The 136,681-nt window shown below is 45.6% G+C and overlaps 2 protein-coding genes across 3 annotated transcripts; both read right to left on the reverse strand.

Annotated features, from left to right (window-relative positions):
* Window positions 1-23,075: 23,075 nt before the first annotated feature.
* Window positions 23,076-64,696, reverse strand: LOC142910755 (uncharacterized). Of its 2 annotated transcripts, XM_076060151.1 has the most exons (12): window positions 64,296-64,696; window positions 51,663-51,879; window positions 46,356-46,587; window positions 42,473-42,561; window positions 41,651-41,716; window positions 35,601-35,943; window positions 32,911-32,961; window positions 29,449-29,599; window positions 29,154-29,275; window positions 26,056-28,589; window positions 25,441-25,554; window positions 23,076-24,575 (listed from the first exon to the last, which is right to left on the reverse strand). In XM_076060151.1, the coding sequence occupies exons 2-10, from the start codon at window positions 51,681-51,683 to the stop codon at window positions 28,492-28,494; spliced, it is 1,173 nt and encodes a 390-aa protein (XP_075916266.1). In that variant the 5' UTR covers window positions 51,684-51,879; window positions 64,296-64,696; the 3' UTR covers window positions 23,076-24,575; window positions 25,441-25,554; window positions 26,056-28,491. The 2 variants fall into 2 exon arrangements, with proteins under 2 accessions (XP_075916266.1, XP_075916265.1); XM_076060150.1 differs by lacking the exons at window positions 29,154-29,275; window positions 29,449-29,599; window positions 32,911-32,961; ... (4 more) ...; window positions 51,663-51,879; window positions 64,296-64,696 and having other exon boundaries at window positions 26,056-28,487.
* A 61,094-nt stretch (window positions 64,697-125,790) lies between these two features.
* LOC142910756 (beta-1,4-galactosyltransferase galt-1-like) lies at window positions 125,791-129,382 on the reverse strand. The gene is made up of 2 exons (XM_076060152.1): window positions 128,802-129,382; window positions 125,791-127,639 (listed from the first exon to the last, which is right to left on the reverse strand). Exon 2 carries the CDS (start codon window positions 127,553-127,555, stop codon window positions 126,176-126,178), a length of 1,380 nt encoding a protein of 459 aa, XP_075916267.1. The 5' UTR covers window positions 127,556-127,639; window positions 128,802-129,382; the 3' UTR covers window positions 125,791-126,175.
* Window positions 129,383-136,681: the final 7,299 nt, after the last annotated feature.

A 136,681-nucleotide genomic window follows, 5' to 3' on the forward strand; every position in this document is an offset into this window, starting at 1 on the left:
CACTAGCATCCTTCACGAGCCTCCTCCACAGAGGCCGATCTTGACACCGCTGGTACCAGTCATCGGCAAGTCCACTCAGCTCCACGTCCTCCTGTACCACATCACTCCATCTCTTCTCTAGCCCGTGCCGCGCCCGCTTAGCCCCATCAATCCGGCCAAACAAAAGCTGTTTCGGCATGCGGTGGCTGGGCATGCGGGCTACATGACCCAGCCATCGCAGCCTTGCCTGCCGGAGGAGCTCACCGATGGGACCCTGCCCAGATCTTTCAAGGATTTGTGAGCTCCTCACACAATCCAGTCTGGTTAAACCCAGGATGGATCGTAGGCAGGCCAGCCTAAATGTTTCTAACCGGCGAAGATGTTCCATTAGGGGGGTCCACATTTCGCAAGCGTAGAGAAGGGAGGGAATGACCGTGGCCGAGAAGACCTTAAGCTTAGTGCGGAGCGACAGACCAGGTAGCTTCCACACAGCGTTACGCAACCGATGAAAAGATATTGCCGCTCGACTGATTCGGAGTGAGACCTCTGCTGTTAAACTGGAGCCAGTCATAAGCACACTGCCCAGGTATGGGAAACTCTCCACTCTCTCCACAACTGCCCCATCACCGATTGGGAGTTGTGGGGGTGGAGTGTCCGATGGTACAAAATACCCAGGCAGGTGCTTAGTTTTGGTGGGGCTGATGGTAAGGCCCCACCTCTTAGTGGCACGCTCCAGTCTCAGCAGCAGCGTCTCCAACTCCTCCTCTGACTGAGCAGCTATTAGCAAATCATCAGCATACATAACGTGGTTGAGCAATAGGGAGCCATCCCTTGACCGCACCCGGGCATCGATTAGCCTCCCATTATATCTGTACCATATGGAGATTCCTCCGGTACAGCTATTGAAGGCTTCACGAACTACGTGGTCAAAATAGATGTTAAATAATGTGGGAGCCAGAGGACATCCCTGTCACACCCCAAGGTGTACAGGGAATGGCTCTGACTCCCGGCCACGTAGTTTTACCCGGGCCCGCTCACCATCATGAAGGTCCTTAATGATCGTGAGCAGAGGGTCAGGTACTCCAAAAGCACGAAGAACGACCCAGAGCCCAGGCCTACTGATGGTATCATAGGCCTTGACCAGGTCAATAAAGCAGAGATGTAGGTCTTGTTGGAATTCCCTACACCTCTGCTGTAGCAGACGGACAGAAAATATAGCATCCGTGCAGGACCGCCCTTTCCTGAAACCGCATTGTGGCTCCGCAAGTCTCTCCTCAGCGTGCCTGGCAAGACGATGCTGAATAATCCTTGCCAGGACCTTTCCCGGCACACTGAGGAGTGAGATGCCCCTGTAGTTGTTACAGTCTGTGCGGTCCCCCTTCTTAAAAAGGGGAACCACCAGGGCATCCTTCCAATCCTGCGAAACCCGTCCAGTGGTCCAGACTGTTGTTATGATGTCATATAGGGCAGTCTGTGCACAAACGCCACCCTCCCTCAGCATTTCGCTTGGGAGATCATCTCTGCCCGCTGCCTTTCCTGGTCTCAGACTCCGGATCGCCTTCAATACTTCCTCAGCAGATGGCACCTCAGCCAGCCACTCACAGGGGGTGATTTCATCCAATATTTGAGGCACCGCAGCCTCAGCAGGGTCATCCTCACTTTGTGCCACGATGTTTTCCTGGCTGAGGGATTTTCCCTCCCCCAGGACCTCACAGAAATGCTCAGCAAATCTGCGAACCTGTTCCTGGGGGTCGGAAATTGGATCACCGTTTTTTCCCCTAATGATGGTAATAGGTGTGGCGCTGCAGGTTATTTTTTTGATGGAGTTAAATAGAGATTTGTGATCACGGGCCACTGAGGCAGACTCCATCTCCTCAGCAACCCGCGACCACCACCCATCCTTGCAGCGCCTCACGGCTCTCCGAACCTCCGAGCGAAGGCTGCGGTAAGCCTCCTCATTCTCTGACGTGGGATTCTGTAGCCGATGACAGTGGGCCTGTCGCTTTTTCTCAACCATCCTGAACAACTCCTCTGTCATCCAGGGTGTCTGGGGAGGTCTGGACCGCGTACCCAAAGCAGCCATTGCAGCTGCATGAGTCACAGTCCTAAACCTCGCCCATTTACCCTCGACATCAGGAGGAGTCGGGGACGATGCCAATCCCAGCCGCAAGCGATGATGAAATTCTCGCTTGCAACTTTCATCAGATAACTGAGACCAGGCCACTTTAGGTTGGAATGGGGTCCTGGGTGTACACCCACCACCGGAGTGGAAGAATGGCAGGCGCATCTTACAGATGACTAGTCGATGGTCAGAGGGCAGATCAGCTCCACGGTAGGTCCTGGTGTCAAGGACATGGGCTCGCATTCGCTGGTCCGTCACTATGTAGTCCAGCAGATGTTCTTGCTTGGACCCGGCATGCATCCATGATGTTGTGTGGATGCGCCGATGCCGGAACAGCGTGTTGGTAATTACAAGCCCATGGGCGGCACAAAAATCTAGCAGCCTCCTACCGTTGTTATTGAGCTGATCTGGCCCATGCCCTCCAATCACTCTAGACCAGGTGCCAGTATCATGACCAACTCGGGCATTGAAGTCACCCAACATGATGACTCTATCCCGAGGGGCCACTTTAGCCAGCACCTGTGACAGGAGGTCATAGAAGGCATCTGACTCATCGGCTTTGCCTGCATCCCTCCACGGATGTTCGTCTTCGGTGGGGGCATAAGTAACCACGACCACCATTCCTCGCCTCCGGTTGATGGGAAGGCGAGCCCAAAGTAGCCTGGGGCTTACAGCTTCCCACACCTCACCGCCACGCTCCCACGCCCCCTTCATTCTTTTGTTCAAAAGAGCCACACCCTGTTGTTTGGCAGTCTGCTGCCCCGAGTAGAGGACTGTCCACCCCTCATGGTGGCAGGAGCCAGAGCCGGTCCACCGGACCTCCTGAATGCCGCATAGATCCAGGCGGTACCGGTCCAGCTCCCGACAGAGGAGTGGCAGCCTCTCCTCTGCAGTGAGCGTTCGAACATTCCACGTGGCCACCCGTATTAGCTTTTCGTTGTTTCTGGAGTAGCCCCGAGGGTAGGTATTCAATCTCCTGGCTCCGCCAATTGGGGTTTGGCCAGGAGACGTCATAGACGCCTGGCCCCCCGGGGCCTCCGGCACAAGCTTAGTTGTTACATATTTCAGTTTAATTCGTGGTTTCGTGGTAATTAATTGAAGGTGGAGGGGTTACCAGCCCCTCGCACCCGTCCAGAGCCCCCGTTTAGCCCCTGTGGTGGACACATATGCCATGAGGGGAGGAGCCAATCAAAATTGGATCTCCCCCCACAGCGCTGTCCACGACAGAGTTGCCCGTCCGGCACCGCGAGGAGGTAGGGGGTTGTTTTGCCGGACACTGACAACCTCACACTCACACACACACACTGACAACCTCACACTCACACACACTGACAACCTCACACTCACACACACTGACAACCTCACACTCACACACTGACAACCTCACACACACACTGACAACCTCACACACACACACACTGACAACCTCACACTCACACACACTGACAACCTCACACACACACACTGACAACCTCACACTCACACACACACACTGACAACCTCACACACACACACACACTGACAACCTCACACTCACACACTGACAACCTCACACACACTGACAACCTCACACTCACACACACTGACAACCTCACACACACTGTGACAACCTCACACACACACACTGACAACCTCACACACACACACACTGACAATCTCACACTCACACACACTGACAACCTCACACTCACACAGGCTGACAATCTCACACTCACACAGACTGACAATCTCACACTCACACAGGCTGACAATCTCACACTCACACAGGCTGACAATCTTACACACACACACTGACAATCTCACACTCACACAGGCTGACAATCTCACACACACACACTGACAATCTCACACTCACACAGGCTGACAATCTCACACACACACACTGACAATCTCACACACACAGGCTGACAATCTCACACTCACACAGGCTGACAATCTCACACTCACACAGGCTGACAATCTCACACTCACACACACAGGCTGACAACCTCACACTCACACACACACACTGAAAATCTCTCACACACACACACTGACAATCTCACACTCACACAGACTGACAATCTCACACACACACAGGCTGACAACCTCACACACACACTGACAACCTCACACTCACACACACTGACAACCTCACACTCACACACTGACAACCTCACACTCACACACACTGACAACCTCACACTCACACACTGACAACCTCACACTCACACACACTGACAACCTCACACTCACACACACTGACAACCTCACACTCACACACACTGTGACAACCTCACACACACACACTGACAACCTCACACACACACACACACTGACAATCTCACACTCACACACACTGACAACCTCACACTCACACAGGCTGACAATCTCACACTCACACACACAGGCTGACAACCTCACACTCACACACACTGAAAATCTCTCACACACACACTGACAATCTCACACTCACACAGACTGACAATCTCACACTCACACAGGCTGACAATCTCACACTCACACAGGCTGACAATCTTACACACACACACTGACAATCTCACACTCACACAGGCTGACAATCTCACACACACACACTGACAATCTCACACTCACACAGGCTGACAATCTCACACACACACACTGACAATCTCACACACACAGGCTGACAATCTCACACTCACACAGACTGACAATTTCACACTCACACAGGCTGACAATCTCACACTCACACACACAGGCTGACAACCTCACACTCACACACACACACTGAAAATCTCTCACACACTGACAATCTCACACTCACACAGACTGACAATCTCACACACACACAGGCTGACAACCTCACACACACACTGACAATCTCACACTCACACACACTGACATCTCTCAGGGACATGATCTAACCCACGCCCTCCTGTAGACCAGGCGAGGTAGTTAACATCTCTCAGGGACATGATCTAACCCACGACCTCCTGTATACCAGGCGAGGTAGTCGACATCTCTCAGGGACATGATCTAACCCACGACCTCCTGTAGACCAGGCGAGGTAGTCGACATCTCTCAGGGACATGATCTAACCCACGACCTCCTGTAGACCAGGTGAGGTAGTTAACATCTCTCAGGGACATGATCTAACCCACGACCCCCTGTAGACCACGCGAGGTAGTTAACATCTCTCAGGGACATGATCTAACCCACGACTTCCTGTAGACCAGGCGAGGTAGTTAACATCTCTCAGGGACATGATCTAACCCACGACCTCCTGTACACCAGGCGAGGTAGTTAACATCTCTCAGGGACATGATCTAACCCACGACCTCCTGTACACCAGGCGAGGTAGTTAACATCTCTCAGGGACATGATCTAACCCATGGCCTCCTGTAGACCAGGCGAGGTAGTTAACATCTCTCAGGGACATGATCTAACCCATGACCTCCTGTAGACCAGGCGAGGTAGTTAACATCTCTCAGGGACATGATCTAACCCACGACCTCCTGTACACCAGGCGAGGTAGTTAACATCTCTCAGGGACATGATCTAACCCACGACCTCTTGTATACCAGGTGAGGTAGTTAACATCTCTCAGGGACATGATCTAACCCACGACCTCCTGTACACCAGGCGAAGTAGTTAACATCTCTCAGGGACATGATCTAACCCACGACCTCCTGTAGACCAGGCGAGGTAGTTAACATCTCTCAGGGACATGATCTAACCCACGACCTCCTGTACACCAGGCGAGGTAGTTAACATCTCTCAGGGACATGATCTAACCCACGACCTCCTGAAGGCCACCGCGAGGTTGTTTTGTTAACAAAGTAAAACATTTCCTCATCGTGTAAATGTACACACGCGCGTGTGTGTAGAGAGTGAGTCACGAGTGATAGATAATTAATAATTAAGCTGAAGTTAGTCGTCCAAGTGGGAACGTGAAGAGTTTGCGGTGTTGGTTTTGGTGACGGTTTGTTTTTGGCGGGAAAAGTGGAAACGGCTGCGCTGAGGGCTCGCGTGAGGTAAACTTTTAATTAAACACAACTCTTAAATTACTCGCCTAATGTTTATTTTATCATCGTAATATACACGGCCTTTAATGTTTGCGCAGGTTGAGCACGTTTAGGGCGACGGGGGGAGCGGTGGCACAATGGTTAGCACGCATTGACCAGCGTGGTGAAGTATGGTCAGGTCACATTGACCAGAGTGGTGAAGTATGGTCAGTACACATTGACCAGGGTGGTGAAGTATGGTCAGGTCACATTGACCAGGGTGGTGAAGTATGGTCAGTACACATTGACCAGGGTGGTGAAGTATGGTCAGGTCACATTGACCAGGGTGATGAAGTATGGTCAGGTCACATTGACCAGAGTGGTGAAGTATGGTCAGGTCACATTGACCAGAGTGGTGCAGTATGGTCAGTCCACATTGACCAGCGTGGTGAAGTATGGTCAGTACACATTGACCAGGGTGGTGAAGTATGGTCAGGTCACATTGACCAGAGTGGTGAAGTATGGTCAGGTCACATTGACCAGAGTGGTGCAGTATGGTCAGTCCACATTGACCAGCGTGGTGAAGTATGGTCAGTACACATTGACCAGGGTGGTGAAGTATGGTCAGGTCACATTGACCAGCGTGGTGAAGTATGGTCAGTACACATTGACCAGGGTGGTGAAGTATGGTCAGGTCACATTGACCAGCGTGGTGAAGTATGGTCAGTACACATTGACCAGGGTGGTGAAGTATGGTCAGTACACATTGATCAGGGTGGTGAAGTATGGTCAGGTCACATTGACCAGCATGGTGAAGTATGGTCAGTCCACATTGACCAGAGTGGTGAAGTATGGTCAGTACACATTGACCAGGGTGGTGAAGTATGGTCAGGTCACATTGACCAGCGTGGTGAAGTATGGTCACTACACATTGACCAGCGTGGTGAAGTATGGTCAGTACACATTGACCAGGGTGGTGAAGTATGGTCAGGTCACATTGACCAGCGTGGTGAAGTATGGTCAGTACACATTGACCAGGGTGGTGAAGTATGGTCAGGTCACATTGACCAGCGTGGTGAAGTATGGTCAGTACACATTGACCAGGGTGGTGAAGTATGGTCAGTACACATTGACCAGGGTGGTGAAGTATGGTCAGGTCACATTGACCAGCGTGGTGAAGTATGGTCAGTACACATTGACCAGGGTGGTGAAGTATGGTCAGTACACATTGACCAGCGTGGTGAAGTATGGTCAGTACACATTGACCAGGGTGGTGAAGTATGGTCAGTACACATTGACCAGCGTGGTGAAGTATGGTCAGTACACATTGACCAGGGTGGTGAAGTATGGTCAGGTCACATTGACCAGCGTGGTGAAGTATGGTCAGTACACATTGACCAGGGTGGTGAAGTATGGTCAGTACACATTGACCAGAGTGGTGAAGTATGGTCAGTCCACATTGACCAGGGTGGTGAAGTATGGTCAGTACACATTGACCAGCGTGGTGAAGTATGGTCAGGTCACATTGACCAGGGTGGTGAAGTATGGTCAGTACACATTGACCAGCGTGGTGAAGTATGGTAAGGTCACATTGACCAGCGTGGTGAAGTATGGTCAGTACACATTGACCAGCGTGGTGAAGTATGGTCAGTCCACATTGACCAGCGTGGTGAAGTATGGTCAGTACACATTGACCAGGGTGGTGAAGTATGGTCAGTACACATTGACCAGCGTGGTGAAGTATGGTCAGTACACATTGACCAGCGTGGTGAAGTATGGTCAGTACACATTGACCAGCGTGGTGAAGTATGGTCAGTACACATTGACCAGCGTGGTGAAGTATGGTCAGTACACATTGACCAGGGTGGTGAAGTATGGTCAGGTCACATTGACCAGGGTGGTGAAGTATGGTCAGGTCACATTGACCAGCGTTGTGAAGTATGGTCAGTACACATTGACCAGCGTGGTGAAGTATGGTCAGTACACATTGACCAGGGTGGTGAAGTATGGTCAGGTCACATTGACCAGGGTGGTGAAGTATGGTCAGGTCACATTGACCAGAGTGGTGAAGTATGGTCAGTCCACATTGACCAGCGTGGTGAAGTATGGTCAGTACACATTGACCAGCGTGGTGAAGTATGGTCAGTACACATTGACCAGCGTGGTGAAGTATGGTCAGTACACATTGACCAGCGTGGTGAAGTATGGTCAGTACACATTGACCAGAGTGGTGAAGTATGGTCAGTACACATTGACCAGCGTGGTGAAGTATGGTCAGTTCACATTGACCAGTGTGGTGAAGTATGGTGAGTACACATTGACCAGGGTGGTGAAGTATGGTCAGGTCACATTGACCAGGGTGGTGAAGTATGGTCAGTACACATTGACCAGGGTGGTGAAGTATGGTCAGTACACATTGACCAGAGTGGTGAAGTATGGTCAGTACACATTGACCAGCGTGGTGAAGTATGGTCAGTCCACATTGACCAGCGTGGTGAAGTATGGTCAGTACACATTGACCAGGGTGGTGAAGTATGGTCAGTACACATTGACCAGCGTGGTGAAGTATGGTCAGTACACATTGACCAGCGTGGTGAAGTATGGTCAGTACACATTGACCAGCGTGGTGAAGTATGGTCAGTACACATTGACCAGCGTGGTGAAGTATGGTCAGTACACATTGACCAGGGTGGTGAAGTATGGTCAGGTCACATTGACCAGGGTGGTGAAGTATGGTCAGGTCACATTGACCAGCGTTGTGAAGTATGGTCAGTACACATTGACCAGCGTGGTGAAGTATGGTCAGTACACATTGACCAGGGTGGTGAAGTATGGTCAGGTCACATTGACCAGGGTGGTGAAGTATGGTCAGGTCACATTGACCAGAGTGGTGAAGTATGGTCAGTCCACATTGACCAGCGTGGTGAAGTATGGTCAGTACACATTGACCAGCGTGGTGAAGTATGGTCAGTACACATTGACCAGAGTGGTGAAGTATGGTCAGTACACATTGACCAGCGTGGTGAAGTATGGTCAGTTCACATTGACCAGTGTGGTGAAGTATGGTGAGTACACATTGACCAGGGTGGTGAAGTATGGTCAGGTCACATTGACCAGGGTGGTGAAGTATGGTCAGTACACATTGACCAGGGTGGTGAAGTATGGTCAGTACACATTGACCAGAGTGGTGAAGTATGGTCAGTACACATTGACCAGCGTGGTGAAGTATGGTCAGTACACATTGACCAGCGTGGTGAAGTATGGTCAGTACACATTGACCAGCGTGGTGAAGTATGGTCAGTACACATTGACCAGAGTGGTGAAGTATGGTCAGTACACATTGACCAGAGTGGTGAAGTATGGTCAGTACACATTGACCAGAGTGGTGAAGTATGGTCAAGCAAATCGCTCCTCAACCTCTCACCGGGAGACTAGCATGATGTTTTGTGTTTCTCACTCGTGATGGGACTTTGTAGTATCAACGCTGAGATGTATAAGGGGCACCGAGGGGTGATCAATAAGTTCTGAATTACTCATTGGTTTTGTCGGTAAAGTCACGTATGTAGAAATATAAAATTATATTAAAACAAAAAAACACAATCACGACGTTTCGATCACAACGCAAGCGATCTTCATCAGGTGTCAAGAACAAATCGCGGAGGTAAATACAGCAAAAAGATGAGAGACGAGAATTCAACAAACCTGAAAAACCATTATGTGAAGCACATCGAGTCAGGCCAACGACACAGTTAGACACTTCCTGGCGGACCACGAATTTCAGAAGAGTGTTACATTTCGTGTTCAACCTTTGGATTGCACATACCACCTGATGAAGATCGCTTGCGTTGTGATCGAAACGTCGTGATTGTTTTAATATATTTTTATTGTATTTCTACATACGTGACTTTACCGAAGAAACCAATGAGTAATTTCATGCAGTCACGAAAGCTTTAATACTTTATTAAGTTCTGAATTGGCCCGTAGTAAGGTAGGGGCAACTGATGAGCGGTTGACAGCTGCGCCATCGAGAGGGAATCTTGATGGTGACGGTGTTTGTCTTTGTGGGTGAAGGACGCCAGTGGGAGAGCCTCGCCATGGACACGTCAGGTGGCGAACTTGGCCGTGGTGGCAGCAGCAGCAGCAAGGCCGCTTCTGACAGCCGGTGATGGCTCTGTGGTGATCGTGATGGGGTTGGTGGTGGTGATTGTGAGGGTGGTAGTGATGGGTGGTGATCGTAATGATTGTGGTAATGGTGGTGATCGTGAGGGTGGTTATCGTGATGGGGTTGGTGGTGATCATGATGATGGTAGTGATGGTTGGGGATCGTTATGGTGAATGTGAGGATGGTAGTAATGTTCATAATAAAGGTTTTTGGGTTAGATCGCGTTTATTTATGAATGTGTCGTAACCCTCCACCACCCGACATGGCCAATCAGCAAAAAAAAAGTGTGACGTTGACAAAAGACAAATAGTTCACTACTTTAGCCCACCGGTGTGTTGAAGAGTGAATCCACATTTACAGTTTGAGTACGACGTTTCGCTGGTAAATACATCCAGCATCATCAGGCAATTCGCCAGAATGGTAAAGCCCTCGCTTGCTCACGGTTTTATATAGAGCAGCAGGGTGACGTCATCACTTAACTCATATCAGGTGCAGTGATTAGAGGCGGGGGGGGGGGTATTGTAATTATATAATCGATTAGTAATCAGTCATTGGTTATGATTAGTAATGAGTTGTAGATTAGTAATTCTTTAAATCAAAATGTAATGTGTATTATTTAATAATACGCTTCCAGGCCGCACTAAGCCGGTAGCTGTCAGAGCGATTAAAGTTATTCTTGTTCCTCTCAATTTCAATGGATTCTCTAATTAGTCTTTGCCAGTAATAATTAGTTTTACACACCACTGCAACATTGTCAAAATCAATTGAGTGTCCTTGTTGACAAGCATGTTCTGCCACTGCCGACAGTTGTGTTTGAGATAATTTAATATTTCTCTGATGTTCTTTTAGTCTTACGCTATGTTACGTCCCGTCTGCCCAATGTAGCAGCTGCCACATGAACAATTAATCCGATATACACCTTCTGTTGATAGTTTAGGTAATGCGTCTTTAGTGCAAGATACTAGTTTTTGAATTTTGTGTACTGTACCAAATCTTACTGTAATGTTTTGCTTTTGCAAAACACGGGCTAATTTGTCAGTTACTCCTGAGATGTATGGAATTTTTATTGTTTTAACAATCAGGTCGCTTTCAGCAGTATTGCTTTGCGATCGTGATTTGGCATTCAGTGCTCTGTTAATTTGAGCATTATTGTAGCCATTCTGTCGTAGTGCGTCTTTAACGTGTTTAATCTCTCTCACTAGACTCTCACCATCTGACACTGTTTTAGCCCGATGTCAGATGGTGAGAGTCTAGTGAGAGAGATTAAACACGTTAAAGACGCACTACGACAGAATGGCTACAATAATGCTCAAATTAACAGAGCACTGAATGCCAAATCACGATCGCAAAGCAATACTGCTGAAAGCGACCAGATTGTTAAAACAATAAAAATTCCATACATCTCAGGAGTAACTGACAAATTAGCCCGTGTTTTGCAAAAGCAAAACATTACAGTAAGATTTGGTACAGTACACAAAATTCAAAAAACTAGTATCTTGCACTAAAGACGCATTACCTAAACTATCAACAGAAGGTGTATATCGGATTAATTGTTCATGTGGCAGCTGCTACATTGGGCAGACGGGACGTAACATCAGCGTAAGACTAAAAGAACATCAGAGAAATATTAAATTATCTCAAACACAACTGTCGGCAGTGGCAGAACATGCTTGTCAACAAGGACACTCAATTGATTTTGACAATGTTGCAGTGGTGTGTAAAACTAATTATTACTGGCAAAGACTAATTAGAGAATCCATTGAAATTGAGAGGAACAAGAATAACTTTAATCGCTCTGACAGCTACCGGCTTAGTGCGGCCTGGAAGCGTATTATTAAATAATACACATTACATTTTGATTTAAAGAATTACTAATCTACAACTCATTACTAATCATAACCAATGACTGATTACTAATCGATTATATAATTACAATACCCCCCCCCCCCCGCCTCTAATCACTGCACCTGATATGAGTTAAGTGATGACGTCACCCTGCTGCTATATATAAAACCGTGAGCAAGCGAGGGCTTTACCATTCTGGCGAATTGCCCGATGATGCTGGATGTATTTACCAGCGAAACGTCGTACTCAAACTGTAAATGTGGATTCACTCTTCAACACACCGGTGGGCTAAAGTAGTGAATTATTTGTCTTTTATATTCTTAGTTTTTTCGGTAAAGTCACGTTGAAGAGAAACAAAAAATATATATAAAACAATAAAAAATTCTCACGACGTTTCGACCATAACTCAAACGGTCGTCTTCAGGTGTGTTGGTTCGCATAAATTTATTTTTAAACGGCGCATTTATTTATTTATAAAAAAACGTTAGCGCCACACGCAACGATTTGGCAGTTTACCCAGGACTAGTCCATCTATATTCTGAAAAGAGGAGGGGGGAGACGAAAATTTTTATAATGTATGCTGTCTGAAAGCCACTGTAAGCATGAACAATCAATTATAAATAAATAAATGCGCCGTTTAAAAATACATTTATGCGAACCAACACACCTGAAGACGACCGTTTGAGTTATGGTCGAAACGTCGTGAGAATTTTTTATTGTTTTATATATATATTTTTTGTTTCTCTTCAACGTGACTTTACCGAAAAAACTAAGAATATGAATTACTGCAGTCACGAAAGCTTTAAATCAAAATTTATTTGTCTTTTGTCAACGTGACACTTTTTTTTTGCTGATTGGCCATGTCGGGTGGTGGAGGGTTACGACACATTTATAAATAAACGCGATCTAACCCAAAAACCTTTATTATGAATAATATTGGTCGCGAAAGCCTACGTGTTAAACTGATGGTAGTAATGGTGGTGATCGTGAGGGTGGTTATTGTGAGGGTGGTTATCGTGATGGGGTTGGTGGTGATCATGATGATGGTAGTGATGGTTGGAGGTCTTTATGGTGATTGTGAGGGTGGTAGTGATGGTGGTGATCGTGAGGGTGGTTATTCTGAGGGTGGTTATTGTGAGGGTGGTTATCGTGATGGGGTTGGTGGTGATCATGATGATGGTAGTGATGGTTGGAGATCTTTATGGTGATTGTGAGGGTGGTAGTGATGGTGGTGATCGTGAGGGTCGTGGTGATGGTGGTGATTGTGAGGGTGATGGTGGTGATCGTGATGATGGTGGTGATCGTGATGGCGATGATGTTCATGACGATGGTGCACGTGATGGGGATGGTTATGATCCCGATCGTGGTCATCAGGGCCATAGAAAGTCATAGACGACAGTTAGGCAATACAAAAAAAGATGTATTCCTGACCAGGGAGTATACATTTTGTGAAGTATAATTACCTTCTCAGGGAGTATAATTTCCAACAGTTTTGCACTATTGGACATTGTGCTCCCTAGTTGGATCGTATTCTCCCCGTACAGAAATTCACGATCACATTGTGTCTCGTACATTTTCTCTCCCACCTGTCACAATCCCAACACCAGGTACGATTCCAACACCAACTATGACCCTTCCACCCAATTATCTTCAGCCGCCGAGGAAGCCTCGACCCTGCTCTCAACCCCCTTGGGCAGGCCCACCTCTGACGATCTGACAAACGAGCTGGAAGCACTGGTGCAGGAGATTAACGATAAACGCGCCAGGGACTTGGAGATGTTGAACGAGTTCCAGAATTCACTATTATTCGAGGTGAGAGGATGTTACTACGACCCAGGGTCGCCTTAATCTGGCTCTCTTGAGCCTCTGGGGCTTAACACCTGGGTCCTTAGGCGCCCTCATTCTGGCTTTGAAACTGTGCGAAGGATTTATGAAACAAGCCTCAGAGTTGTAACACTGAACCTGACGGGGAGCCTTCAGACCAAATTGAACGAGGGCCATTTTCAGGAAACGGTTGGCAAAAATCATCAATGATGATTGCATGTGAAAGAAATGCTGTATCTTTTAAAAAAACGGACTCAAATCTGATGACTTGATCTCCCTTTTGTACATTTGGGTAAGCAACTTCCGTTGAGATCTTAGAAGTCACCGTTCTTGAGGTGCGCTCTTCAGATACCCAGTGGTCGCTCATGGAACCCAAGTAGCAACAAACTCGTTTTTTTTTACCAGCTAGACCAGGGGTGGGCAAATTTGTTGACTCGCGGGCCACAGTGGGTTCTAAAATTTGACAGAGAGGCCGGGCCAGGAACAGATGGAGTGTTTGTGTGAACTAAATATAAATGACGTTAAAAATCATTACGTGAAAGGATTTGGCCTTTAACAGGTAGCAAAGCATTCGTTTGCAAGGCAATTTAACAAGTTGCACGAATATAAACAATACAAAAACATAAATTTTGATTTAAAGCTTTCGTGACTGCAGTAATTCATATTCTTAGCTCTTTCGGTAAAGTCACGTTGAAGGGAAACAATAAAATAATAAAATATATATAAAACAATAAAAATTCTCACGACGTTTCGACCATAACACAAACGGTCGTCATCAGGTGTGTCGGTTTGCAGTAATTTACTTATTTTGAAATATATTTCATTATTTTATTGTTTCCCTTCAACGTGACTTTACCGAAAGAGCTAAGATTATGAAATACAAAAACGTGTCGTAACTCGCGGTCAAAGTGCGCCATCTAGTGGGAAAATGGGGGCATTACAGGAGAAGGAAAATTTAATATAATAATATTTGGACAAGTTCGGCGGGCCGGATTAAAACGCCTGTTGGGCTGTACACGGCCCACGTCTGAGCTAGACACAACTCTTTCACCATACGGCAGGATTCCTCACGTTGGCTATTAGGCCACGTGACATCACGCACGTTATCTCTGTCTTGGGGGAGCTTGGCTGCAATCTCGGTTTATCTCTTATCTCCAGCTATTTAACAACAACAAAAACACTCAGTGGGACACTCCAAGAGCATTTGACTTACAGCCCACCGGTTGCGCATTTACTTACCGTAACAATGTGTGTTTCCCTCAAGTTTAGTTCAAATAAATGTTTAACGAGGTGAGAACTCAAGGGACCAGGATAGTCTCATTATTCAAAATCGATCCCCCGAGTCCAAGGTTGACAAAAGAGTAAGCAACAAAGAAAGTACAGAAATTATCAAATAAAAAATCGGAAGAAAAAATACAACAGCCGCCATTCACCGCTCCGCCACTAACTGGTGGTAATGTCACCAAATAGCTTGCGCCTTTGAATCCATGGTGCCCGTTTCGAAGGCAAGAGGTCATTGGACAGGCCCAGATCATTGTGGGTTAACTGACAGAGGTAAATGGCAGATGCACGGCCTGTGAGCCCCACTGTGCCAACTTGTGTGTTTTAGCCACCCACTGCTCCACTCTTGAGCGTCGCTCCTCCACCCTATGTTGATGCTTGCAGAGCGACTGCCTCCAACTGCCCAGTAGCATCCTTCATGAGCCTCCTCCACAGAGGCCGATCTTGACAACGCTGGTACCAATCCTTGGCAAGTCCAATCAGCTTTATATTCTCCTGTACCACAGCAGCCCCTGTGTTCTGTAGCTTGTACCATGACCATTCAGTCCCTTCTATCTGGCTAGACAGAAACTGATTGGGCATGCGGTGGCTGGGCATGTGGGCTATGTGACCCAGCTAACACACAGTCTAGCCTCATTGAGGAAGTCACTGGTGTGACTTTGTCCAGATCTTTCAAGAACATGTGAGTTCCTCACAACACAGCAGGGTGGATTGGAGGCAGGCCAGCCTGAATGTTTCAAACCGATGCAAAATGTTCCTTTAAATGTGTTCAGTTCCACGAAAACAAAACACGATCATATGAGGAATTGAAAACATTTCCCTCCATTATTGCTTGTAAAATTGCCCTTTCGCCCCCCCCTCCCCCCACTGTAGGTGTCTCAGGTGTGCGATGCTATCCGCTCCTCCATCATGTCACGTCACGAAGGCTACAATATCCGCTTGACCATGCAGTTTGGGGAAATGGTGACGGTGCTGCAACAAGCTCGACAACAAGAGGTAGCCCTCGCCACCTCGTGGCAAGCCCTGGACTCAATCATGCAGTTACAACAGAGGCCCTAGAGGGCATCAGTAATGGTCGTGTCAGACATGAGCCCTGGGGTGTTTATTTACAGAGAGAAAAAGCAACGTTGGAAGTTCACAACGCCCATGGCGGATTAACAACGGATTTGTTGGTTAAGTCACGTAAAATAGAAATAATAATAAAAGGAAATGAATAAAAATAAAACCTACGACGTTTCAATCGTAGCACAAGCGGCGATCGTCATCAGGGTTCATATTGGCCATGCCATGTTCTGACTGAGTTCGTACCAGATTGAGGCTTCACTTGAGCCTAATGAGGTGCAGAGTAATGGGAGAAAACTGGCAGAGGAAAAAAACCCTATAGAGGAATCGAGCCGGAGGACTCCACCATTTGTGGAGGTGCAGATGTGCGTGTTTGGCAGGGGGATTACACGAGGCCAGTACTTAAAAACATTCATATGCCAGGTTCCAAAACTTAAATACAAATTGTTGGCTAATCCTTCACGCACAACGCTCCTCCACACATGGAATTATATCACATTTGTATAACATCTAAACATGATCCTGGCCCACTTATTTTTTTAAATTATCAAGTCAAAGTTGATTTCCTGCTCAAATGTGCAATGGTGTTGTGTTTACAGCCCTTAGCCAGTGTTAGAAATGTCACATTTCAATGATGGGTGTGAGTCGACCCATAGGACAACCACTGTTTACTTCCGTACTTAGTGGTACTAATTGTATTGGCCCTTGAGGGCTCATAGGCTGAGTCAACCCCCAACCTTAGGATTTTATTGGTTTTTAATAAGCTATTAATTCCATAATTGGATGTTATAAATTTGAGCGCTTTTCAGATTTGTTGCATAGATAGTATGAGTTTTCAGATTTTAGTTAGACCTTTTCGGCAATGTTAATTGTAAAATGTTGTGAAATGTATTCTAATATATTCTTAGCTGTTACTGCAACCGCTTTTAAAATTGCTTTGTACTTGCTGTGCTTTCGTGATGTTTCATGAGTGTTGACCCAGGGCTCACTGAAATAAAATACATCGAGACTCTGGGCTTACACTTGGTTATAAAGTTAATACTGGTAGGAACCTCCTGGTTATTACACCACCAGCCCACAGGGGATTATTGTTGTGTCAGTCCGTCGTGCATCCAAAAATGGGAGGGGTGTGGCTGGGTGGAGATGGGAGGGTGGGGAGGGGCTGGGTGGGGAGGGGAGGGTGGGGAGGGGAGGGTGGGGCTGGGTGGGGTGGGTAGTGGAGGGGCTGAGTGGGGTGGGTGTGGCGGGGTGGGGAGGGGAGGGAGGGGAGGGTGGGGCTGAGTGGGGATGGGTGGGGCTGGGTGGGGAGGGGCTGGTCACCCCGTGGTGCCCTTATAAAACTCAACGTGTAACCTACTCACGCCGGCTCATGCCCGCCCTCACAGAATCAGGCCAGCAGCAGATGGGAAGAAACTGTTTTTATGGCGTGAGGTTTTGGTCCTGATGGACCGAAGCCTTCTGCCGGAGGGGAGTAGCTGAAACAGAGAGTGTCCAGGGTGGGAGGAATCGGCCATAATCTTCCTCGCTCGCCTCATGGTCCTTGTCGTGTGCAGGTCCTCGAGGGTTGGTAGATTGCAGGCAATTACCTTCTCAGCAGTGTGGATGATACGCTGCAGTCTGCTCTTGTCCTTGGCAGTGGCAGCAGCGTACCAGACGGTTATGGAGGAGGTGAGGATGGATTCAATGATCGCTGTATAGAATTGCACCATCATTGTCTTTGGCAGGTTGAATTTCTTCAGCTGCCGTAGAAAGTACATCCTCTGTTGAGCTCTCTTGGTGAGGGAGCTGATGTTCAGTTCCCACTTGAGGTCCCGGGAGAGAATAGTGCCCAGGAAGCGGAAGGACTCTACAATTTTGACTGGGGAGTCTAACTGGGTGATGGGGGGGGGGGCTGTATTCTTCCTGAAGTCCACAACCATCTCAACTGTCTTTAGAGCATTTAGCTCTAAGTTGTTCTGGCTACACCAGGTCACCAGGTTTTCAGCTTCCCACCTATAGTCAGACTCATCCCCACCAGAGATCAGCCCAATGAGGGTGGTGTCGTCCGCAAACTTCAAGAGTTTGACGGACAGATGATTGGAGGTGCAGCTGTTGGTATACAGGGAGAAAAGCAGTGGGGAAAGGACGCAGCCCTGAGGAGTTCCGGTGCTGATGGACCTGGAGTCAGAGATTTGTGTTCCCAGCTTAACGCACTGCTTCCTGTCAGACAGGAAGTCTGTGATCCATTTACAGGTGGTGTAGGGCAAGTTCAGCTGGAAGAGCTTGTCCTGAAGCAGGGCAGGGATGATGGTGTTGAAGGCAGAGCTGAAGTCCACAAACAGGATCCTGGCGTAGGATGCTGGGGCGTCCAGATGCTGTAGGGTGAAGTGGAGGGCCATGTTAACTGCGTCGTCCACAGACCTGTTGGCTCTGTAGGCGAACTGAAGGGGGTCCAAGAGAGGCTCTGTGATGGCTTTGAGGTGTGCCAGGACCAGGCGCTCAAAAGACTTCATTACCACAGATGTAAGGGCGACCGGTCTGTAATCATTTAGTCCTGTTGGCCTTAGCTTTTTGGGCACAGGGATGATGGTGGAGGACTTGAGACAGGCTGGTACATGGCATGTCTCCAGGGAGGTGTTAAAGATGTTGGTGAACACCGGAGACAGCTGGTCAGCGCAGTGTCTAAGGGTCGCTGGAGAGACAGAGTCCGACCCGGCTGCTTTGCGTGGATTCTGCCTCTTGAAAAGTCTATTAACTTCTCCCTCCTGAAAGGAGAGAATCGTCTCTGTAGTATGGGTGGGGGGTGGGGCCTCTCGGGTGGGAAGGGGTGGTTCAGGATAGTCCAATTGTCTTTCAAATCTACAGTAGAACTCGTTCAGGTCGTTGGCTAGACGGGAGTCGTTAGTGGTGTGGGGGGCTCTGGGTTTGTAGTTGGTGATCTGCCTGAGCCCTCTCCAGACAGAAGCAGCGTCGTTAGTAGAGAACTGGTGTTTTAGTCTGAGTACAGTCGTTTAGCCTCTCTCACCGCTTTGCTAAACCTGTTCTTCGACTCCTTGAATCTGTCTCTATCCCCACTCCTAAACGCTTCCTCCTTCTCCAACCTCAACCTTCTGAGCTTTGCTGAGAACCAGGGCTTATTGTTGTTAAAGTTCACCCTGGTACGTGTTGGGATACAGCAGTCCTCACAGAAGCTGATGTCGAGCATATTTACGGAATACACCACGTGGTGGTGCCGCCGTTGACCCTGGCCATTGACCGAGCAGCCCAACGTTCCTACTACCAGCTCCCTCCGCAGGAGAATGTGTTATGTTATCTTATCTCACACCACGGTTAATGGTATGGTTTACAAAATGGAGTATAATAGCGCCTCGCAGCTGTCTCTCACCCCTCCTCTGTTCCGACCATGGATGAACTCGTCCGTCTGAACGGGGCCCGTAGCTATCCGTGGTGCTAAAGTTGAGGGTAAGAATCCACCCATTTTTTCGCCATATAGCATTGTGATATATAACGACTTATTGTTGGTAGCTTAGCTGATTGGAGAATATAGAGTTTATTGATAACATTAAGGTAATTTATATTTTAGTTTTTTATTGGTTCACTATATAGTACTGTGAATAGCTCGGATGTGTAGGCCTTGACTTCAACATAGTCATTTCTGTGACCAGTCACTAGCTAATCACTCAGTTATTTCAATGCTAAATTCGCCTAGTTATTTCAATGCTAAATTCTCCTGTTTGATTTGTACTAAGTGCCTCGGTGAATGTGTATGCTCTGACTTTAACGTAGCTATTTCTGTGACCAGTTACAAGCTAATCACTCAGCTATTTCAATGCTAAATTCTATGCTAATTCCTTTGTCAAGAGGTGCCTCTGCGGATGTGTATGCTTTAACTTAGATATTTCAATGCTAAATTCTATGCTAATTCCTTTATCAAGGGGTGCCTCTGCGGATGTGTATGCTTTAACTTTTAACATAGCTATTTCTGTGACCAGTCACAAGCTAATCATTCAGCCATTTCAATGCTAAATTCTATGCTAATTCCTTTGTCAAGGCGCTTTGTTTCCTCTCACACAGCTTAAAGGTCGTGATCTGAACGTGGCTCTTTCACTCCAGCGCTGTCCTACCAGACAGTCTCGTCCCTTCACCTGATGAAGGCCGCTTGTGTTGTGGCCGAAACGTCGTGAGAATATTATTGTTATTTTATTTTATCAATTTATTATTTTATTCTCATTCTACGTGACTTTACCGAAAGAACCAAAGAAGAAGTATGTGTTAGCTAGAGTAGGTCGGTGGTCACCACCTTATGTGCAGTGTTATATTACTTACCGTTCTAATAAATCAGCGTTGCCTCCCAAGGAGTCGTGTGTGCACCTAATTCGCACCCACTACAAATGCAATACTACTGTAGAATTCAGTGGTAAATGCAATACTACTGTAGAATTCAGTGGTAAATGCAATACTACTGTAGAATTCAGTGGTAAATGCAATACTACTGTAGAATTCAGTGGTAAATGCAATGCAACTGTAGAATTCAGTGGTAAATGCAATAATACTGTAGAATTCAGTGGTAAATGTAATACTATTGTAGAATTAAGTGGTAAATGCAATAATACTGTAGAATTCAGTGGTAAATGCAATAAAACTGTAGAATTCAGTGGTAAATGCAATACTACTGTAGAATTCAGTGGTAAATGCAATACTACTGTAGAATTCAGTGGTAAATGCAATACTACTGTAGAATTCAGTGGTAAATGCAATACTACTGTAGAATTCAGTGGTAAATGCAATACTAATGTAGATTTCAGTGGTAAATGCAATACAACTGTAGAATTCAGTGGTAAATACAATAAAACTGTAGAATTCAGTGGTAAATACAATACTACTGTAGAATTCAGTGGTAAATACAATAAAACTGTAGAATTCAGCGGTAAATGTAATAAAACTGTAGAATTCAGTGGTAAATGTAATACTACTGTAGAATTCAGTGGTAAATACAATAAAACTGTAGAATTCAGTTGTAAATACAATACTACTGTAGAATTCAGTGGTAAATACAATAAAACTGTAGAATTCAGTGGTAAATGCAATAAAACTGTAGAATTCAGTGGTAAATGTAATACTACTGTAGAATTCAGTGGTAAATGCAATACCACTGTAGAATTCAGTGGTAAATGTAATACTACTGTAGAATTCAGTGGTAAATGCAATAAAACTGTAGAATTCAGTGGTAAATGCAATACTATTGTAGATTTCAGTGGTAAATGCAATACTACTGTAGAATTCAGTGGTAAATGCAATACTATTGTAGAATTCAGTGGTAAATGCAATAAAACTGTAGAATTCAGTGGTAAATGCAATACTACTGTAGAATTCAGTGGTAAATACAATACTAATGTAGAATTCAGTGGTAAATACAATACTATTGTAGAATTCAGTGGTAAATGCAATACTACTGTAGAATTCAGTGGTAAATGCAATACTGTAGAATTCAGTGGTAAATGCAATACTATAGAATTCAGTGGTAAATGCAATACTACTGTAGAATTCAGTGGTAAATGCAATAATACTGTAGACTTCAGTGGTAAATGCAATACTATTGTAGAATTCAGTGGTAAATGCAATACTATTGTAGAATTCAGTGGTAAATGCAATACTGTAGAATTCAGTGGTAAATGCAATACTACTGTAGAATTCAGTGGTAAATGCAACACTACTGTAGAATTCAGTGGTAAATGCAATACTGTAGAATTCAGTGGTAAATGCAATACTACTGTAGAATTCAGTGGTAAATGCAATACTATTGTAGAATTCAGTGGTAAATGCAATAATACTGTAGAATTCAGTGGTAAATGCAATACTACTGTAGAATTCAGTGGTAAATGCAATACTACTGTAGAATTCAGTGGTAAATGCAACACTACTGTAGAATTCAGTGGTAAATGCAATACTGTAGAATTCAGTGGTAAATGCAATACTACTGTAGAATTCAGTGGTAAATGTAATACTACTGTAGAATTCAGTGGTAAATGCAATACAACTGTAGAATTCAATGGTAAATACAATAAAACTGTAGAATTCAGTGGTAAATGCAATACTACTGTAGAATTCAGTGGTAAATGCAATGCTACTGTAGAATTCAGTGGTAAATGCAATAATACTGTATAATTCAGTGGTAAATGCAATAATACTGTATAATTCAGTGGTAAATGCAATAATACTGTAGAATTCAGTGGTAAATGCAATACTACTATAGAATTCAGTGGTAAATGCAATAATACTGTATCATTCAGTGGTAAATGCAATAATACTGTATAATTCAGTGGTAAATGCAATAATACTGTATAATTCAGTGGTAAATGCAATAATACTGTAGAATTCAGTGGTAAATGCAATACTACTGTAGAATTCAGTGGTAAATGCAATAATACTGTATAATTCAGTGGTAAATGCAATAATACTGTATAATTCAGTGGTAAATGCAATAATACTGTATAATTCAGTGGTAAATGCAATAATACTGTAGAATTCAGTGGTAAATGCAATACTACTGTAGAATTCAGTGGTAAATGCAATAAAACTGTATAATTCAGTGGTAAATACAATACTACTGTAGAATTCAGTGGTAAATACAATAAACCTGTAGAACTGCACACGCTCTTGTGTGCCGGTTACCTAACATTTACAAACGGAAGCACAGTTAAATAAACATCCCCAATATCTGCATTACCGTATATGTTCAACAGTATGAACATGCAACTCTTTGTCGCTTAATGCAGATACTCTGCAATGGGTATACGGCACAGCGCTCGTACGTGCTGGTTTCTGTATGCACCGACACACAGGGCATAAAACGAAACAGGCTGCATCAAGTGTTTATTCGTATATCAACACGAAACGCATCATTAAACCTCCAAAATGTAAAAAGGGACAAACGCTCCCAACATTTTCTATTGAACACATGAGTACAGTATAACGTAATGGACACATCTTCCATTTTCTTTGGTTCTTTCGGTAAAGTCACCACCACGTACAATGAGAATAATAAAATAATAAAATAACACGATAAAATTCTCACGACGTTTCAGCCACAACGCAAGCGGCCGTCTTCAGGTGAAAGGAACAGACCCGTCGGGACGACAGAGCTTCAATGAACGTTGTTAAGATTCGAAGCGACTTTTTAGCTGGTTGGGGGAAGTGAGGCACCTTGACAAAGGGGTTTACATATCAAACAGGAGAATTTAGCATTGATATGTAAACCCCTTTGTCAAGGTGCCTCTCTTCTCTAAACCAGCTTAAAAGACGCCTCGAATCTTAACAACGTTCGTTGAAGCTCTGTCGTCCCGACAGGTCTGTTCCTTTCACCTGAAGAAGGCCACTTGTGTTGTGGCCGAAACGTCGTGAGAATTTGTTATTTTATTTTGTTAATTTATTATTTTATTCTCATTCTACGTGGTGGTGACTTTACCGAAAGAACCAAAGAAGATGAATCCTTGCAGTCACGAAAGCTTTAAATAGAAACATCTTCCATTCTTTCTTAGCTTTCTTCTTTTATATACGCGAGGGATTTGCCTCTCGAACGGTGGGGTTCACGTCGAAAAATATTTGACGCCTGGCACGCCCTAAGCCCCGCGGTGGGAATAGGCTATTCCTTTTTCACGTCCGTCACATTAAACTTTGGTTTTTGCACCACAGGTTTTGACTTCAGCATCGGTCCAAACGGACAGCTGTCTTCACCTGATGGTTTCCTCTGCTCGTGAATGAGACTGGGACTTCCCGGTGCAGTTCCAGTGGTATTTGAAACTGTGGGAGGCTGATGGAAAGGACTTGCGACCGCGGATTTTGGAGAACTGAGAACGGACTGAATTTGAGACGAGTTAGACGCTGATTTTACATTAAAAGGGTTTCCACTACTTGGTTTAGGACTCCCCGGAGGTGGTGACTTGACAGGAAAAACGGCGTTCTTAGTCTCTGAATGACTCGACGCCACACTCACGCTAGATGGCTCGTCATCTTTGAACAAGACGCTTGGGAAACTGACTGGTCTGAATGGTTTCGGCTTCCACTGGTGAACTCGTGGTGGCTCAGTTACAATCACCTTCTTAGGCATGCCAGCACAACTGCCAGATCGGATGGCATCAAGCATGGCCAGACGTGCATCCTTGGGCCTACGCTCTGTACCTGTGGCCCCGTTACCCACGAGGATGACAGGAGGTGGTGGGGCTATGGGGACTGGAGGAGAATGCACAGGTGCAAGCCGTGGCCGCACTGTGGCTGAGTCGCCCGAGTCGGCTTCTCTCAACTGCTGAGACACCAGTTCTTCGTCTTCTGCTGCTGCCGCTGCTGCTGCAGATGGGGTCTATGGAAACCAGAAGACAGTAGAACACAGCAGTCAACGAGACACCAAGACTTGTGCTACCTGGGGTAACAACACTTCAAGTTCAGACAAATCACGCCATTGTTCGATGCCGTGCAAACGTACATCCTCAAGCTCAAAGAAAATTATGTTGAAGGACGTTTTTGTTAATGTATTAATGGGAGCAAGACAAATAGGCCCTAATATGCGTGATTCGTGTAATTTGCAACAGCTGTCAGGTTCACAAAAGTTCCATTATCCACGGCCCTATTCTTCCTATTATCCTCGATTATCCCCGACTTTCTCATTAGTCATTGCGGAATGGCTTCCTATGATCTGAGATTTTTGAAGGTAAGTGTCCCACGCGGGCACATACATCCCTATCGTACAGAAACTTTTAATTAAAAAAATCACTTTGGCCAAAGCAAATGAACGGATGGCACTTGCTTTGTTTATACACTGCATGGGAAATCAAAGACACAAAGACGAGACACACACACACGAGACACAAATATCCCCACCCTCCCCCACCCTGTACAGCTGTCACTGACTCTTGGAGCAAGTGATGTTAGCACGTGCTAATGTTTACACACCGCACCGGGTACTCATTTGAGGCCGAGTCACGTAGAAGGGAAACAATAAAATAATAAAAAACAAAACAATAAAATTCTCACGACGTGAAAACCACACCTGATGATGATTGCTTGTGTTGCAGTCGAAACGTCGTGAGAATTTTATTGTTATTATTCATTGTTTCCCTTCTACGTGGTGGTGACTTTACCGAAAGAACCACGAATGTGAATCCCTGCAGTCACGAAAGCTTTAAATCAAAATTAAATACACAGCTGTCACTTGCATTCCCACTTACTTTTCTCAGTCGTTTCCCTCCTGCGCCTGATGGAACAGCGACAGAAATGCGAGCATCTCTCTCTGCCTCACTGTCTACAGCTGCCAGCATTGCCTGCAGATGTTCACCCGAAACCTAGAATATAACGGAACAGCGACCAGAACATTTACGGAAATGTTGTACAACGTTTCACGTTAGCAAGGTAAATGTTTAATATAATATTGTTAGCTCTTTCGGTAAAGTCACGTTGAAGGGAAACAATAAAATAATAAAAAATATATATATAAAACAATAAAAATTCTCACGACGTTTCGACCATAACACGACCGTTTGTGTTATGGTCGAAACGTCGTGAGAATTTTTATTGTTTTATATATATTTTATTATTTTATTGTTTCCCTTCAACGTGACTTTACCGAAAGAGCTAAGAATATGAATTACTGCAGTCACGAAAGCTTTAAATCAAAATGTTTAAGATAACTTTAATTATACATGTGCAATCATGGTTAACAATGCAGGTTCTACAAATACTTTTTTTTTTAAATAAACGAATCACATTTAATTTAGGCTATACACAACATTTTCCATATTTATTACAATATTTTAAATGTGACGATGTAGACAAAGCAGGCTGACCTTTCTCAATGTGCCCACGTTGTCTGTAGACTGAAGCGCTTCCATTAGGGAACCATGTGCATTGTTATCCTTCACAATTGGTGTTTGCACCACAGGTTTTAACTTCAGCATCGGTCCAAACGGACCGCTGTCTTCACCTGATGGTTTCCTCTGCCCGTGAATAAGACTGAAACTTTCCAGTGCAGTTCCAGTGGTATTTAAAACTGTGGGAGGCTGATGGAAAGGACTTGCGTCGGTGGATTTTGGAGAACTGAGAACGGACTGAATTTGAGATGAGTTAGTGGCTGATTTTACATTAAAAGGGTTTCCACTACTTGGTTTAGGACTCACCGGAGGTGGTGACTTGACAGGAAAAACGGCGTTCTTAGACTCTGAATGACTCGACGCTACACTCACGCTAGATGGTTTGTCATTTTTGAACATGACGCTTGGGAAACTGACTGGTCTGAATAGTTTTGGCTTCCATTGATGGACTCGTGGTGCCTCGGTTATAATAATCACCTTCCCCGGGTCACCTGGAGCATTTGGAATGTTGGCATTTTCTTCCGTAGAAAACTGTGGTGGTGGTGGAATCGTGAGCTCATCCTGTTCCCAATTTACCTGAATTGGTGGCAAAGCATGTACAGGTGTTGTATTTGTTGTGGTTGTGCCACTGTAAGTTTCATTCGGAGCATCAATGGCCTTGTAGGCTGTTCTCTTGGCAATGGCAGATGCCACGTAGATGCTGGAGGCCCTCCTGCCGGGACGGAAAAATGCATCTTGCTTTGAGCTCGATGGTGGTGGTGGTAGTGGTGGTGGAGATGTGGCAGTGCTGGCAAGTGGCTCGGTGGCAGAGTGTTGCTGAGATATTGCCTCCGTAGTACACTGGAGGGAATGGGACCTCTGGAATGGGCGAGCCACAATTGAGAGCCCTGATAAATGAGGAATCATTGGTGGAGGAATCACTGGTGGGGGAATTAATGGTGGAGGAATCACTGGTGGAGGACTTAATTGTGGAGGAATCACTGGTGGGGGAATCAATGGTGGAGGAATCACTGGTGGGGGAATTAATGGTGGAGGAATCACTGGTGGGGCAATTAATGGTGGAGGAATCACTGGTGGGGGAATCAATGGTGGAGGAATCACTGGTGGGGGAATTAATGGTAGAGGAATCACCGGTGACTGATGTGCTGTATGCTGTTGTGGATTGGTTGTAATGTCACCGATCTTCGCTGTTGAGTAGTATTTCAACGTTTCTTTGATTTCTTTTGTAGCATTGGTTGCAGTAGCATTTTCAGTCTTGCCGGGTTCTGTTTTATAAGCTGGTAGAAGGAATGGGACATCAGCTGTTCCAGGTTTTGGTCTTATGACTGGCTTGGAAGGAACAATTCTGTAAGTGGTCAATCCCACTTTAGGAAGGTAATCTCTGGTGATTTCATTTGTGGACCTCCACCGATCTGAAGGCTGCTTACAGACAGGAAAAACTGGAGAAGATGTTTCAGCAGAATGATTTTGACATTCAACTTCAGGTGCACGTCGCTCTTTTGAAATTGATCGAGTCTTGTGAAAAATTCTGTTTTGCATCGAAGCCCCAGGCTCATTTGACTGGTCCATTACTGGCTGTGAAGTTTCATTTATTTCGGATACTTTTTCACTTTTAGTTAGCCTTGCTTCTGCAATAACCTTGCAAACTTTGTCTGGCTCAACTATTTCTTCTCTAGCGCCGGCAATTTCTTGACGGATTTCCACTGGCTGGATCAATACAGACTCTTCCACGTGCGTCTTGTGTTGGCGTGTTACCAGTTGTTCCGTATGCTGTTCGGATGATGCATCCTGTCGCTCCACAGGTATACTCTTTACTTGCTTGTCCACAGATTTGGCATGCACTACGGGGATTTTCTCCACGTGCGCATTTAGACAGGTTTCGTTTTTAACGGGCATTTTATCCAGGCACTTTAGACTTCCTCCACCACGCCTTCCTGCCCTGCTTAACTCACTATTGGGTTTGGTGGACGTGTCAGGGAAAGCCACGGGTAACCTTTTACGTCCGGGGTCTTGTTCACCCACGACACAACCAGACACTTCTGCGGTGGCCCCAGTAAAAGACCCACAAAGGGCAGGTTGGGATTTACGGTCAAGTTGCTGGGCCAAGGCAGATTCCCGAACCTTGGCAAGGAAGTCGACTTTCGCTTCATTACCATTCTTTGTCTGAGTAACGGGTGGCTCGGCAGAAACCTGCGGCGCGTTTCCAGCCTCGTTTCCATCGGCTGCTTCCATTCTTTGCACATCATCGCGAGCTTTGAGAAACTGCAAAGGTTTTTCTGAAGGTCCTCTGTTGACATCTGTTGCCACATTGGCATTTGTCTCATCGTTCACGTCGACTTTATCAGTTTTATCGGAGCTGCTGTCCGCAGTGGCTTTCATCACTGTTGAATCTGGAAGGGCTGGTTCTGGCTTTTAAACCGGCTCTACAGTAGAATCAACGTCAGCCTCTGTTTTATTTATTTTTACAGTTTCCACGTTGCGGGGACCACTCTTAGACCTCGAGTCATCATCTGCAAACAAGACAAAAGCATATTTTTTACATAATGTTTAAATCACAAATGCCACACCCCAATTATTCCACGTATTTTTTTTTTAATGGTGATATTATCACTCATTTGCTTTTCGCTCATTGCACGCTTTATGAAACAACACTGAATTTTATCACACGTTAAGTAGTCTTCTTTGGCTCTTTCGGTAAAGTCACCATGTAGAATGAGAATAAAATAATAAAATAAAATAACACAAAAAATTCTCACGACGTTTCGGCCACAACACAAGTGGCCTTCTTCAGGTGAAAGGAACAGGTTTGTTTTGTTCCTTTCACCTGAACAGGTCTGTTCCTTTCACCTGAAGAAGGCCACTTGTGTTGTGGCCGAAACGTCGTGAGATATTTTATTGTGTTATTTTATTTTATCATTTTATTATTTTATTCTCATTCTACGTGGTGACTTTACCGAAAGACCCAAAGAAGATGAATCCTTGCAGTCACGAAAGCTTTAAATCGAAATTGTTAAGTATTGTGCTACGTTATTCTTATTTCCGCGACTAACCGTTTTGTGTGTGAAAGCGCTCACCCGTCGTCAGCCCCATTTCAAGTTCATCAATTAACTCGTCCAATTCAGCCGTTGCTGCGGCACCGGCGTCAGCCTGCGCCAGGTCTGACGGGCCTCCTTGCACCGCGTTATCAGCTACGGCCCTGCGCCGACATTAACAGACGGCACAGACCGACGTGGGGAACGTGTTCTTTTAGCGTGACAGGACGCGTGACGTGGCAGCGTTTTCAACGCATCTAAATTAAAATGAAAGGAGTGTGTCGCGTGTAAAAAAAGAGCAAATCTGCCCGAAGAGGAATGGGTTGCGACGCCTTACCCAGCTTGTTGAGATGTGACGCAGAAAGTCTTCTGCGTCTCAGACTTGGCGGTGGGTCCTTGTTCGAGCGTACGGGGCGACGACGCTTCGGGCTGTTGCCTTGTGACATCGGGATCGCCGCCCATTCCAGCACCCTCGTTCAAAGATGTTTCTGCGGCGGTAATCAACGTCCAACGACGTAGATGAACGAGGTCCGTTAAACATTGCGGATATGAACACCGTGACGTACTTCAGAACGTTGAGCAATGTTTTTTATATTCTTGGTTCTTTCGGTAAAGTCACGTTGAAGGGAAACAATAAAATAATAATATATATATAAAAAATAAAAAAATGTTTTTATAAATACACCGTTTAAAAATAAATAAATTTATGCAAACCGACACACCTGATGACGACCGTTTGTGTTATGGTCAAAACGTCGTGAGAATTGTTTTTATTGTTTTATATATATTTTATTATTTTATTGTTTCACTTCAACGTGACTTTACCAAAAGAACTAAGAATATGAATTACTGCAGTCACGAAAGCTTTAAATCAAAATTTAATGTTTTTTTATTTTTTTCAACGAGTGACGTGAATCCATTTTCTCTGACAAAATCGTTAAAGTTCGCGCAAACTATCACGCTGTGTAAGAGCACTTGGGGGGTGAAAAAAAAATCGGGTTCTTTTCATTTACATCTTCAACACCACAAAGATGTCTTATTAAAATCCACAAAACGCAAAGCGTAGAGTAATTTTTGAACGCGGACGAATGGCACTCTTTCGCCGTGCTGTTCGGCATCTCCACGAGCAAGCAATTTGCAAACCAACGGATTTTCTCCGACGTGAACGTGTCATCAGTGCGCGGGTTGCTTCGAATAAAGGCAAACAGCGGGGCAGCGTTTACACTATGAGACCTCCTTTGCCAGGAACAAGATATAGCAATAGGTTTTACCCTTTTAACTGGCACAAAAAACTGACACCTGTATTCAAGGCATCGTGTCTGCAATAACCACAACACAAGCAGTCAAAATGCAAACAAAAAAGACAACTCTGAAAATAATATTGGCACTGTCCTTGAAGTTGATTGGTCCACACCCGAGACGGCTTTCTTTAGAGCCTAGTCTCCACTGGTATTGTACGCCTTTTGGCGTCTTCTGGTCCAACACCAGTGGAGACTAGGCTCTAAGAAAAGCCGTCTCAGGTGTGGACCAATCAAATTCAAGGACAGTGCCAATATTATTATCAGAGTTGTCTTTTTGTTTGCATTTTGACTGCTTGTGTTGTGGTTATTGTAAACATGATGCCTTGAATAAAGGTGTCAGTTTTTTGTGCCCGTTAAAAGGGTAAAACCTATTTCTATAGCGAGGCAGTATTTATACTGCGAGGCCGTGGGGCTCCATGAATGAGGAGGCATAAAAGGCGTTCCCATCGTGATCTCAGGGCATCTGCTCTGGGGGTTTCGTGTGAAGTTTTTGTTCAACAAAAAGAGCTTTTGGCCAAGTGTGCTGTACAACAACCAGAATAAACACCGTGGCCAATGATGACATCTGGTCACCGTTACATTGCATTTATGGCTTTTATTTTGGTGATTTCGAAAAGTTTTTTTTTGTTTTGGCCATGTTTTTGTTTATTGTAGTACGGAGTTAGACTGATGGCCTTAATCTAAGTTGTCTTGTGGTTGTTGTTGTTGTTTGACTTGCATCCCACTGGGATTTTTGCACACAGCGTTGGTGGTGTACGGTGCTATTTCAGGAATATTTTGATGTTTTTTTCCTGGATTTTCTGTTTGCAAAGTCACACACAAAGTCACTTTAAGATGTTTTCTTGTTCATGTTTTTGTTTGTTGCGGTTGCACCCGATTCAAGAGCCGGATGGCTCACAGGGCTATACCACATAAATGAAACTATGGAACTAAATGAACTATGGAGAACAGACTTGCTGAAATGTACAAATTGTGCATGAAAAGAGTCAACTTATACGAACGGTAAGCAAAAGTACGAGTCCAACATTGGCAGAAGAAATTGCTTGTGAGTTTTTTTGACGTAATAAACATCAACTTGTATGCGCATTTGAAATTTAAATTTGTGCAAGCTTTCAGAATTTACGTGTATTTTAAATCAATAATGCTTCCATCAAAAGCGCAATTGATTAGCACCTCACATTATCACGTCTGGCTACGTACGGTGCGAAATAATTGCAACATACATACATTAAATATTGTTTGGATTCAAACAGAACGTCACGTTAATGTCAATCACGTATGGCTACGTACGGGGTGAAATAATTTCAACATACATAGATTAAATATTGTTTGGATTCAAACAGAACGTCACGTTAATGTCAATCACGTCTGGCTACGTACGGTGTGAAATAATTGCAACATACATACATTAAATATTGTTTGGATTCAAACAGAACGTCACGTTAATGTCAATCACGTCTGGCTACGTACGGTGTGAAATAATTTCTACATACATACGTTAAATATTGTTTGGATTCAAACAGAACGTCACGTTAATGTCAAACATACAATGCTTGACCTGTTTGTCCATTGGAAATCCAAATTCCAGTTTTACAAAACATCATCAACAACCAAACAATAAGGTAATGGTGTCGTTTAGAACATAGGTAGCCAATGAAATAAAAAATAGAGCACTTGGTGGAGTATCCAAGAGCTTTCATTCCGAAATCTATAACGTACACTCACACTACCACTTTAAACGAGTTGAATATGTTACGTTACAAGCACCACAACTGCCCTTTAAACAAAGATTCACAGCTCAAACACAGGTTGAAAACATAACATACGTACGTGTTCAACATATGTATGAGCAGTTGTGTAAGATGATATATCTTATGAGATTCCACAAGAGATGTTTGACAGCCAGTTATATGTGCCAGCCAAATAAAAGATTTTAAAAAAATCCAATTGGTTGTCCTTGTTAAAGAGCCGCTGAGCTCAATTGGCTTTGCCAGCTGGAATAAAGTTAGTCTGAAATTGCATGGAACATATGTAAATTAACAATATGTAAATCACTAATTCGAATGTTTTTTTTGTTGGTATTTTGGCAGGCTGTTTGCTCCACAGCCTGTCAACATTTTCGTGGAAAAATGAGGACCGGGAAGGTTAAAGGACTTTCAAAAGATCCTTCAATTAATCCACACACTTTCAAAGGAAATGGTGCCCCTGCTGCAAGGTTATGCAGTTGTTTTACCTTGTAAGCATTATTCTACAGTATGAAAGTCAATTTTATATCTGAATTAACATGCCCTAAAAAAACTCTTAATAAATTACATATTTTATCAAAGTAGCGTAATAATTAGCCAATTGTCGGAACACGATTACAATTTTGATCACAAGATATCTAAATGAACAACCATTTAAAGAAACAGTTTATTGGATTAAAATTACTTCTGGCCTCCATACTGCTTATACAGAGCCATCTATTCCAATGAAGCCGTGCATTTTACAATATTTACCTTCTTCATTTTCATCCTTTAACGGTAAGCGCCCAGAACTTTGAGCGGAGGCTGAGAAACACAAAACAACATTTCCATACATGTGAATGCCATTCATTAGCATCAGCACATTTGACTTACCCATAACCGGTCAAGTGAATTCTTTAAGGTTCAAACAGCAGCTGGCTGTTAATATAAAACATGTTCGTCACATGCATGCACGCACACACACATACACATAAGTACTCACATACACTCACTCACAATCAAATATATACATATACACACTATGTACATGCTCACTGGACCAACTTGCTCACTGATTGGATGACTGTTGGATTGTGATGCCACCTGACTAACAAGAACACAACTGACAGCATGCAACTCCCATCACAACACATTGCACGGTACGATGCCATAGTGCGGCACATTTCTGTGTAATCTATCACAAGACAAGATTTAATCCATATAGTAATAGGTTTTACCCTTTTAACTGGCACAAAAAACTGACACCTTTATTCAAGGCATCATGTTTGCAATAACCACAACACAAGCAGTCAAAATGCAAACAAAAAGACAACTCTGATAATAATATCAGAGTTGTCTTTTTGTTTGTTGTGGTTATTGCAAACAAGATGCCTTGAATAAAGGTTTCAGTTTTTTGTGCCAGTTAAAAGGGTAAAACCTATTACTATATCTTGTTACTGGCAAAGGAGGTCTCATAATGTAAAATATTTCATCCCTTTTACTGGTCATCTGTGAAAATGAGCTTCACAGTTCATCAGATTTCTCCAGTCTAAATAAAGATTCTGATGGCACCCCAAAATTGCAAAATGTCTCTCTTCACAATAATAAAAAAAATAATTTCGTTTGGTCGATGAACAATTCATCCCGGCCAAATCTCTTAAACATAATTCACTATTGCTTCGCGAGGACATTAAACCCCGGAAACATTACTGGGTTAGGCACTTTAACATTCCACGACTTCAACCCTTCATTAAGCGTAACAATGATGATACATTCTGTGTTGATGTCCTCAAAAATAAGTCGCCAATTAAATATTTCACCTTGTCATCATATTACAAACGGTGCTTTGACTGACGACAGACATCGTGGGGCTCATAGACTCTTTGTGTTTCTTCGGTAAAGTCACGACGTAGGTAAAATAAAATAAATAAAACAACTACATTAAATCACGACGTTTCGGGGGCAACACCAAGCTTCCGTCTTCATGGGGAAACCGTCACGGCAAAATTGCTGCATCAACTCGATACATAAATTCAGGTGGAAACCGTCACGGCAACATTGCCGCATCAACTTGATACAGAAATTCAGGTGGAAACTATCACGGTAATATTGCTGCATCAACTTGATACAGAAATTCAGGTGGAAATCGTCACGGCAACATTGCTGCATCAACTTGATACAGAAATTCAGGTGGACACAGGTCACGGCAAAATTGCTGCATCAACTCGATACAGAAATTCAGGTGGAAATCGTCACGGCAACATTGCTGCATCAACTCGATACAGAAATTTAGGTGGAAACCGTCACGGTAAAATTGCTGCATCAACTTGATACAGAAATTCAGGTGGAAACCATCACGGTAAAATTTCTGCCTCAACTTCATACAGAAATTCAGGTGGAAATCGTCACGGTAAAATTGCTTGATACAGCTGTGACGGTTTCCACCTGAAGAAGGGAGCTTGGTGTTGCCTCCGAAACGTCGTGATTTAATTTAGTTGTTTTATCATTTATTTGTTTTTTAACTACGTCGTTACTTTGCTGAAAAAAAACACAGAGTGTGGTGAATCCTTGCAGTCACGAAAGCTTCAAATCTGGAAATAGTGGGGCTCACAAGGTAAATGTGTAGCAGCAGAGGTCTTGTTGAAAGAAGACAGTTGAAGCCAAACAAAACCGCATGCACGATTGGAACGTGTTCGCTTACCGTCTCCCCTGTGTAAACATGATGTTGACAAATCGGCTAGGTGATGATACTGTGTAGGAACCTCCTGGTTACTACACCACCAGCCCACAGGAGATTATTATTGTGTCAGTCTGTCGTGCATCCAAACATGGGAGGGGTGGGGCTGGGTGGGGAGGGGAGGGTGGGGAGGGGCTGGTGGGGAGGGGCTGGGTGGGGAGGGGAGGGTGGGGAGGGGCTGGGTGGGGAGGGGCTGCGTGGGGGGGTGGGGCTGGCTGGGGAGGGGCTGGTCACCCCGTGGTGCCCTTATAAAACTCAACGTTTAACCTACTCACGCTGGCTTGTGCCTGCCCTCACAGTCGGGCATATTTACGGAACACACCACGTGGTGGTGCCGCCGTTGACCCTGGCCATTGACCGAGCAACCCAACAACGTTCCTACCAGCTCCTCCCTCCGCAGGAGAATGTGTTTAAGTTTAGGTATTGTGCCTAAGCAGTTCACTGCACTAAAAGCAATGGAATTTCACTTTTTGCTCCCCGAGATGCTTGCAGGTTGTTACCAAGACGAAACGAACAGAAGCTTTTTTTAGACATACTTTTTCGCTTAAATCAAAACGTTTGCCCGATGGCACAGCTTAAATTCCCGCATTTTGAACAGGGCCAAAAAGCGCCGCTCCGTCGTAAAAAAAAAAAAATCGGCCTTGAATCGATAGAACTATAAAGGGCACTTGATAAAAATAAAAAAAATGGAAAATGTGAGCACGTGAGAGCCCTCTCTCTCTCTCACGTGCGGAGCTGCTCCGCCTTCGACGCTCGTTCTCCACGCCGGGCTGCACAGGAGGAGTGGATCCAGGCTGCGACAACAACAACAACGCCGCCGGCCGCGCCTGTTCTGGGGCAGATCTCGGAAGCGGAGGCGGCGGCTCGGGGCCGGCAGCCTGCGTATCCCAGGCGGTGGTGCATGGGGGGGGAGGAGGAGGAGGAGGCGCACGGGGCTTGGTGCGACGCCGCAGCGTGCCGAGCGGCGACGTGGCTCCAGCGGCCCGGGTCGAAGGCGAGGCCAACGGTGCGGGAGGGGGTGACCGGCTTCTTCCGGTCTCCTGTGCGAGGCGCGGCTGGCCTGGAGGGCTCTGAGCAGGAGACACAAGGTTTACATCGTTAGACCTCCTTTGCCAGTAGCCAAAATGTAATAATAATAGGGGGTTTTTCAACCTTTTTTCTGGCAACAAAACTGAAACCTTTTACATTATGAGACCTCCTTTGCCAGAAACAAGATATAGGAATAGGTTTTACCCTTTTAGTACGCCTTTTGGCGTCTTCTGGTCCAACACCAGTGGAGACTAGGCTCTAAGAAAAGCCGTCTCGCGTGTGGACCAATCAAATTCAAGGACAGTGCATATTATTATCAGAGTTGTCTCTTTTGTTTGCATTTTGACTGCTTGTGTTGTGGTTATTGCAAACATGATGCCTTGAATAAAGGTGTCAGTTTTTGTGCCAGTCAAAAGGGTAAAACCTATTCCTAAAACTGAAACCTTTTTACGAGGATTCATGTCGCTGCATTAACCACAATGCACGCCTTTTGGCGTCATCTGGTCGAGCACCAATTTGGGTCGAGGCTCAAAAGAAAGCCGTCCCTTGGCGTGGACCAATCAGTTTCAAGGACAATGCTACATATTATCATAGTATTTTTTTCGTTTGCATTTTGACTGCAAGTATTGTGGTTAATGCAGTAGACATGAATCCTTGTTAAAAGGTTTCAGTTTTGTTGCCAGAAAAAAGGGGAAAAACCCCTATTAAAACACAAAGTTGTTAAGAGATATCCACCAAAGCCAAACCTATCTCCGGCACAATACTGTACAACTATTTAATACATTTTGATTTAAAGCTTTCGTGACTGCAGTAATTCATATTCTTAGCTTTCGGTAAAGTCACGTTGAAGGGAAACAATAAAATAATAATATATACAAAACAACGTGACTTTACCGAAAGAGCTAAGAATATAACTATTTACTAATGGTGGTGTGTTATGTAACAAAGAACTTTATTGAAATCCAAAAACTAATTCGTTGAATTTTTTTTTTTACAGCTATTGGCCAAACATCCCTGTGCAGGACCCTCTTGAATAGGAGTCTTCAGACTCAGTGCAACTTTCCTGAACATGTAATTATTCTTACGGGTGTAACACATTGCCATGCTGGTCAGTGGGAGATTGTTGAAGTATGATTAACTTAAGTGCAATTTTAATTTTTGAATGACGTGAAATATTAGGTAAAGAGGTATATAAGAAATAATCGATTTCAAGGAGCATCTTCATGATACTCAGCTCGAGTATCATGCCAATAATGGAAACTATTTATATTCCAGATGCTACGTCATTGGTTGGCTATGCACGATGTGAAAGACGTTCAACATACTGCCAATGCATTAAACATATGCAGTATCACAATAAAACAGCATGTAAATGCCACAAAAACTTTGAAGGAGCCTGAAAAGGCTTCATAATTTTGTTTTTGAAGTGTGGTTGCTATAACAATTTTGTTAACAAAGAGATTAAGTAACCAAAGCCTTAGGTTTATTTTATCTCCATATATATGTAAAAGACAAAAAGGTGTGAGTATGTGTCTGTTCAAAATGTTTAGCGAACTTCCCGACATGCAACAAACTTTAAATTTGCCATGTGGGTACTTTACAGACTGTACACCGTGCAAACCTTATACAAATACACTTTTGTTTTAGTTTTTTGGTGGGGGGGGGGGGGAGCTCAATAATGTATTTGTTTTTGCACGGCAAAACATAAATGCTGTGACGTCAAATCTGTCACGTGACCCGCGCATGTGGAAGCCTAACGCATTGTAGTGTAGCATAGCCTGGCACAAGCGTCGTGGTGACGTCACCGCCACTTAGTGGCGAATGGCGGTTGTTGTTGTTGTGTATGTGTGTGTATGTGTCTGTGTCTATGTGGAAGCGTAAAGCATTGTTGTGTAGTGGTTAGCGCGCTGTGTATGTGTCTGTGTGTATCTGTGTATGTGTGTGTGTCTGTGTGTATGTATGTTTGTGTGTGTGACTGTGTGTCTGTGTGTGTATGTGTGTGTGTCTGTGTGTCTGTGTATGTGTGTGTGTATCTGTGTGTATGTGTGTGTATCTGTGTGTGTCTATGTGTGTGTGTGTAAGCCTAACGCATTGTAGTGTAGTGGTTAGCGCTACGCCGCGCTACGAACCCGGCGACCCCCAGTTCGATTCCCGCTCACTGCCACCGCCGGCGACGATTATTTCAACCGCTCCTGGGCCTCCCCTAGGTCGACTCAGCCTCAAACGAGTAACTGCCGTGTTGTGTGAACATCGCCACCGGGGAGACAAAGGCGGCCGGGCGTGGTGGACCCAAGTCCCGGGCGAAGCCGGCTAGTGACAGCTCAGCCCGTGACGTGTATATCCATGCCGTGACCGTACAGCTCATGCAGGCCAACGATGCCATTACCCTCTCATATCCCGACCTGCATCGCGTTGGCACAACGGTGCACAGTAAAGTTCACGCCAAAGGCCCCTCGTGACGCGGTGCTGCCCAACGGGCGTTTGCCGATGTGCTGCTCCACCCATTCAGTCGCCTGCACGTGTTCACCTACACGTGTTCACCTACACGTGTTCGCCTACACGTGTTCGCCTACACGTGTCCGCCTACACGTGTTCACCTACACGTGTTCACCTACACGTGTTCACCTACACGTGTCCGCCTACACGTGTTCACCTACACGTGTCCGCCTACACGTGTCCGCGCAGCGTCAGTAGGCTCCGAACGTTACTGAGCACGATATAGGTTGCAGTATTGAGAGGGGGGATATTGTTGAAACAGCACAATAAGTTGTGTCACGCTTTCTACAGGGTTGGGTGTGGGTGGGGTTGCACGTTCCTCCAGGGATTCAAGCGCTGTTCGTTCGGCCAATGCACACGGTGAAAGCAGACAAAGATACTGCTGCGCACTGCACTTCCATTTACTTCCTTTAGGTCACCGTCGAAAAAGTCTTGCTGGAGGGCAAATAAATAAAGAGGTTTCGATTTTAACCGAACATTAAACTAATTTTCAATGGTACAGTATCTTTTTTCCAAGTAGTGGTATCCCAAACTTTTCGCGGCTGCTTAAATTCCCTTTTCACACCATCGATATGTAAACTCCCCCTCGCCCCCTCGCCGGTCTGCACATGTTCACCCTCTCTACACCGTTCATCGTGCTAAGTCTGCCAATTAAATGCTAAATTCTATGCTAATTCCTTTGTCAAGGCGCTCTGTTTCTTCTCACACAGCTTAAAGGTCGCGGTCTGAGCTTGGCTTTTTCACTCCAGCGCTGTCCTCCAGACAGTCTCGTCCCTTCACCTGATGAAGGCCGCTTGCGTCGTGGCCGAAACGTCGTGAGAATTTTATCGTGTTATTTTAATTTATCAATTTATTATTTTATTCTCATTCTACGTGGTGGTGACTTTACCGAAAGAACCAAAGAAAATAAATGAGAGGCGTTTTTATTAACGGCTCGCAGCATTTAACAAAAGTCAGCTCACAACTCATCTATGGGATGTAGGGAAATAAAGATTCCTTTTCTGCTGGTGGACCCGTGCACGTTTTTTGTTTACAACCTTACTTTTAAGAGCAGCGCAACTGTAGCGTAAGGTTATTAATAATTTCTGGAAAAAAAAAACAGCAAAGGGCTATCACTTAAAACGGTTCACCACAATGGATGGTACAAAAAAAACCTTGATTGAAAGCTTTCGTGACTGCAGTAATTCATATTCTTAGCTCTTTCGGTAAAGTCACGTTGAAGGGAAACAATAAAAAAATAAAATATATATAAAACAATAAAAATTCTCACGACGTTTCGACCATAACACAAACGGTCGTCATCAGGTGTGAAAAAACCGTTTGTGTTATGGTCGAAACGTCGTGAGAATTTTTATTGTTTTATATATATTTTATTATTTTATTGTTTCCCTTCAACGTGACTTTACCGAAAGAGCTAAGAATATGAATAAAGAAAACCCTCATTAAACAAACACTTAACGTCATATAAATCGACAACAAAAAGCTTTAAGAACAGGATTTGCCAGTGGTCAGCGATAACATCGACAAAAATATTACTCACCAGCTCACTTTATTTTCCGATGGGTGTGGAGGGCAAGCGGCACCTGGCCACGTGGTCCCTACCCTACAACTCAAGTGCCAAGGCCTACGTGCTATGGTGTAGCGCGCAGGGAGACGTGCCGCTAACAAGTCTCCTGCTTTTGAACTAAATACGAGAGAGTAAGTTCTAAGAGGGGCAGAGTAACGGCAAATTCAAACGTGTGCTGAAATTTGGACCTAAAACCGCACCGGTCTCAGTCTGTGTCACGTCCTGTAAATCACAAACTGGAGAAGCCACGTTGATCTTGGCATTAAGCCTGCACACGCTTCGAATTGAAATGTACATTGCACTGTATGCACACAACATTACACCTGATGATGACCGTTTGTGTTATGGTCGAAACGTCGTGAGAATTTTTATTGTTTTATATATACATTATTATTTTATTGTTTCCCTTCAACGTGACTTTACCGAAAGAGCCAAGAATATGAATTACTGCAGTCACAAAAGCTTTAAATCAAAATTATTGGTGTTTTGTTGCTGCAAATATGGCGATGGGGTTCCTCCCCTTGCACATGATAAATGTATCATGCACGGTATTCATGCCACAGCCTGCACCCCGCTTGAAAGTTTTTTGTGCTTCCCATAGAGGGGCATACTTCCCACCCCCCGGGTTGAGAACCACTGTATTAACCTTTTAAATAGTACATTGTAATAACTGTTAACATATATACGCAAAAAACATGTCGCACCAACAATTTAAATGTGTATTGAGTGACACCTACAGCAACCAAGATACATCTGCATTAAAATAAACTGATACATTTGAATTTAAATATTTCAAAAGTAAATCAAGGTATGTGATAAATATAAACTTAAAATCGGCTGTAATTTAATCATTCAACAATCCAGTTGTACAGTGATCACTGAATTAACAGTACTTACCCTGAATTTGATGATTCTCAACATCAATGGAATCAGCATGAATCATACTATACAGCTAAATAAATCGCTAATGCTTCCAAAAGGGTGCACTGTCAGCTAAATTGGTCTAAAACATGTTTTACCAGTGAATAATTTCTGGAAAGTTGTTGTTTTGCAGTTTACACCTACACCTGTACAACTTATTCCACCAAGATAACTTACACAAATTCTCAAAATGGCATTAACTGATTTAGTTGATAGCTAAAATTATTTTCCAATACGATTCTAACAATAAAGTGAACCAGAAAACAAAGATAACGAACTATAGGACTACACTGCATAACACATTGATATTTTTGTGGGGACCTTATAAGCTCCCCACAAAATATCAATGCCACATTTTAAAATGTAAAAAGGGTAATTACGAGTGTTGTATTATATTTAAAAAAATGTCTTTCACGTTGAATTATAAGGTCGGCATGACGGAAAATTATCTTTTTCAACAGTTTGATGTGCAAAAAAATGCGTAACATTTTAATGACACAGTCTGCTTTAGCTTTGAAGCTATGAATCATGTTGACAGGTTTCAAGGTTTTTTTGCCAAAGGCAAGCTTTAATTTGAATCATAGCACCATAATTCAAGACAGTTCTTCAAGGGCAACTGAGTATTAAAAGGGAACGGGGTTAGCGCTAAAAAGTGATGGGCCTGTGCGACATTTACCGCTGTGAGCACAAGCATGAGGAATTATTTTCTGTTTAGCACTGCCGTTAGTATCGTTAGCGGGGCTGTAAACAGAGTTAGTACTTACGTCTCTGCTACTGTCACCATGCATTGAGCTGTTGGAACCACGCTCGGAAACATCATCATCATCACTCTGGGAAAGCCACAGCAGCAGAATGAGGACATGACACGCGGGTAAGCAAAGACAGCAAATACTCAACAATGCGCACGGGGGGAAGTTGTTAGAATAACCAAAACAGCTAGAAGTAGCTGGTTGCGTGTGTTAGTATCAACAGCAAGAACATGTCCCAACAGCGTTCAAAGCAAGCTTCTGCACGCAACGTGTTAGTATATTCAAATATAAGCGGAAATATAAAAATAAAAAGCAAATGCCTCCAGAATACATTTGAACTATAAACACACCGACTTGTTACAAATATATATTTTGTTACTGGCAAAGGAGATCTCATAATGTAAATGCTCACCCCGAGCCCTCAATACTCTGATGGTGCGCTGTTTTTGAGTTGTACGCCTTTTGGCGTCTTCTGGTCCAACACCAGTGGAGACTAGGCTCTAAGAAAAGCCGTCTCGGGTGTGGACCAATCAAATTCAAGGACAGTGCCAATATTATTATTATCAGAGTTGTCTTTTTTGTTTGCATTTTGACTGCTTGTGTTGTGGTTATTGCAAACATGATGCCTTGAATAAAGGTGGCAGTTTTTGTGCCAGTCAAAAGGGTAAAACCTATTACTATATCTTGTTACAAACATGTCTCCGTGTATCTACACATGACACTCCTCTCGACAAGAGAATAACACACCGTTTAATGAAGTCACAAGAGAACACCACGGCAAGAAAAAACACCGCTCAATTTCAAATACGCAGGGGTGCAAGTGTGTCACGTACTGACCTTCTTTATCTTTGGCCGCAAAAAGCTCCAAAGCCCTTTGTGTTTTTTCTCCGGGAGGTCTGCGTTGTCGTTCAGGCCATGGCCCAGCTCTGTAACGCAAAGAGAGCCACTCAATACATCCACAGGGTACTCTTTGGTTCTATTCGCTAAAGTCACGTAACAAGCAAAAAAATTAAAAATTCTCACAACGTTTCGGCCACAACGCAAGCGGCCTTCATCATGTGAAGGGACCGTGCTGTCACGAGGACAGCGTTGGAGTGAAAACAGCCAAGCCCAGGTCGCGTACTTTAAGCTGTGTGGGAGGCTGTTTTCACTCCAATGCTGTCCTCATGACAGCACGGTCCCTTCACCTGATGAAGGCCACTTGTGTTGTGGCCGAAACGTCGTGAGAATTTTTCAATTTTTATTTTGTTGTTGTTTGTGACGTGACTTTACCGAATAGAACCAAAGAGTATGGATCATTGCAGTCGCGAAAGCTTCAAATCTAGAACATCCACAGGTGAAGGTTTCCATTACCTGAGCGTTAATGTGCATATAGCAACAGGGATGACACGCAGCGAATTCGCTTCACAGTGAACGGTCCGTAGTTTTTGCAGATGCAACACAAAGTTAAATTATCATTAGACCTCCTTTGCCAGTTCCAAAATGTAATAATAATAGGGTTTTTCCCCTTTTTGATGGCAACAAAACTGAAACCTTTTTACAAGGATTCATGTCTACTGCATTAACCACAATACCTGTGCACCAATCAGTTTCAAGCACAATGCACCATATATTATCATAGTATGTTTTTTGTTTGCATTTTGACTGCAGGTATTGTGGTTAATGCAGTAGGCATGAATCCTTGTTAAAAAGGTTTCAGTTTTGTTGCCAGAAAAAAGGGGAAAACCCAACTATTATTAAAGTTAAATTAATTAAGCCTTTCAATACGTGGTCTATTTTTTTATTAATTGTACGACGCTTGAAACCCAAGAAACTTCAAATTGCAAAAGGTGTACTATTTTCACGCACGTACCAAAATTATCAAGGTGTTTATTAAATGTTGATAAAAAACATGCATATTACACCATACTTGTGTATATATTTTTTTTTAGGTACACCTCTACGGAGCGTTCACATTGTTCATTGTAACAATACTTCTCCACTAGATGGCAGGATTGTAAAAAAATTAAAATATTTTACACTTAAATTTCGATTTAAAGCTTTCGTGACTGCAGTGATTCATATTCTTGGCTCTTTCGGTAAAGTCACGTTGAAGGGAAACAATAAATAATAAAAAATATATATCAAACAATAAAAATTCTCACGTTTTCACAACTGATGATGACCGTTTGTGTTATGGTCGAAACGTTGTGAGAATTTTTATTGTTTTATATATTTTATTATTTTATTGTTTCCCTTCAACGTGACTTTACCGAAAGAGCTAAGCTTATATATTTTACACTTCTTCAATTTCCCACCGGGTGGCGCTGGTGGCACACAAAATGCAGCAAAGCACGCAGCAGAGAACGGCGCTGGTTGTGCCAAGGGGTTGAAACTTGCAGCCCGTCACGGTAACCATGGAGCTGTCCAAGCACGGACATTCTAAGCCTCCCAAGCCATTATTAATGCGGCCAAGAAGTCAGTTCACCCACATGGTGGCCGCACACGGGACGTGTGAACATTCCGTGCTCGATTCCAGCAGCCAGCAAGCCCAAACATGCAGCTCATAAACTCGCACGCACGCACAAACAAATAACACGAACAATCCTCTGCATTAGTAATAGGTTTTACCCTTTTGACTGGCACAAAAACTGACACCTTTATTCAAGGCATCGTGTTTGCAATAACCACAACACAAGCAGTCAAAATGCAAACAAAAAAGACAACTCTGATAATAATATTGGCACTGTCCTTGAATTTGATTGGTCCACACCCGAGACGGCTTTTCTTAGAGCCTAATCTCCACTGGCGTTGGACCAGAAGACGCCAAAAGGCGTACAACTCAAAAACAGCGCACCATCAGAGTATTGAGGGCTCGGGGTGAGCATTTACATTATGAGACCTCCTTTGCCAGTAACAAGATATAGTAATAGGTTTTACCTTTTTAACTGGCACAAAAACTGACACCTTTATTCAAGGCATCGTGTTTGCAATAACCACAACACAAGCAGTCAAAATGCAAACAAAAAGACAACTCTGATAATAATATTGGCACTGTCCTTGAATTTGATTGGTCCACACGCGAGACGGCTTTTCTTAGAGCCTAGTCTCCATTGGTGTTGGACCAGAAGACGCCAAAAGGCGTGCAACTCAAAAACAGCGCACCATCAGAGTATCGAGGGCTCGGGGTGAGCATTTACATTATGAGACCTCCTTTGCTATGCATGGGTAGCCAAAGGAACGACAGAGAAATCCAATCACGGCGGCTTTAGGTTCGAAGCCAATTCATGCGCTTTGCCTACTGACACAAATTAGCACGAGGCAGAGGCGACTAAATTTCGATTTGAAGCCTTCGTGACTGCAAGGATTCTTCTTCTTTGGTTCTTTCGGTAAAGTCACCATCAATAAAATTCTCACGACGTTTCGGCCATTCTACGTGGTGGTGGTGACTTTACCGAAAGAACCAAAGAAGATGAATCCTTGCAGTCACGAAAGCTTTAAATCGAAATTTAACCTCTACGGGGAGGGATTTCACACAACCTTAAGCACCTGAAGACGGCCTCTTGCGTTGTGGCCGAAACGTCGTGAGAATTTTATCGTGTTATTTTATTATCTTATTATTCTCATTCTACATGGTGGTGACTTTACCGAAAGAACCAGAGGCGACTAGACCGAGAGTGAGCAGACTGAGTTTGCCGGGCGGACTGATTTCAAGCAATGCTCACATCAGCATCTAACTAGAGATATTTGAGCAGGTGCCACGTGCACTATTTACTTTTAAAATGCTAGCAGTTATGAACACTGTCACAAAAGTAGGCACAGCAACTAGAATATACTTGTAAGAGACCTCTACGTGGATAGCAAGGTTATTTATTATAGTGGAGGGGGGGGGGGTATCAAAACTGAAAGTCAGATGACCATGAACACATACACACATATATACATACGTCTAAAACAAATTGTTATCTTAAAAGTCATACCGATAAAATAAACAATTCTAGGTCAAATTTCGATTTAAAGCTTTCGTGACTGCAAGGATGCATCTTCTTTGGTTCTTTCGGTAAAGTCACCACGTAGAATGAGAATAAAATAATAAATTAACACAATAAAATTCTTACGACGTTTCGGCCACAACACAAGTGGCCCTCTTCAGGTGAAAGGAACAGACCTGTCGTCTGACCTTTATTGTGTTATTTTATTTTATTAATTTATTATTTTATTCTCATTCTACGTGGTGACTTTACCGAAAGAACCAAAGAAGATGAATTCTAGGTCAATAACCAGGAGGTTCTATTGACAAGTCTAAAAGAAACTGCAGGGAAGGTAGGCTTTAAGCCAGCCTTATAAAGGACCGCCATGATAAAACGAATTTTTTATTCTTTGGTTCTTTCGGTAAAGTCACCACCACGTAGAATGAGAATAAAATAATAAATTGATGAAATAAAATAACAAAATAAAATTCTCACGAAGTTTCGGCCACAACACAAGCGGCTCCAGCGCTGTCCTCCTGACAGTCTCGTCCCTTCACCTGATGAAGGCCGCTTGTGTTGTGGCCGAAACGTCGTGAGAAATTTATTGTGTTATTTAATTTTATTAATTTATTATTTTATTCTCATTCTCCGTGGCGGTGACTTTACCAAAAGAACCAAAGAAGGATGAATCCTTGCAGTCACGAAAGCTTCAAATCGAAACGAATTTTTTGTTCTTTTCCATCAGCTCAAAAGTAACGTTAAAACAAAACCTCTGCTCCTGTCGACGGCGTACACCTCCTTGACGCCGAGCTCGGACAGCGAGCACGACGTATCGAGCAGCTCCGTCTCGCTGGCGTCCCCGAACAGCGCCGTGTGGTGGACGTCAAGCTCGCACTCGTTGCAGATGTCGGGCAGCAGCGCTTGCAGGGCCACGCGCGGGCTCGCCAGAACTACGGTCTTCTTACGCGCTCGCGAGTAGTTCACCGTCAGCCGCACCGTTTGCTGAAAAACAAATTAAGTGATGTAATACTCTTTGCTTCTATTCGGTAAAGTCACGTAGGTAAAAAAAATCACGACGTTTCGGCCACAACAACACAAGTGGCCTTCATCAGGTGAAGGGACCGTGCTGTCACGAGGACAGCGTTGGAGTGAAAACAGCCAAGCCCAGGTCGCGTCCTTTAAGCTGTGTGGGAGGAAGCAAAACGCTTTGACAAAGGAATTAGTATAAACATGAGCACGATGTACGTAGGAGGTGCATGGGCCATGACCTGAGCTTGGCTGTTTTCACTCCAACGCTGTCCTCATGACAGCACGGTCCCTTCACCTGATGAAGGCCGCTTGTGTTGTGGCCGAAACGTCGTGATTTTTGTTATTTTATTTTTTACCTACGTGACTTTACCCAATAGAACCAAAGAGTATGGATCCTTGCAGTCACGAAAGCTTCAAATCTAGAATTAAGAGATTTAAGTAGAGGATCGACGAATTGAACGCTGTCGTTAACAAATCCTGTCTTCGTTTACCCTCTTAGGATCCAGCTGTCAACGTTCATCAAATTTCTCCATTTAAAAATGAAATACTGGGCTAGGCTGTGGATTAAGGGGGACTAAAACTGGGTTACACTTGGTCTGAATTACAGTATAAAACCTCATGATGTGCTGTAGTGGAGGTTCAATGGGACAGGAAGCCCACCTCTTCACACAAATAACAATGTTATTGTATTTGTCTCTCAGCCAATGGGGCCTCTGCCTTTGCAGGAAAACTCTGCACCAGTTTCGACCTTGTGGATTGCCCTTTTAAACAAATGCTGTTTCCAGCTGTTGAGAACAGCAGCACCATTAAAGCTATGGTGGATTTAGCAGCAGAAAACAGAAAAACTATACACAAACTCAAGTTTGTGGTGGAGGATCATGGGTAATGAATACATAATACACAGACTGTAAAATTATGTTTTGTCTTTCTGTTCCCCCCCTTGTACTGTGACTCTGTACTGGGCTCATGCTCAGTCCCAACAAAAACCTTTTTGTAATGATGTTTCATCCATTCTGCCTATGGACCTTCCAGACCAATATTTTCCAGCAGTGCAGACAAAGCATGATTTCAGAAAGTAAGCTGGTTTCGAATTTCTGGATCACATCACCATTATATAACCTGCTTAACAAATGATGCTGTGTAATATTCCATATATCCTGGATGACAGGATGCATGCATTTGTACCCCTGGGGAGAGCCTCTAACTAAGCAAATTCATTGTGTAACTTGTATGATTCACGATAAAGGTTTTTGGGTGAGATCGCGTTATTTATAAATGTGTCGTAAAACCCTCCACCACCCGACATGGCCAAAGCAGTAAACATGTGTCACGTTCACAAAAGACAAAATATTCTAGATTTGAAGCTTTCGTGACTGCAAGGATCCATACTCTTTGGTTCTATTCGGTAAAGTCACGTAGTAGGTGAAAAAATAAAACAACAAAAATCACGACGTTTCGGCCACAACACAAGCAGCCTTCATCAGGTGAAGGGACCAGCCTGTCTAGAGGACAGCGCTGGAGTGAAACACAGCCAAACTTAAAGGTCGTAGTCTGAGCGTGGCTGTGTTTCACTCCAGCGCTGTCCTCGAGACAGGCTGGTCCCTTCACCTGATGAAGGCCGCTTGTGTTGTGGCTGAAACGTCGTGAGAATTTTATTGTTTTATTTTTTTACCTACGTGGTGACTTTACCGAATAGAACCAAAGAGTAAAGACAATTAGTTCACTACTTTAGCCCATTTGCGCGTAGAAGAGTGAATCCACAACATAATTTACAACATTGTGAATACGACGTTTCGCTGGTGATTAGATCCAGCATCATCGGGCAATTCGCCAGAATGGTGAAGCCCTCTCCGCTTGCTCCCGGTCTTAAATAGAGCAGCAGTAGGGTGACGTCATCATTTAACTCATATCAGGCGCAGCGATTAGAGGTGGATAGGGGGAGGGTATTGTAATTATATAATAGATTGGTAATTATTCAATTGTTATTAATTACTAGTAGTTTCCCCTATAAGGAATTGTAGTTGCAATATATTTAATTTAACAATAAGGGTTACGACACGTTTATAAATAACGCGATCCAACCCAAAAGCCTTTATTATGAATGATATTGGTCGCGAAAGCCTACGTGTTAAACTTGTAAGATGAAAATAAATGCACCAAAGGTTATCGGTCTGTATCCAGCTATATGCCTCTGTGTCTAGTATACAATAAACAACCATCACAAGATAAAATCTAAGACGTTTTGTCATTTGGTAGAATATCAACTAATGTACCATGGCCTCTGGTACAATTGGGCTTTCACAACATTTACATACTCGCTAAACATTCCAAACTAGCCCCTGATCCTGGTGTACAATGCAAAGCCACCACAGGAGAGAAGATCAAGGCCTTGTTCACTGATCCCCAGGATTAAAGCACCTGCAGTTGCTAAGCATGCTTAAATTACATTTCAGACTAAACAATGCAGAGTAGAATTGGAAATACGTAATAGATTTGGATATCATGGAAAACACATGTCTCTAATTACCAATATCTATCCATATCTCTGTTTAAGAGCATTTCATTATTGTAATTTAATTGTACTTGTGTTGGTGTCAATAAAGTAGGAAATATGGAAACAGTTGCATAAAACTATGACAGTATAGGCTGACCTGGCTATAAATCAAAAGTAAACGCATCTATGCCTCTATGTAAGGAACGAGACAGGAAGACTTCTCCACAGATCTGGATGTCGCCTGATGAAGCTGGTTGTAATTACTGGCAAAACGTCGTACTCAGATTGTAAATGTTGTGGCTTGGCTCCCCAACACACCGGTGTGCTGTACTAGTACACTACACTATAAACTACACTATACACTACACTACTATACACTACACTATACACTACTAGACACTACACTATACACTACTATACACTACACTATACACTACACTACACTATACACTACACTATACACTGCTATACACTACACTATACACTACTATACACTACACTATACACTACTATACACTACACTATACACTACACACGAGTGCTGTACTAGTGACGAATCGTCCACGTTCTGTTTACGCGACAGCCCTTACTAGTTGGCTGTGTCGGGTGGTGGCGGGTTTTCACGACACAACATTTATATATTTATACGCGGTCTAACCCAAAAACCTCTATGATGGATATTGGTCGCGAAAGCCTGCTACGTGTTAAACTGACCAACTCCAACTCTGCCTGACCACGACAGTCCTACTCAAATAGTCACACAAAGTGGCTGCATCTTAGCCCTTCGTATTATTCATAAGACTGCCAGTCTCCTTTTACCAATTGAAATCTTACTCCAACCATTCACATATTTCCAAGAGGAAATTTGACTTCCTCATTACTACCAAGTAACGAGGCAGTCAAATTTAAAAGATTTAACAACAAAAAGCATCGTACGCTTTTCGAAGCAGACTTCAACTTTGCACAGAAGAACGGAACGGTCCAACTCTATCTTCTCAATAAAGCCAAGTATGGCGCGTAAATACTTTGATCTAAAAGCAATCCATCCTTTTCACTGAATGTAAGTGATAAATATAATCACAGCCGGTGAAGTGACGAGAGGGAAATATTTTCCTTTAAAATTAATTAGGTTGCAATGTTTATACAAGATGCTTAAAAGTAAAACATTTTTAAAATAAGAATGTTTACATAGCATATTCCACCCATGGATAAGTATTATCATCATCATCTGCATCATCATTCAGTATAAATTTTCTACTGGATGAATGCTAAGTATAGCCTGGTAAAAACATGATCTGCAGGCGAACTGAGCCAAAGCAAAATGTAGTTACTCTTTGTTTTTTTATCAGTAAAGTCACGTATAAATAATAAATAATAAAATAACATAATAGCGTACGACGTTTCGGTTGCAACACAAGCAGCCATCATCAGGTACAGAAGAGCTAAGTTTACGAGAGAGAGGGGAGACACAACCTCAGATGTATACACAGACACCCAAGTAGGGGGGAACTAACACAGATACAACAGGGGACACAGAGAGAGAAGCATACCAGACAAACAGGGTTTAGCAACATTTGGAAACCATATAAAGCAACACAGTCGGTCGGTCAAAACACAATCAACGCGTAGTCCGGTTGATCACGCTATTTCAAAGATTGATAAATTGCAAGTTGTAAACTGGCGGGTCACACCAACCGGTGCATCCAGTGAGGCATGATGTGATAATGGCATTTCATCATGTTTCATTAGTCAAGATACCAAAATCCAACCAAATCCAGTCTCACAAATATTTCCATTCATAAGTAGATTTGACCCGAAGGGGTCAAGGTTTCCCGATGATAACTCATCGCGTGACGGTGTAGTCGGCAGCATGCGTGCAAGGTTCAGAAATGAATCCGGCACATTATCACAAAGGTCAAATCGGAGAGCCATGTATATAACATGGTAATCCACAGATGGACCCTAATACAAAACTGTACAAAATCCTTTTACCTGTAACAACACGTGAGACTTTCTACAAAGTGTCAACAAGCACGACACGGCCGAGGAAATGTGTGAAAGACGCCTAATGCAGAAGCTAACCAATTGAGGCAATGACGTCTAAAATGTACTTAAGGAGAATTTTACTAAAATTGTGTACTGACAATGTACACACATGCTGTGTTAACACACACCCATAGCCACACCTAGCTCAAAGTGTAGTTTCAAACTCTTATAATTCATCTAATAATAGTTATTTGCATGTACGCATGAACCGGGCCACTTTGCTTACACGTCCATTTTTCTAATCAGCTTTGTCACTCCGAGATCTCTACGCAGGTTTCAGCGTGTTTCGACTGTACAAAGTCTTGTCTACGACGAGGCCGCGTCAGCGAATCAACGCTTTACCTCCGGGACAACGGGCTGCATCGGCTTCCTGAGTCGGTCATCAGTGGCGGGCCGAGGCTTTTTAGGAGGAAGCCCGTCACTCCAAGATCTCTACGCAGGTTCCAGCGTGTTTCGACTGTCAAAGTCTTACCTACGACGAGGCCGCGTCAGCGAATCAACGCTTTACCTCCGGGACAACGGGCTGCATCGGCTTCTCCAGTCGGTCATCGCCGGCGGGCCGAGGTTTGAGGAGGGCCGTCCCAGCACCGAGGGCCCCCAGCGGTGTGCTGGGCCCGTACTGTAGAGGCGATGCATCGTCCCTCGATAGCAGCTCCAGGGTGTGGCCGTCAGGGCTCAACCGGTAGGGACCGCAGAGTTCAACCAGGAGGTCCGTCACCGTCCTGCTGCTCACACAGCAACACGTGGGCAGCAGCAGCAGCTCCAAGTCAACGTCAAAGTGTGAGTCGTGCGTAAGGACATTTGTTGTTCCCGACTGAGGCCCGACTCGTAATTTAGAAACCAGAAAATTGTTCAAAAGATGCAGCGTGATATTCTTACAGCATGGCTATGAACGCTCGCGGATGCGTTTGTGTCATGTTTACATTCGATGTGTGGAGTGTAATTTAAATTACTGTTTACGGGGCCGTAGCAATGAGTATGGAATGTAAGTAAAAAATTGTACACAATGCATCTTCAAAACACTCACCATCCTAACGTATTACAAGGAGGGGGATCAATCATACGTCTTGTTCACACTCATGGATTTCAAACACGGCTTAACAAGTTAAAACGTGTTGCATGGATACAAAATATACTTTTAATGTTGTATTCAAAATGACCGTAAATGTTTTCCAAGAAATAAAATGGCGTGTTTATTATATCCATAGCGATTATTTGCGCATTTAACAAATCCCAAAAAAAATAACACACCGGCAGATGCAATCACCCAAAAGATGACCACATTACAGACAACTGGAAATAGCTCATTATAAAATTGCTTGCAAAGAGGGCAATTTGACCTCGCGGCCATGAAGATTTATGCTTCGTGAAAATAACACATTTATTTTAATGCATTTAAAACCCGCTGTGTGAGCACAGAAACATTCCACGTGGAGCCAGTTTTACCTGGGATCATTCGCCCACCCACGCAGCACGTCCACCACTCTCATTAAACTCCACTCACCACTCTTATTAAACTCCACTCACCACTCTTATTAAACTCCACTCACCACTCTTATTAAGCTCCACTCACCACTCTTATTAAACTCCACTCACCACTCTCATTAAACTCCACTCACCACTCTCATTAAACTCCACTCACCACTCTTATTAAACTCCACTCACCACTCTTATTAAACTACACTCACCACTCTTAATAAACTCCACTCACCACTCTTATTAAACTCCACTCACCACTCTTATTAAACTCCACTCACCACTCTTATTAAACTCCACTCACCACTCTTATTAAACTCCACTCACCACTCTTATTAAACTCCACTCACCACTCTTATTAAACTCCACTCACCACTCTTATTAAACTCCACTCACCACTCTCATTAAACTCCACTCACCACTCTTATTAAACTCCACTCACCACTCTTATTAAACTCCACTCACCACTCTTATTAAACTCCACTCACCACTCTCATTAAACTCCACTCACCACTCTTATTAAACTCCACTCACCACTCTTATTAAACTCCACTCACCACTCTTATTAAACTCCACTCACCACTCTTATTAAACTCCACTCACCACTCTTATTAAACTCCACTCACCACTCTTATTAAACTCCACTTACTACTCTTATTAAACTCCACTCACCACTCTTATTAAACTCCACTCACCACTCTCATTAAACTCCACTCACCACTCTCATTAAACTCCACTCACCACTCTTATTAAACTTCACTCACCACTCTTATTAAACTCCACTCACTACTCTTATTAAACTCCACTCACCACTCTTATTAAACTCCACTCACCACTCTCATTAAACTCCACTCACCACTCTCATTAAACTCCACTCACCACTCTCATTAAACTCCACTCACCACTCTCATTAAACTCCACTCTCACGCCTTTCCAAATTGACATTTCAATGCTTGTGTAGCACCACAGATGGTACTACGGTACCACGTAGTGTAACACCACAGATGGTACTACGTAGTGTAACACCACAGATGGTACTACGTAGTGTAACACCACAGATGGTACTACGTAGTGTAACACCACAGATGGTACTACTCGTGTAACACCACAGATAGTACTACTAGTGTAACACCACAGATGGTACTACGTAGTGTAACACCACAGATGGTACTACGTAGTGTAACACCACAGGTGGTACTACTAGTGTAACACCACAGATGGTACTACGTAGTGTAACACCACAGATAGTACTACTAGTGTAACACCACAGATAGTACTACTAGTGTAACACCACAGATAGTACTACTAGTGTAACACCACAGATAGTACTACTAGTGTAACACCACAGATGGTACTACGTAGTGTAATACCACAGATGGTACTACGTAGTGTAACACCACAGATGGTACTACGTGGTGTAACACCACAGATGGTAATACGGTACCACGTAGTGTAACACCACAGATGGTACCTCGTAGTGTAACACCACAGATGGTACTACGGTACCTCGTAGTGTAACACCACAGATGGTACTACGGTACCACGTAGTGTAACACCACAGATGGTACTAGGGTACCTCGTAGTGTAACATCACAGATGGTACTACGTAGTGTAACACCACAGATGGTACCTCGTAGTGTAACACCACAGATAGTACTACGGTACCACGTAGTGTAACACCACAGATGGTACTACGGTACCAAGTAGTGTAACACCACAGATGGTACTACGGTCCCACGTAGTGTAACACCACAGATGGTACTACGGTACCACGTAGTGTAACACCACAGATGGTACTACGGTACCACGTAGTGTAACACCACAGATGGTACTACGGTACCTCGTACCGTCGGGGTGAAGGGCTACGGGGCTTCTAGGATCCCAGACAGCTGAGCCCCTCACTGGGCAAGGGGCATCAAAGGGGACCTCCCCCAGCCGATCTGGGACCAGTTGAAGACCGAAGCCGAAGACCGGTAGCAGCCAGACAGGACCCTGGGGCCCCTTGCAAGGGCCCCGGGGACGCCGTGCGGGCCGGTGGTGAGACTCTGGGCCGGTGGTGGGACTCTGGGCCGGTGGTGGACTCTGGGCCGGTGGTGGGACTCTGGGCCGGTGGTGGGACTCTGGGCCGCTGGTGGGACTCTGGGGCCAGTGGTGGGACTCTGGGCCGGTGGTGGGACTCTGGGGCCAGTGGTGGGACTCTGGGCCAGTGGTGGGACTCTGGGCCAGTGGTGGGACTCTGGGCCAGTGGTGGGACTCTGGGCCGGTGGTGGGACTCTGGGGCCGGTGGTGGGACTTTGGGCCGGTGGTGGGACTCTGGGCCAGTGGTGGGACTTTGGGCCGGTGGTGGGACTCTGGGGCCAGTGGTGGGACTCTGGGCCAGTGGTGGTGGGACTCTGGGCCAGTGGTGGGACTCTGGGCCGGTGGTGGTGGGACTCTGGGGCACTGGTAGTGGGACTCTGGGCCAGTGGTGGGACTCTGGGGCCAGTGGTGGGACTCTGGGCCAGTGGTGGGACTCTGGGCCGGTGGTGGGACTCTGGGGCTAGTGGTGGGACTCTGGGCCAGTGGTGGACTCTGAGGCCAGTGGTGGGACTCTGGGCCAGTGGTGGGACTCTGGGGCCGCTGGTGGGACTCTGGGGCCAGTGGTTGGACTCTGGGGCCAGTGGTGGGACTCTGGGCCAGTGGTGGGACTCTGAGGTCAGTGGTGGGACTCTGGGGCCGCTGGTGGGACTCTGGGCCTGTGGTAGGACTCTGGGGCCACTGGTGGGACTCTGGGACTCCCCGGCCCTACGCCCTTATAAGGGCGAGGTCAGAGGAAGCCAGAGTGTAGACCCTGGGTCGGGGTCAGGGGTCAGGGGTCAGCCCCCCCCTAGGGTGATCACAGCGGAGGAGCCGAGAGCGTTGCCAGCGTCACGGCACGCCGGGAGTAGGCCGTGTCCCTAGGGCTGTAGCAGCCCATCAGGACTGTCGGGGAGCGCTGTGTTGTAATAAAGGAGTTGTCTATACGAAGGTGTGTCTACGGAACCCATTACGCCTGTGCCAAACTTGGGCGGCCATAAAATGCTTACCCATCCATCGCTTGATCCCCGCAGGAATGGAATGAGTGTGCGTGTGTGTGTAGCGGTTAGCGCTACGCTGCGCTATGAACCTGGCGACCCGGGTTTGATTCCCGCTCACGGCCAACACCGGTGACAATTATCTGAACGGGTCCCGGGCCTCCCCTAGGTCGACTCAGCCTCAAATGAGTACCTGGTGCGGTGGATAAAAACATTGCCACTGGGGAGACAAAGGCGGTCGGGCGTGGTGCTGGCCACCCACCCCCTCGTGTACCGTTCCGGCCTTCATAAGTGCTCGCTAACAGCACTTGCCCAACAGTCTGTTAAGGCTACACGGGGGATCTTTGTCTTTGTGTGCTGCTCGCTAACAGCACTTGCCCCTACAGTCTGTTACAGGCTACACGGGGGATCTTTGTCTTTGTGTGCTGCTCGCTAACAGCACTTGCCCCTAAAGCCTGTCACAGGCTACACGGGGGATCTTTGTCTTTGTGTGTGCTCGCTAACAGCACTTGCCCCTACAGTCTGTTACAGGCTACACGGTGGGGGATCTTTGTCTTTGTGTGTGCTCGCTAACAGCACTTGCCCCTACAACTCTGTTGCAGGCTACACGGGGGATCTTTGTCTGTTTATCTTTGTGTAAATAATCCAAGTGCACGACAGGCACCTCCCGTCGACTCGGGCCACGTGGTGCGCCCCGCCCGGCAGGATGACGTTGAGCTCCACATTGTCCACTGGGGGGCCGTCGCCACCGTCCGGTGGGTCTAAGCTGGGGGTCCCAGTCTGGGACTGGGACCGCATCAGCGGTGGTACCGGCGCACGGGGCTTCATCTTCCGGGCTGCTGCGGAACGACAACAAAATAAAGAGCAGTGGGACGTTGCGCTGCTAGGCCGTTTTAAGGATTTATATTGTTACATCAACAAGGGGGGTTGGGTGTGCAGTCAGGGTTGATGCAGGTACATTCGTTAGGTCAAGGCGAAGCCACTCATTCTCCAACGTCGGTGGACTGGCGTTTTGTTAGGAACAACGAATGATCGGCCACTTAAGAGATCACAAGGCAATGGGGATCAATGCGTCAACATTCAACCCTGACTTAAAACTGCAATTAATCAAGTGATAGGCGTGTGACCGCCCTTACACACATCACTTTCAGATTTCGCATGGCCACGTGCACCTATATTCACAAATTGAAAGGAAATTAATGCATTCATTTAGTGGTTAGCAGCAGTAATGGATGATCATGATGCTTTAAATAAATAAAACATTTCATAAAAACGAAGCAGATGGAACCATTATATTACAAACACAGTAGCTCCATGTGATGCTTATGTAAAACGCAATATCTACGTAAATGCAATTGCCAGTTCAACGTAACACGTTTGCTACTTTGTTGCATGCAATTTCACGTTCACTTAAAATTGGGCAGTGCTCTTTGAATACATCTTGCACTGACTGTGCAAGCCCTGTACCGCCATGAAATTACTACACAGAGAAGTGATATTAAATCACTCTTGACAACAGGATGTTGATGAGTGATTAGCACGTGATGAGTCATTCATTGATCCGTTCATTTTTTTTAAATCATCTATCAGTATGGTGGGGGGAGGGGGGTGTGGTCACTCCGTCAAGTAACCAGTTAACATTATCAAGACACACCTTAGTACATGACTTAAGTGAGTTTAGGGGTGTGATCAGTATGTACGATATAATTTTTGTTTGGGTGAATAATTATCCCGAATGTTTACGATCTGACCACTTACTGCATTCTTGGCGTAATGTAGTAAGAGTGTGAGTGTGTGTGTGTATGTATGTGTGTGTCCGGCAAAACAACCCCCTACCTCCTCGCGGTGCCGGACGGGCAACTCTGTCGTGGACAGCGCTGTGGGGGGAGATCCAATTTTGATTGGCTCCTCCCCTCATGGCATATGTGTCCACCACAGGGGCTAAACGGGGGCTCTGGACGGGTGCGAGGGGCTGGTAACCCCTCCACCTTAAATTCATTACCACGAAACCACGAATTAAACTGAAATATGTAACAACTAAGCTTGTGCCGGAGGCCCCGGGGGGCCAGGCGTCTATGACGTCTCCTGGCCAAACCCCAATTGGCGGAGCCAGGAGATTGAATACCTACCCTCGGGGCTACTCCAGAAACAACGAAAAGCCACTACGGGTGGCCACGTGGAATGTTCGAACGCTCACTGCAGAGGAGAGGCTGCCACTCCTCTGTCGGGAGCTGGACCGGTACCGCCTGGATCTATGCGGCATTCAGGAGGTCCGGTGGACCGGCTCTGGCTCCTGCCACCATGAGGGGTGGACAGTCCTCTACTCGGGGCAGCAGACTGCCAAACAACAGGGTGTGGGTCTTCTTTTGAACAAAAGAATGAAGGGGGCGTGGGAGCGTGGCGGTGAGGTGTGGGAAGCTGTAAGCCCCAGGCTACTTTGGGCTCGCCTTCCCATCAACCGGAGGTGTGGAATGGTGGTCGTGGTTACTTATGCCCCCACCGAAGATGAACATCCGTGGAGGGATGCAGGCAAAGCCGATGAGTCAGATGCCTTCTATGACCTCCTGTCACAGGTGCTGGCTAAAGTGGCCCCTCGGGATAGAGTCATCATGTTGGGTGACTTCAATGCCCGAGTTGGTCATGATACTGGCACCTGGTCTGGAGTGATTGGAGGGCATGGGCCAGATCAGCTCAATAACAACGGTAGGAGGCTGCTAGATTTTTGTGCAGCCCATGGGCTTGTAATTACCAACACGCTGTTCCGGCATCGGCGCATCCACACAACATCATGGATGCATGCCGGGTCCAAGCAAGAACATCTGCTGGACTACATAGTGACGGACCAGCGAATGCGAGCCCATGTCCTTGACACCAGGACCTACCGTGGAGCTGATCTGCCCTCTGACCATCGACTAGTCATCTGTAAGATGCGCCTGCCATTCTTCCACTCCGGTGGTGGGTGTACACCCAGGACCCCATTCCAACCTAAAGTGGCCTGGTCTCAGTTATCTGATGAAAGTTGCAAGCGAGAATTTCATCATCGCTTGCGGCTGGGATTAGCATCGTCCCCGACTCCTCCTGATGTCGAGGGTAAATGGGCGAGGTTTAGGACTGTGACTCATGCAGCTGCAATGGCTGCTCTGGGTACGTGGTCCAGACCTCCCCAGACACCCTGGATGACAGAGGAGTTGTTCAGGATGGTTGAGAAAAAGCGACAGGCCCACTGTCATCGGCTACAGAATCCCACGTCAGAGAATGAGGAGGCTTACCGCAGCCTTCGCTCGGAGGTTCGGAGAGCCGTGAGGCGCTGCAAGGATGGGTGGTGGTCGCGGGTTGCTGAGGAGATGGAGTCTGCCTCAGTGGCCCGTGATCACAAATCTCTATTTAACTCCATCAAAAAAGTAACCTGCAGCGCCACACCTATTACCATCATTAGGGGAAAAAACGGTGATCCAATTTCCGACCCCCAGGAACAGGTTCGCAGATTTGCTGAGCATTTCTGTGAGGTCCTGGGGGAGGGAAAATCCCTCAGCCAGGAAAACATCGTGGCACAAAGTGAGGATGACCCTGCTGAGGCTGCGGTGCCTCAAATATTGGATGAAGTCACCCCCTGTGAGTGGCTGGCTGAGGTGCCATCTGCTGAGGAAGTATTGAAGGCGATCCGGAGTCTGAGACCAGGAAAGGCAGCGGGCAGAGATGATCTCCCAAGCGAAATGCTGAGGGAGGGTGGCGTTTGTGCACAGACTGCCCTATATGACATCATAACAACAGTCTGGACCACTGGACGGGTTCCGCAGGATTGGAAGGATGCCCTGGTGGTCCCCCTTTTTAAGAAGGGGGACCGCACAGACTGTAACAACTACAGGGGCATCTCACTCCTCAGTGTGCCGGGAAAGGTCCTGGCAAGGATTATTCAGCATCGCCTTGCCAGGCACGCTGAGGAGAGGCTTGCGGAGCCCCAATGCGGTTTCAGGAAAGGGCGGTCCTGCACAGATGCCATATTTTCTGTCCGTCTGCTACAGCAGAGGTGTAGGGAATTCCAACAAGACCTACATCTCTGCTTTATTGACCTGGTCAAGGCCTATGATACCATCAGTAGGCCTGGGCTCTGGGTCGTTCTTCGTGCTTTTGGAGTACCTGACCCTCTGCTCACGATCATTAAGGACCTTCATGATGGTGAGCGGGCCCGGGTAAAACTACGTGGCCGGGAGTCAGAGCCATTCCCTGTACATCTTGGGGTGCGACAGGGATGTCCTCTGGCTCCCACATTATTTAACATCTATTTTGACCACGTAGTTCGTGAAGCCTTCAATAGCTGTACCGGGGGAATCTCCATATGGTACAGATATAATGGGAGGCTAATCGATGCCCGGGTGCGGTCAAGGGATGGCTCCCTATTGCTCAACCACGTTATGTATGCTGATGATTTGGTAATAGCTGCTCAGTCAGAGGAGGAGTTGGAGACGCTGCTGCTGAGACTGGAGCGTGCCACTAAGAGGTGGGGCCTTACCATCAGCCCCACCAAAACTAAGCACCTGCCTGGGTATTTTGTACCATCGGACACTCCACCCCCACAACTCCCAATCGGTGATGGGGCAGTTGTGGAGAGAGTGGAGAGTTTCCCATACCTGGGCAGTGTGCTTATGACTGGCTCCAGTTTAACAGCAGAGGTCTCACTCCGAATCAGTCGAGCGGCAATATCTTTTCATCGGTTGCGTAACGCTGTGTGGAAGCTACCTGGTCTGTCGCTCCGCACTAAGCTTCAGGTCTTCTCGGCCACGGTCATTCCCTCCCTTCTCTACGCTTGCGAGACGTGGACCCCCCTGGTGGAACATCTTCGCCGGTTAGAAACATTTAGGCTGGCCTGCCTACGATCCATCCTGGGTTTAACCAGACTGGATTGTGTGAGGAGCTCACAAATCCTTGAAAGATCTGGGCAGGGTCCCATCGGTGAGCTCCTCCGGCAGGCAAGGCTGCGATGGCTGGGTCATGTAGCCCGCATGCCCAGCCACCGCATGCCGAAACAGCTTTTTTTTGGCCGGATTGAGGGGGCTGGGCGGGCGCGGCACGGGCTAGAGAAGAGATGGAGTGATGTGGTACAGGAGGACGTGGAGCTGAGTGGACTTGCCGATGACTGGTACCAGCGGTGTCAAGATCGGCCTCTGTGGAGGAGGCTCGTGAAGGATGCTACTGGGCAGTTGGAGGCAGTCGCCCTCCAACAACAACGGAGGGCGGAGGAGCGACGCTCACAACAGCGAGCGGAGCGCCGGGTGGCTAAAGCACAGCAGGTTGGCACAGTAGGGGGCACAGGTGGTGCATCAGCCAATCATCTCAGTCAGTCGACCCGTGGCACCTGGGTCTGCCCCGTGACCTCCTGCCAGCGGGCGTTCGACACTTCACGTGGCCTCAGGGTGCACATAGCCTGGCACAAGCGTCGTGGTGACGTCACCGCCACTTAGTGGCGAATGGCGGTTGTTGTTGTTGTTGTATGTGTGTATGTGAGTGTGTATGTGTGTATGTGAGTGTGTATATGAGTGTGTATGTGAGTGTGTATGTGAGTGTGTGTATGTGTGTGAGTATGTATATGAGTGTGTATGTGAGTGTGTGTGTGTATGTGAGTGTGTATGTGAGTGTGTATGTGAGTGTGTATGTGTGTATACAGTCTGTTAAGGTAATATGGGGGATCTTTGTCGTTGTTGTGTATATGTGTGTATGTGTATGTATGTGAGTGTGTATGTGTATGTGAGTGTGTGTGTATGTATATGAGTGTGTATATGAGTGTGTATGTGAGTGTGTATGTGTGTATGTATGTGAGTGTGTATGTGAGCGTGTATGTGTATATGAGTGTGTATATGAGTGTGTATGTGAGTGTGTATGTGAGTGTGTATGTGAGTGTGTATGTGAGTGTGTATATGAGTGTGTATATTAGTGTGTATATGAGTGTGTATGTGTGTATGTATGTGAGTGTGTATGTGTGTATGTATATGTGTGTATGTGAGTGTGTATGTGAGTGTGTATATGAGTGTGTATATGAGTGTGAATGTGAGTGTGTATGTGAGTGTGTATGTGAGTGTGTGTGTATATGAGTGTGAATGTGAGTGTGTATGTAAGTGTGTATGTGAGTGTGTATGTGTGTGTATATGAGTGTGAATGTGAGTGTGTATATGAGTGTGTATATGAGTGTGAATGTGAGTGTGTATGTGAGTGTGTATGTGAGTGTGTATGTGTGTGTATATGAGTGTGAATGTGAGTGTGTATGTGAGTGTGTATGTGTGTGTGTATGTGAGTATGTATGTGAGTGTGTATGTGTATGTGAGTGTGTACATGAGTGTGTATGTGTGTGTGTATGTCAGTGTGTATGTGAGTGTGTATATGAGTGTATATGAGTGTGTATATGAGTGTGTATGAGTGTATGTGAGTGTGTATATAAGTGTGTGAGTGTGTGTGTGTTTGTACAAGGATGTTGCAACCTGCTGTGTACGGTGTACACTGAAGTTCTTCTATGTGTAAGCACCTTGGCAGGAGTTTCAAAGGGGGAGGAACAACAACAACAACCTGCTTGCACACACACGGACACACACGGACACACACACGGACACACACACAGACATACACACACAGACACACACACACGGACACACACACACGGACACACACACGGACACACACACACAGACACAATACAACAATGAGTACACACGTGTCAGCCAGAGTGAGCGGACACTGCTCAGATGGATCAACGTTTTCCATCATTAGACCTCCTTTGCCAGTACCAAAATATAATAATAGTGTTTTTTCCACTTTTTTCTGGCAACAAAACTGAAACCTTTTAACAAGGATTCATGTTACTGCATTAACCACAATACCTGCAGTCAAAATGCAAACAAAACACATACTATGATCATATATGATGCATTGTCCTTGAAACTGATTGGTCCACACCAAGAAAGCCATCCCTTGGTGTGGACCAATCAGTTTCAAGGACAATGCATCATATATTATCATAGTATGTTTTTTTTATCATAGTATGTGGTTAATGCAGTAACATGAATCCTTGTTAAAAGGTTTCAGTTTTGTTTTGCCGAATCGATTGTTAAAAAGCCACTCGCCATAACAATTACGTCATCCATTGTGATTCACAGCATCTCAATACTACATTGTTCAAGCGTTATGTAACATGCCCGTATTTGTATTCAGCAAGTTATTTAAACATGCGCTTGAGTGTCATAGATTTTACACGTATGTAGAAAATGCAAAGAAATGTGTCAGGCATATTATCACACGTCCTATTAAACCGCTCCCACCGTCTGTACACACACACGGTGGTGGTGGTACTTTATACTGTAAAACACAGCACTTATAATACACCTTTATAAATGACCGCAGTCGTAAATCGGCCACGTGTATTAACCACGTGGAGCTCATTAACACAGCCACGTTAGCCACGAAAAATCAGACACAGTCGTTCACTCGTAACTTAGAACTTGTAAAATCTATACACGTTACTTTTAAACTACGAATAAGAGTACTGTAATTACGGCAAAAATACATTAGAGGTGCTGTATATCAGAACAATAAATCAAACAATAACACAGCCACGTAAACCACAAACGCCAAAGGCCCCGTTCACCACCACCACAACTTGTACTAAAATATTCTTGGTTCGTTCGGTAAAGTCACCACGTAGAAGGGAAACAATAAAACAATAAAAATATAAAACAATAAAATAATAAAAATATAAAACAATAAAATTATTATTCTTGGTTCTTTCGGTAAAGTCACATAGAAGGGAAACAATAAAATAATACAAATATAAAATAATACAATTCTCACGACGTATCGACTGCAACACAAGCAATCATCATCAGGTGTGAAAACCACAACAAAATATTCTTGCTGTGGTTTTCACACCTGATGATGATTGCTTGTGTTGCAGTCGAAACGTCGTGAGAATTTTGTGTTATATTTTTATTATTTTATAGTTTCCCTTCTACGTGGTGACTTTACCAAAAAGAACCAAGAATAAGAATCCCTGCAGTCACGAAAGCATAAAAATCAAAATGTAACTTGTGCCAAGTTATCAGAGTTACTCATCAATCCGACTTGTTCAACGTATAGCTGCTACGGCTTCAAAGATTATCACAAACAACAATCATTAAACATAAATAAGGGAGCCCAGAACACCCCACCACCAACAACCACGCCATCATCAACGTATAGCTGCTACGGCTTCAAAGATTATCACAAACAACAATCATTAAACATAAATAAGGGAGCCCAGAACACCCCACCACCACCACCAACAACCACAACAACCACACCATCATCACGGACGACATAAACTTGTTTACTTCACACCACGCAACAACTTTACAAACTGTTGTTGTTTACGAATGCGACCTCGCAGAACCGCAAGAGTTTGTGACGCTGTGCAAGCAAGCAGCAGCATCACCATCTATTTATAATTAATATCGTGAACAAAACAAGTACAAACTTCTCCGTCTCTCTCCACTTCCACACTTGCAACCAACCCCACTTCCTCCACGTGCTGCTGCTGCTGCTCACACAGACAGCGACAACAGCAGCAGCGTGCGACAAAAGGTAGCCATTACCACGTGCTGGTGATCACGTGCTGGTGGTGGTGGTGCTGGTCACGTGGTTGTTTGTAGTCGTGGATTTTGTCTTAACGGGGTCTCCAGACAAAACCTTGTAACTCCACAGGCTGCTGGCTGCTGCTGCTGGCTGCTTGCCGTCTCTCACTCCTCCCTGGAAGCCGGGAGGCGGGCGGGCGGGGCGGGCGGGAGCGTGAACAGAACTCGACGGCAGTGTGGCCGGGACCTCGGTTACGGTCGGTCTCAGACGGGCCCCGTCACCGCTGCGTAGTCCCGTCGTCGTGTGCGCGAAGGGGCCCACGGAGCGGATGAGCGAGAGAAGGGGAGAGAGAGAGAAGGAGAGAGAGATTATGGGAGCTGTGAGAGAGAGAGCGAAGTGGAGTTGATGAGAGCGGCAGGAGGAGGGGGAGGGGAGGGACGAGGAGGGGGCGGTGCCGTAGTGGGCGGGGTCACACTACGGCACCGCCACCTCCTCGTCCCTAGTGTGACCCCGCCCACTACGGCTGAGACTTGAAGCCAACTCGGTGTGTGGGGGTGGGTGGTTACTAAAACAAACATTCAGATTTATTAGTGCAGCAAAGCGCTTCATAAACTCAAGCCGTGTTTAATTTTACCAGGGTAAGGCTCACTGGGCTCTGTTAGATCTGCTTTAATTTATTTCTCTTTCCAGAAGAGATCTGCATATCGTCGCAAATGATGGGTCAACCAAATTGGCTTATCGTGGGTAAATTTGTAAGACGCTAATGCAGGGTGGTTTAAAAAAATGTGGACCCAATTTCAAAGCGGTATATTTCACGATGGCAACAACACGTTACAATTACACAACAAGTTACAAACGTAACAGTAGGGGTCTTCCCCCTTTTTTCTGACAACAAAACTGAAACCTTTTTAACAAGGATTCATGTCTACTGCATTAACCACAATACCTGCGGTCAAAATGCAAACAAAAAACATACTATGATCATATATGATGCATTGTCATTGGTGTGGACCAATCAGTTTCAACGACAATGCCACATATATTATCATAGTATGTTTTTTGTTTGCATTTTGACTGCAGGTATTGTGGTTATGCAGTAGACATGAATCCTTGTTAAAAAGGTTTCAGTTTTGTTGCCAGAAAAAAGGGGAAAAACCCCTATTGTTACATTTTGGTACTGGCAAAGGAGGTCTAATGAAGTTACAAACGCTTTAATGAGTTATCAAGATTTACTAACCATTTTATAAATTCTCTATGTGCCCTCCACCAACATCGAGACGATAGTTGAATTCGTCCCAAACGCCTCTCAAAGCGAAGTCTTCTCTTCCACTGAAGTCACCGCTTGCCGTGATTCTGTTTTTGAGGTCATCCAGATGAGTCGCTGATGGTAGCACCAAAATCACTCTACGGGTCTTTGACGTATCACCACAAGGACAAGTCGCAGGGTGTGGCCGGTGAATGACTGAGGCTAGGGGATGTTTGTGCGCTGGCAGAAGCATCTAGCGGTTATCATTTTAAACTCTATGCCCCGCCGTTTCAAGTGGTATTGCCCGATGACGTTGGATGTAATTACCAGCGTAACGTCACAGTACTAATCAAACTGTAAATGTTGTGGATTCACTCTTCAACCACCACCGGTGTGGGGCTAAAGTAGTGAACTAATTGTCTTTTTTCAACGTGACGCTTTTTTTTGCTGATTGGCCGTGTCAGGTGGTGGAGGGTTACGACACAGTTATAAATAACACCATCTAACCCAGAAAACCTTTATTGTGGATTATTATGAAGAGTTCGTGGTTTGCAGAGATGTAGCGATTTCAAATCGGGTCAATGTATTTGAAACACCCTGCTCTAAAATCCTGACCCGAACCTTAATAACAATACGATTATATTAAAACATTATAGCAATGCATTGATAAAAATTACATATTTACAGTGGTGGTAAATATTCAACATGCAAAAATAATGTGCGGTGCTTCGAAAAGTATTGCATTTGCATCTTCCGGCATAATTATGAAGACAACCTAGACTGGATCAGCCCATCATCTGTCGGGGGTAGATACAATAGGTAACACACTGTGGAGGAGAAGTCAACAGTGGTTGCCTTTATGTGTTTACTTGCCCCCGCCATAGTAACGTCGAATTTCCACCACGTGGCTCAGAGCTCTTAAACGGGAGATGAGCACCGCCTAAATGCTCACTTTGTAAAAAAAATATTTTTGAGATCAGAACGCATCAGTACAAATACAATATTACAGTAGAGTTCACATTGCAGCAGTACACAGACAAGTCACAATCATTCATTGTTATTATTTTATCCAGGCGAGATTGCAGGATTCAATCCATGCAACCTATCTTGGCCACGGATCAGTAACGAAGGGATGGGGAACCTTACGACTTCGGCTGATTGTTGATCCTTCAACAACAGCCTTGTGCCATTGTAATGTTTTTTATTTAACGTAAAGGCATTTATAATGTTTTTTAACTTTATATTTTGAAAAGTAATGTCCGTTTGTGTTGACCCTGCAACCACAGCCTTCCGATTAATTATTAGACGGTTGGCTATTTTATCATTCGTTATTTTACAATAATTAACTTTACTTCTGAACAATCACTTCGCTGTCTCCTGTAAATCGTTCATTGAATGTTTTTGATCTTTTTATTCTGAATCTGCTCGTGTAAAATCGATGTTTTCATTTTATTAAAAAATTTGAGCAATGCATCAATGCGTTTGTTTTTGTCAATTTCCCCGTGTCTAATCGGCACCAGTGATTCTGTCAAATTCGCTTCAGAACGATGGACCCACAAATCAACTTTGGTTACAGCCTGCTTTGTCGAGTCTTAGAAGATGTGCAGTTTGTGGATTAACGCTCCACGATTAATTGGTGATGTACAGTGGGATGATATATGAAGAAATATTTCATACTGTGGGAATTGCAGGTTAAACTTCACAGACTGTACCCAGTCTTTGGGGGGTAGGGGAGGGAAAATGTCCTTCCTTGTTATAGTAATAGGTTTTACCCTTTTAATTGGCACAAAAACTGACACCTTTATTCAAGGCATCATGTTTGCAATAACCACAACACAAGCAGTCAAAATGCAAACAAAAGCGACAACTCTGATAATAATATGCACTGTCCTTGAATTTGATTGGGTAAAACCTATTACTATATCTTGTTACTGGCAAAGGAGGTCTCATAATGTAAATCTTTCCTTGTTGTTAAACTCCAACCCTCGCTGTGACCCTGTTGAAGCAACGCTGGATGGCGCCCTATTCCCATTGTAGATCCTGAACTCGCGCTGTGCAGAGTGGTCCTGATGTCTTGTGACTCCCAAAATTAATTGACCCCTAACATATTTGTCATTTGCATGTTAAATGTTGGGTTTTAAATAAAGCCTCCCATTACAATATTAAGCTTTAGAGAATTCAATTAAGAACGCGAGACATTTGGACCACCCTGTATCTGTAGCCTGGAATTCCACGTTGCTGATGGTGGCCAGTTTACATTGGTTGGCTTCTCACAAAGTGATGCTCAATATACACAATAAATATGAAAATAATGGAAGATAAAAACATCTCGCATTCTGAAGGATTTCAGCTCAAAGTTCAGCTTTAAATGTGACCTGTTTTGTTGCCAGAAAAAAATGGGAAAACCTATTCTCATATAAATCAGCTAATGAACTGTCATTCCACTGAATTTGTATCTGAGATATAGACAGGGTTTTCATAATAAATTGATGGTGGATAAAACCAGCAAGTGGCAAATTCCGCAACAGGTTACTTTATAAATTTCTATAAATCTCGGAATGAAATGTGTGTGTGTTGCGGTTTTTTCTGTTTAATTTTTGTTTTAAAAAAATTGTTACTTATTAACTTTGTACCCAGTGGTGTTGACAAGAATCAATGATCAAAGTTAATGACACACCCACAAATGAAAAGACGGCTGATAAGTTAAAGAGCCAAGCTCCATACTCTTTGGTTCTATTGGGTAAAGTCACGTAGGTAAAAAAATAAAAGAACAAGCCAAGCTCCATTGGAAGTCGACAGTGACCAGTCATTTTATTGTCGAGATACGTTACGCAAGTACGCTACTTGGCGGGCTGCAGGCCAACAGTAGCCGTTCAAGATGAGATCAGATTGCTTCATTGATGTTTTGTTTCATCATTAGACCTCCTTTGCCAGTACCAAAATATAATAATAGGGTTTTTCCTCTTTTTTTCTGGCAACAAAACTGAAACCTTTTTAGCAAGGATTCATGTCTGCATTAACCACAATACCTGCAGTCAAAATGCAAACAAAAAACATACTATGATCATATATGATGCATTGTCATTGGTGTGGACCAATCAGTTTCAAGGACAATGCATCATCATATATTATCATAGTATGTTTTATTTTTGCATTTTGACTGCAATATTGTGGTTAATGCAGTAGACATGAATCCTTGTTCTATGGGAGCCTTTAACATTGAAGTCTATGGGAGCCTTTAGCATTGAAGTCTATGGGAGCCTTTAACATTGAAGTCTATGGGAGCCTTTAATATTGAAGTCTATGGGAGCCTTTAACATTGAAGTCTATGGGAGCCTTTAACAGTGAAGTCTATGGGAGCCTTTAACATTGAAGTCTATGGGAACCTTTAACATTGAAGTCTGTGGGAGCCTATAACATTGAAGTCTATGGGAGCCTTTAAGATTGAAGTCTATGGAAGCCTGTAACATTGAAGTATATGGGAACCTTTAACATTGAAGTCTATGGGAGCCTTTAATATTGAAGTCTATGGGAGCCTGTAACATTGAAGTCTGTGGGAGCCTTTAACATTGAAGTCTATGGGAGCCTTTAACATTGAAGTCTGTGGGAGCCTTTAACATTGAAGTCTATGGGAGCCTTTAACATTGAAGTATATGGGAGCCTTTAACATTGAAGTCTATGGGAGCCTTTAACACTGAAGTCTATGGGAGCCTTTAACATTGAAGTCTATGGGAACCTTTAACATTGACGTCTATGGGAGCCTTTAACATTGAAGTCTATGGGAGCCTTTAACATTGAAGTCTATGGGAGCCTTTAACATTAATGTCTATGGGAACCTTGAACATTGAAGTCTATGGGAGCCTTTAACATTGAAGTCTATGGGAGTCTTTAACATTAATGTCTATGGGAACCTTTAACATTGAAGTCTATGGGAGTCTTTAACATTGAAGTCTATGGGAGTCTTTAACATTGAAGTCTATGGGAGTCTTTAACATTGAAGTCTATGGGAGCCTTTAACATTGAAGTCTATGGGAGCCTTTAATATTGAAGTCTATGGGAGCTTTTAACATTGAAGTCTGTGGGAGCCTTTAACATTGAAGTCTATGGGAGCCTTTAACATTGAAGTCTATGGGAGCCTTTAACATTGAAGTCTATGGGAGCCTTTAACATTGAAGTCTGTGAGAGCCTTTAACATTGAAGTCTATGGGAGCCTTTAAAATTGAAGTCTATGGGAGCCTTTAACATTGAAGCGTATGGAGCCTTTAACATTGAAGTCTATGGGAGCCTTTAACATTGAAGTCTATTGGAGTCTTTAACATTAATGTCTATGGGAGTCTTTAACATTGAAGTCTATGGGAGTCTTTAACATTGAAGTCTATGGGAGTCTTTAACATTGAAGTCTATGGGAGTCTTTAACATTGAAGTCTATGGGTGCCTTTAACATTGAAGTCTATGGGAGTGTTCTATGTTGAACTTCTTTCGCTCCGTACGTGGCCAGCCATGCAAACCCGCTGGCGGCATTCACAAAACAGACTCAACTCCCGTACCTCTGATTAGCACGGTTGGCCACGTAGGGTGTGAAAGAAGTTCAGGGCACGTACAGCCCTCGCGACAGGGAGCGTCGAGGCGCGATGACGGCGTGCCGAACGAACGAGGAGCCTCTTCGTCGTCAGGGCTGTCGTTTGCGGCATGGCCGGGTAGCTTCTGAAAAACAGCTGCACGGCTCGGTGGGCATCAGGCAGTGAAATAAACAAAAAGTCTCCAGCGAGCAGAGAGCGAGAGGAGAGGCGAAGAGGGACGGACGCTCAGGCGCGGCGTTCGGTCTCACGACAGGATGGTGGCGGGCGGCCACACCGAGCACTCCATGTACACCGCCTCTCCCTCTCTCGCCCTGTACATCCTGTCTGGCTCCGACAGCATCGACGGGGGGCTGTGTTGTATATGTAGGTGTTATGAAAATTGATGAAAATAATGAAAATTAAATTAAATTTGAGATTTGCATAATTTATCCGAAATCATGTTAATCAGTGTAATTATGTGCATAAATTATGCTGATTCGAGAGATAATCGTATTTATTTATGCGAGTGGGCGTGGTTATGCTAATGCAGGTCGTTATGGATTATAAGGTCGAGCCTCGGTGACGAGGATTGTGTTATGAATTGGAATAACGCAATTAATCGTATGCAGTGACGCAGGCGTTGTGAGCGTGAATGAGAGAGAGTCGATTCGACTCTGCTCTTTAATTCCGTATTATCGATAAGGATACGATTACTCTCGATTGAACATTATGAATTATGTGTGTTAATGATTATGTGTGGTGATAGTGCGCTTATGATAGGTCCCCAGGATTCAGATCTCATACGCAGAACAATATTATGCAGAATTTCAGGAAGAATCACACAAACCTTCTGCTTTGATCAATTTTATTTTCTAGCTAACTTTAATTTTTGGATAATATGAAAACTCAATCTCGGGATGTTGGAATTTCAACACAGCGTTAACATGATACCATCACGATTGCGTTGTTTCACCTCGATAGCGGCACCTGTGGTTAATTCCCGACGCGTAACGCAATCGATCGGTTGTTGAGAGAGAGATTAAAAACAGGCGAACTATTCTATCAAAACCTTAACCTTATAATATGCAAACTCGTATTCTTGAATGATTACACAACACGGCACTCGGTCTTTGATTTGTATCCAATCCTTAACACATTGTGATATGCGAAATTATTATGCTTGAAATCGTCAGCACAGTACCACGGCGATGTTCGTTCATTGATTCATCAACGATTATGCAATTAAAGCGTTCGACTGAAATAATTCTGATTGCCTCATCAACGTAACTCAATGGGTGGCGATATTTTTCGTTATCAGCTAATAGTTGACGCAGTTATCATGAGTCTTGTATGTTTAATGGGAGGGTTGTTGATTTCTTGCGTTGAGCAAACGCCTAGGTTGATTTCCTTGTCAAAAAAAGTTTGTTCGTTGTGTAGCGGTGGGGGAGTGAGAAGGGAGTGTGGGGGAGGGGCATACGAACGACTGCCAGTTTCTGTCCACCGCTGGCTGGATGAGTCAGCACGACGCTCGCCGTCGTCGCGCCGATGGGTGTTGAGTGCGGGGCCGCTGCCCTCTCAGCGCTGGTGACGCGAAGTGGCGCGCTGTAGCACGCTGGTGGCATGCTGTTGGCACGCGCTGGTGCTGGTGCTGGTGGCACGCTGGTGGCGCGCTGTTGGCACGCGCTGGTGCTGATGCTGGTGCTGATGGCACGCTGGTGGCGTGCGCTCCCTTTCCTTGAAGATGCGCGAACGCGTCCGTGCTGGTTCGCTGATAGCAGTTTCTCTCCACTGATGGCTGAGCTGCTGCACGCTCTTGCTTGGCGTTGCTGGCCGTGCTCTTTCTCCTTGAAGATGCGCGAACGCGCCCGTGCTGGTTCGCTGATAGCAGTTTCTCTCCACTGCTGGCTGAGCTGCTGCACGCTCTTGCTTGGCATTGCTGGCCGCGCTCTTTCTCCTTGAAGATGCGCGAACGCGCCCGTGCTGATTCGCTGACAGCAGTTTCCTCCACTGCTGGATGAGCTGCGCCGGTGCGCGCTCTTTCCGCTGCTGTAGTATCTGACGCTGTGCTCGCGGGCGACAGGTCAAGTTTTTCTTCTGCTGAGTGAGCCGAGTCGCACGCGCACTCTTTGTTGAGGTTGTTGGCGGCTCTCTGACAGCAGGTTTCCTCCACTGCTGTATGACTCAAGTCGCACGCGCTTGGTCACTGGTTTGCTGAAGTTGTTGGCGGCTGCTCGTGCTTTTCTGCTGCTGGTTGAGCCACGTTGCACGTGCTTTCTTTGTGGAGATGCTCGAGCGCTCTCAGCGCTGATTCGCTGATACTTTGTTGGCGGCTGGCCAAGCTTTTTCTTCAGTTGAGTGAGTTGAGTCGCACGTGCTCTCTCTGTTGAAGTGCGCGAACGCGCCCGTGCTGGTTCGCTGACAGCAGGTTTCCTCCACTGCTGTATGACTCACTTTTGTTGATACATCGCGACTCAGCGATCCTCGCTACTCAGCGAGGCTCGGAGCCAGCCGCTCCATGCGACTGCTCGTCCTGTGGACGTCTTGACTCGCTGATCTGTCTTGACTCTTGACTTAACTTCACTGACTTTTGAAAATGCGGCTGACCGTTATATTCAAAGACAATTCTCTCTGCGCAGTGGAAAAGGGGGGGGGGGGCGGGGTCTGTGTTTGTGAGTTCGTGTGTGTGTACAGATGGCTCCTGCGATAACGATCTGTTTGCCCTGGCGTGAAATTCCTCCCTCGCGCTCTTCGGGAGAGACAAAGGTGATCGGGAGTACCTATCTCTTTATACTTTCGACTTTATATTTCTCAAATACCATTTGGTCCCATGTTCGCCAAGACTCGTGTTTGTAACTACGTCCTCCCGACACCCCTCTCGGGTTACCGAGGTTCGCATTGATATGATGGAGTTATTAGAAAGAAAAATAATTTTCATCCTGAGTTTAAGAGGTCCGTTTCCAGATTGTTGGAATCCATATCCCTTGGTTCTGTAAGGTTATATAATGGAATATCGTTTAAGGTTCACACGTTGTTATTATTAATGTTATATTGCAATTTTCTTTAAAACTTTGTTTGCCTGGTTGCCGTGTGTGGGGTGGGGTGTGTCTCCTCATCAAACCCGGCTGGCTTTTCCAGATGACCCCTTGTGATAAGGTGTAATTCCTGCTTCTCCGCGCTGTGAGAGAGACAAAGGTGGTCGGGGTTGCTTGGGATATTGTTCAAACTCTTTCGTAAGTTTGCCCGTTCGCCTCATTCCTTCTCGATAACCTTTGATGTGACTCGGTATTTTGTCTCCAAGCTTTGTTTTAACAGTAAAAGTATTTAAGGTGAAAATCATTTGATAGCGAATTATTGGATAATAATTCACTGATGTATCTGGTGGCCTGGTCTTGATTGGAGTGAGCGCGAGGACCACTAACTTTAGCTTATTCTTGTTATTGCATTTTAAATTTGAACCGTTGTTTTAATGACAAAGGAAAAACAAATATATGGTTTAACCCGTGGGCGTCCTCGTTTCTGGCTTGCGGAGGGCTTCCCTCTGCGTGACCTCCCTTAGGGCACATCAAACTCTTGTTCATCTGGAGATCTTCGCAGATAGCTGCTTCTATCCTCGCCTCGAGAGTTTTATTATTTCTTTATTTTGAATGGTCTATTTATGATCGACATCTGGTTTTTCGTGTGCCTGGCTTACGGGTTTTATTGATTATTTTTTTTGTTTGTTAAAAAATATTATATATAACGCAAATATTGTTAATATCAATTTTGGAAAAGGCTCATATACAACATGGTGGCTGGCGGGACGATGGTGGCCAGGGCCTCGACGTACATCTCGATCGTGATGGAGCTCGAGGCGTAGCAGCGGATGCCGTTCTCGCGCAGAGGCAGGGGTCGCTGCGCGCTCGGGGGGGTTGGCCTTGGAGCAGAGGCCCTAGTGGGGGGCCTCGTGACTCCAGGCAGATTGGCAGCTGCGACCTTTGCGTAGGTGGCCATTTTGTTCCTGCTGCCTTCAATTTCTACCTGACTGTGGTGCTGCGCTTCTGTACAGAGCTCCCCTTGAGAGAATGTAAACTGAGGATGAATAAAGAATCCTCGTTTAAGAAACTAATGAAAGGAAAAAAAGAAAGGAAAGAGATATATTTATTCAACAAACTATTTTTATTGAATAAATTATGAAGCAGTAAATGAAAAAAAATGATAGTGATATCTAACAATAAATTTGCGTGTTAAATAAATGAATGTATTTTGCAAACATCTATTTTTTGGATAAATGTGTTTATTAAATACATTCACTCATCATTAAATAAATATTACTTACAGTCCTTGCACACTCGTGGAGGCAAACAAAAAAAACGCAGTGTGTTAGGGAATCATTAACTAATAGATTGCTTTAGCCTCAAGGTAAACAATTGCTTTTGTGGCCTTAAATTTGTGCGCTACAGTGTGGATGCCTCCACGTGGCTCACACAAAATGTAAGTTTTAACAAATCTCAAATAGTTTGAGATTCGTAAACTGAGATTAAAAACATAAGCAGAAGAATAAAGGAACAATAAGTAGAGTATAAAAAAATAGCTGTAAAGTATGAAAACGATGCTTTAATTCACTATGGGATTGAGCCAATCGCCTAAGAAACACCACCGTGTTTCAAAAGGCTTTGGCCTCACCCTGAAACTGTTTAGCTTAAAAAACAGTAAAGAAAAATGAGCAACACACAAAAAATACTACTTGTGTGTGCAAAAGGCAGAATACTTACTCATGATAAATAAAAATTTGAAGAAAAGAAATTAATTAGAAGAGGGTATGTTAGATTTATAAAGTTACAACGGGGAGCTCAAACGAAGCGCGTTCTCCTCTCTCTCTCCTCTCTCCACTCTCTCGGCCGAGTCTCTGCCACTTGTGGTTCTGAGTGTCGCACGCTTGGGATCGATCCTTCTTGCCCTCCTCTGCGGTTCTGTGTGTGACCGATGACGTGTGTGGAGAGCTGAAGGGTAGCGGTTAGCGCTACGCTGCACCACGATCCTGGCGACCCAAGTTCGATTCCTTTTTTTATCCTTTATTACCCAGCAGCAAATGCTCTGGCGGTTTCGGTTTTCACACAGCGAGAGTCACCAATAAACAGAATCCAATACACAAAGTCCGTGCATCCCCTCGCGCGAGCCGTCAAAAACAGCCACAGTCAGAAAAAAAAACGCGTCACCATCAACGCAAGCGTGCATTCGTTACAAAAAGAAAAAATCGTATCGTAATGACACTAAAACGGGAAACAGAAAATCCGTGGCCAGGTGCGAACCACGCACCGCCACAAGACACAGGTGAGCCCAGCCACCAACCCAGAAACAGGTCCTCGCGCGTCATCGCGTGCGCAGCAAAAGAAAGTTCGATTCCCATTCACATCCAACACCGGTGACGATTATCTGAACTGGTCCAGGGCCTCCCCTAGGTCGACTCCGCCTCAAATGAGTACCTGGTGCGGTGTGTAAACATCGCCACTGGGGAGACAAAGGCGGTCGGGCGTGGCGTTGGCCACCCACCCCCTTGTGTGCCATGCCGGCCTTCATAGGTGCTGCTCGCTAACCGCACTTGCCCCTACAGTCTGTTAAGGCTAGACGGGGGATCTTTGTCTGTGTGCGGGACGGTGAGTGTGTGTAGCGAGTGTCTCTGCTGGGCATATCAGAAGGCAACGAAAATAAGGACAACTTGGTAGTCACACAGACACAGTGACACACACGCGCAGAGACAGACACACACATGCAGAGACACATAGACATACACACACAGAGACAGACACACACATGCAGAGACACATAGACATACACACACAGAGACAGACACACATACGCAGAGACAGACACACACATGCAGAGACACAGACATACACACGCAGAGACAGACACATACGCAGAGACACATAGACACACACACGCAGAGACAGACACACATGCAGAGACACATAGACACACACGCGCAGAGACAGACACACACATGCAGAGACACAGACATACACACGCAGAGACAGACACATACGCAGAGACACATAGACACACACACGCAGAGACAGACACACATGCAGAGACACATAGACATACATACGCAGAGACAGACACACACACAGAGACACATAGACACACACACGCAGAGACAGACACACACACGCAGAGACAGACACACGCAGACACACACACGCAGAGACATAGACACCCGCAGACACATAAACACACACGCAGACACATAGACACACACGCAGAGACAGACACACAGACACATACAGAGACACATAGACACACACGTAAAGACAGACACACATAGACACGCACGCAGAGACACAAAAACACGCAGAGGCACATAGACGCACACGCACACACCGATACAGACACAGACACATGCAGAGATACAGACACACACCGATACAACAACAACAACAACAACCGCCATTCGCCACTAAGTGGCGGTGACGTCACCACGACGCTTGTGCCAGGCTATGTGCACCGTGAGGCCACGTGAAGTGTCGAACGCCCGCTGGCAGGAGGTCACTGGGCAGACCCAGGTGCCACGGATCGACTGACTGAGATGACTGGCTGATGCACCACCTGTGCCCCCTACTGTGCCAACCTGCTGTGCTTTAGCCACCCGGCGCTCCGCTCGTTGTTGTGAGCGTCGCTCCTCCGCCCTCCGTTGTTGTTGGAGGGCGACTGCCTCCAACTGCCCAGTAGCATCCTTCACGAGCCTCCTCCACAGAGGCCGATCTTGACACCGCTGGTACCAGTCATCGGCAAGTCCACTCAGCTCCACGTCCTCCTGTACCACATCACTCCATCTCTTCTCTAGCCCGTGCCGCGCCCGCCCAGCCCCCTCAATCCGGCCAAACAAAAGCTGTTTCGGCATGCGGTGGCTGGGCATGCGGGCTACATGACCCAGCCATCGCAGCCTTGCCTGCCGGAGGAGCTCACCGATGGGACCCTGCCCAGATCTTTCAAGGATTTGTGAGCTCCTCACACAATCCAGTCTGGTTAAACCCAGGATGGATCGTAGGCAGGCCAGCCTAAATGTTTCTAACCGGCGAAGATGTTCCATTAGGGGGTCCACGTTTCGCAAGCGTAGAGAAGGGAGGGAATGACCGTGGCCGAGAAGACCTGAAGCTTAGTGCGGAGCGACAGACCAGGTAGCTTCCACACAGCGTTACGCAACCGATGAAAAGATATTGCCGCTCGACTGATTCGGAGTGAGACCTCTGCTGTTAAACTGGAGCCAGTCATAAGCACACTGCCCAGGTATGGGAAACTCTCCACTCTCTCCACAACTGTCCCATCACCGATTGGGAGTTGTGGGGGTGGAGTGTCCGATGGTACAAAATACCCAGGCAGGTGCTTAGTTTTGGTGGGGCTGATGGTAAGGCCCCACCTCTTAGTGGCACGCTCCAGTCTCAGCAGCAGCGTCTCCAACTCCTCCTCTGACTGAGCAGCTATTACCAAATCATCTGCATACATAACGTGGTTGAGCAATAGGGAGCCATCCCTTGACCGCACCCGGGCATCGATTAGCCTCCCATTATATCTGTACCATATGGAGATTCCCCCGGTACAGCTATTGAAGGCTTCACGAACTACGTGGTCAAAATAGATGTTAAATAATGTGGGAGCCAGAGGACATCCCTGTCGCACCCCAAGGTGTACAGGGAATGGCTCTGACTCCCGGTCACGTAGTTTTACCCGGGCCCGCTCACCATCATGAAGGTCCTTAATAATCGTGAGCAGAGGGTCAGGTACTCCAAAAGCACGAAGAACGACCCAGAGCCCAGGCCTACTGATGGTATCATAGGCCTTGACCAGGCCAATAAAGCAGAGATTTAGGTCTTGTTGGAATTCCCTACACCTCTGCTGTAGCAGACGGACAGAAAATATGGCATCTGTGCAGGACCGCCCTATCCTGAAACCGCATTGGGGCTCCGCAAGCCTCTCCTCAGCGTGCCTGGCAAGGCGATGCTGAATAATCCTTGCAAGGACCTTTCCCGGCACACTGAGGAGTGAGATGCCCCTGTAGTTGTTACAGTCTGAGCGGTCCCCCTTCTTAAAAAGTGACAGACACAAACAGACACACACAGACACACAAACACGCAGAGACACATAGACACACACGCACACACCAATAGACACACACAGACCCACGCAGAGACACAGACACATACCGATACAGACACACACCGAAACAGACACAGACAGACACATAGACACACGCAGAGACACAGACACACAGACACACGCAGAGACACGCACACACCGATACAGACACACACAGACACAAACACGTAAACACACACGCGCGAAGTTTCACCGGGTCGGCAGCGACGAGTCGCGCGCGACGCTCCCCGCCTTCTCGAGCCGCTCGCGGCATCCGTGCGACGCCGGCGAGCGCCGCTACGAGGCGGCGATAGGCAAAGTTCCCTTTCGTCTTCGTCCCTCCGACTCTCACGGCGTCCGCGCGACGCCGTGAGCACGGCCGCGAGGTACGTGACGGGGCCTGCGAGCATTTGCGGACTTGGGTAGCGGTAGGCCTAGGGTCGGCTCGTAGAATATTCCCTCCGGGCGGTGCGGGGTTTGCGCCACGAATAAAAGTTAGCAGAGAGCATCGGTGTGGTGCGCGGCGAGAGCGAGGGCGGAGCCGCGGCCGGAGCTCGCGCGTTGAGATCATCGCCCGTCGGCGTGGACGCGAGTGGGCCGTCGCGTGCTGCGTCAGCGTCAGCCGTAGTGGGCGCGCGGCGTGCACGGACGCGCGTTGAGATAATCGCCCGCAGGTGCGAGACCGTTCGGGCCCCGTGTTAACGACGGCTGCGGTGCGCGCGGATGCTCGTTTGAGGTAATCGCTCGCCGGTGTAGGCGCTAGCGTGCCGCTGTCCGCTGCGTTAGCGATAGCTGCGGTGCGCGCGGGGGTGCGTGGGTTTACTCCGTGCGGCCGTGAGCCAGCAGCACGAGTCTGTCCCTCGAAGAGGGCGCTAGCGCAGGGGCCCCGATCGCTCGGTCGGCGGGGGCCCGGCGGGAGCCGACCGACGCGGTGGAGGAGGCGGCGGAAGGGGCGGACGTCGCGCCCCACCTGCCCAGCGAGGGCGGTGGGGTGGACGTCGGCCCCCACACCGCCATGGCCCTGTACACGGTAAAGTATTGAGCACAAACTCAAGGAGCAGGGAAAATGGTAATGTTGCTTGGATTTAATTTTAATATCATTGCAACTGTATAATTTTGATATGTTTTATTGAAAAACATTCACGTGCATTGGCATGTCCCTCTGTCTCAAACATTAATAATGTATCATCTGCAAATGACCTTTAGCAATGTAAATGTTTGTTCAACATTGGTATGCAGCTTGAAGAATGACGGAGTCTTATGACTGTAGACACTTCGGATTTTCAATCAAAATTTACAAATAAACCACTCTACCATAAACATGCTAAATTCCAGCTAAAGTATAGTAGTATATTACTGTAAAGTAGTATGGTGAATAGCACAGATATTTTGTACAAATCCGGTGAGATGGGAGTGCTGCTTTGATGCATTACGCTTGGATCCGATCTCATTGGTTCAATTCAGGTTAACCCCTAAGGGTACAATTTTATTTTTACAGTTTCAATCGGACCAAGTACCTGGGGAGGTTTATCCCAAGTCAACATGGCTTAAAATCTGCCATGCTGAAATAAAATAGCTGGACGTTATTGCTTCTGACGTGAGTGCAGGACTCGCTATCCATGCCAAGGTGCGGAGGCTCATTTGGGCGACCAAAGGAATTCCGAATGCATGTTACAATAACATTAATTTCAGATGACTGGATTCATTGGTAGAGTGCTCCAACTTGGGCAGAGATATCTGGCTGGAAAGTGATGTGGTTAAAACGTTTGTCTCGCAGTTTTAAAGGTTGCAATTTCAAAATACAGTTTGGGCATCAGAGCTCAATAAATTGAGTACTACTCTGTGTGAGGTTAACAGGAGTCATCCAATGGAGAGACTGGGCTACGCCATATAAATGTGGAATTTATATCAGTTGACAGGTCAAACGTAAAATTTAGATTTAAAGCTTTCGTGACTGCAGTAATTCATATTCTTAGTTCTTTCGGTAAAGTCACATTGAAGGGAAACAATAAAATAATAATATATAACAATAAAAATTCTCACGACGTTTCGACCATAACACCTGAAGACGACCGTTTGTGTTATGGTCGAAACGTCGTGAGAATTTTTATTGTTTTATATATATTTTCTTATTTTATTGTTTCCCTTCAACGTGACTTTACCGAAAGAACTAAGAATAGGTCAAACGTACTCATTGTCCTTTTTGGTCACTTTATTATTATAGGCTAGTGGTGTTTGTGTGTTTTAATCACAGAGATGGGGGGGGGGCATTGCACCTCGCTACACCCATCCACTGCTGATGGTAGATGTTGTGTCACACAGACACAGTGTAAACACACACAGTGTAAACACACAGTGTACACACACACAGATTGTACACACACAGAGTGTACACACACAGTGTACACACATACACACAGTGTACACACACAGTGTACACACACACATAGTGTACACACACAGTGTAAACACACACAGTGTACACAGACACAGTGTACACACACACAGTGTACACACACACATAGTGTACACAGACACAGTGTACACACACAGTGTACACACACACTGTACACAGACAGTGTACACACACACACAGTGTAAACACACATAGAGTGTACACACTTAGTGTACACACACAGTGTACACACACACAGTGTACACACACAGTGTAAACACACAGTGTACACACACAGTGTAAACACACACAGTATAAACACACACAGAGTACACACACACACAGTGTAAACACACAGAGTGTACACACACAGTGTAAACACACACAGTATAAACACACACAGAGTACACACACACACAGTGTAAACACACAGAGTGTACACACACAGTGTAAACACACACAGAGTAAACACACAGTGTAAACACAGTGTAAACACACACAGAGTGTACACAGTGTACACACACACGCATTGTGTACACACACAGTGTACACACACATTGTGTACACACACACATTATGTACACACACACCTTGTGTACACACACAGTGTACACACACACACAGTGTACACACTGTGCACACACAGTGTACACACACACAGTGTACACACACACACAGAGTATACACACAGTGTACACACACACACACAGTGTACACACACATACAGTGTACACACACAGTGTACACATACAGTGTACACTGTGTGTGTGTACACACACACAGTGTACACACACACACAGTGTACACACACAGTGTACACACAGTGTACACACACACAGTGTACACACACACACAGTATATACACACAGTGTACACACACACAGTGTACACACAATAATGTCCACGTTGTTGCTGTAGCTGAGCTCACACACCAAAGGGAGGGAGCAATGGAAAATGAATCTAAATCAACTTAAACTCCAATCTCGCTCTGTGACGTCACTACTCAGCATTACTTCATCGGCGTGAAACGCCAGGAAGAGGTGTACCTCGCTAGTGACGTCATGTCACCAAGGTATTACACCGCGCTCAGGAACGTGACGTCACCTCCGCCTGTGTCACTGCCGATTGCGTTCCAGTGCCAATCCTTATTTGGGCAAAGCTACGCCCAGTGACGGGAACTCATTAACATAATTTATTCGTTAAAGCCGACGAGTTCATTGCCCACGACACATGGGACAAGTAACATTAATATAATTTATTCACTATTTTAGTTACGGAGCCGCTCATTGTGGGAGGAGCGTGTATCGTTCCCCGGATGTGACGTCATGTCACCTGCTGCCGCGTGACGTCACGAGGCAACACTGCACTGAAATCCGAGGTGAGAACTTCTCATTGCGATTGTGGTTGTTGTGGTGGCGGTTGTGGTGATGGTTGTTGTTTACCAAGGTAGAGCCTCGCTCTCTCTCGTAGGGATGTCAGTTGAGTAGCAGCGAGCATGGGAATCGATGTCCAGGTTGGAACTTTACAACGCGGGGCCTAGCCACGCGGGGCCTTGCCTCCTGCCCTCGCCTGATTGCGTTTACTTTAATTATCTCGCTTAAGTTTAATTTGTCTTCACCCGGCTCGCCACTTTGTAACTTTGTTTTATTGTAAATATTCACGCAGTTTTTATTTTTTTCACCAGGCCAAGCCCGCTTGAGCTGCTATACCGCTCTTGTTATCAGAAGCGACCTGCCCACAACAACAATAACAAGGTGGGACTTGATAATTGTTTTTTTACCCTTTTATCTGACAACAAAACTGACACCTTTTTTTACAAGGAGTCATGTTTACATTGACCACAATACCTGCGGTCGGAACGCAAACACAAAACAACAACTCTGATAATGTATGTGGCACTGTCCTTGAAATTGATTGGTCCACCCCCGAGACGAGGCTCTAAAGAAAGCCGTCTCGGGTGTGGACCAATCAATTTCAAGGACAGTGCCACATACATTATCAGAGTTGTTGTCTTTTGTTTACGTTCTGACCGCAGGTATTGTGGTCAATGTAAACATGACTCCTTGTAAAAAAGGTGTCAGTTTTGTTGCCAGATAAAAGGGTAAAAAAACAATTATCATTTTGTTACTGGCAAATGAGGTTTCCAATGGTGTAAGGTGGGGCTTGTCAACAGCATGGTGGTGTTCACTCTAGACGCGTGGCGGTGTTCACTCTAGACACGTGGTGTTCACTCTAGACGCTTGGTGGTGTTCACTCTAGACACGTGGCGGTGTTCACTCTAGACACGTGGTGGTGTTCACTCTAGACGCATGGCGGTGTTCACTCTAGACGCGTGGCGGTGTTCACTCTAGATGCTTGGCGGTGTTCACTCTAGACGCTTGGCGGTGTTCATTCTCTACATGTAGAGGAGAGACCGGGGGATCGGGAAGGAAATCCACACGACCACGGGGAGAGAGAGAGAAACGCAGCCTCGGCTGTGTTGATTGATCCTCAATTAACTACTTGGTGGAGTGAGGAAGCATTAATACTGAGCAGGTGAAGGTGGCCAGGCGTGGGTCTGGACACACCACCACCTGTGAACCATGCCAGTGTGTGACAGTGGTGGAGCCAGTGGGGGTGGAGTGGCACGTGCCCCCCCAACGATCCGATAGAAATCCCTAATTTTGATAGGATCATTGGGGTTTATTAGAAACGAGCTTCACTACCCAGCTTCGCCCGGGACTTGGATTCTTGTCTTTGGTTAACTTCGCATTCCCTTCTATTTCACTGAAAAACCCTGGAAAAAGTTGATGCTTGCAAGAAAGAAAAAAGCCGAAACAAATCAATTTTAGATTTAAAGCTTTTGTGACTGCTAGGATCCATACTCTTTGGTTCTATTGGGTAAAGTCACGTAGGTGAAAATAAATAACAAAAAATCACGATGTTTCGGCCACAACACAAGCGGCCTTCATCAGGTGAAGGGACGAGACTGTCTGGAGGACAGCGCTGGAGTGGAAGAAGCCACGCTTAGATCACGACCTTTAAGCTGTGTGAGAAGAAAAACACAAAGCGCCTTGACAAAGGAATTAGCATATAATTTAGCATTGAAATGGCTCATTGAAATAGCTAAGTTAAAGTATACACATCCGCAGAGGTACCCCTTGACAAAGGAATTAGCATAGAATTTAGCATTGAAATAGCTGAGTGATTAGCTTGTAACTGGTCACAGAAATAGCTATGTTAAAGTCAGAGCATAGGAAAGAGGTGGTGTACGTGCCGTTTGGCGCAGGGGGGAAGGGGGGGAGGGGGACTTTACCTATTGATGGTGTAAAAAGGGTATTTATAAGAGCTGCGAAAGTTTGGGGTACCACTACTTGAAAAATATACTGTACCATTGAAATTAGTTTAATGTTTAGTTCGGTTTAGAACATCTTTCCAATGGTTGCTTAATTTGAAACCATCCTCTCGGTTGAAATTGTGTCTGTGTTTGTAGATCTGAATTGCTTCATGAACAAATCTCTGATAAAAGCCCGTGGGTTTGCAAAGAACCTTGGTATCGGAGAAAATTATATCGTGATCCCCCACAGCGTTGTAACAGTGATCAGCCACGGCAGAAGAATTCGTTTTGCCGTGTTTCAAATCTGATTTGTGCTCGCGAATTCGGTCAGAGACATGTCGCTTTGTCTCAACAATATAGCAATCACCGCAGGTACAACTCAATTTGTAAACCCCGGGGTACTGTAAATCAGGAATGACATCCTTCACGGATGGGATCAGATCACGAATTTTGTGTACTGTATTGAACCGGACCTGGATCTTGTGTTTGTTTAGAATTTTGGAAATCTTTTTAGTAACGCCTGCTATATATGGAAGTGTGATGGTTTTGACCGGAGTATCAAGTGGTTGTTTCTGTATGGAGGGAGAGACAGCTTGGTGGATGGTACGGTCAGAGTAACCATTCCTTTTGATGGCCAGGTGTACATGTTTTAATTCACTGGTCAGGTGGTGTTGGTCCGAAATGTAATGAGCCCTATGGTATAAAGTTTTGATGAGAGAATTCTTTTGGGCTGGGTGGTGGTGGGAATCAGGTTTCAAGTAGGAATCTGTGTGGGTGGGTTTCCTGTAGACAGAATGCCCCAATGAGCCATCAGGTCTCCTCTCAAACAGAACATCTAAGAATGGTAGCTTGCCATCTTTCTCCACTTCCATGGTGAATTTGATGGCGGGATGTCTCGAATTGATGTGGTGTAGGAAAAGGTTCAGAGCTGGGAGGCCATGTGGCCAAATGACGAAAGTGTCATCCCGATATCTCTTCCACAGGGAGGGTCTGAGGGTGGAAGTCTGCATGGCGTCTGATTCAAATTTCTCCATGAAAATATTGGCTATCACTGGTGATAAGGGGGATCCCATGGGGGTACCCTCATTTTGTTTGTAGAAGGAGCCATTCCAAGTAAAGTAGGTATTGTTGAGGCAGTGCCTAACCAGTGCAGGTGTGTCGGGGTCTAGTCCATGTTGGACCAAATTTTCAATTATTTCAATGGTATCAGGTACTGGGACCTTGGTGAACAAAGAGACCACATCGAAGCTGACAAGGATATCGTCAGGGAACAGTACAACATCTTTGACCATAGAGACCAATTGGGCTGAGTTAAGTACTGCTGAGGCGGTCTTGCCAGTGAAAGGCAGCAAGGTATCTGACAGAAAACGGGCTAGTCTATAGGTAGGGGAGTTGATCGTGGATACGATGGGTCGAAGTGGGGTGCCTTATTTATGAATCTTGGGAAGACTATAGAATCTAGGGGTTCTTGCAGCAGAAGGTTTTAGGGAGGGACGTTTAGTTGGGTCGATTAGGGAGGTCGAACTTGTGATGATCTTGTTGGTTTTTATCGCTAGGCTATTAGTAGGGTCATTTTTTTATTTTTGAGTAACTTCCATCGTTGAGCAGATTCTGGATTTTGTTGTTGTATGAATCTTTATCCATAATAACAGTAGCGTTGCCTTTATCGGCTGAGAGGATGACTATATCACTTCTGTTTTTTAAATTCGCGAGTTCAGAGCGTTCATTTTTTGCTGATGTTACTAATGGGTTTCTTAGCATTCTTAAGAATAGTGGCTATTTCAGCTCTCGCAACGTCTGCTTGGATGTGTCCTACGCCTTTGAGGGCTACATCGACCTGAGAGATGATATCATCTATTGGTATGTGTTTTGGGGTGACAGCAAAATTTAGTCCCCTAGCCAGTACTGTTTTCAGATTGTCCGAAATCGGGGTGCTACTCTGATTAATGACGATTTTGTTAACATCTAGTTTTGTTATATGTGGAACTGGGTTCTTCTTTGATAGGTGGTTGAATTTAGAAATCAGGTTAGCTTTACATTTGACTGACAGTGACTCAGCAGAAGAAGCAGTCATGTTGTCTACGTGATTCCAATCAGAAGGTGACATTTTTTTGTGTTAACATTAAATGGGCTTGTAGGAGAGTCCTGTCTAAAGTATCGAGTTCAAATCGGAGTAGCCTTATCCTCTCTGAGATTAAAGATAGGCTGGCCTTAAGCAGAAACTGTTTAGAATTCGGAGAAGATACAGCAGCAGAAGTGAGTGTGAAAGCGATGGGTATTACCTTGTGATCGCGGCATCTTTTGAGGAAGGTCAGCGCCTCGATGAGTTGCGACTTCTTGTCCCGTTGTCTGTTAAAAGCTCTAACAGATAGGTGAAAGCCCTCCCCATAGAGGTTATCAATTCTAGATTTAAAGCTTTCGTGACTGCTAGGATCCATACTCTTTGGTTCTATTGGGTAAAGTCACGTAGGTGAAAATAAAATAACAAAAAATCACGACGTTTCGGTCACAACACAAGCGGCCTTCATCAGGTGAAGGGACGAGACTGTCTGGAGGACAGCGCTGGAGTGGGAGAAGCCACGCTTAGATCACGACCTTTAAGCTGTGTGAGAAGAAAAACACAAAACGCCTTGACAAAGGAATTAGCATATAATTTAGCATTGAAATGGCTCATTGAAATAGCTAAGTTAAAGTATACACATCCGCAGAGGTACCCCTTGACAAAGGAATTAGCATAGAATTTAGCATTGAAATAGCTGAGTGATTAGCTTGTAACTGGTCACAGAAATAGCTATGTTAAAGTCAGAGCATATACATTCACCGAGGCACCTAGTACTCATCAAACAGGAGAATTTAGCGAAACACAACCACGCTCAGACAGCGGACCTTTAAACTGTGTGCGAGCAAACAAGGTGTTCTGACAAAGAAATTTGCATAAAAATTAGCATTTGATTGGCGGATTTTAGGAAAGAGGTGGTGTACGTGCCGTTTGGCGCAGGGGGGAAGGTGGGGAGGGGGAGTTTACCTATTGATGGTGTGAAACGGGAATTTATAAGAGCTGCGAAAGTTTGGGGTACCACTACTTGAAAAATATACTGTACCATTGAAATTAGTTTAATGTTTAGTTCGGTTTAGAACATCTTTCCAATGGTTGCTTAATTTGAAACCATCCTCTCGGTTGAAATTGTGTCTGTGTTTGTAGATCTGAATTGCTTCATGAACAAATCTCTGATAAAAGCCCGTGGGTTTGCAAAGAACCTTGGTATCGGAGAAAATTATATCGTGATCCCCCATAGCGTTTTAACAGTGATCAGCCACGGCAGAAGAATTCGTTTTGCCGTGTTTCAAATCTGATTTGTGCTCGCGAATTCGGTCAGAGACATGTCGCTTTGTCTCAACGATATAGCAATCACCGCAGGTACAACTCAATTTGTAAACCCCGGGGTACTGTAAATCAGGAATGACATCCTTCATGGATGGGATCAGATCACGAATTTTGTGTACTGTATTGAACCGGACCTGGATCTTGTGTTTGTTTAGAATTTTGGAAATATTTTTAGTAACGCCTGCTATATATGGAAGTGTGATGGTTTTGACCGGAGTATCAAGTGGTTGTTTCTGTATGGAGGGAGAGACAGCTTGGTGGATGGTACGGTCAGAGTAACCATTCCTTTTGATGGCCAGGTGTACATGTTTTAATTCACTGGTCAGGTGGTGTTGGTCCGAAATGTAATGAGCCCTATGGTATAAAGTTTTGATGAGAGAATTCTTTTGGGCTGGGTGGTGGTGGGAATCAGGTTTCAAGTAGGAATCTGTGTGGGTGGGTTTCCTGTAGACAGAATGCCCCAATGAGCCATCAGGTCTCCTCTCAAACAGAACATCTAAGAATGGTAGCTTGCCATCTTTCTCCACTTCCATGGTGAATTTGATAGCGGGATGTCTGGAATTGATGTGGTGTAGGAAAAGGTTCAGAGCTGGGAGGCCATGTGGCCAAATGACGAAAGTGTCATCCCGATATCTCTTCCACAGGGAGGGTCTGAGGGTGGAAGTCTGGATGGCGTCTGATTCAAATTTCTCCATGAAAATATTGGCTATCACTGGTGATAAGGGGGGTCCCATGGGGGTACCCTCATTTTGTTTGTAGAAGGAGCCATTCCAAGTAAAGTAGGTATTGTTGAGGCAGTGCCTAACCAGTGCAGGTGTGTCGGGGTCTAGTCCATGTTGGACCAAATTTTCAATTATTTCAATGGTATCAGGTACTGGGACCTTGGTGAACAAAGAGACCACATCGAAGCTGACAAGGATATCGTCAGGGAACAGTACAACATCTTTGACCATAGAGACCAATTGGGCTGAGTTAAGTACTGCTGAGGCGGTCTTGCCAGTGAAAGGCAGCAAGGTATCTGACAGAAAACGGGCTAGTCTATAGGTAGGGGAGTTGATCGTGGATACGATGGGTCAAAGTGGGGTGCCTTCTTTATGAATCTTGGGAAGACCATAGAATCTAGGGGGTCTTGCAGCAGGAGGTTTTAGGGAGGGACGTTTAGTTTGGTCGATTAGGGAGGTCGAACTTGTGATGATCTTGTTGGTTTTTATCGTTAGGCTATTAGTAGGGTCATTTTTTATTTTTGAGTAACTTCCATCGTTGAGCAGATTCTGGATTTTGTTGTTGTATGAATCTTTATCCATAATAACAGTAGCGTTGCCTTTATCGGCTGAGAGGATGACTATATCACTTCTGTTTTTTTAATTCGCGAGTTCAGAGCGTTCATTTTTGCTAATGTTACTAATGGGTTTCTTAGCATTCTTAAGAATAGTGGCTATTTCAGCTCTCGCAACGTCTGCTTGGATGTGTCCTACGCCTTTGAGGGCTACATCGACCTGAGAGATGATATCATCTATTGGTATGTGTTTTGGGGTGACAGCAAAATTTAGTCCCCTAGCCAGTACTGTTTTCAGATTGTCCGAAATCGGGGTGCTACTCTGATTAATGACGATTTTGTTAACATCTAGTTTTGTTATATGTGGAACTGGGTTCTTCTTTGATAGGTGGTTGAATTTAGAAATCAGGTTAGCTTTACATTTGACTGACAGTGACTCAGCAGAAGAAGCAGTCATGTTGTCTACGTGATTCCAATCAGAAGGTGACATTTTTTGTGTTAACATTAAATGGGCTTGTAGGAGAGTCCTGTCTAAAGTATCGAGTTCAAATCGGAGTAGCCTTATCCTCTCTGAGATTAAAGATAGGCTCGCCTTAAGCAGAAACTGTTTAGAATTCGGAGAAGATACAGCAGCAGAAGTGAGTGTGAAAGCGATGGGTATTACCTTGTGATCGCGGCATCTTTTGAGGAAGGTCAGCGCCTCGATGAGTTGCGACTTCTTGTCCCGTTGTCTGTTAAAAGCTCTAACAGATAGGTGAAAGCCCTCCCCATAGAGGTTATCAATTCTAGATTTAAAGCTTTCGTGACTGCTAGGATCCATACTCTTTGGTTCTATTGGGTAAAGTCACGTAGGTGAAAATAAAATAACAAAAAATCACGACGTTTCGGTCACAACACAAGCGGCCTTCATCAGGTGAAGGGACGAGACTGTCTGGAGGACAGCGCTGGAGTGGGAGAAGCCACGCTTAGATCACGACCTTTAAGCTGTGTGAGAAGAAAAACACAAAACGCCTTGACAAAGGAATTAGCATATAATTTAGCATTGAAATGGCTCATTGAAATAGCTAAGTTAAAGTATACACATCCGCAGAGGTACCCCTTGACAAAGGAATTAGCATAGAATTTAGCATTGAAATAGCTGAGTGATTAGCTTGTAACTGGTCACAGAAATAGCTATGTTAAAGTCAGAGCATATACATTCACCGAGGCACCTAGTACTCATCAAACAGGAGAATTTAGCGAAACACAACCACGCTCAGACAGCGGACCTTTAAACTGTGTGCGAGCAAACAAGGTGTTCTGACGAAGAAATTTGCATAAAAATTAGCATTTGATTGGCGGATTTTAGGAAAGAGGTGGTGTACGTGCCGTTTGGCGCAGGGGGGAAGGTGGGGAGGGGGAGTTTACCTATTGATGGTGTGAAACGGGAATTTATAAGAGCTGCGAAAGTTTGGGGTACCACTACTTGAAAAATATACTGTACCATTGAAATTAGTTTAATGTTTAGTTCGGTTTAGAACATCTTTCCAATGGTTGCTTAATTTGAAACCATCCTCTCAGTTGAAATTGTGTCTGTGTTTGTAGATCTGAATTGCTTCATGAACAAATCTCTGATAAAAGCCCGTGGGTTTGCAAAGAACCTTGGTATCGGAGAAAATTATATCGTGATCCCCCATAGCGTTGTAACAGTGATCAGCCACGGCAGAAGAATTCGTTTTGCCGTGTTTCAAATCTGATTTGTGCTCGCGAATTCGGTCAGAGACATGTCGCTTTGTCTCAACGATATAGCAATCACCGCAGGTACAACTCAATTTGTAAAACCCGGGGTACTGTAAATCAGGAATGACATCCTTCACGGATGGGATCAGATCACGAATTTTGTGTACTGTATTGAACCGGACCTGGATCTTGTGTTTGTTTAGAATTTTGGAAATATTTTTAGTAACGCCTGCTATATATGGAAGTGTGATGGTTTTGACCGGAGTATCAAGTGGTTGTTTCTGTATGGAGGGAGAGACAGCTTGGTGGATGGTACGGTCAGAGTAACCATTCCTTTTGATGGCCAGGTGTACATGTTTTAATTCACTGGTCAGGTGGTGTTGGTCCGAAATGAAATGAGCCCTATGGTATAAAGTTTTGATGAGAGAATTCTTTTGGGCTGGGTGGTGGTGGGAATCAGGTTTCAAGTAGGAATCTGTGTGGGTGGGTTTCCTGTAGACAGAATGCCCCAATGAGCCATCAGGTCTCCTCTCAAACAGAACATCTAAGAATGGTAGCTTGCCATCTTTCTCCACTTCCATGGTGAATTTGATAGCGGGATGTCTGGAATTGATGTGGTGTAGGAAAAGGTTCAGAGCTGGGAGGCCATGTGGCCAAATGACGAAAGTGTCATCCCGATATCTCTTCCACAGGGAGGGTCTGAGGGTGGAAGTCTGGATGGTGTCTGATTCAAATTTCTCCATGAAAATATTGGCTATCACTGGTGATAAGGGGGGTCCCATGGGGTACCCTCATTTTGTTTGTAGAAGGAGCCATTCCAAGTAAAGTAGGTATTGTTGAGGCAGTGCCTAACCAGTGCAGGTGTGTCGGGGTCTAGTCCATGTTGGACCAAATTTTCAATTATTTCAATGGTATCAGGTACTGGGACCTTGGTGAACAAAGAGACCACATCGAAGCTGACAAGGATATCGTCAGGGAACAGTACAACATCTTTGACCATAGAGACCAATTGGGCTGAGTTAAGTACTGCTGAGGCGGTCTTGCCAGTGAAAGGCAGCAAGGTATCTGACAGAAAACGGGCTAGTCTATAGGTAGGGGAGTTGATCGTGGATACGATGGGTCAAAGTGGGGTGCCTTCTTTATGAATCTTGGGAAGACCATAGAATCTAGGGGGTCTTGCAGCAGGAGGTTTTAGGGAGGGACGTTTAGTTGGGTCGATTAGGGAGGTCGAACTTGTGATGATCTTGTTGGTTTTTATCGTTAGGCTATTAGTAGGGTCATTTTTTATTTTTGAGTAACTTCCATCGTTGAGCAGATTCTGGATTTTGTTGTTGTATGAATCTTTATCCATAATAACAGTAGCGTTGCCTTTATCGGCTGAGAGGATGACTATATCACTTCTGTTTTTTAAATTCGCGAGTTCAGAGCGTTCATTTTTGCTAATGTTACTAATGGGTTTCTTAGCATTCTTAAGAATAGTGGCTATTTCAGCTCTCGCAACGTCTGCTTGGATGTGTCCTACGCCTTTGAGGGCTACATCGACCTGAGAGATGATATCATCTATTGGTATGTGTTTTGGGGTGACAGCAAAATTTAGTCCCCTAGCCAGTACTGTTTTCAGATTGTCCGAAATCGGGGTGCTACTCTGATTAATGACGATTTTGTTAACATCTAGTTTTGTTATATGTGGAACTGGGTTCTTCTTTGATAGGTGGTTGAATTTAGAAATCAGGTTAGCTTTACATTTGACTGACAGTGACTCAGCAGAAGAAGCAGTCATGTTGTCTACGTGATTCCAATCAGAAGGTGACATTTTTTGTGTTAACATTAAATGGGCTTGTAGGAGAGTCCTGTCTAAAGTATCGAGTTCAAATCGGAGTAGCCTTATCCTCTCTGAGATTAAAGATAGGCTCGCCTTAAGCAGAAACTGTTTAGAATTTGGAGAAGATACAGCAGCAGAAGTGAGTGTGAAAGCGATGGGTATTACCTTGTGATCGCGGCATCTTTTGAGGAAGGTCAGCGCCTCGATGAGTTGCGACTTCTTGTCCCGTTGTCTGTTAAAAGCTCTAACAGATAGGTGAAAGCCCTCCCCATAGAGGTTATCAATTCTAGATTTAAAGCTTTCGTGACTGCTAGGATCCATACTCTTTGGTTCTATTGGGTAAAGTCACGTAGGTGAAAATAAAATAACAAAAAATCACGACGTTTCGGTCACAACACAAGCGGCCTTCATCAGGTGAAGGGACGAGACTGTCTGGAGGACAGCGCTGGAGTGGGAGAAGCCACGCTTAGATCACGACCTTTAAGCTGTGTGAGAAGAAAAACACAAAACGCCTTGACAAAGGAATTAGCATATAATTTAGCATTGAAATGGCTCATTGAAATAGCTAAGTTAAAGTATACACATCCGCAGAGGTACCCCTTGACAAAGGAATTAGCATAGAATTTAGCATTGAAATAGCTGAGTGATTAGCTTGTAACTGGTCACAGAAATAGCTATGTTAAAGTCAGAGCATATACATTCACCGAGGCACCTAGTACTCATCAAACAGGAGAATTTAGCGAAACACAACCACGCTCAGACAGCGGACCTTTAAACTGTGTGTGAGCAAACAAGGTGTTCTGACGAAGAAATTTGCATAAAAATTAGCATTTGATTGGCGGATTTTAGGAAAGAGGTGGTGTACGTGCCGTTTGGCGCAGGGGGGAAGGTGGGGAGGGGGAGTTTACCTATTGATGGTGTGAAACGGGAATTTATAAGAGCTGCGAAAGTTTGGGGTACCACTACTTGAAAAATATACTGTACCATTGAAATTAGTTTAATGTTTAGTTCGGTTTAGAACATCTTTCCAATGGTTGCTTAATTTGAAACCATCCTCTCAGTTGAAATTGTGTCTGTGTTTGTAGATCTGAATTGCTTCATGAACAAATCTCTGATAAAAGCCCGTGGGTTTGCAAATAACCTTGGTATCGGAGAAAATTATATCGTGATCCCCCATAGCGTTGTAACAGTGATCAGCCACGGCAGAAGAATTTGTTTTGCCGTGTTTCAAATCTGATTTGTGCTCGCGAATTCGGTCAGAGACATGTCGCTTTGTCTCAACGATATAGCAATCACCGCAGGTACAACTCAATTTGTAAACCCCGGGGTACTGTAAATCAGGAATGACATCCTTCACGGATGGGATCAGATCACGAATTTTGTGTACTGTATTGAACCGGACCTGGATCTTGTGTTTGTTTAGAATTTTGGAAATATTTTTAGTAACGCCTGCTATATATGGAAGTGTGATGGTTTTGACCGGAGTATCAAGTGGTTGTTTCTGTATGGAGGGAGAGACAGCTTGGTGGATGGTACGGTCAGAGTAACCATTCCTTTTGATGGCCAGGTGTACATGTTTTAATTCACTGGTCAGGTGGTGTTGGTCCGAAATGTAATGAGCCCTATGGTATAAAGTTTTGATGAGAGAATTCTTTTGGGCTGGGTGGTGGTGGGAATCAGGTTTCAAGTAGGAATCTGTGTGGGTGGGTTTCCTGTAGACAGAATGCCCCAATGAGCCATCAGGTCTCCTCTCAAACAGAACATCTAAGAATGGTAGCTTGCCATCTTTCTCCACTTCCATGGTGAATTTGATAGCGGGATGTCTGGAATTGATGTGGTGTAGGAAAAGGTTCAGAGCTGGGAGGCCATGTGGCCAAATGACGAAAGTGTCATCCCGATATCTCTTCCACAGGGAGGGTCTGAGGGTGGAAGTCTGGATGGCGTCTGATTCAAATTTCTCCATGAAAATATTGGCTATCACTGGTGATAAGGGGGATCCCATGGGGGTACCCTCATTTTGTTTGTAGAAGGAGCCATTCCAAGTAAAGTAGGTATTGTTGAGGCAGTGCCTAACCAGTGCAGGTGTGTCGGGGTCTAGTCCATGTTGGACCAAATTTTCAATTATTTCAATGGTATCAGGTACTGGGACCTTGGTGAACAAAGAGACCACATCGAAGCTGACAAGGATATCGTCAGGGAACAGTACAACATCTTTGACCATAGAGACCAATTGGGCTGAGTTAAGTACTGCTGAGGCGGTCTTGCCAGTGAAAGGCAGCAAGGTATCTGACAGAAAACGGGCTAGTCTATAGGTAGGGGAGTTGATCGTGGATACGATGGGTCAAAGTGGGGTGCCTTCTTTATGAATCTTGGGAAGACCATAGAATCTAGGGGGTCTTGCAGCAGGAGGTTTTAGGGAGGGACGTTTAGTTTGGTCGATTAGGGAGGTCGAACTTGTGATGATCTTGTTGGTTTTTATCGTTAGGCTATTAGTAGGGTCATTTTTTATTTTTGAGTAACTTCCATCGTTGAGCAGATTCTGGATTTTGTTGTTGTATGAATCTTTATCCATAATAACAGTAGCGTTGCCTTTATCGGCTGAGAGGATGACTATATCACTTCTGTTTTTTAAATTTGCGAGTTCAGAGCGTTCATTTTTGCTGATGTTACTAATGGGTTTCTTAGCATTCTTAAGAATAGTGGCTATTTCAGCTCTCGCAACGTCTGCTTGGATGTGTCCTACGCCTTTGAGGGCTACATCGACCTGAGAGATGATATCATCTATTGGTATGTGTTTTGGGGTGACAGCAAAATTTAGTCCCCTAGCCAGTACTGTTTTCAGATTGTCTGAAATTGGGGTGCTACTCTGATTAATGACGATTTTGTTAACATCTAGTTTTGTTATATGTGGAACTGGGTTCTTCTTTGATAGGTGGTTGAATTTAGAAATCAGGTTAGCTTTACATTTGACTGACAGTGACTCAGCAGAAGAAGCAGTCATGTTGTCTATGTGATTCCAATCAGAAGGTGACATTTTTTGTGTTAACATTAAATTGGCTTGTAGGAGAGTCATGTCTAAAGTATCGAGTTCAAATCGGAGTAGCCTTATCCTCTCTGAGATTAAAGATAGGCTCGCCTTAAGCAGAAACTGTTTAGAATTCGGAGAAGATACAGCAGCAGAAGTGAGTGTGAAAGCGATGGGTATTACCTTGTGATCGCGGCATCTTTTGAGGAAGGTCAGCGTCTCGATGAGTTGCGACTTCTTGTCCCGTTGTCTGTTAAAAGCTCTAACAGATAGGTGAAAGCCCTCCCCATAGAGGTTATCAATTCTAGATGTAAAGCTTTCGTGACTGCTAGGATCCATACTCTTTGGTTCTATTGGGTAAAGTCACGTAGGTGAAAATAAAATAACAAAAAATCATGACGTTTCGGCCACAACACAAGCGGCCTTCATCAGGTGAAGGGACGAGACTGTCTGGAGGACAGCGCTGGAGTGGGAGAAGCCACGCTTAGATCACGACCTTTAAGCTGTGTGAGAAGAAAGACACAAAGCGCCTTGACAAAGGAATTAGCATATAATTTAGCATTGAAATGGCTCATTGAAATAGCTAAGTTAAAGTATACACATCCGCAGAGGTACCCCTTGACAAAGGAATTAGCATAGAATTTAGCATTGAAATAGCTGAGTGATTAGCTTGTAACTGGTCACAGAAATAGCTATGTTAAAGTCAGAGCATATACATTCACCGAGGCACCTAGTACTCATCAAACAGGAGAATTTAGCGAAACACAACCACGCTCAGACAGCGGACCTTTAAACTGTGTGCGAGCAAACAAGGTGTTCTGACAAAGAAATTTGCATAAAAATTTGCATTTGATTGGCGGTTTTAGGAAAGAGGTGGTGTACGTGCCGTTTGGCGCGGGGGGGGGGGGAAGGGGGGGAGGGGGAGTTTACCTATTGATGGTGTGAAAAGGGAATTTATAAGAGCTGCGAAAGTTTGGGGTACCACTACTTGAAAAATATACTGTACCATTGAAATTAGTTTAATGTTTAGTTCGGTTTAGAACATCTTTCCAATGGTTGCTTAATTTGAAACCATCCTCTCAGTTGAAATTGTGTCTGTGTTTGTAGATCTGAATTGCTTCATGAACAAATCTCTGATAAAAGCCCGTGGGTTTGCAAAGAACCTTGGTATCGGAGAAAATTATATCGTGATCCCCCACAGCATTGTAACAGTGATCAGCCACGGCAGAAGAATTTGTTTTGCCGTGTTTCAAATCTGATTTGTGCTCGCGAATTCGGTCAGAGACATGTCGCTTTGTCTCACCGATATAGCAATCACCGCTGGTACAGCTCAATTTGTAAACCCCGGGGTACTGTAAATCAGGAATGACATCCTTCACGGATGGGATCAGATCACGAATTTTGTGTACTGTATTGAACCGGACCTGGATCTTGTGTTTGTTTAGAATTTTGGAAATCTTTTTAGTAACGCCTGCTATATATGGAAGTGTGATGGTTTTGACCAGAGTATCAATGACGTGGCAAGCTGAAAATAGTCACGTTCACTTAGAAATTCCAGACAGCGTCAGCTGTGCAAATTTTCATGACGCCAGAGCTCAGCGTTGGAGAGGTTTTTGCTGCTTCGCACAAACAGATGGAATGTTCTGCTTCATATTTTAGATAGCAATTCTACCCGTTCTTCGCACGGAGGATATGTATTGAACTCCGAGAAGCCAATGGCTTCATCGGCCAGGAGCGAAGCGCCACCTAAAATCTCCCGGCACGCTGTTAACAGCTCTAAGCATTGCAGAGCGCTTAACTCAGAGGTGTTGCGGGTTGACGCCAGACACTTCATGGTCATTTCCCCCCCCCAAAAAAAAAATACAAAAGACTATATCTTTTACATTGTGTACAGTATGGAACATACCCACATGCCAAATTTCAAGTGTGTGGCACGTTGAGAAGTATGCTAAACATTTCGAACAGACACACGTATCCACACATTTCCCTTTCAAATATATTGATAAATCAGCATTTTGCGACCCCCACTGCCACCGTGTGGCATATTATTACGTGCCAGGGACTCTATGAGAGGACAACAGTCCGAGTCCATAATTGGCAATAAGTAACGGCAAAGCAGTTACAAGCGACTCACAGAATTTTGCGCAGTTGGCAAACACCTTCAGCGAGCGCAATGCCGATCACACGCGTCGAATAAAAAGCAAGGGACAAGTCATTACGTACTAACAACTCCTTACTAACAACTCCTTACTAACAACTCCTTACTTACTAACAACTCCTTACTAACAACTATCATTTCATTGCTGCAGGGGTTGCCCCCCCCTACCTGAAAATCCTGGCTCCGCCTCTGAGTGTGTGACATTGTCAAGTTTGTGTTTGCAGTAAAGTCTATTAACTCTATTGAGCACGGAGGTTATATCAAAACAGTAGTTTAGTTTTGTTTTCCTCTGCAACTCTTTATAAGAATGGAGTCAGGAAGTTAACACAGCACACACGTGCAGCTTAAGTCGGATCTGTTCATCCCAGCATTCAAGGACATCTGTGCCTGGCTTCACACCTCTAAGTTGCGATTGAACATTAATTCATGCATTTCTGCATAACACAAATAGTATTATTTTAAACACCCTTTGCTATGTCAGCTGAATTTAGCTTTCATAAATATTCCTTTTGAAGCCAGACAGCTAAATTGTGTGCTCGGAGTTTTTGGTGAACATTCATTTTGAAGATACGAGGGCTTCCAGGCATGTTTATGACCATTTGCCCTCTCATTGTGTGCCATAACAGCCCGTGTGATGAGTTTGGGACACTTTTCCACTATATCATGAATATGTGAATAAGTATAGACGTGTAAGTCACGTGTTACTGTGTGTATATGCTTTCCTCTGTGCGTCGATACTGACGTGTAGATGGTGTGGATATTATTTTTTTCTGTCTGCAGCTGACGCTTCCTCTGACGCTTCCTCTGCAGAATTGGTCTGATGGAGCAAATGCACTCAGCGCAGCTCGGTAGGACAAGGCTCCAATGCGACCGGTGTGCATACAGCACGGATCGGACTGGAGATTTCACACGGCACGAGAGAACTCACACAGGAGAGAAACCCTTCAAGTGCAGTGTGTGTGAGAAGGCGTTTGCACGTTCATCTGCTCTTGTAGAACACCAGAGAACACACACGGGAGAGAAACCCTTCAAGTGCAGTGTGTGTGGGAAGGCTTTTGCACATTCATCTACTCTTGTAAAACACCAGAGAACACACACGGGAGATAAACCCTTCAAGTGCAGTGTGTGTGGGAAGGCGTTTGCACATTCATCTGCTCTTGTAATACACCAGAGAACACACACGGGAGAGAAACCCTTCAAGTGCAGTGTGTGTGGGAAGGCGTTTGCACAGTCATCTAATCTTGTAGAACACCAGAGAACACACACGGGAGAGGAACCCTTCAAGTGCAGTGTGTGTGGGTATGCGTTTGCACATTCATCTACTCTTGTAGTACACAAGAGAACACACACGGGAGACAAACCCTTCAAGTGCACTGTGTGTGGGAAGGCGTTTGCACAGTCATCTAATCTTGTAGAACACCAGAGAACACACACGGGAGAGAAACCCTTCAAGTGCAGTGTGTGTGGAAAGATGTTTGCATATTCATCTGCTCTTGTAATACACCAGAGAAGACACACGGGAGAGAAACCCTTCAAGTGCAGTGTGTGCGTGAAGGCGTTTGCACGTTCATCTCTTCTTGTAAAACACCAGAGAACACACACGGGAGATAAACCCTTCAAGTGCAGTGTGTGTGGGAAGGCGTTTGCACATTCATCTGCTCTTGTAATACACCAGAGAACACACACGGGAGAGAAACCCTTCAAGTGCAGTGTGTGTGGGAAGGCGTTTGCACAGTCATCTAATCTTGTAGAACACCAGAGAACACACACGGGAGAGAAACCCTTCAAGTGCAGTGTGTGTGGGTATGCGTTTGCACATTCATCTGCTCTTGTAATACACAAGAGAACACACACGGGAGACAAACCCTTCAAGTGCACTGTGTGTGGGAAGGCGTTTGCACAGTCATCTAATCTTGTAGAACACCAGAGAACACACACGGGAGAGAAACCCTTCAAGTGCAGTGTGTGTGGAAAGGTGTTTGCATATTCATCTGCTCTTGTAATACACCAGAGAAGACACACGGGAGAGAAACCCTTCAAGTGCAGTGTGTGCGTGAAGGCGTTTGCACGTTCATCTCTTCTTGTAGAACACCAGAGAACTCACACAGGAGAGAAACCCTTCAAGTGCAGTGTGTGTGGGAAGGCATTTGCAGATTCATCAAATCTTCAAGTACACCAGAGAACACACACGGGAGAGAAACCCTTCAGGTGCACTCCGTGCGGGATAACGTTTGCACAGCAACCACATCTTCAAGTACACCAGAGAACACAGAAGCATCAGAAGATCCACAAGGAGTGGAGTCTGAAATCGGCTTGTGAAAGTCAAAGTGCCGCAATAAGCCCATCCCTCATGAAACACGAACCGGAAGAAAATCCCAGCTTGGACACTTTTAAAGGTATCGAGGTGAAATGTGAAGAGGTGATGGTAAAGAGGGAAGAAGTGATGGTGAAGAGCGAAGAAGTGAAGGTGAAATGGGAAGATGAAGATTCAACTCCAAAATGGGACCTTCACATTGATGGAGGCAACGTGAAGCAGGAGGAGAATTCTGACTGTGAGCCAGAGCGAGGCAACTCCCAGCAGTTTGTGGAAGTGGAGGTGTGGGTGGACTTCCTCCGAGACAATACAAAGTAAAGTGGAGACCCGGTAGATGTGTAAGCTTGAGGCGATGTCGCTACAATAGATGCACCTTTGTCACAGGCCTTTAATGACAAGAATGTGAAGTTGGACACTCAATTCCTATGTTCAACCTGCAGAGTAAGGGCGGCCAGTCTTTGTGGACCCTGTGGGTTGGGTCAATCTCTCACCAGGAGCGAGAGCCAATAAGCTCCCAAGCATTCACGATGTTCTCATGATAATTGCTTTTACGCTTTGCTCGCTTAATCGCCTCGGCAACTCGGAGTTTTGTGTCGTACCTCGTCTGAAGCGCTCGAAGAGCATCCCCAAGTAGCAGCTGCCCCTGTGTGGCACAAGGTGGTGGCCCTGCACCAGCCTGCATGTGGACAAGAGCCTGTCATTAGGGGGCGATGATTGATGCGTAATCTCAGTTGTGTAGTTTGTAGGCAATCTTGATTCGAAGCTTTCGTGATTGCAGGAATCCACACTCTCGTTATTTCGGTAAAGTCACCACGTGGGTAGAAACATAACAGATCACGGCGTTTAGATCACAACACAAGCAATCGTCATCAGGTGGGACAACCACAGCAAGAGAAACTGCTGAAGTAGTAGGCGCCTACTCCAGCAGTTTCCTCTTATTGCTGCTGTGCTTGTCCCACCTGATGACGATTGCTTGTGTTGCCATCGAAACACCTTGATTTATTATTTGTAGCGTAATGTTTAGAATTTGCTACATTTTGACCCAGACGCCAGCATGCAACGGCCTACTCGTTTTGAATGACGCAACAATCGTACGTTGTACATACACTGTTAAGCAGACGGTGCATATTTTTCTTGTTAATACGATGTAACGTGATGCAGTCAATTTCGCTGCAGTAATCAATGTTAATATGCCCGTCAATAATTTAGAATTAATACTTGTCTGGTTGTGCGCGTACATGTAACATTTTGTCTGAGGGTCACACATTGATTAAGTGATGTTAGGACAAAATGTGTGTGTGTTTTGGAAGTAACCTGTACAGAGAACTCAGGTGAGACCCGTTCTTGTGATACAGGTCAAAGGGTACTTTTGTGTTTCACGAAGCGTCTGCCTCTGGAGCAATTCATTGTCTTTGAAATAGGGAGCACGCTCGGATCATTCATCAGTTACAAGGCATACCACTTAAAAGTTACACATATAGGAGGAGGTACATTCTCTACAACACGAATTGTAGTTTTGTCTTATATGTTGACGTAGAGTTTGTCTAACTGGGACTAGAAATGCTCCTTGCTGATTCACGTCTGGATGTTCGTACCTATCGGTTGAAGCAAACCCCACTGCTGTTGTTGAGACGCTGTGCACCAATAAGGGTCCAACACATTGACGGCCTTCAGACCAGGAAAGTCACAACATTTGCACACGAAGGACGCATTCACGCAAGTACCCCTTGCTCCGTTTCGAAGTTTTAAAATGAAACATCTTTGAATCGTGTTATGTTTTGATTTAGATTATTTTATTTCTTCATTAAAAGTTAATTTTACATCTGGAAGACTTCGTTGAGAAGGACATTTCGTGTGAATTTTCTCTCGTTAAGTAGACGATGGCCTTGCCGGGGGTTCGGTTCGATGCGGACTTTCACCTGGTAGGGGATCGCGGGATCGAGATAAGGCGACACGGAGCTGCTGGTCGTCTGCAGATCGATTCCAACGTAATCGAGCGTCTTTCCCTGCGCGTCCGTCGTTCGCATGCAGGGGGTGCGTGTAGGTTTACAGTGCCCCCTGCATGAAAACGACAAAGTGCAGCGTTCATCAAGGATAAAGTTGCGCGCTTATTTTTTAAATGTTATTCTTTTATAAGGTGATGTTGATATCGAAAACTGACACATAACTGGCATGCCATAAATAGGAAATTAGCTCTGCTTATTCGAATCAATGTATTCATATATGTTGATGAACTGTTTTCAAGCAGATTTTGTCTCTAACGGCGAATACAGGGACCACGTGATTGTTTAAAAATGTCTTTTGATTATACCTATAATTACCTACAATTCGTCATGTGTAGCTTCTTTAGACTATAATTTATTCACTACCCAAAATGTATTTACTTGAAAACAGAGGTGATATTTATTCTTGGTTCTTTCGGTAAAGTCACGTAGAAGGGAAACAAAACAAAAATATAAAACAATTAAATTCTCACGACGTTTCGACTGCAACACAAGCAATCATCATCAGGTGTCACACACAGGCACACACACAGAGACTCAGGCACACACAGAGATACAGCCACACACACAGTGTGTACACACACACAGTGTAGACACAGTGTATACACACAGTGTACACACAGTGCGTACACACAGAAACTGTGTACACACAGTAATGTCCACGTTGTAGTTGCTGAGCTCACGCACGCAAGGGGTCTCGGTTCAAGAGATGGAGCAATGGAAAATGAATCTAAATCAACAAACTCCATCCCCGCTCTGTGACGTCACCATTCAGCATGACCTCATTGGTGTGAAACGCCAGGGGGAGGTGTGCCTCGCTAGTGACGTCATGTCACCAAGGTATTCACCCCACCCCCGTCCACCGCGCCCTTGAGCGTGACGTCACCTCTGCTTGGTCACTGCCGATATCTGTCCCGGTACAATCCTTATTTGGGCAAAGCTACGCCCAGCGATTGGCGGCTCATTAACATAATGAGTTCGTGAAAGCCGTCGAGAGTTTATTGGGACGGGTTCAGCGCCCACGCCCCCATCCCTCGACATATGGCCCGGGTATTTGATACACCGTTTAAAAATAAATCTATGCAAACCAACACACCTGAAGACGACCGTTTGTGTTATGGTCGAAACGTCGTGAGAATTTTTATTGTTTTATATACATTTTATTATTTTGTTGTTTCCCTTCAACGTGACTTTACCGAAAGAACTAAGATTTAATTTATTCAGTTACCTAGCCGCTCGTGGGAGGGAAGTGTCTTGTACCCCGGACGTGGCGTCATGTCACCTTCTGCTGCCACGTGACGTCACGAGGTAACAGGAAGCGATCGCTTTGCTCTTGCACTGAAATCCGAGGTGAGAAATTATCATCGTGTTGGTGGTCGTGGTTGTTGTTGTTTACCAAGGTAGAGCCTCGCTCTCTCGCTCGTCGGGATGTCAGTTGAGTAGCAGCGAGCATGGGAATCGATGTCCAGGTTGGAACTTTACAACGCAGGGCCTAGCCACGCGGGGCCTTGCCTCCTGCCCTCGCCTGATTGCGTTCACTTTAATTATCTCGCTTAAGTTTAATTTGTCTTCACCCGGCTCGCCACTTTGTAACTTTGTTTTATTGTAAATATTCACGCAGTTTTTATTTTCGTTCTTTTGTTAGCAGGCCAAGCCCGCTTGAGCTGCTATACCGCTCTCGTTATCAGAAGCGACCTGCCCACAACAACACAAGGTGAGGCTTTGTCAACGTGTGTGAATGTTTTGACTTAAAACTTTGGTGACTGCAGGAATTAATATTCTTGGTTCTTTCGGTAAAGTCACGTAGATAGAAAATAAAATAACAGATAAAAAAAACTATTTAAATAAAGCAAAAAACCCACGAGGTTTCGATCGCAACACAAGTGGTCTTTATCTTATTAAATTTAATTTGTTATTTTGATTTTCTATCTACGCGACTTTACTGAAAGAACCAACAATACATGCGTCAATGTATCTATCGGTCAAAGACGCTAAGCGCGTGCCGCTGTTGACTCTGAATGTGTGGAGGGGAACACCTTCACCACGGGGAGAGAGAGACAGAGACATGGATAGCCTCGGCTATGTTGATGATCCTCGATTCATTACTTGGTGGAGTGAGGAAGAATTAATGCTGAGCAAATGAAGGTGGCCAGGCATGGTGCTGGTCACCCCACCACCTGTTTACTCATGGCAGTGTGTGACAGTGTCAAGTTTGTGTTTGCAGTAAAGTCTATTAACTCTATTGAACACGGAAGTTATATCATAACAGTAGTTTACGTTTGTTTTCCTCTGGAACTCTTTATAAGAATGGAAACAGGAAGTTAACAGCACGCACATTCAGCTGAAGTCGTAACTGTTCATCCCAGCATTTAAGGACATCTGAGCCTGGATTCACACCTCTAAGTTGCGATTGAACATTAATTTATGCATTTCTGCATAACACAAATAGTATTGTTTTCAACACCCTTTGCTATGTCAGCTGAATTTAGCTCTTATAAATATTCCTTTCGTAGCCAGACAGCCGAAATTGTGTACTTAGAGTTTTGGGTGAACATTAATTTTGAAGATACGAGGGCTTCCAGGCATGTTTATGACATTTGCCCTCTCATTGTGTGCCATCACAGCCCGTGTGAGGAATTTGGGAAACTTTTTCACTGCATCATGAATATATGAATAAGTATAGACGTGTAAGTCACGTGTTACTGTGTATATATGCATTCCTCTGTGCCTCGATACTGACGTGTAGATGGTGTGTATATTCTTATTTTCTGTCTGCAGCTGACGCTGGTCTGATGGAGCAAAGGCACTCACCGGATCGGACTGGAAATTTGACACAGCACCAGAGAACTCGCACAGGAGAGAAACCCTTCAAGTGCAGTGTGTGTGACAAGGCATTTTCACCATCATCTGCTCTTAAAAGACACCAGAGAACACACACGGGAGAGAAACCCTTCAAGTGCAGTGTGTTTGGGGAGGCATTTTCACAGTCATTTGCTCTTAAAAGACACCAGCGAACACACACGGGAGAGAAACCCTTCAAGTGCAGTGTGTGTGGGGAGACATTTTCACAGTCATATAATCTTAAAAGACACCAGAGAACACACACGGGAGAGAAACCCTTCAAGTGCACTGTGTGTGGGAAGGCGTTTGCAAATTCATTTGCTCTGAAAAAAACACCAGAGAACACGCATGGGAGAGAAACCCTTCAAGTGCACTGTGTGGGAAGGCATTTGCATGGCCATCAGTTCTTCAGACCCACCAGAGAACACACACAGGAGTGAAACCCTTCAAGTGCACTGTGTGTGGGAAGGCATTTGCATGGCCATCAGTTCTTCAGACCCACCAGAGAACACACACAGGAGAGAAACCCTTCAAGTGCACTGTGTGTGGGAAGGCATTTGCACGGCCATCAGTTCTTCAGACCCACCAGAGAACACACACAGGAGAGAAACCCTTCAAGTGCAGTGTGTGTGGGAAGGCATTTTCACAGTCATCTGTTCTTGTAAAACACCAGAGAACACACACAGGAGAGAAACCCTTCAAGTGCACTGTGTGTGGGAAGGCGTTTGCACAGTCACCACATCTTAAAGTACACCAGAGAACACACACAGGAGAGAAACCCTTCAGGTGCATTCTGTGCAGGATGGCCTTTGTACATGTGTCACATCTTCAAATACACGAGAGAACACACACGGGAGAGAAACCCTTCAGGTGCACTCTGTGCGGGATGATGTTTGCACAGTTGCCACATCTTAAAGTACACCAGAGAACACACACGGGAGAGAAACCCTTCAGGTGCACTCTATGCGGGATGGCGTTTGCACGTTCATCAAATCGTCAAAGACACCAGAGAACACACATGGGAGATAAACCCTTCAAGTGCACTGTGTGTGGGAAGGCGTTTTCACAGCAACAACATCTTCAAGTACACCAGAGAACACAGAAGAATCAGAAGATCCACAAGGAGTGGAGTCTGAAATCAGCTTGTGAAAGTCAAAGTGCCGCAATGAGCCCATCCCTCATGAAACAAGAACCGGAGGAAAATCCCAGCTTTGACACTGTAAAGGAACCGAGGTGAAATATGAAGAGTTGATGGTGAAATGTGAAGAGGTGATGGTGAAGAGCAAATAAGTGAAGGTAAAATGTGAAGATGAAGATTCAACTCCAAAATGGGACCTTCACATCGATGGAGGCAACGTGAAGCAGGAGGAGAATTCTGACTGTGAGGCAGAGTGAGGCAACTCCCAGCAGTTAGTGGAAGTGGAGGTGTGGGTGGACTTCCTCCTAAACAATACAAAGTCAAATGGAGACCCGGTAGATGTGTAAGCCTGAGACGATGTTGCTACAATAGATGCACCTTTGTCACAGGCCTTTAATGACAAGAATGTGAAGTTGAACACTCAGTTCCTAGGTTCAACCTGCATAGTAAGGGCGAGCGGCCAGTCTTTGTGGACCTGTGGGTTGGGGAGATCTCTGACCAGGAGCGAGAGCAAAGAAGCCCCCAAGCATTCACTATGTTATCATAATAATTGCATTTACTCGGTGCTTGCTTAATCGCCTCGGCAACTCGGAGTTTTGTACCTCGTCTGAAACACTCGAAGAGCATCCCCAAGTAGCAGCTGCCCCTGTGTGGCACAGGGTGGTAGCCCTGCACCGGCCTGCATTTATTTTTTCCGCCTGAGGACGACCGCTTGTGTTACGATCGAAACGTCGTGATCTATTATTATTTTGTCTACCTACGTGACTTTACTGAAAGAACCAAAGAGTATGTGAACAAGAGGCTGTCAGTAGGGGGCGATGATTGATGTTTCATCTCAGTTTTGTAATTTGTCACTAATGTTTAGAATTCGCCAGCATGCAATGGCCTACTCGTTTTGAATGACACTACAATAGTTTGTTTTATATCCAATATTAAGCAGACCGTGCGTATTTTTAAAATAGCTTCTTGTTAATACGATGTAACCTGATGCAGGATATTTCACTGCAGTAATTCAATTTTGTTAATATGTCTGTCAATAATTAAGAATGAATACTTGTCTGATTGTGCGTGTACATGTAACATTTTGTCTATGAGGGTCAAACATTGATTAAGTGATGTTAGGACAAAGTGTGTGTGTGTGTTATGGAAGTAACCTGTACAGAGAACTCGGGTGAGACCCGTTGTTCTTGTGATACAGGTCAAATGGTACTTTTGTGTTTCACGAAGCGTCTGCCTCTGGAGCAACTCATTGTCTTTGAAATAGAGAGCACGCTCGGATCATTCATCAGTTACAAGGCATACCACTTGAAAGTTAAACGTATAGGAGGAGGTACATTCTCTACAACACGAATTGTAGTTTTGTCTTACGTGTTGACGTAGATTTTGTATAACTGGGACTAGAAATGCACCTTGCTAATTCACGTCTGGATGTTCGTACCTATCGGTTGAAGCAAACCCCACTGCTGTTGTTGAGACGCTGTGCACCAATAATGGTCCAACACATTGACGGCCTTCAGGCCAGGAAAGTCACAACATTTGCACATGAAGGACGCATTCACGCAAGTACCCCATGCTCCGTTTTGAAGTTTTAAAATGAAACATCTTTGAATTGTGTTGTGTTTTGAATTAGATTATTTTATTTCTTCATTAAAAGCTTGTATCAATTTACATCTGGAAGACTTCATTGCAAAGGACATTTCGTGTGAATTTTCTCTCAACGTTAAGTAGATGGCCTTGCCGGGGGTTCGGTTCAATGTGGAAACAAACAGTGTACACACAAACAGTGTACACACACAGTGTATACACATAGTGTACACACACAATGTACACACAGTGTATACAGTGTACACACACACAGTGTACACGCACAGTGTACACATAATGTACACACAGTGTACACAGACAGTGTACATACACAGTGTACACACAGAGTGTACACAGTGTGCACACACAGTGTATGCACAGTGTACACACATAGTGTACACAAACACAGTGTACACACTGTACACACACACAGTGTACACACATAGTGTACACACATACAGTGTACATACAGCGCACACACAGTGTACACATAGGGTACACACTGTGTATACACAGTGTACACACACACAGTGTACACACACACAGTGTATACACAATAATGTCCACGTTGTTGTAGCTGAGCTCACACACCCAAGGGAGGGAGCAATGGAAAATGAATCTAAATAAACTTCAACTCTGTGACGTCACCACTCTGCATTACCTCCGGCGTGAAACGCCACTGTGAGGTGTACCTCGCTAGTGACGTCATGTCACCAAGGTATTCACTCCTCGCCCGTCCACCGCGCTCTTGAGCGGTCCAGTAGCAATCCTTATTTGGGCAAAGCTACGCCCAGTGACTGGTGGCTCATTAACATAATGTATCCGTTAAAGCCGTCGCGAGTTTATTGCTACGGGTTCAGCGCCCACGCCCCCATCCCTCGACATATGGGCAGGCCTCATTAACATAATTTATTCAGTTACAGAGCCGCTTGTGGGAGGGAAGTGACGTCATACTACTTCCTGCTGTCGCGAGGTAACAGGAAGCTACCGTGTGCGCGCTTGCACTGAAATCCGAGGTGAGAAATTCTCATCGTTGTGGTGGTTGTTGTGGTGGTGGTGGTGGTTGTTGTTGTTGTTTACCAAGGTAGAGCCTCTCTCTCTCGTAGGGATGTCAGTTGAGTAGCAGCGAGCATGGGAATCGATGTCCAGGTTGGAACTTTACAACGCGGGGCCTAGCCACGCGGGGCCTTGCCTCCTGCCCTCGCCTGATTGCGTTCACTTTAATTATCTTACTTAAGTTTAATTTGTCTTCACCCGGCTCGCCACTTTGTAACTTTGTTTTATTGTAAATATTCACGCAGTTTTTATTTTCTTTTGTTAGCAGGCCAAGCCCGCTTGAGCTGCTATACCGCTCTTGTTATCAGAAGCGACCTGCCCACAACAACACAAGGTGGGGCTTTGTCAACGTGTGTGAATGTTTTGACTTAAAACTTTGGTGACTGCAGGAATTATTATTCTTGGTTCTTTCGGTAAAGTCACGTAGATAGAAAATAAAATAAAAATAACAAAATAAAAAATAGTAAATAAAGCAAAAAAAACCCACGTTTTGATTGCAACACAAGTAGTCTTTATTTAATTTAATTGTATTATCTGTTATTGTTATTATCTGTTATTGTTATTTCCTATCTACGTAACTTTACCAAAAGAACCAAGAATACGTGTGTCAATGTTTATCGGTCAAAGACGATAGACGGAGAGACGCACAAACTCCAAATATACAGCAGGCATCAGGGTCGGGATCGAACCCACGACTTCCTGTATACCAGGTGAGGTAGTTAACATCTCACCACGGAGAGAGACATGCAAACTCCAGTTAGCCTCCGCTATGTTAATTGATCCTCGATTAATTACTTGGTGGAGTGAGGAAGCATTCATGCCAAACAGATTAAGATGGCCAGGCGTGATTCTAGACACGCCACCGCCTGTTTACCCAGTGACGGTGTACAGTTTTTTTTAGTAACGTCTATTAACTCTGTTGAACACGGAGGTTATAGCGTAACAATAGTTTACTTTTGTTTTCCTCTGGAACTCTTTATAAGAATGGAAACTGGAGGTGAACACAGCACACATGCAGCTGAAGTCGGAACTGTTCATCCCAGCATTCAAGGACATCTGAGCCTGGATTCACACCTCTAAGTTGTGATTGAACATTAATTTATTAATTTCTGCATAACACAAATAGAATTGTTTTCAACACCCTTTGCTATGTCAGCTGAATTTAGCTCTCATAAATATTCCTTTTGTAGCCAGACAGCCGAAATTGTGTGCTCGGGGTTTTGGGTGAACATTCATTTTGAAGAATCGAGGGCTTCCATGCATGTTTATGACCATTTGCCCTCTCATTGTGTGCCATAACAGCCCTGTGATGAATTTGGGAAACTTTTTTACTGCATCATGAATATATGAATAAATATAGACGTGTAAGTCACATGTGACTATATATGCATTCCTCTGTGCCTCGATACTGTCGTGTAGATGGTGTGGATATAATTTTTTTCTGTCTGCAGCTGACCCTTCCTCTGACGCTTCCTCTGCAGAATTGGTCTGATGGAGCAAAGGCGCTCGGCGCAGCTCGGTATGACGAGGCAACAATGCGACCGGTGTGCATACAGCACGGATCGTACTGGAGATTTCACACGGCACCAGAGAACTCACACAGGAGAGAAACCCTTCAAGTGCAGTGTGTGTGGGAAGGCGTTTCCACGTTCATCTGCTCTTGTAATACACCAGAGAACACACACGGGAGAGAAACCCTTCAGGTGCAGTGTGTGTGGAAAGGCGTTTGCACAGTCATCTGCTCTTGTAATACACCAGAGGACACACACAGGAGAGAAACCCTTCAAGTGCAGTGTGTGCGTGAAGGCATTTGCACATTCATCTGCTCTTAAAAAACACCAGAGAACACACACGGGAGAGAAACCCTTCTGGTGCACTCCGTGCAGGAAGGCGTTTTCACAGCAACAACATCTGCAAGTACACCAGAGAAGACAGAAGCATCAGAAGATCCACAAGGAGTGGAGTTTGAAATCAGCTTGTGAAAGTCAAAGTGCCACAATAAGCCCATCCCTCATTATACCAGAACCGGAGGAAAATCCCAGCTTTGACACTGAAAAGGAACCGAGGTGAAATATGAAGAGGTGAAGGTGAAGAGCAAAGAAGTGAAGGTGAAATGTGAAGATGAAGATTCAACTCCAAAATGGGACCTTCATATTGATGGAGGCAACGTGAAGCAGGAGGAGAATTCTGACTGTGAGGCAGAGCGAGGCAACTCCCAGCAGTTTTAGATTTGAAGCTTTCGTGACTGAAAGGATCTATACTATTTGGTTCTAATCGGTAAAGTCACGTAGGTAAAAAATAAAACAACAAAAAAGGCCACTTGTGTTGTGGCCGAAACGTCGTGATTTTTTTTTATTTTTTACCTACGTGACTTTACCGAATGGAACCAAAGAGTATGGATCCCAGCAGTTTGTGGAAGTGTGGGTGGACTTACTCCTAGACAATACAACGTCAAGTGGAGACCCGGTAGATGTGTAAGCCAGAGACGATGTCGCTACAATAGATGCACCTTTGTCAAAGGCCTTTAATGACAAGAATGTGAAGTTGAACACTCAGTCCCTAGGTTCAACCTGCAGGGTGAGAGCGAGCGGCCAGTCTTTGTGGACCTGTGGGTTGGGTTGATCTCTATCCAGGAGCGAGAGCCAATAAGCTCCCAAGCATTCACTATTTTATCAATTGCATTTATATGGCGCCTGCTTAATCGCCTCTATGTGACTTTACCGAAAGAACCAAGGAGTATGGATCCCTGCAGTCACAAACTTCAAATCTAGATTGTCTCAGCAACTCGGAGTTTTGTATCCCGTTTCAAACACTCGAAGAGCACCCCCAAGTAGCAGCTGCCCCTGTGTGGCACAAGGTGGTGGCCCTGCACCGGCCTGCATGTTGGCAAGAGCCTGTCAGTAGGGGGCATTGGTTGATGTGGCATCTTAGTTGTAGAGTTTGTAGGTAATTTTTCGATTTAAAGCTTTCGTGACTGCAGGGATTCATCTTCTTGGTTCTTTCGGTAACGTCACGTAGAAGGGAAACAATGAGGTAATAAAAATAAAACATGAAATAAAATTCTCACGACGTTTTGGCTACTTGCGAACGTCGTGAGAATTTATTTGATTATTATTATTCTCTTATTATTTCCCTTCTACGTGACTTTGTAGGTAATGTTTAGAATGTTATTAATTTTTACCGAGACGCCAGCGTGCAAATGGCAATAGTACGTTGTACATACACTGTTAAGTAGACGGTGCATATTTAAAAAAAAATAGCTTCTTGTTAATACGATGTAACCTGATGCAGTATATTTCACTGCAGTAATTAAATTTTGTTAAAATGCCTGTCAATTTAGAATGAATGCTTGTCTGATTGTGTGTGTGCATGTAACATTTTGTCTGAGGGCTAAACATTGAATAAGTGATGTTAGGACAAAGTGTGTCTGTTTGGAAGTAACCTGTACAGAGAACTCAGGTGAGACCCGTTGTTCTTGTGATACGGGTCAAAGGGTACTTTTGTGTTTCACGAAGCATCGGCCTCTGGAGCAACTCATCGTCTTTGAAATAAGGAGCACGCTCGGATCATTCATCAGTTACAAGGCATACCACTTAAAATCTTCTTTGGTTCTTTCGGTAAAGTCACGTAGAATGAGAATAAAATAATAAATTGATAAAATAAAATAACACAATAATATTCTCACGACGTTTCGGCCACAACACAAGTGGCCTTCATCAGGTGAAGGGGGCGAGACTGTCTGGTAGGACAGCGCTGGAGTGAGAGAGCCACGTTCAGATCACGGCTTTTAAGCTGTGTGAGAGGAACAAAGAGCCTAGACAAAGGAATTAGCATAAAATTTAGCATTGAAATGGCTGAATGATTAGCTTGTGACTGGTCACAGAATAGCTATGTTAAAAGTTAAGGCATACACATCCGCAGAGGCACCCCTTGACAATGGAATTAGCATAGAATTTAGCATTGAAATAGTTGAGTGATTCGCTTGTAACTGCTACAGAAATAGCTACGTTGAAGTCAGAGCATACACATTCACCGAGGCACTTAGTACAAATCAAACAGGAGAATTTAGCATTGAAATAACTAGGCGAATTTAGCATTGAAATAACTGAGTGATTTGCTAGTGACTGGTCACAGAAATGACTACACATCTGAGCTATTCACAGTACTATATAGTGAACCAATAAAAACTAAAATATAAATTACCTTCATGTTATCAATAAACTCTATATTCTCCAATCAGCTAAGCTACCAACCATAAGTCGTTATATATCACAATGCTATATGGCGAAAAAATGGGTGGATTCTTACCCTCAAATTTCCGCACCACGGATAGCTACGGGCCCCGTTCAGACGGACGAGTTCGTCCATGGTCGGAACAGAGGAGGGGGAGAGAGACAGCTGCGAGGCCCTAGTATACTCCATGTTGTAAACCATACCATTAACCGTGGTGTGAGAGGTATTAAGAGGCAATGCTGGCGAAAGAGCTGCGGTCTGAAGGTCATCGTAAAATTACAATTAATTAAGAACAGAAATGATTTAACACATCTTTCCAGTGGTTACTAAGCCTGAATCCATCTTCTCGGTTGAAATTGTCTCTGTGCTTGTATATGTGAATGGCCTCATGAACGAATCTCTCATGGTAGCCGGTTGGTTTGCAAAGAACCTCCGTCTTGGAGAAGTCAATGTCATGTGAGCCCACTGAATTGTAACAGTGATCTGCCACGGCAGAGGAGTTCGTCTTACCGTGTTTCAAGTCTGCTTTATGTTTGCGGATGCGGTCCGAGATATGTCTTTTGGTTTCTCCAATGTAGCTACTACCACAGAGGCACTTTAGTTTGTAAACGCCCGGGTACTGTATGTCTGGAAGAGCATCTTTTACAGATGGAACTAAATCACGGATTTTGTGTACTGTGTTGAATCGGACCTGGATCTTGTGTTTATTCAGGATTTTGGAGATCTTTTTAGTGACCCCTGCAATGTAGGGTAAGGTGATGGTTTTGAGTGGCTCCACAAGAGGATCCTTCTTCATGACTGGAGTGATGGCTTTGCGGATTGTGTAGTCGGAGTAGCCATTAGCCCTGAGAGCCTGGTGTACGTGCTTGAGTTCACTGGTAATGTGTTCCTGGTCGGAAATGCATTGGGCTCTATGGTATAGAGTCTTGATGAGGCAGTTCTTCTGGGATGGATGGTGGTGGGAATCCGGTTTCAAGTAAGCATCTGTATGGGTAGCTTTCCTGTAGACAGAGTGGCTCATTGAACCATCATGTCTCCTTTTAATTAAGACATCCAAAAAGGGTAGTTTGCCATCTTTTTCGACCTCCATGGTAAATCTGATGGCTGGGTGTATGGAATTGATGTGGTCATGGAATTGGTCTAGAACAGGCTGGCCATGTGGCCAGATGACAAAGGTGTCATCAACGTACCTCTTCCATAAGGTCTGGCGTAGAGTGGCAGTCTGGATGGCGTCAGTTTCAAATTTTTCCATGAATACGTTGGCTACAACCGGAGATAGGGGGGAGCCCATTGGGGTGCCCTCAGTTTGTTTGTAGAAAGTTCCATTCCAGGTGAAGTATGTGTTGGTTAAGCAATGTCTCACCAGGGGGGGTACATCAGTATGCAGTCCTTGATGAACCAGGTCTTCAATGATAGCGATGGTGTCAGGTACCGGGACTTTGGTGAACAAGGACACCACATCAAAACTGACAAGCAGGTCGTTTGGGGACAGGGAAATGTCTTTGATTGTCGATACCAGGTGAGTAGAATTTAGTACCGCAGAGGTGGTTTTTCCAGTGAAAGGTCGCAGTATATCAGCCAGAAAACGTGCCAGTTTGTAGGTGGGGGAGCTGATAGTAGAGACGATGGGACGAAGGGGTATATCTTCTTTGTGTATCTTTGGAAGGCCATATAATCTTGGTGGTCTGACAGCAGAGGGTTTCAACGAGAACTGTTTGATCTCATCAATTAATGTTGTTGAATCAGAGATAATTTTATTCGTTTTGGTGACCAGGCTGTTGGTGGGATCTCTTTTTATTTTTGTATAGCTGCCATCGTTGAGTAGTTCTTGAATTTTGTTGTTATATTCTGTTTTGTCCATGATGACAGTGGCATTGCCTTTGTCGGCTGAGAGAACGACAATATCATCCCTCTTTTTTAATTGAGATAATTCAAAACGTTCGTCTTTGCTGATGTTGCTGGGTGGCAACTTAGCGTTTTTGAGGGTTGCAGCGATTTCAGATCTTGCTACGTCTGCAGAGATGTGACTCAAGCCCTTGAGTGCAACGTCGACATGGGCAATGATATCATTAACCGGTAAGTGTCTCGGTGTGACAGCAAAGTTTAGACCTTTAGCTAAAACGGATTTCAGACCATCAGAAATGGAACTGTTACTGCGATTAATTACGACTTTGTTGACGTCTATCTTTTCGGTGTGTGGATCCGATTTTTTGCTGGAGAGGTGATTGAATTTGGAAATCAAATTGTCCCTACATTTGTTCGACATAGTGGCAGCCGAAGAGGTAGTCATATTGTCTACATGTTCCCAATCCGATGTAGACATTGTTGCTGTCAATTTTAAGTGTGATTTGTAGAGTGTCTTGTCTAACTGATCGAGTTCGGTGCGTGTAAGTCTGATTTTTTCCGAGATAAGAGCGAAGCTAGTTCTAGCTAGAATTCGTTTTGCATTGAGAGAAGTTGCAACAGCAGAGGTTAGTGTAAATGCGGTTGGTATTACCTTAGAGTCGCGGCATCTCTTCAGAAAGGTGAGAGACTCGATTAGTTGAGCCTTCTTATCCCGAAGTCTGTTGAATGATCTTAAGGATGTGTGGAATCCCTCCCCGTAGAGGCGGTTAAATTTCGATTTAAAGCTTTCGTGACTGCAATGATTCATCTTCTTTGGTTCTTTCGGTAAAGTCACGTAGAATGAGAATAAAATAATAAATTGATAAAATAAAATAACAATAATATTCTCACGACGTTTCGGCCACAACACAAGCGGCCTTCATCAGGTGAAGGGGGCGAGACTGTCTGGTAGGACAGCGCTGGAGTGAGAGAGCCACGTTCAGATCACGGCTTTTAAGCTGTGTGAGAGGAACAAAGAGCCTAGACAAAGGAATTAGCATAAAATTTAGCATTGAAATGGCTGAATGATTAGCTTGTGACTGGTCACAGAAATAGCTATGTTAAAAGTTAAAGCATAAACATCCGCAGAGGCACCCATTGTTAAAAGGAATTAGCATAGAATTTAGCATTGAAATAGCTAAGTTAAGGCATACACATCCGCAGAGGCACCCCTTGACAATGGAATTAGCATAGAATTTAGCATTGAAATAGTTGAGTGATTCGCTTGTAACTGCTACAGAAATAGCTACGTTGAAGTCAGAGCATACACATTCACCGAGGCACTTAGTACAAATCAAACAGGAGAATTTAGCATTGAAATAACTAGGCGAATTTAGCATTGAAATAACTGAGTGATTTGCTAGTGACTGGTCACAGAAATGACTACACATCTGAGCTATTCACAGTACTATATAGTGAACCAATAAAAACTAAAATATAAATTACCTTCATGTTATCAATAAACTCTATATTCTCCAATCAGCTAAGCTACCAACCATAAGTCGTTATATATCACAATGCTATATGGCGAAAAAATGGGTGGATTCTTACCCTCAAATTTCCGCACCACGGATAGCTACGGGCCCCGTTCAGACGGACGAGTTCGTCCATGGTCGGAACAGAGGAGGGGGAGAGAGACAGCTGCGAGGCCCTAGTATACTCCATGTTGTAAACCATACCATTAACCGTGGTGTGAGAGGTATTAAGAGGCAATGCTGGCGAAAGAGCTGCGGTCTGAAGGTCATCGTAAAATTACAATTAATTAAGAACAGAAATGATTTAACACATCTTTCCAGTGGTTACTAAGCCTGAATCCATCTTCTCGGTTGAAATTGTCTCTGTGCTTGTATATGTGAATGGCCTCATGAACGAATCTCTCATGGTAGCCGGTTGGTTTGCAAAGAACCTCCGTCTTGGAGAAGTCAATGTCATGTGAGCCCACTGAATTGTAACAGTGATCTGCCACGGCAGAGGAGTTCGTCTTACCGTGTTTCAAGTCTGCTTTATGTTTGCGGATGCGGTCCGAGATATGTCTTTTGGTTTCTCCAATGTAGCTACTACCACAGAGGCACTTTAGTTTGTAAACGCCCGGGTACTGTATGTCTGGAAGAGCATCTTTTACAGATGGAACTAAATCACGGATTTTGTGTACTGTGTTGAATCGGACCTGGATCTTGTGTTTATTCAGGATTTTGGAGATCTTTTTAGTGACCCCTGCAATGTAGGGTAAGGTGATGGTTTTGAGTGGCTCCACAAGAGGATCCTTCTTCATGACTGGAGTGATGGCTTTGCGGATTGTGTAGTCAGAGTAGCCATTAGCCCTGAGAGCCTGGTGTACGTGCTTGAGTTCACTGGTAATGTGTTCCTGGTCGGAAATGCATTGGGCTCTATGGTATAGAGTCTTGATGAGGCAGTTCTTCTGGGATGGATGGTGGTGGGAATCCGGTTTCAAGTAAGCATCTGTATGGGTAGCTTTCCTGTAGACAGAGTGGCTCATTGAACCATCATGTCTCCTTTTAATTAAGACATCCAAAAAGGGTAGTTTGCCATCTTTTTCGACCTCCATGGTAAATCTGATGGCTGGGTGTATGGAATTGATGTGGTCGCGGAATTGGTCTAGAGCAGGCTGGCCATGTGGCCAGATGACAAAGGTGTCATCAACGTACCTCTTCCATAAGGTCGGGCGTAGAGTGGCAGTCTGGATGGCGTCAGTTTAAAATTTTTCCATGAATACGTTGGCTACAACCGGAGATAGGGGGGAGCCCATTGGGGTGCCCTCAGTTTGTTTGTAGAAAGTTCCATTCCAGGTGAAGTATGTGTTGGTTAAGCAATGTCTCACCAGGGGGGGTACATCAGTATGCAGTCCTTGATGAACCAGGTCTTCAATGATAGCGATGGTGTCAGGTACCGGGACTTTGGTGAACAAGGACACCACATCAAAACTGACAAGCAGGTCGTTTGGGGACAGGGAAATGTCTTTGATTGTCGATACCAGGTGAGTAGAATTTAGTACCGCAGAGGTGGTTTTTCCAGTGAAAGGACGCAGGATTTCAGACAAAAAACGAGCTAGTTTGTAGGTGGGGGAGCTGATAGTAGAGACTATGGGACGAAGAGGTGTATCAACTTTATGTATTTTTGGTAAGCCGTATAATCTTGGTGGCCTGGCAGCAGAAGGTTTCAACGAAAACTGTTTAGATTGATCAATTAATGCGGTTGAATCAGAAATTATTTTGTTGGTTTGTGTGACGAGGCTGTTGGTGGGATCTCTTTTTATTTTTGTATAACTACCATCGTCGAGTAATTCTTTAATTTTGTTGTTGTATTCTATTTTATCCATGATAACAGTAGCATTGCCTTTGTCAGCTGAGAGAACTACAATATCATTCCTCTTTTTTAATTTATATAATTCAAAACGCTCATCTTTGCTGAGGTTGCTAGCTGGCATCTTAGCGTTTTTGAGGGTTGCAGCGATTTCAGATCTTGCTACGTCTGCAGCGATGTGACCCAGGCCCCTGAGAGCAACGTCTACTTGGGCAATTATATCATTAACTGGTATGTGTTTAGGTGTGACTGCAAAGTTTAGACCTTTAGCTAAAACGGATTTCAGACCATCGGAAATAGAACTGTTACTGCGATTAATTACGACTTTATTAACGTTTAACTTTTTGGTGTATGGGTCCGGTCTTTTGTTGAAGAGGAGGTTAAATTTGGAAATCAGGTTTTCCTTACATTTGGTCGACATAGTAGCAGCTGAAGAGGCAGTCATATTGTCTACATGTTCCCAATCCGATGTGGACATTATTGCCGTCAATGATAAGTGTGATTTGTAGAGTGCCTTGTCTAACTGATCTAGTTCTGTGCGTATAAGTCTGATTTTTTCTGAGATAAGAGCTAAGCTAGTTTTGAAAAGAATTCATTTCGCATTAGAAGAAGTTACAGTAGCAGAGGTGAGTGTAAATGCGATTGGTATTACCCCAGAGTCGCGGCATCTCTTCAGGAAGGTGAGAGACTCGATCAGCTGAGCTTTCTTATCCCGGAGTTTGTTGAACGATCTTAAAGTTATGTGAAAACCCTCCCCGTAGAGGCGATTAAATTTTGATTTAAAGCTTTCGTGACTGCAGTAATTCATATTCTTAGTTTTTTCGGTAAAGTCACGTTGAAGAGAAACAACAAAATAACAAAATATATATAAAACAATAAAAAATTCTCACGACGTTTCGACCATAACTCAAACGGTCATCATCAGGTGTGTCGGTTTGCATAAATTTATTTTGAAAACGGCATATTTATTTATTTATATATATATAAAAAACCATCACTTTACCCTACATTGCTGGGATCACAAAAAAGATCTCCAAAATCTTGAATAAACACAAGATCCAGGTCCGTTTCAACACATTACATAAAATCCGTGATCTGGTTCCGTCTGTAAAAGATGTGATTCCGGACATACAATACCCTGGTGTCTACAAACTAAGTTGCCTCTGTGGTAGTAGTTACATTGGAGAAACCAAACGCCATATCTCGGACCGCATTCGTGAACATAAAGCAGACCTTAAACACGGTAGGACCAACACCTCGGCCGTAGCAGATCATTGTTCTAATTCAGTAGGCTCACATGCCATTGACTTTTCCAAGACGGAGGTTCTTTGTAAGCCATCTGGCTTCCATGAGAGATTCGTTCATGAGGCTATCCACATATACAAGCACAGAGACAATTTCAACCGAGAAGATGGATTCTATCTTAGCAATCATTGGAAAGATTTGATAAATCATTTCAGTTCTTGATTGATTGTTCACGCTTACAGTGGCTTTCAGACAGCATACATAAAAACAAATTTCGTCTCCCCCCTCCTCTTTTCAAAAAATAGATGGACTAGTCCTGGGCAAACTGCCAATCGTTGCGCGTGACGCAAACGTTATTTTATATATATAAATAAATATGCCGTTTTCAAAATAAATTTATGCAAACCGACACACCTGATGATGACCGTTTGAGTTATGGTCGAAACGTCGTGAGAATTTTTTATTGTTTTATATATATTTTGTTATTTTGTTGTTTCTCTTCAACGTGACTTTACCGAAAAAACTAAGAATATAAATAAATTATGTTAATTATTTTGGTCCATTTGTCGAGGATGTTCATGATCCGCCAGTCACTGGGCGTAGCTATACCCAAATAAGGATTGTACCGGAACAGATTTCGACAGTGACCAAGCGGAGGTGACGTCACGCTCAAGGGTGCACCGAATACCTCGGTGACATGACGTCACTAGCGAAGGACACCGCCGCCTGGCGTTTCACGCCGATGAAGTAATGCTGAGTGGTGACGTCACAGAGCGGAGTTCGAGTTTAAGTTGATTTAGATTTATTTTCCATTGCTCCCTCTCTTGAACAGAGACCCCTTGGGTGCGTAAGCTCAACAAGAACGTGGATATTATTGTGTGTACACTGTGTGTGTGTACAAACTGTGTGTGTGTACAAACTGTGTGTACAAACTGTGTGTGTGTACAAACTGTGTGTGTGTACACTGTGTGTGTACAAACTGTGTATGTGGTGTGTACACTGCGTGTGTACAAACTGTGTGTGTGTACAAACTGTGTGTGTGTTCAAACTGTGTGTGTGTACACTGTGTGTGTGTGTACAAACTGTGTGTGTACACTGTGTGTGTGTACAAACTGTGTGTGTGTGTTCAAACTGTGTGTGTGTACACTGTGTGTGTGTACACTGTGTGTGTACACTGTGTGTGTGTACAAACTGTGTATGTGTGCACTGTGTGTGTACAAACTGTATGTGTGTACACTGTGTGTGTGTACAACTGTGTGTGTGTACACTGTGTGTGTGCGTACAAACTGTGCATGTGTGCACTGTGTGTGTACAAACTGTATGTGTGTACACTGTGTGTGTGTACAAACTGTGTGTGTGTACACTGTGTGTGTGTACAAACTGTGTGTGTGTACACTGTGCGTGTGTGTACAAACTGTGTGTGTACACTGTGTGTGTGTAAAAACTGTGTGTGTTTACAGTGTACAAACTGTGTGTGTGTACAAACTGTGTGTGTGTACACTGTGTGTACAAACTGTGTGTGTGTACAAACTGTGTGTGTGTACAAACTGTGTGTGTGTACAAACTGTGTGTGTGTACAAACTGTGTGTGTGTACAAACTGTGTGTGTGTACACTGCAGGGGGCACAGGTGGTGCATTGGCCAATCATCTCAGTTGTGGTGCCACGACCACGGAGCAACTCCGCAAACACCACAATCCCCTCCCGGCCCCCGACTAAGCGCACAACCTGCACACAATGCACCCCCCTAGTAGTGTCCTGACGGGGGGTTTCCTGGCACATCCGGTTTTAATGTAAAGGGCGCCTAGAGGGAGAGTCCCACGGTTTCCCGGTTGCAGGAGATTGGCCGACCCCCACAGGACAGGTTACATTGCGGTGCCCCTAAATTGGCTGAAGATTTTATGGGCGCAGAAGGGAAAGGTTCACTGGACCAACTGCGTTGAGTTACTCACGACCTTGGGATAGGCGGAGTGTGGAATAATTGGCCAGAAGAGCAGACCAGTGGGTTAGACTTAATGAGCACGGGAGGACAATGGGTGAGCGGCAGCAGACCCCGTGGCCCTCCATTTAGACGGTGCAGGTTAAGCGCGCGATTGGCCGCGTGGTACAATTCCACCCTGGGCCTTTTAAGTTTAGAGAATGAAGGTGGGAGCCCCGGGACGATTGGGGCAGTTGTCTTCAACCTCCGGGCAATCCAGACCCACTGCCTGCCGTCCTGCCTCCTCGAGCCGCTCGCAGCATCCATGTGATGCCAGCGAGTGCTGCTATGAGGCAGCGATAGGCAAGGGTTTCGCTCGTCCTTCTCCCTCTGACTCTCATAGCGTCCGTGCGATGCCGTGAGTACAGCTACGAGGTACATGGTAGGACGTTTGTGTAACTGGGGGCATAGGCAGAGTTAGGCTAGGCTCTCCTCACGAAATATTCCCCCTCCAGGTAGCGGGTTTTTGTGCCGTTAATAAACTTTAGTTCATTTCTGTGTGTGTGGGTAGAGCCTCGGCATGGAGTCTGTGATTTGTGTGGGGAGACGGTGTGCATGAGAAGGTGTGCACGGGGCTGCAGGGTTTCGGCGTGGGGCCCGCTTGCTGGCACTCGCGCGCACTTACACAGCGTGTGCATAGTAAAAACAACCTTAACAGCGAGGCGTGCACCCAGAGTCCTGCCGCAGCCATCCCTTTTTCGTTATCATTAGCATTGCTACACAGCAGATTAGGGCCTCGCCACGGCACATTCCAAATCCACTCACTTACATGCTCACTCACCCTCATGCAGAACAAGGGGAGTACATTCCAACTCCACTCACTCACACGCTCACTCACCCTCATGCAGAACAAGGGGAGTACATTCCAACTCCACTCACTGACACGCTCACTCACCCTTATGCAGAACAAGGGGAGTACATTCATACTCCACTCACTCATACGCTCACTCACCCTCATGCAGAACAAGGGGAGTACATTCCAACTCCACTCACTGACACGCTCACTCACCCTTATGCAGAACAAGGGGAGTACATTCATACTCCACTCACTCATACGCTCACTCACCCTCATGCAGAACAAGGGGAGTACATTCCAACTCCACTCACTCACACGCTCACTCACCCTCATGCAGAACAAGGGGAGTACATTCCAACTCCACTCACTCACATGCTCACTCACCCTCATGCAGAACAAGGGGAGTACATTCCAACTCCACTCACACACTCACTCACCCTCATGCAGAACAAGGGGAGTACATTTATACTCCACTCACTCATAAGCTCACTCACCCTCATGCAGAACAAGGGGAGTACATTCCAACTCCACTCACTCACACGCTCACTCACCCTCATGCAGAACAAGGGGAGTACATTCCAACTCCACTCACACGCTCACTCACCCTCATGCAGAACAAGGGGAGTACATGCCAACCCCACCCAAAAAAGCACACGAGTCTGGAATCGATCCCAGACCCATTCTGGTGCACCACTGCCCCCCAATAGAGCGTGATTCAATTATTTCTGTCAATATGTAGCGTTGACTTCGGATGCACCTCATGTAACTCCTGAACCCCGTTAAATCGGTTGCATTGGATTGTTGCAGCCAACTCTCTGGGAACCAGTTCCTTCAACAAAGTGCGGGCTTGCGTGTGGCGGTCTGAGTGTCTGGAGACAACTGGAATTGGACTCTGCGATGCCTGTAATGTGAAGGTTTTTGGTCTTTTTCACAAATGTCCAGCAGGGGCGGATCAAGTTACAACAAGCAATACAATTTTGTTAGAAGTACAAAATAGAAAAAAGTAATGCAAGTCACTAAAAATGTACGAATATAAATATAGAATCTAAGTACAAATTAAATGAGTACATACATGCCTGCCGATGTATCAATACCGAACGCAAGCTAGGGCAAGGTATTAAAGCACCAACAAAACAGTCCCAGACCACACCAAGGCAACACGCAGTCATTTAATTAAATGTTCTGATCTGTGTTCTCACTTTACTGCTTCCTAACTTGTATTCTCCTGCAAGAGATGATGACATTCTAACCTGCAACTTTCATCAGCTAGCTGAGACCAGGCCACTGTGGCTTTGAATGGTGTCCTAGATGGACACCCACTACCGGAGTGGAAAATGTTACAAATGTCAAGCATATGGTCAGCGGGCAGATCACCTCAACGGTAGGTCCTGGTGTCAAGGACATGGGCTCGCATTCGGTGTTCTGTTACTATATAGTCCAGCAGATGTTCCTGCCTGGACCCAGTGTGCATCCATGATGCTGTGTGGATGCGCCGATGCCGGAACAGCGTGTTGGTAAGCCCAATGTGCTGCATAGAAGTTTAGCAGCCTCCTACCGTTGTTATTGAGCTGTTCTGACCGATGCCTTCCAATCACTCTGGCCCAGGTGCCAGTGTCATGACCTACTCAGGCATTAAAGTCACCCGACAGGATGACTCCATCCCAAGGGGCGACTTTAGCTAGTACTTGTGACAGGTCATAGAAGGCATCTGACTCACCGGCCTTGCCACCATCCCTCCACTGGTGTTAATACCATTACCATTCCTCGCATTTTGTTTATGGGAAGGCCAGACCATAGAAGCCTGGGACTTACAGTTTCCTAAACCTCAGCGCCATGCTCCCACACCTGTTGTATATATGCCTCTTCCAAAAAAATGTTATTGTGTAATTTTGTCTATTTTTTACATCATGGCTCCTTGGAGACAAATATGCGTTCCCTGCATGCTGAAGCTTGGGAAAACCAGATGACGAAGCCAAAATAGCACTAAAATGAGAAATGGGTAAACAATACAAGAGACATTGATCAGATGGGCATGATGAGAATAACCAGAGCTGAGGAGGGCCTTAAAGTCGTCAAATATTTTGCTTCTCAGGAATACACCTAACTCATGTAGCAAAAGGTGAAACGTTAATGAAAGGCCATAAAGGAATAACTCTTCCATGGGCAAGGAGTGACTCAGGGAATTTCTGAGAGAGCAAGGGAGGACCCATGGCAAAACACCATAAACTCACTGCACCCGAGGGCAAACACAGGGCAAAGAGACGAGAATGTCCCTTGCTGTTTCACTCTCTGAATTAACAAACCCGAGTGCCTGGAAAGTTGAAACGTAAAATTGCCAACCGCTGCAAATGCATATTGTTAAACGTCATGATTTTAAATGTTAACTTTTGTGAAAGGATATATTGTTACATGACAATACAGAAGGTTTTGAATACGACTAGTTGCATGTTTTATTAACATCCACTTATCAATATGTAATCAGCGTCTCCGACATGGGTTAAAACTTCAGTTGTATTTATTCTCAAGTTGCAGTACAGCAGGTGTCTCCCTTCGCGGCTGGCTTCTCTCTTGCTCTCGGGACGGCGGCGCACGCTTTGCCTCCCGCCGCCATGGCACTCGCTCTTTCTCCGCCTCGCCGCTGGCTGACGGCGTGTCGGAGAGAGGGGAGGCTCAGCTGGTGGAGCCCGCCACGTGGCCGATGGGTGGTAGCGCAGGTGGTGACGACGTTCGGACCCGGGCTCTTCACACCGACGACCCAGAGTCCTCTGCTGCTTCTGCTTATATCCCTCTCGGCGGTGCTAAGCTCCGCCTCTAGCCACGCCCCTCTCGGAACATTTTAGAGGGCTCTCGAGGCTTCCCGATGGCTCTACCCATTTACCTTTCACCCAGATGGGATCCCCCTTACTGATTGGATGTGAGACAACATAGCACGTGTCTGCAATAACCCCCCGGTCGTCCTGTAGGTGGCGCACTCTCACTACAAATATATAAGTGCCATGATATCTGGGTTAAGCATATAAACTTGTTAACGATTTATGGAAGTTTTGTATTGAAGTATTCTACCAAAGGATCATCCCTAAGATAAACACGTACAAATTACATATATTATCCACTCTCACTCACTCTTCTCCTCACCATCCTCCTGTCACTCACCCTTCTCCTGTCACTCTTCTCCTGTCACTCACCCTTCTCCTCACTCTCACCATTCTCACTGTCACCCTTCTCACTCTCACTCACCCTTCTCCTCACTCTCACTCACCCTTCTCCTCACTCTCACCATTCTCAATCACCCTTCTGCTCACTCACTCTCACCCTTCTCACTCTCACTCACCCTTCTCCTGTCACCTGTCTCCTCACCCATCTCCCTCAGGGCAGCAGCGGCCCGAGCACGGCTCTGCCTCAGGGCAGCATCGGGGGGCGTACATGTTTGGGAGGGGCTCATCTCTGCTTGGATGGTTGCTCGCGGTCACGTGACACACTTAAACCAATCCGGGGGCGTACATGTTTGGGGGGGGCGCACCTCTGGTTGGCTGCTTGCTCGGGGTCACGTGACGCACTTAAACCAATCCGGGGGCGTTAATCACAGTCAGAATGACAGGACAGATCTGTGATATTATATATGTAGATAAAGAATAGTAATAGCATTTTGCTGTATATGTTTAAAACTGGTTTGCAAGATTGATAATACGTGATAATGATGATTTCTGCTGAATAATCCATCGTGAAACTATCTAATGCAACAATTCAGAAATGTCAACTCCATGTATTGTTTAGGAATACATTAACATGGCTTTATAATTTGAAATGAGTTGTATGTATCAACAGCTGGTGTTGTTACATATTCAAATACACAACTATATACATTTGGATGTATAAATATATTCCTACTGAATCTATTATAATGTTTAATGTGAGTCTTTACTAGCTCATTTGGCCCAAAACACACCTGTCATTCAAATTATCACTCAAATTAAAAGTTTAATATCGTATGTACATTTTTTTTTTCTCACCACAGGATTTACTTTTTAAAATCCTGCCACCATCCTCTGGGATTTGACTATCCTCCGTGGACACGAGTCATGAAAACAATAAGCTCATTAGAGACTGGTAGTACATGCACACTGAACATTTATTTAAATCAATTTGTGCCACATTTTAAATGTTTTAACCTGAAAACATTTCGAGTGGTACTCCCAAAAGCAATAGAAATAATTAGGATTGGTTTAAAATAAACCAATGTTAACTTCCCTAGCTTCCATAAGACATACCAATACAACCCCTATTGTGCCCTGGTGGATTAAAATGCAGAAAAAAATTGAAGATAACAAATTTTAACTGTAAACGCAATCATAAGATTAGCAAATAAATATGTCCCATACATTGACCACATTCGCAAACGGAAAACTCACAAACACCGGTGTTTAACTTAAATTGCAAGACCGCAAAAAACGCAAGACGACAATCAACGCCGCCGCCGCCACCGCCGCCCGTTGTGCCTACTCATTCCAGAAGACCCTGTTGAGGACCTTGTTGACATTTCTGATCAGAGTGGCATTGTATCTCCACAGCGTGAGGTCCACGACCAGCGAGTCGAGCGGCAGGTCGGGCTGCTTGGGCGATCGGTAGTGGTGCGTGATCGCGATGTCTCCGGGCACCGTCTGCGAGATGCCCAGCGCGTTGAGCGTACTGTGCACCGACGTCTGCAGCACCGCGCGTGGGTTCAGGATCATCTTGGTCGGGTTGAAGACCTCTGGCTGGTTTGGCTCCCGTCTAATGTGGCGCATGATGTTGACGCCCGGGATGGCGTTCCACGCTTGGAACTTCGACCCAAACTCTTCCGATACCGTGTAGGGAAACACGTGGTTTTCGAATGTGTAAATGTCAGCGCCGTACTTGTCGTTCAAGTACCGCATGAGGTCCTTCCAGTTTGTGTGCTTCAAAGGGATGATCACTTCGTCGATGTCCGTGAGGACCAGGTAGCGCGTGCTGTACATGTGCCGATACACGCAGTCGTTCAGCGCCGCTATCTGGCCATAGTAGTGCAGCTCGCCTGGGTGCTCGGGGTAGTGCCACCCTCTGGACACCCGCACGTAGTCCGTGATGGGCCACTGAACGACCTCGACGAGGCCGGTCTTGATGTAGTAGAGGAGCACTTTGTTCGGCTCAGAGCTGCAGCTCGTGTTGTATACCGTCACGCGGCCCGCACCCAGGATGCGGTACATTTCGATCGCCTGCACGAACTGCAGGACGTTGCCGTAGTTCCCGAAGAGCGTGGAGATGCAGACGCTGAATTCCTGTGTGAAGGTGGGGGGCATGTAGAGCCGATTTCGCACGGGCATGAAGACCCACTCGGCCTCCTCCTCGTCCGGTATTGTGCGCATGCGCTGGACGGACACGTGTCCCGGCTCGCAGTCCAGCGGCTCCGTGCACAGGAAGTCGGCCGTGCCGTACGGGAAGTCAAAGTGATCCGAGTGGACGTAGGCGCTGGCGGTGACCGTCAGGATCTCCGAGTGCCCTCGGCAGCAGAAGTGGCACGAGAGCACGTCCGGCTCATACCGGTTGGCGATGCCGATGATGCGTGTGCTCTGACCGGCCTCGCGCTGGTCGTGGTACGCCGACACCAAGAATATCTTGGTGTCGCGCACGCGCATCATCGACGTGTTCTGCAGCGCTCCCCGTTGCCCGCACAGTGTCGCGTGGTTGATCTTATCGGAAGCAGACCCCGGCTTTGGCCTGAAGACGGACGAGTTGCCGAGTGCATCGAGGTCGCGACCGAGGAAGCCCGTCCAGCTGTACATGTACCAGACGCTCAGCAGCAATGAGATGCTGAGCAGCAGCAGCGAGAGGAACAGGACCGGGAGGCGTAGCTTCATCATCTTTCGAGGCGAGCAAGGAGACAAGACGTCTGGATCAAATCTCTAGACCGCCGTCTCAGGACGAAAAGTCTGATATCGCTCGGCCTGTGATTACATTTACGTAAAAACACACACACAGAGAGCTTCGCGTTAAAAATGCACAACACTTTACACAATTCCATTTCAGGTAAACCTCACAGAAAAACAAAAGCTCTCCAAAATCAAAAGACTGTATTGGCCTCAGGGCGGATATGTACAGGTACAACTCTCTGCAAGTGAATGCAATATTTGACGCTTGTGTTGCGCCCGAAACGTCGTGATTTAATTTAGTTGTTTTTATTTTTGTTTTATTTTATTTTTACATACGTGACTTTACCGAAAGAACCAAAGAGTAACCATACGATAACCTGGATATAAGCATTAAATGTATTGCTAAACAATACGCTCCCAGCAGCACTGATCCTGCAGCTGTCAGAACGGTGAAATTGTTTTTTATTTCTCTCAATTTCAACAGATGATCTAAATAGTCGTGGCCAATAATAATTCGTTTTAAGCAAACATCAACATATTTCTTTGGTGTTATTTTAGTCTTAATACTGGCCAATACTAATTATAAAATCTATTTAAATTGAGAGAAATACAAAATATTGTCAACCAATTACACAGCCACCACCACAACCAGAGCCGCAACCACCACCACCACCACAGCCACCACCACCACAACCAGAGCCACCACCACCACAGCCACTACAACCACCACCACCACAGCCACCACCACAACCACCACCACCACAGCCACCACAGCCACCACCACAGCCACCACAGCCACCACCACCACAGCCACCACCACAGCCACCACCACCACCATAGCCACCACCACAGCCACCACAACCACCACCACCACAGCCACCACAGCCACCACCACAACCACCACAGCCACCACCACAGCCACCACAACCACCACCACCACAGCCACCACCACAGCTACCACAACCACCACCATAGCCACCACAACCACCACCACCACAACCAGAGCCACAACCACCACCACCACAACCACCACCATAGCCACCACAACCACCACCATAGCCACCACCACCACCACAACCACTACAACCACCACTACGACAACCACCACCATAGCCACCACTACCACCACCACAGCCACCACCACAACCACCACCATAGCCACCACAACCACAACTACCACCACCACAACCACCACCATAGCCAGCACTAACACGACCCCAGGCCGCCACCACCGCACCTGCCAGTCGAGGGCGCTGTGCTCCTCCTGCTGCTGTTCCTCTCCGTAGAAGCGCCGCTTCGCGTCGCCCTTCGGCTCGCACGCGAAGCTCAATGCAGCCCGCGGGCACCGGCGGCAGCAGCAGCACAGAGGGCAGCAGCAGTAGCAGAGGGCAGCAGTAGCAGAGGGCAGCAGTAGCAACAGAGGGCAGCAGTACAGAGGGCAGCAGCAGCAGAGGGCAGCAGTAGCAGAGGGCAGCAGCAGCAGCACAGAGGGCAGCAGCAGCAGAGGGCAGCAGTAGCAGAGGGCAGCAGTAGCAACAGAGGGCAGCAGCACAGAGGGCAGCAGCAGAGGGCAGCAGCAGTAGCAGCAGAGGGCAGCAGCAGTAGCAGCAGCAGAGGGCAGCAGCAACAGAGGGCAGCAGCAGCAGAGGGCAGCAGCAGCAGCAGAGGGCAGCAGCAGTAGCAGAGGGCAGCAGCAGAGGGAAGGGCCGTACCCGATTCAAGAGCTGAATGGCTCACAGGGTTATACCAAATACATGGAACTGAACTGGGCCGCGTTGCCGCCAGCACCACGTGCTTCCTGCTGACCTCTGACCCCGCCGCGCGCTTCCTGCTGACCTCTGACCCCGCCGCGCGCTTCCTGCCGACCTCTGACCCCGCACTTGAACCACGACCCCGCCGATCTATGGCTGATTGTGTTAAGTTATATAAAACATAAATATACCATATACACTTCGTATTCACAATGTACAGCTAAAGTTGACAGTGTAAATGTATTACAATATTCTTGGTTCTTTGCGGTAAAGTCAGGAAGATAGAAAATAAAAATAATAAAATAACATTTTCAAATAAAAATAATAAATTGAACATTAAAAATAATAAAATCATAAAAGCGATGGTTTCTGCCTGTAAATTTTGCGTGCAAACAGTTGCTGAATAGAGGCCCAACACGCGAGGCGGCCAGGCACAAACAGCACTCTGATGGGAGCTGTGGTTGATGGGAGTGGAACGCGGTTCTTGATCTGAGCCAGAGTCATGATTTGTTGTACGTGCACGTGTGACATTCAAGGCAGGGGTAAGCCTGTGGTCACAATCCTGCCTTGTGCTCAAAATGTCAATGAGCCAGCAACAAACAGTGCAAAAGAGAAGCGTCAACACACTTCCTGCAATAAGCAAGGTAATAAGAACTTAATAAAAGTGACGAGGGGTATTTTATGTTTATATTTGGTGTTTGCAGTTTCTCCCCGTGGTCCGGATTTCCCTCCGCATTTTTGAAACATGCATTTGGAATATTTGGCTGCTATAAATGTCCACCACACACAACATAAGCACACTTCACTGAGCTATAATGTGTGGCCAGGTTGCTCGCTTCTGACAAAAATATCTGCCTGTGTGTAGCTCAGTGGGACCTTTCCTGGTGAAATGAAAAATAGTTCAGAGTTTAGTTTTTGTTTATTTCAAAGTCGAGCAGTGGGAGGAAAGAAGGAGAGAAAGAGAGGACTGCAAAAATTGGCTGACTGTGATGACTTGTGGGGCTCAACATAAAAAATCGTGTTCTTGGTGACAGAACGCCTCGAGGGTGTGTGACCAATTTTCTCGGAATGCACCAGGTCATCAAAACACTCAGAAGCTAAGCAGGTTTGAGCCCGGCTAGTGCATGGATGAGTAACCACCGTGTACAAGAGGGCAGGGGCAATGCGGTGTGGTAGGAGAAGGCAGTACAGGAAAGTTCATTGTTGTAGCGTTCTTCTACGCTCCCACTTCATACGCACCTCCATTCTCACCAACCCGCACTGACCGGCGCGATGAAATGTGTTCAAATAACGCACACGGACCGCTCGGCATGGGGAGGCATTCATCCCGCAGTTGATCGACGTAAAAGAACAGCGGATTAACATGATGGGGGCAGAGAGAGAGAGAGAAGTTGGTGTTGGAAAAAATGTTTCAGAGTAAAGCCGGAAGTGAGCACCACTGTGTTGAGGAGCACACTACCTGCCACTGCTGACGTAAACATTCCATTTCTAACCACAGCGGGACTGCCAAGTCCATTGGAGAGATTGCTGAGATTTGCTTTCATAGACGTTCTTCAGCTCCTCAAACGTGACTAACACAACGGTCTCTTAGAGATGATGCACTGATTCATGTTGAATTATTAACCTCACGATGCATCATCGTGTGTGCGTGCACATGTAAGAATAATATTTGTTTTGGTGAAATCGTATACGTATGTTGCATGTCATGGGATCGTGTAACCCTCGCAGCAGCCACTAGTGGCCGATACATTCACCGCAATTTTATATATAAAAGAAGAATAGATTATTTAATCAATTCGCGACCCTGAATTGTGACAATTCATTGAATTTGCCTGGTGAGTTGGGATGGGGGCAGAGGGTTGGGGGATACACCACGGAATAAATGTTTGCTTTCTAACCTTAGGCCTTCACCCAGCAGTGGATCGATCATAGCTGCTGATGACGGTGTAGTAAATGTGGCTTTGGGAAGTACGACAAGGACTCAACAGTACCGTGGAACTTGTGCTGTGTAAGACATTACATTCATAATCATTGTAAACATCCTGCATGTGTATTCCGTGTATACATGGTACTGTGTTTGCGCGCACACATCGTGTACGTGGCGACATGGACACCGTGGAATATTGAGGAGAGTTGTAAATAAAGCGGTGTTCGAAGAAAGACAAAAGTTGTCCGAGTGAAATCGAACGCTACATATCTACCCGATCCAAATTCACATTGGTCCGGTGGATCTTTGCACCGCTTACCATATATACGCGTAAACATATACAAAGCATTTACAAAAAAATATTGAAGGTACAATTCACGCCAGCGTAAATATGCACATGGAAATAAAATGGTCCGCACCTAGAGAATAAAATGTTTCTTGCCAAAATAATCCTGCGGACCCACCCGAAGTGAGACCTGGGCTGGAGGGCCCACCGTGGGCTCCCTGGATGCGCTGAATGGAGCTCTCCTGCGCGTCTCACTTCATTTTGATTCATTCTTGCTCCAAAGGTTTCATTGACTTGCGACGGACGCCTTTTAAGGGACGTACGAAAGGCGTGCCCGTTGTGTAGATCAGGAAGCCGATTCACTGGAGGAGCGGCGCTTGACGTCACCTTGCGGGTGCCCCTTTCTCTGACGCGGGGCCACGCGCCACGCGTTGCCGTGACGTCGATAACACAAACGGCGTGAAATAAGGGAAAACAACAGCAAAGGTGGCAAACAAAATAAACGTTCTGATATTATTTTAATGTGACCATCACTAAGGGATTCGGGTACGACGGTGTTTCACCTTATTAGTTGGCTGTGTCGGGTGGTGGTGGGTTTAACGACACATTTTAATATTTACGCGATCTAAACCACACACCTCTGTTATGGATGAACTGCTTCGTTTTGCAAGTCGTCAGACTGGACGAAACGTTTGCGTTTCGTCCAGTCTGACAGGGTGACTGTAGCTGTGACACACAGCTACAGTTACCCTGTGTGACACACAGCTACAGTCACCCTGTGTGACACACAGCTACAGTCACCCTGTGTGACACACAGCTACAGTCACGTGACACACAGTTACAGTCACCCTGTGTGACACACAGCTACAGTCACGTGACACACAGCTACAGTCACCCTGTGTCACACTGCTAGTCACCCTGTGTGTCACACTGCTACAGTCACCCTGTGTGAATTGTCTTGCAATTAACGTCAAGCTGCAAACGTTTCGTCCACTCTGACGACTTGCAAAACGATGCAGTTCATCCATAACAGAGGTGTGTGGGTTAGATCGCGTAAATATCTAAATGTCGTTAAACCCGCCACCACCCGACACAGCCAACAAGTAAGGTAAAACACCGTCGTACACGAATCCTTTAGTGATGGTCACATTAAAATAATATCAGAACGTTTATTTTGTTTGCCACCTTTGCTGTTGTTTTCCATTATTTCACGCCGTGTGTTATCGACGTCACGGCAACGCATGGCGTGTGGCCCCGCGTCAGAGAAAGGGGCACCCGCAAGGTGACGTCAAGCGCCGCTCCTCCAGTGAATCGGCTTCCTGATCTACACAACGGGCACGCCTTTCGTACGTCCCTTAAAAGGCGTCCGTCACAAGGCAATGATACCTTTGGAGCAAGAATTCATCAAAATGAAGTGAGACGCGCAGGAGAGCTCCATTCAGCGCATCCAGGGAGCCCACGGTGGGCCCTCCAGCCCAGGTCTCACTTCGGGTGGGTCCGCAGGATTATTTTGGCAATAAACATTTTATTCTCTAGGTGCGGACCATTTTATTTACATGTGTATATTTACGCGTGTAGGGTGCGAAAGAAGATTCAATGTAACATGGGGGACTCACAGACGACCCGTAGACTCATAGATTCACCCATAAACTCACAACAGACACCCACACACAACAGACACCCACACACAACAGACACCCACACACAACAGACACCCATGGGTGAGTCTATGAGTCTACGGGTCGTCTGTGAGTCCCCCATGTCACGTCGAAACTTCTTTCGCACCCTAAAGCCGAGTGTGCGGTGCAACATCGGGGAGGTGATGGGGATTCGCCTCCCCGTGGAGAGGCAACAGGCGGAGTCCACGCCTCGTTGCCATGTCGTCATCTCCCGGCGAGCCAGGGGGGGTCGCGTGGCTCGTCGTCGATTGACGCCCACCGTGAAGAGAGTTGGCACAGCATCGTTTGTGGGGGCAGACGCCCACCTCCCCACTCCCCGTGAGCAGGCAGGGCGCGACATCCACCCCCTCAACTCCCCCCTCCTCCTCCTCGTTGGCCACCTCTCGCCAGGCCCCCGCCGATCGAGTGATCACCCCCCCCCCCGCACCAGCTCCAAGGGACATCTCTACACGGCCGGCTCACCGCCGCCGGTGTTCTCCCGCGCACGCCGAGCGCTAAACAAAGAAATCGGCTGCTGCTGTGTCAGTAACACGCGCGCACCTCCTGGGATTAAGGCCTAATCCGCGTGCCCGCAATGCTAACTGAAAATAACTGGCGGCAGTATGAATATGTAGTGGAGTAGGAAGGTGTGTAGTGCAAACAGCGTGATTACATGATAACACAGACAGTACGGGTTATGTTGGGTCAGCCTGTAGCGAAGGCAAATACAGTGCAGGTTATGTTAGGGCAATTAAGCTGGGAGAGCCAAGGATGGCTGTGATTGGCTGGAGCTGTTGTTAAGGCTAGAGTGGCGCCTAAAGGTCTGGGTAAGAAACAGGTGCGAACGACGCAGAGCGTCGTTGGGGCACGGACTAATTAATTGGGGAGTAATGAGAGCGGGGATAAATTGGGAAGTCGGGAATTGGAGCGAGGTTGTTGAAGTTGGAGAGCTTGGAGTCAGCAGCGGGGAATTGAAGGGTAGAGAACTTGGCGACAGAGTTGGAGGGACAGAGTTGGAGAGACAGAGTTGGAGACGGAGCTTGGAAACAGCGTAGCGATAGCGGAGCTGAAGAAGAGAAGCAGCCAGCAGTGGCGAGAGCGTAGCGATAGCGGAGCTGAACAGAGACGAAGCAGTTAGCAGTGGAGAGAGCATAGTGACGGTGATAGCGGAGAGCGGAGACGAAGAAGTTAGCGGCGGAGTAAGCGCAGTAATCGTGGGGAGTGGAGAGACAAAGGTGGCGAGCGAGTCGAGTGAAGCACGGCGAGCGAGCCGTGGCGACATGGATACTGTGAAATATTGAGGGCATGTGGAGAGTTGTAAATAAAGCGGTGTTCCAAGAAAGACAAAAGTTGTCCGAGTGAAATCGAACACTACAAATATGCACACCCCCCCCCCCCCCCCCACCGTGGATAAGCCTTAATCCGCTGTGCACAGGTGCTAATGCAAGCGGGAAAGGAACGGCTGGGACCAGGCTATGGGGCAACGCCTCACCGTTAACGTGAATGCTACTGTGCGAACGCGCTGCGTTAGGCGCGCTGTGCAACAACACGCACGCGAGCACGGCCGCTCCGTGTGCTGCAGTACACGGAGCGCCTCACGCGCACCGCGCTCAAATCACTCGCACGGCGCTGCAGACGCGCGTCTCACACACCACGCCGAAACCCTCACGTAAACCGTAGCGGGTCGTAGAGATGGCGATCTACGCGCACAGCGGTGGAGTGGATTTAGCGCACCCCGAACCCCACCTTAATCGCTCACGCTGCGCTGCAGACGCGCGTCTTCTACACACACACACACACACCGCGCGATACCCCGTGTAACCAGTTGCGGTCGTATAGACGTTAATAGATGTGTAGTGATGGTAGCGTCACTACTGCGTACACACGCACACGTGTGACGTCACTATGCGGGGGAGCGTCACTACTACGCCGGTCTACACACACACACATGACGTCATCCCGGCTGGAGGCGGGAATGACGTCAGGGCCGGTTCTGGACTCGGGAGGCCACGAGGGAGGTGTGAGGTCGTGGCCCTCTCTGTGACCCCGGCTGGACACGTGACTGGACCCCAGTGGGGGCCGGGGGCCTAGGGGGCACCTTGGGGGGCATGTGGACAGCAGGGGGGGGGGGGGGGGGGCTTCGAGAGGGTTCTCGAAGGGAGGCGTGGCCGGGGCGGAGCCCGGGCACGCCGAGGCCCATATAAGCAGCCTCCTCACGAGCTTCGAGGCTGCCCGTATCAAGAATGAAGATGCATCGTGAAGACGCCAAGAAGAGATCCGTGTGTAGGTCCCAGCCGGAGGACTCTAGGATAGCGGTAAACGTGTTGTAAGTCCCGCCAAGACAGGAGGCTGTACCTCCCTAGGGTATCTGAGAAGTGTGTGTTAGCTAGAGTAAGTCGGTGGTCACCACCCTATGCGTAATGTAAGAGCTAACTGTTTGTGTTCATTAATAAATAAGTGTTGCCTCCCAAGAAGTTGTGTGTGCACCTAATTCGAATCCACTACAGATGCGCACCTCACACACCAACCCCGCGCCGACACCCTGCAGCCCCGCGCTCGCTCTCTCACGCACCCCGCCCCCCGCACGCAGTCGCTCCACTCAAAAATCACAGATACCACGCCGAAGTTCGCCCACACGCGCACACAGAAATCGCACCGCACCGATCTTCTGAACTGACGTTTATTAATGACGCATCTAAAGAAAACCCTGTGCGGCCCTGTAGTAAATATTCCACGAGCAGCGTGTAGCCTATCCCTATTCAATCCCTGGGTGTACCCCCCACACTCTACTTCTCAACTCGCAGATGCACTCACGGTGTCGCACGGAAGCTGCGGGAGTCGGAGGGACGATGATCCAAGAGGTCTCCGCCTGGGGTAGAGTCGTAGCGGCGCTCGCCAGCGTCCCTCGGACGCCACGAGCGGCCGGGAGTCAGACTGGGGTGGCTGGATGGCTGGAGAACCACCTGAACGTTTTTTCACCTCCCTCCCTTTGACGCCCTGGGAATCCGAAGATCCAGGGTCACGTGGTGTTATCCTGCGCAGACCAATCGAGCGCCTACATTTCGATTTTAAACCGATGTTCCCGCCCTTACCTGGAGCGTGACTTTCCGTTGCGTCTTGACCCATTGTCTACGCACCCCTCCTCCCCACCCCCTCCTCCCCACCCGGTCCTCCCTACCCGGTCCTCCCCACCCCGCGGCGTGGCTAGGAACTTCCCTCCCACCTCCACGTCTGCGCTGCCAGCGGAGTGTTCTGCCCTCGAGGCCCCATCTCCCGTGTTGCGTGCGCTTCATTGCGGCCAGCCTGTAAATCACTATGCGCCCCTGCGACTTTTTAAAGCTGATTTTAGGGGGGGCCGCCGTGTAATCCGGCCTGGGGGGGGGGGGGGTCAGCCAATCTCCTGGCAATGGGAAACCGGGGGACATCCCTGCTAGGGGCCCTTCGGATGAAAGCCCGTGGGCCAGGCCTCCCCCTTCGAGACCCTACGTGAGTGTG

The sequence above is a fragment of the Petromyzon marinus genome, unplaced genomic scaffold (assembly GCF_048934315.1).
Source record: "Petromyzon marinus isolate PM22_M1 ecotype Great Lakes invasive population unplaced genomic scaffold, UKy_Petmar_22M1.pri1.0 PM_G_Scaffold_153, whole genome shotgun sequence".
NCBI lineage: Eukaryota > Metazoa > Chordata > Hyperoartia > Petromyzontiformes > Petromyzontidae > Petromyzon > Petromyzon marinus.

Bases quoted from the DNA above. Each gene is read 5' to 3' on its own strand.
- LOC142910755 (XM_076060150.1), bottom strand. From the start codon at position 28,458: ATGAAAGCCACTGCGGACAGCAGCTCCGATAAAACTGATAAAGTCGAC. The intron at 25,555-26,055 runs GTCAGCCTGCTT...GTTATATTCTAG, and splicing joins ACGTGGGCACATTGAGAAAG to GTTTCGGGTGAACATCTGCA. The intron at 24,576-25,440 runs GTAAGTGGGAAT...TGGTTTCCATAG, and splicing joins GAGGGAAACGACTGAGAAAA to ACCCCATCTGCAGCAGCAGC.
- LOC142910756 (XM_076060152.1), bottom strand. From the start codon at position 127,555: ATGATGAAGCTACGCCTCCCGGTCCTGTTCCTCTCGCTGCTGCTGCTC.